Source organism: Squalius cephalus (assembly GCF_949319135.1).
Source record: "Squalius cephalus genome assembly, chromosome: 9".
Classification (NCBI taxonomy): Eukaryota; Metazoa; Chordata; class Actinopteri; order Cypriniformes; family Leuciscidae; genus Squalius; species Squalius cephalus.
Window position 1 is genome coordinate 40,915,998 of NC_137130.1, and position 144,179 is coordinate 41,060,176.

General features: G+C 41.5%; 3 protein-coding genes and 1 long non-coding RNA gene across 6 annotated transcripts; 1 reads left to right on the forward strand and 3 right to left on the reverse strand.

Moving 5' to 3' along the window:
- Positions 1–18,688: 18,688 nt before the first annotated feature.
- Positions 18,689–117,273, forward strand: crfb4 (cytokine receptor family member b4). 3 transcript variants are annotated; one of them, XM_079882221.1, is made up of 8 exons: positions 18,689–18,947; positions 19,671–19,797; positions 22,477–22,643; positions 24,019–24,173; positions 25,263–25,410; positions 26,652–26,806; positions 26,887–27,512; positions 117,261–117,273. In XM_079882221.1, the coding sequence occupies exons 1-7, from the start codon at positions 18,884–18,886 to the stop codon at positions 27,139–27,141; spliced, it is 1,071 nt and encodes a 356-aa protein (XP_079738347.1). In that variant the 5' UTR covers positions 18,689–18,883; the 3' UTR covers positions 27,142–27,512; positions 117,261–117,273. The 3 variants fall into 3 exon arrangements, with proteins under 3 accessions (XP_079738347.1, XP_079738348.1, XP_079738349.1); XM_079882222.1 differs by having other exon boundaries at positions 18,698–18,947; positions 19,680–19,797; XM_079882223.1 differs by having other exon boundaries at positions 18,745–18,947; positions 22,549–22,643.
- On the reverse strand, positions 43,381–44,019 carry LOC307164394 (gamma-crystallin M2-like; the record flags this gene model as incomplete). Its single annotated transcript, XM_079881213.1, has 2 exons — positions 43,810–44,019; positions 43,381–43,653 (listed from the first exon to the last, which is right to left on the reverse strand). Exons 1-2 carry the CDS (start codon positions 44,002–44,004, stop codon positions 43,381–43,383), a joined length of 468 nt encoding a protein of 155 aa, XP_079737339.1. The 5' UTR covers positions 44,005–44,019.
- LOC307165072 lies at positions 46,362–46,832 on the reverse strand. Its single transcript, XR_013822399.1, has 3 exons — positions 46,775–46,832; positions 46,518–46,582; positions 46,362–46,417 (listed from the first exon to the last, which is right to left on the reverse strand). It is a non-coding gene; the product is annotated as an uncharacterized lncRNA (long non-coding RNA).
- Positions 117,274–121,883: 4,610 nt separating the features above from the next.
- Positions 121,884–132,757, reverse strand: LOC307164957 (tripartite motif-containing protein 16-like). Its single transcript, XM_079882193.1, has 6 exons — positions 131,900–132,757; positions 126,202–126,297; positions 125,881–126,114; positions 123,120–123,279; positions 122,941–122,988; positions 121,884–122,701 (listed from the first exon to the last, which is right to left on the reverse strand). Exons 1-6 carry the CDS (start codon positions 132,476–132,478, stop codon positions 122,172–122,174), a joined length of 1,647 nt encoding a protein of 548 aa, XP_079738319.1. The 5' UTR covers positions 132,479–132,757; the 3' UTR covers positions 121,884–122,171.
- Between the last annotated feature and the right edge of the window lie 11,422 nt (positions 132,758–144,179).

Sequence of the window (144,179 nt, forward strand, 5' to 3'; positions counted from 1 at the left end):
GTCAGCGTCCTACCCCCATGCCTTTCTTCCCGGACGTGCATGAGGAGGTCACGCGGTCCTGGAAGGCACCCTTGTCTTCCCGCGATCGCTCGGCGACCTCCTCCGCCTTGCCTCCTCTCGATGGGGCGGCTGCCAACGGGTACACTGGGGTTCCCCAGGTTGAACGCTCTGTTGCGATGCAATTGTGTCCCCAGAGTGCTTCTTCCTGCTGTAGCGTATACGACTCTGGGTAAATGTGAATTAGCTCAAGAATATGGGGAATTTTGGGAATATTAATATTTATGACTCATGGTCATAATTCATAAGTCGCATGTACATTTATTTTATCAATTATCGAGATTACCTTGTTCTGTAACTGGTCTGACCAACATTTAATTCGTCCAGCAAAATAAATGTAAAATCATTACAGTTAAGAAGAGGTATTCACAAACTTCAAGAAGGTTTTATGTTCTGGCCACGGACATCAAACTTTCTGAGTTTATTAATTAAAACTACTCAAGTAGTCTATATATCGAGCTTTGTAGCTTATAGTTGGATCTTTTAAAGTTTCATTGACTTATAAGGTGGATTTTCAAACACAGAGACAGTGAAAAGTATTTATGAATTTTAATAAATGCAAAACTAGAGATTATATGAGCTACGAATATAAACGTACGTAAAAATGCAAACAATAAACAAACAAACATATAACCAAACAATAACATAAGTGATCAGAATGAAACGAAATGAAAGAAAGAAAGAGAAGTAGAGAGAAGGGAAAATTAGTAATTATTACATACAGAAACCTTTGTTCACGAGACCCCTGGAAACCGCTTTTATCAGCTCAATATACTTGCAGAATTCTGTGCTCTTTCTGGTGTTGCTGAGGCAGGAAGCGGGAAGCGGCCAGCGCGGACGGTGTCCTGTTCTGCTGGGTCTTCCAGTGCCGCGAAGTTTAAAAAGGCTCACTGAATGTAATATTACCGAGAAAGTCAGGTGCGTCTCCCGGGACGGGAGAGGTTTCAAATCTTGGTTGCAAAGACGGCAGGCTTTTACATGACGCGGGGTTTGCGTCCCAGAGGCCAAGGCGAGGCCTGTCCAGCTGGAGCAGCGCTGCACGTGGAGAAGGAGGAGGAGGTCAGGGACCGGAGAGAGAAGAGGAGAGAGAAGAGGAGAGATCAGCGGGATCGATGAGAGAAGAGAGGGTCGATGAGAGAAGAGTGGGGGTCTCGTCCTTTTAACAGACATCTGTTTTACGCCCTGTTTGTAACAACAGCCAATCAGATTTTGTTATCTGAAGCAGGAACATTTCCTTGTGTGAAGAGGAAGACGCCTACTTTGACTTTGTCATGTGAGAGGTAGAATTCGTATTTCCTCTTTCAGACAAGATACTACCCGTAAGAATACATTTCATTGTAATCTCATACATATATGTAATTCCGTGAGATCACTACGATTAGAATGATACCAGACATGGTGTACAGAATATGGGAATACAGGTATGCATTTCTAATGCAGGATTCTGAGCATTTTAAGAGTCAATTGATTTCTTAGGATAGAACATAGGAAATCTCAATCTGCCATGGAAATTATACACACATAAAAATACATATCAAAAACATGGTTCTTGGATCGCCTGTGTGGAAGTGTATGGAATGTGGGCTTGCAGGAAAAGGATGAGCTGCAGCTTTGGTGCCATAAAAGTTTATGACCAGGTGGAGGTTGTGTTACAAGACACTATTGAGTGATTTTCTTTCAATGAACCTACCTTCAGAATTAAAGATTTTACTCTTAGCAACCCACATCTCTATTATAAAGCAAAGCTAATCACACACATACATATCGGAAGGTATACACTCAAGAGCCATATTTCTACATGAAATTGTACTCAAAGGAGGTTTTGTGTGTGTGGGGGTGTGTGTGTGTGTGTGTGTGTGTGTGTGTGGGTCATGAGGTTGTAAAGTCACAGGGAGTCCATGCTGAAATGGGGGTTTTAGAGGGGATTGTCCAGAACAGGGTTCCTTTTGTGACTAAAATGTCCCTCTGGGGAACAACAGATTGCAATTTTGACATGTCCAAGCAGACTTAGCGACGCCATGGACAGACCCGTTGTCTGAAAAGACAACGAAGGATGTGTTTGGAGACAAGGATTTACTAATTGGAACAGCATGTGACCGCATGTCAGGCATTGTCGCTACACTGCGGTGACCCTAAGCACCCCTCCAAGGCCTGTAGGTTCTCCTCCACCCTCGTGGTGAAGACCTATAGAGCTGCGGGGCAGGCAGCCTCCTCACTGCATGCCATGGCGACACTCCAGGTCTACCAGGCCCAGATGTTGCGTGACATGCACAAGGGGAGGACTGACCCAGGGCTCTTTGATGAGCTGCGTGCCGCCACCGACCTTGCTCTCCGAGCGATGAAGGTGACCGCACGCTCCCTGGGTCAGGTGATGTCCACCTGTGTGGTCCAGGAGAGACACCTGTGGCTCAACCTGGCTGATATGCGGGAGGCCGAGCGAACCCGTTTCCTCGACACCCCCATATCCCAGGCTGGCCTCTTCGGCGGGGCAGTTGAGGACTTTGCCCAACAGTTCTCAACTGTCCAGAAGCAGACTGAGGCTCTCAAACATGTCCTGCCCTGACGGCCCGCTGCTGCCTCCACCCAGCCGTCGACACAGGTGCCTCTGACTGCTCGACGCCGAGGACGCCCTCCTGCGGTTCCCCCCCCCCTCCTGCACGGCCCCAGCAGCAGCCTCCACCCGGGCCGCGCCGTGGAGGAAGCTGCAGGAAGGCGTCACAGCCCCCTCCAGCCCCGCACCCCGCTAAACGCCAGGCCAAGTGGCGCTCCTGAGACGGGCTGCTCAGAGATGGCGATCAGTTTTGTGTAGGAGACGGTAGCAGGGCCGCTCCTTCCCCTGGTGGAGGGCCGGGGGAGAATCCTTGGTTTTCCCACTCCCGCTGCTCGTCCCACAACGGGCATCACCCTAATTTGGTTAAAGACAGAACTGACATACCCATCTCTGAGCCCACGGAGGTTGTGGACGACAGTGCGCGCCTTTCACGAGCCCCGCCACTCTCGTCCCCCTCTCTCGCCAGTCCCCTGCCAGAGCACGCCCCCGAGGGACGCTGGTCCTCCCCTGGCCTCCTCTGGCAGGACGCGGCTTATGCCATCAGGCTCGGCTACGCGCTCCTCCCCGCTTCGCGGGAATCCGCTTTACGATGGTCGGTGGCAATGCCCCTGTCATGAGAGCGGAGGTCGCCACCCTACTGGCAAAGGGTGCAATCGAGATTGTCCCTCCAGCCGAAATGAAGTCCGGCTTCTACAGCCCCCTACTTCATTGGACCAAAGAAAAGCGGTGGGTTACGACCGATCCTGGACCTGCGCGTCTTGAACCTCTCCCTTCACAGGCTGCCGTTCAAGATGCTCACGGCCAAACGCCTTTTCGAATGCGTGCGGCCGCAGGATTGGTTTGCAGCGATCGACCTGAAGGACACCTACTTCCATGTCTCCATTCTTCCTCGACACAGACCGTTTTTTCGGTTTGCTTTCGAGGGGCAGGCATACCAGTACGCGGTTCTCCCTTTCAGGCTAGCCCTGTCTCCTCGCGTCTTTACAAAGGTCGTCGAGGCAGTCTCGGTTACGTATGTAACCCTCGTTCCCTGAGTAGGGAACGGAGACGTTACGTCTCCCTGCCACTTCCGCTGGAACGCTGGAACGCCGTAGTTCAGTCTCGGCTCCTCAGCGAAGACATATCTGCATGTTGCCAGCGCACTTCCTTATATACCCCCAGGGTGGGGCGGAGTTACGCTATGCAAATTCTGCAGACCCATGGCATTTCTTTGCCATTGGCTCGTTTTATATACTCGAAGATGATAGGCTTTCTAAGCGAAACCCCATTCGTCGTCATCCGACGTAACGTCTCCGTTCCCTACTCAGGGAACGAGGGTTACATACGTAACCGAGACGTTTCTTGCAACTGCAGATACTCAGACATGTAGATTCTAAGTGTACTGAGCCCTGTTTGTATTAATAGCATGCAGCACACTGCTCTACAATGGGATTCTGGAATTTGGCACCCATAGTTAAGTGCATTCAAGCATATACTGTCAACTTTAGAATTATGTTTGGTATGTTTTTTTGTAGGAGCCATATTTCATTTCTGTTTTCAGCCCACATACAACAATATTTTTAATGTTTAGGCACACTCACCACAGCAATTTTTATAGGGACATACTAATTGAACACATGAAATTTGCAAAGACCTGTTTTGGTCACTGGGTCAATGAAACAATATCAAGGACAGTGCTAAAATGTAGATCATTAAAAGAAATATATATATATATTTCTATTTGCATATATATTTGAAATATATATATATATATATTTGCATATATATATATATTTGCATATATATATATATATATATATATATATATATATATATATATATATATATGCAAATGTAATGATTGCGGAACAGCTTGGAAAACAGCTTGGAAAACAGTCTAGTAGGTACTGATTTCAAAACAAAGAGTGTACAAAAGATTATACATTATTGTGCTCAAGTTGGGTGAACAATAACTTGTTGCTTATGTCATTCCTCCATTCGTAGTGAATAGTAGGGATCGAGCTGTCTCTTTTATGTTGCTTATTGCTTATGTCATTCCTCCATTCGTAGTGAATAGTAGGGATCAACCGATATGTTTTTTTTAGTACCGATACCGATACCGATACCGATTTCTTTTCATCAGCCTCAGCCGATGACCGTTACAGGCTGCAGATTTTCTTGGGCCGATATTTGGAGCCGATACTGCTTTTGCTCACTCAATTCACATCATAAAAATGACACAATGATGATAACAAATGTTACAAGTCTCAATTTTAAAAAAGGAACATTTATTGAACTTAAAAAATGAACATTTATTGAACTTAAAAAATGAACATTTATTGAACTTAAAAAAACAATATTTGATAAAAAATATTGACAAATAATAAAAACAAATATTAAACGTCAGGTAGAACAAGTAAAAAAAAAGTTCAGTGCTGAAAATACTGAAAATAAATATTTAAGCATAAATAAAAAATAATAACACTATTGCACACAGTAGCAACAAGCAAACACGCAGCATAATAAAGTGCAAACTGTACTATACTTATTTTAGTGCACTTAATCTCTTGTAGAGCAAATGGCTTTCCTAAGAAGATAAGGAAAATGTAAACGGCAATACTGAACAAAAAACAAAAGAATTGTTCATATTATGCGCATTGCCGCACTTCTTTACCCCACACACCCCTCACTGAAAGTTCTTAATACTCCCAGTTTAGGAGCTGCAGGTTATAATGGAGGAAACAGAGATGCTCTGCATTTTCTCCGTCAGTCTATTCCTCTTTTTCTCATATATCTGGCTGACCTCGCTGAATACCCTCTCACTGGGAACAGAGGAGGGGGGTGGATTGAGAAACTTTCTGGCGAGTGGTGCCAGAAGGTGCAAACGGGATGCATTTTGTTTCCACCATGCAAGTGGTTGGCCTGTCTGTCTGTCGATCAACGGCTCCCGTAGGTATTGATCCAGCTGCTGAGTGAAAAGCTGCTCCTCCTCATCATCAGTCTCCTCAGAGGTTGGTCCGTGTGCCCCCAGAAGGTTGGCATACATCTGTTCAAGCATGTCAGACGGACTAGCATCTTCCTCCTCTTCTTCCTCCACCCTTATCCGTTTTGGATCCAGGCCTTGATCTTCTGAGGAAGCCCTTATCCGTTTCTTAGCCTCAGACAGAGTGGCATGCTCATCCTTTATCCAGTCTTTTGCAGTGCTCAGTGTGCCTGGTGCCAAGGCATGACCCCTGTAACAAAGATCTAGCAGTGTTGCGAGGACCAAGCATTTGGTCTTGTCTGCGTTTTCAAACCTTGCCTTTAAACTGTCCAGTATAGTGTCACGAAGTGTTTTGATGCCCCTTGCTTTTGCACCCTCAACTTCAAGTAGCATTTTTAGGATGGTGATGCTGGGAATTATGCACAATATTGATGAGTCTGATCTGCTCATTTCCAGTGTTACCTGTTCAAGCGGGCTCAGTGTGTCAATCAAATTGCCCACAAGAGTCCACTGATCTGCTGTTAAAATTGATATCTTTCCATGTTCCCCTGCATATACAGTAAGTGCCCGTTTCTGCTCCAGCATGCTCTCCAACATGTGAAGAGTGGAGTTCCAGCGTGGTGGCACCGACTGGATTATTCTGTGCTGGGGGAGGTCAAGTTCTTTTTGAATGTCCCTCAAACGCTGTTTTGCCAGTATCAAATGGTTAAAATGGCTAGCAGAAGACTTTAATTTTGCAACAATGTCCATCACTGCTCGCTGGCTGTTGATCCCGTCATTTACCACCAGCTGAAGTGTGTGAGCACTGCAGCTGAGATTGGGTACTTCGGTGAGCCTCATCCCTTTAATCATATTGGCTCCACTATCGCGAAGCACAAGCATGACTCTCTCTGTGTCGATGTCCCAATGCCTCAGCAGACTGAGGAACACCTCGCTGATATATTCATCTGTGTGAGAGCCATGCATGGCTTTGACATTGAGGACAATTTGCTTCCTTTCCCAGTCACTGTCAATGAAATGACAGGTCAGGCTCATTAGGGATTCTGTGTCACCAGACCAACAATCCGTTGTGAATCCGTTTGAATTAATGATTCAAATTAGTTTTTTATTTATTTATAAATAAATAGACTGAAACATGCTATTACGTGTAGTTGTCTGATATATGTAATCTTGATCTCCATTTTAAACAAAACAAAAACGAAACCAAATAGATTCTCAGTTTATTATGAATTAGGGACTGTTCACATATCGCGTCTAAAAACGTGTGGAAAGCAGGGCCGCGCCACTTTCTCCTTTCTACAAGCGCTTGCGCTCCCGTGGCATCTGTCGTTGCTATGCAACCATGAACTGTTACTGCGCTCTCCATGATGACGAGGAAGTAAGGATTAATTTATTTCTAGCCCTTTACGACTACATATATTTATGGAGATGAGAAATAAAAACCCGCCCTGTCCAGCTATGATCAGCTGTTCGGCCGAGCTTTCGATGTTGTCATGGAAAGGTCAGTTGATTTTTGTCACATGACCTGCGTGTGCTTGCGGCATTCTGAAAAGTTTAGATGTTTTCATCTCACCACGGCAAAGGAGCACCTGGACAAACCGTTTATATACTGTCTATGGGACAAACGAGCGCGGCAGCGCGCTGCATCGCATGCGTGTCGCAACTGCGTCGCTTCTTTTACCTCAGGGAGTTTGACTGTGTTCTGACTGATTTCGACAACCTCACTGAATAAAACTCCCACAAATATCATGGAATTATGTAACAACGTCGGCATTATTTAATCCTATGACCAGTGTTCGTAACAGCTGCCGTATGCATATGGATAGCCTCAAACTTAGCTATTTGCAGCTCCCTAAATACAATGACAAGCACTTTTATAAATTCGGCATTCGCATTTTCCATTTGGACCCACAAACTTGCTTAGCTATAGTTGCACGCACATATAGAGCAACGTGTTTCCACTTTCAAAGTGTATGTCAATATTTCAGCTAAGTCAAACAGTTAAAAGATGCTTTGAAAGTTTAAAACTAACCGCTGTCTTGAAGACGCTTCCAGTTCCAGCACTCTGCTAGTGTGGGAGGGGCAGTGCATGGGCTGCACGTGAACTGCAGCGTCTCCAGCAACACAGAGCTGCCTGCGGACGCCTGTCTGTAAATAATGCCGGGAAAAAAACTATGGGCGAATGCAGCAGCCGCGTATCGGCCGATGCCGATACATGTCAAACCCGCAAATATCGGCCCGATTTATCGGCCGACCGATATATCGGTCGATCACTAGTGAATAGTGCAAACGTTGGTCCCAACCAGGGTTTATTGATTCAGTTGCTAACATGACTTTTAATAGAATGCATGCAACCCGGGTCACCTTAATGTCTGCTTGCATGTGCACAATAATAATATGCCTTTTTTGGTATGAAAGTTGAAGCAGTGGAGGAAATATTGTGTAACCAGCAGGACACATAAGTCCGCTACAGGAAAGGGGGATAGAGAAGTGGACGGGGGCAAGCAAAAAGAAGTGGATCAATATGGACGCAATGTCCTTCTTGCAAAATTCCTTGGCAAGGAGAAGGTAATGTTAGCCTATCCAGAAATGCACCGCAGAAAGATGACGCTTGCAGAGTGCAATGTAGCCTATCATTTCATAACTCAGATAGCCTACTTTCAACAGGTCAGATGGTCATATCCAGGTGGATGATGAGGAAGAGGAGGAGGAGGAGGAGGAGGAGGAGAATGGAATAGGGGAAGATGAGAGAACGCAGACAGAGAAGGAGAGTGACAGTGTAGTAATAGAGACCAAGCAAGGGCAGCACAACTCCTTCAGGTGCCTAACACAAGAAGACGCAGGCAAAGAGTGAGCGAGGTACTGTCAATGGAGAGAAGCAAGGGATGAAAGGAGAGAGAGAGAGCGTCAGGCCTGGCAGGACCTGCAAACTGATGAGGTGTCCACCTTTCTCTCCAGCTTGGCCCTGCATGAGGAGACTCGCCCCAGAGAAACTGTCCTATCTAAAAATCAAAATGCAGGAATTGATTCATGATGGTGCCTTTGGAGGGGTTTATTATCAGCAGTTTTCCCAGGATCCAACTTACCATTCTCTGTGATTTTATGTAGTTTTTGTATGTTACAATGTTTGAATTATCTTTTCACATCCATTTAAGAGCATCAGTTTTAATGTAACTATTATCACTAATGCATTATTCCAGTTTAACTAGGGCTTAAAGGGATGATTCGGAGTAAAATCAATCTAGGGTCCTTTGCACCATGACCTCGAGCCAAACACCCCCCAGAAGCCTTTTTTTCCCTTGGTTGAACATTATTAAAGTTAGAGCTTATTTAGGGATATCAGCCGGATGGCTTAGTGCAGGCGCTAATGAATCCTATGATGTATCTCGTAAATTACCCCACTAATAATGCCCAGAATGGTACCAAACTTCTACAGTAGTACAAATAGGTTCTAAACTCATAAAACGAGGCATTGGAAAGTTTGTAAGTACATCAGGAGTTTATTTAAATAACACTTGCCTGACGGCTAATGCTACCGCTAACCCGGACGTGGAGCATGTAAAAGTCCTGGCAGAAAGCGATCATAAGGATGTAGTGTAATGACGCCCAGTTCCAAGAATCCACTAATATTTTGTTGGTAGTACCAGTTTGCCAGTTGGTAGTACCAATTATTAGTTAATACTAAGTTGTTAACACTTTGGAAAAAAATAATAATTTGTCGTTACACTGTGCAGCATTTACCCAAAGACTATAGATATAGAATGGTACGATGGTACGAGGACCCAGGATTCACACACAGCCACTGTCAGGCCAGACGAGATCACTTACTGGAATCCAACCTGAAGACAACCGTCGCTTCACCAACGAACTAAACTTAAGAGCAAAGAATATATATACAGAATAATGGAAAGTATAGAAAGAAAGAGAAAAGAATGGCAAAATTTACAAACAGTGAGAACCATCAGAGAATCAAATCACCTTAAAAAGGGCCAGAGCACATATAAAAATCGATAAAAACATTGCATTGGTTTTTGGTGCTGAACATGAGTTCTGGATGCGGGTGTATAAGATTCTCAGTGAGTTCATGAGCTGAAGTGTACGTTGGATTCTTCCGGAGATCATGTCGTTTATGGGAAGTTTAAACAAAGTTAACTTGAGAGCAAGTTTGCCAGAAAGTCAGGAAAAAGCTTTGCATAGAGCCTCAGGACAAGTCAGAGTGTTTTTTTGTTCAGTTTGTGGTTCTTTCTCTCACTCTGAAAGTCTAGGACGGCATACCATTCAACTCAAATAAGTTCCATGTCGTTGTTGTTGTTTTTTTCAATTTTCTTATCACTGGTTAAATTAATTTTTGTTTGGCCGGAAATAGTCTAATACCCTAAGTTTTTCACGTATGTAAAATCTCATGTCAGACTTGAAGGAACCCTGATTAGTGGATAACCTAATCAGCCCCTTCAGTAAATCCAATAGGCATCACTAAAAAATATATATAAATGGACTGCATTTGTATAACACTTTCACAGACCTATGGCCACCAAAGCGCTTTACATATAGCCTCACATTCACCCATTCATACACCGACGGCGGTGTCAGCCATGCAAGGCGCCATCCAGCTCGTCGGGAGCAGCTGGGGTTACGTGTCTTGCTCATGGACACCTCGACACTTGGTCGGGTGGAACCGGGGATTGAACCACCAACGGTTTGTAAACAATCTACATGAACCACTGAACCACTGCCGCCCCATATATTCACCCTTATGTTACCATAGACCACACCATTCAATTTATTAAATGCAGTGGCTATTTGCACAAATAGATGCTATTTACACTGTTTAAATAGCAAGAGATTATTTTTACACTATGTAAATAGTAGTTAGATGCTATTTATACTTTTTATCAGTAGCGGGTGGTGCATTTCACACCTAGGCCTTCAGTGGCCTCACACCTGAATTAATCCACCTCTTAATACGCTTTTAATAGTGTAGCGCACAGACCCTTTAAAATTGTTGTGAAATTGCTGTTTTATTTTGCACCGGCAGTTATAGGGTTAATGCGGTGAGTTCGGAAAAGGCCAGTAGAGAAACGAGCGAGTGAGTTAGGCTGGTGCGTTTGTGTAAATTTTTTTTTGCGTTCCATTTAAAAAGTTCAGAAACAGAGCCTCTCTTGTCTGTCGTTCTTCAGCGTTACAATGGTATGAGTGTTTGGAGGAAAAAAAGTTTCAATCATAAATTTACTAGAAAAATTACAAACAAAATCATATTCAGCATGGAAAAAATGGGGACGAAAATAAGCATTATACTCATCAAACCTACTGATTATTTTTACACAAAATCCATCCTAATTTCTTTCCTCAAGAAGACTTCAACTACTCTGTTGTACAGGTTATCTGTGCGTTTTAGTTCCAAAAATGAGTCTTTTCTATCGCGGCTAAAGCTGAAAGTCGAGTCTGTCCCGTCGAATTTCTGGCATAAATTTAAATTCGCTTTAGTGCTGATAGTTTCTACTCGACAGAAGCAGTGGACACATGGTCACCGCAAAACATGATGATGTGTACAGCTGAGCCATGCTCTCTCACACTGATTTTTGAAGGAAATCAATGAGATCAGTGGGACTTTTGACTTCAAAATCAGTCATGGCATACATTACAGTCAGTTCTGCTTTTACCCGGACAGATCGAATAGTGTTGCGTGACTCTGCGTTAAGATGGATAAGGCTGAATAAGGGATTTTTTTCCGGTTGGTTTGAATCTGGGGTCGAGGAGGGAAAGAAACATTAATTTGTGGGTTGAAAAACTATTAAATATACAGGAATATATTTTAGTTTATGCAGTTTTCTACAGATGCGGTTTGTTAGCTCTGACGACCAGTAATAGTACGCGCTCTGACCATCCAATCAAAGGACGTGAAAATGCCGACGTTATTGTATGCCTGATAGATAGCCCCGGTTTAGTCTAATCGAAATCTGATTGGCTGATTAAATCTGACTGATTATCTGATTGGTTAAAGGTGCTCTAAGTAACTTTTTACCCTTAACTGCAGAGTGTTGGAGTCAGTGGAATGGTTATATTACTTATTTCGGGTTGAATGGTGGTGGTTTCGCACCCCCCTGGTGCCCGAGAGCCGTCAGGAAGTATCGCGTGATATCAGGTCTCGCGATGTAACGAATTGCTTGACGGCACTGCACATGTACACAACCCCATTCAAGCACCGGCTAGCTATAAGCAAAGGGCAACGATAGATTAAGTTATGGCTGAGCCTGTAGAAAAAGAAGCAGAAAGCTAGGAAATCTTTGTCGGAGGACCAACGAAAGAGGAAACGGGAGACTGACCGAGCAAGAAGTCAGACTCGAGTAAATATCGGACCGGCTTTTTCAGAATGGGGAGAACTGAGAGAAACAGAAGCCTGCAAAACGGATGCTGACCTGGCTGCTGTTGCAAGTATCTTTGGAATAAACTGTATTTAATATTTAAATTTCAAGTAATTGCGACCTCAGGATGTTTGCTATTGTCTGTAAAGGTTTTTATTATGATCGCTGTCTGTTACGGGCTTACTAGTACGCTAGATACTATAACTTTGATGTTAGCATTGTCATAGCAAACACGTATTCTGTAGTTGTTTGGCCGTTCCTCTGTCGGTTTTATTTGTGTTACTTACACTTATTTTATGTCACTAAGTCAACACGTCTGATAATAGGCAATAAACATGTTGCACATATCATGATCGAGCTAGAAAAAACGTTCTGATGTTTTCTTAGACAAGCAAAGGTAAACTGTCATTCTACCAGATGAACTTATAGACCTTGCTAATATAACTTTAGACAAATATTAGCCTCCGATATATATATATATATTATGCTCATGCCCACTCTCCCAAAAAAAAACAACACAAAAGCAGTAGTTCGCCTCGTTCAAATCGTTCGTTCCCGGTAAAAATACTAGTATGCATGACAACACAATAAAAAAAAAAAATCGCCATCAGTTGGAAAGAAAATATTGCTTTACTTGCCTCGGTAGACATAACTGGTTTTGAAATAGCCGGTTCCTCTGCTCAGCTGGGTTGACAGCTGATCAGCTGGGTTGCTCGTGGCGAGGGGGGGGGAACAACAGTTGGTTTTTACGACAGTGTGTTTGAAAGCATTTACTACCAGACACTAGGGGGAGCTTCGTAGAGAAAAAACACTCAGACTTGCCTGGTGTCCCTTTAAGGCAACAGTTCCATTGCCATTTATTTTAAGCTTCAGGCACCCGCACTATCGATTCTGAAGGCATCAAGGCAGATTTCTTTGACCCTGGCAACACATGATGGCTGAAATATGATTGGATAAAAGCTCTAACATAAACATACACTTACTGGAAGCAGCGCAACCACGAGAAAAGCTATGAAATTAAGAGAACGTACTATTGGGAATAATTTAATACACATTCATGGAAAAAATATATTAAAGTGCAAGTCAGTGATTCTGATAGTGTTTAGTCCAGCAGAGAAGGCCTTGCTGGCCCTGACGGCTCACCACTGCTTTTTATAGTGCTATTTATACCACTATAAATACTGGCAGATACTGTTTGTACCAGTTTTGTTGTACGTTAAAAGGTATGCAATAATAACATAGTGTAAATTATCATATTTAAAAAAAAAATATTAAATGGATGCCACCTTATTGGGACAATAAAGCCCTCCCTACACCTACCCCTAAAGCCTAGTTCACACTACATGATTTTAAGCCCGATTTAAGCCCGATTTGCAAATCGTTGAGCTCGCCGACAGGTCGGGGTGTTATCGCGTGCAAATTGCGGGGGATTAGCGGGCGATGAACGCTCACCAATCTGTTAGTATGAAAGAGCCAACAACGCATCAAAGACGCTCGCAGACGCGTCGCCGAGCCCAGAAAAATATCTAGCATGCTAGATATCCAGAGCTGTCGGCCGACTCAACCTCACTGATGTCATGAGCTACAGCCAATCAGAGCAAGGCATGGGTTGAGGTCACCAGGTAAATACGTGGTTTTCAAAGAAACACAGAAGAAGAAGACAAGTTTACAGAAAGATGAGCAACATGTCGTCAAGAAAGCAATGGACTCAGGATTTGGAGCAAAATTTAATTGAACTGTGGCAGGAGCATGAATGCCTTTATGATGTTGGACATGAGATGTACCACAACCGCTCCGAGAAAGAGAAAAGGTGGACGGAAATTACAAACGCTCTCAAACAGCCAGGTGAGCAAAATGTTATTTTTACATTATCTAAATGTTATAGGTTGAAATGGGTTGAAATGTAAATTAAATCTTTTTACTGTGCTGTTTCGCGTCATTTCCGGTTCGTTTATCACGTGATTTTTCGTGACAAAACGTGGTTTGTAGACAAGATAGAATCGTTGGGTGACAGAGTTGTTGTCAACTCGTGTAGTGCGTTACCTCCTGTTGCGGATCAATCACGTTGTGTCGTGTGGTGTGAACAGCTCAACAACTTGAACACTCCTGATTTCACAGAGAGCAAGTCATGTAGTGTGAACCGCACAGTTCAGCCCGACGTTTTAAAGTCATGTAGTGTGAACTAGGCTTAACCCTCCTTTAGTATTAACCTCTTAAGCCCTAAAGGCATTTTAGTTGTTTTTTTCTGAGTGACATAGAAAAGTAAAGACTCAACTCCAAAACTATAGAAAGAAGATTCAAAAGGTAGATATCGTTTGATAGAAAACTTTTTAGAAAAAACAACAACCCCAGAGAAACAATTACATTTCAGCCAAATTGGGGGCTGCTTTGTCTGGATGAATTTGATCAACAAGTTTAAAATTAGACAATGGAAAATATAGCAAACTTAAGTAATTTGTGGAGTACTACCTGCTGTGCTGGACACCCAACAGAAAGAGTAAATGCAGACACTGGAAGGAATTTATGGTTGAAAATATTGTAAGTCTTAATAATCACTGGAAGTTTTACCCGGAAAGTAAGGTAAACCTGCATATCTTGTCACAAGGGGATCCTAACTTTTAAATCTTAATGATCATTCATAATGTTCAAGTCTTCAGCTCAAAACACAGTTTACAAACACCAGCGAGTGACCTTACATCCAACTTGGATCTGATGTGGATTCCGATCACAAAATGAAGCAAGATTACATTAATTACGTTGTTATGCGTGACGCTTAACCAGGGACGTCGTTAGGCCTATTTTAGGAGGGCTGAAGCTACCCCAAAATGTTCCTAAGCCCCCCTAAATGATAATAAGAACAACAAGATCAACAGTTCGATTTATCAATAACCGTATCCTCTAGGGCTGTGTATTGGCAAGAATCTGGCGATACGATACGTATCACGATACATGGGTCACGATTCAATATATTGCAATATATTTTGATACTGTGCATAAGGCGATATATTGGGATTTTTTTAAAGTAAAATATATTAAAAATATTTTTAAAAAGACATGATGTGCATAAAAGTCAAAGAAGTTTACTTTAGATAAACAATTCAGTACACAGAAAATCAAACTGCCAGTCTGGTATTGTGGTTCACAGGTTCTTAGTGAGCAAATTTTTATATGCTCAAGTAGGCCATAATAAAAGAAAATAGGTACATAGCCCCTGTCACAATACAAAACAACAACGTGAACTGGACGAAAATGAATGAAAGTGGATGAAAGTGAACAAAATGAATGTGTCATATATTGAAATCAAGTTTTATGTGATAAAAGATTTTAAAAGAACTGGACGCGCGAATGAGGCGAACCGCGCCGCGCTAAACGCCTCGTGCCGCAGGACCTCCAGACGCGCGTAAACGCGTCTTTGCATTGACTTAACATTGAAATCACTCGCGCCAGATGCTCTATTCGTGTTTGGTGTGAACGATGCACGCGATTACATTTAGAAATAGACAAGCTTTGTTTCCAAATGCACCAAGCAAAGATATCCTTTCAATTGTATAAACTTTTATAAAACCAGCCAATATAATCACAATAAACACATCCAAAATGAAATATTTAACATATATATATATATATATATATATATATAACAACTGCACAACGTCTAATTTGTAAACAAAATGATTTACGCACTAAATCCAGCATAAACTCCGGCACAATTTGCATGTTTAAACTCTCAAGACAGACGTCACATCCCGAACCTCACAGCAATTGGCTGCCGACTGCGTTTTTCGCTTGATATTTGTATAAAGGAACTGCCCAACTTTTTGACGCTCTCGTTATAGGCGAGCCTGGCGAGGACACTATGGTGCGTCTCAGCATAGCTATCTAGTGGTAGGGATTTAAACAACATAAACGTGAACCACTGTCTTACGGTCTTACCATGAATATTTTTGGACGTAAAAAAAAAAAAAAAAATCGATATTGCGTTTTTGAAAATCGATACAGTATTGCAAAATAAAATATCGCGATACTCAAGTGTATCGATTTTTTTCTTACACCCCTAGTATCCTCATTCATATTTAGACGCAACAAATTATATATCCAGCTACAAAAAATAGCCGAAAAGTCGGAAGTTGGACAGATAGCTGCCAACTCTACGCATTCACCGTGAGACACACGCAATTAACACTTTTCACACGCTCTCACACCACACATCCATTTTCTCACGCACATAAAAATCGCGAAGCAAAGAGGACACGGAGACTGACAGACTAGACAGAGCAGGTTACTTTATGATATAAAAGAATCTCAACTCTCAGATTCTGTCAATTTTATTACGAAATTCAAACAATAAACACCGTTTTGGCGTTTGTAGGCTAAATTTTACGTGACAGATCCCTAGCGCACGTGAACCGATCATCTCTACTAGCTAATAGTAAAAAAAACACGAACACTGTTGAAAGATAAAGTAACGTTAGTAGGCTACAACTTACCGAAATGTATATTACTCATACATAATATCGATCAATCAGTGTTTTTCATCAGCGTGAAGAGGTCAATAACATCTAGCTGGAGAACATGTCACATTTACCTCAGGAAAGCCATACGTTAGCTGGCGAGAAAACAAGAGCTATAGAGAGTATTTTGCTAAATATGTGTTCTATATTTCATATTTATTATATTTTTACTTAAATCATTAAATAAAGTTGTTATTATAATAATAATAAAAAAACGCATTATATTTCATTTGAGTTATTTTTAACCTTAAATAATACTAGCAGCTGATAGGGCTCTCTGTATGTTTACAGCATTAGGTGAGTTGTTTTTTTCTTGAGAAAAATTAATGTCTATATTGAGTACCTATTTATCCAAATGAGTCAATATTAAAAATCAAATCACAATAATTGAATTGAATTGAAATAATAAAAAAGCGTAGCTTACCAGAAATTGTACCATGCACCGTCAAATTTACATATAATTTTACACTAATGCTATACTAAAGCCTGAAATGGGCACTTTTTGTGACAGCAACCCTATCATTTTTGATCAAAGATGTGGCTTAACTTCAGAATTTGAACTAATATTAGTATTCTTATGATTGCTCTGAACATTTCTGACTAAGTTCAACAAACATTAAATTACTTATTCATAAACTTAAAAAAATAATTAATAAAAATGTAGGTGTGACGGGGTTGAGACTAGGGTAACAGGGTTGAAGATGGTAACGGGGTTGAAGAGAAAAATACAGCTAAACAAATACATAGTTGTTTTTTACTCAAACTCACTGTAAGATTTTCTGTAAACGCAAGTTACAAATACCCTGGGGGCTAAGCCCCCCCTGTCTTCCAATCCTAGTGACGTCCCTGGCTTACACCGTATCTAGACCGGATGCAACGCGATGAAAGACAACAGAACCCATTGATTATAATCAGTGATATTGTCTTCTACACTGAAAGTGGTGGGATTGATTCCCAACAGCAAACGGATTCCCTGATCTATTTCTGACGCAGTTCTGACGTAGTCCAAGCTCTTTGCCACGGTCGCGGTTGCGTCCGGTGTAGACACGGTGCCGCATCTAGTGTAGACAATATATTACAGATTATAATCTATGGGTTCTATTGTCTTTTGTCGCACCACTCGCGTCCTGTAGACACGGTGTCATGCTAATCATTTTCACACCAAATATACTTTAAAACAAACACCAGAGACCGCTTCACGTGCTGAGAATGCTAACCTAACAAATACATATAAATCATAAATGTTTAAGCGCCACGCTCGGCCAGAAAACTGCTGCATCTCTGTAATTGGCTAAAATGCTCAGTTCGACTTTTCTGAGAGCCTCTCCTCCCTGTCATCTCTGGTTGACCTCTGACCTACTTTCTGTATGATCTGAATTTCTGCGTTTTAAATTTTAGAATATTGAATTTGATGTTCCGAATTTCTTCTGTAGCCTACTTTTAAAAACTGGATATTTGCAGTCTAAGAATTCGGAACAAATAATCCGCTGTTTGAAAATGTCTGTACATGAAAATACATACAAAAAAAAAAAAAAAATCTGCCATAAAACATTTTAATTATGTTAAATTTTCCATTTTTTAATTCTTGTTAATTCAGAACTATGAAAAATGTTATTCAATTTTGTTAAATTACACTTGCGTTTTTCTCAGCTTTTTGCTCAAAATGTTGCTGTTTTTTGTGAAACTTATCCATATTCAAGTGTAAAAAAAAAAAAAAAAGAATGCATGAAGCTAGAATAAACCAGTTTTTGTTTAAAAGCAGAGGCTTTGTTCTTTCTTTTGATATGTTCAGTTATTCATGAAACAAAATATTCTGGGTGCTATGACATTTTTGAGAATATGATCAAAAATGCTGATGTTGGCTGGCAACTTGCTGGCGGAGAAAGACTATCATTTAATGTTATATAGACCTACTGTATATGAAATTCAAAATAGTATTAATGTAGTACAAAGCCTTGAACAAAATCCAAAATACATTTAATCTCTTTAAAATACTATTAATAAAAGGAGCGTTCAAGAAGAGTGTAACAAACTCAACAATATAACAGCAGTGGAACGAAACAAATATAAAGAAAATTCATAATTTTCAAATACAAAACATACAGCGCATTTACAACACACAGCATTTTTTAATCATTATTACAATTTTTGTAGCAAATAAACTCTTAATCTAGCCTATAAATGACCACACGACGACAGAAATATTAGACGCTGTGGGGTTATCCATAACTCCTCCTCTCACGGGGTTTCTTGTAAACACGGTATAATGCCAGTTTATTAGTACACTACTTTCGCTTTCCTTCTAGACTGAGTGCATTTCCTCACTCTCTCTCACACACACACACACACACACACACACGACACACCGTGCACGCGCTCTCAGAGAGCACTTTATAACAAACTGGACTTTATAAAGGTGAATCTGCTCCGTTGAAGAAGAATGAAGACCGTCTTCTCCTGTCTGTCTGTGGGCTCGTTGTTTTATATCGTCTGCGTCGGCGCAGGTGAGTTTCATTCATGGAGACTTTACACGAATTAAACCTCTGTAATAATATTAACGACGATGATAAAAACTCTACTAGTTCATATCATTGTTTGACACTGCTTCGTTATTGTCAAACGTGGCGTCAAACGGGTTCCGGGAAAAACCTCTGCCAGTAAATGATCGCTGAACTTCCTGATAATGTTAATGGCTGATTCAGACAGCAACATTCACACCAACAGACAATCACACACTTCTCTGGACTGAGTGTTTAAAAACTCTTAACCAGTCATATTTAAACTCATAAATATGAACTCAATTTTGTTTTATAATTAACCTAATTATGTATTCAGGCTTATAAAAACGCACTAGAGTTGCAGTGAAGATCATTGACCAAACATGTTTTTTTTTTGTGTTGTATCACGAGTTGTTGAAAAATACACGTGTCTCCTTACAAAGTAATAACATATACACTTTTTTCTTCTTTTTTCCCCTCCTAGGCACGAAAATGTAATAAAATGTATCATTGTTATTTGTATCCACTTTAGGAAAGATCGATTTGTTTAACATTTATTGGTCACTAGATAATTTCCTTCCATTTGTGTTAGGCTATTTCAGGGTTTTCATGACTTCCATACAGTATGTGAAAAAGAGGAACAAATATGAATATGATGGCAGTGTGTATTTTCCAGTGATGTATTTTAGTAAAGCTTTGTTTTAATGTGTGTATGTCTGTGTGTTTGAGTGTTAACAGAGAGCGTCCCAATCCCTGAGAATGTGACTGTGAAGTCTCTGGACATGGGATTAGTTCTGGAATGGGATCCGCCACAAAACACCACTAATCAACTATTTAACTACACCGCTGAACTGAAGTAAGTTAATTACGATACACTCATTTTACCTTTTACGGTTAAAATAATATGCGTGACATTTTACAAATATAATTAAATGGCTTCATACTATTAGAATATTCCTGGTTAAAAACATCGGTGGGCCTGCTCTTGTCTCTGAAAAAAAAGAGGAAAATCTGTATAATAAAACACAAAGAGCAAACTTGTGTATATTAATGCACTTACAATAGCCGCGTTTCCACTGTCGGGCCAGGGCCGGGCCGTGCTAGTGCGTGCCAGGGCCAGTCGCGTTTCCACTGTCACTTCCGGGGCTGGATCGGGGCTTACTCGAGGCCAACGGCCAGGATTTCTGGCCCGTTGAATACCTTGGGCCAAAGCGGGCCAGCTCGGGCTAGAGGAGTGGTTACCAACAGAGGAGGAGTTTACCAGCGCCGGATGATTCTGTCAGCATTAAAGACTTAAAAATAAAATAATTTAACTCGCGTTCATGTTTGAATGCCTTCTGTTTGTGATGCAAAAGACTATGCGCACTAACCGTTACCATAGTAAACATAGTAAACGCTTGAAGATACGCATATAAAAAAAAAACATAGTGAACGCTTGAAGAAATCAGACCAATCTTAAAGGCTATGACAGTCATGTTTTTATTTTATCTGTCATAGCCCACGTCTCGTCTCTTTAAACCGGACTATCATAAAATAAAGTAACTTTTTTTTCGGGAGCTTCCTCTGTTTCTCTGACTGAAAATATCTGTATGGGAGTCGAGAGAGTGCTAAAGCTCCTCAGGTCGTGGCATAAAGTTGTAGAAATTATCATTTTTTTCTAAATGTGATGTAAATATGATAAAGAAACAGACGCGACTGAAAAAGTAAGTGTGTCCTCTTTCTTTTGTGAAATAGACCTAACGGTAATTTATTTCTGAGTGACTAATGTGCAATTTTGACATAAATTAATTCATTATTATCAATGTATCACTTTTTATTGTAAATCTGTGGTAAAACATCGATGCTTGGGTTTTTAATATTCAAGTAAACAAACAAAAAAAATGCTAGCAAACGGCCGCTTTTATCGTGTTTGTTTTCAACGCTGTTTCCAGTGATTTCTGATTAGTTTTCTGATAAAACTTCCATTTGTTGGTGAAAGGATGGGTTAGTGTGACGTTGTTCCAGAGAGGCGTGTTACGGGCGTGTTTTAGTGAAGCGCTGTGGAGCTTCTGGCCCGACAGTGGAAACGCAGGCCCGGTGCTATTGGCCCGAGGCTATTAGCCCGTTTAAAGCCCTGGCCCGGCCCTGGCCCGACAGTGGAAACGCGGCTAATGATGTACTGGAGGGTTTAGAAGCATTAAGTAACTACATGTACTTACTATAGGGTAGAGGTGGAACGGTACACAGAAGTCACGGTTCGGTTCAGACATCACGGTTCGGTACAATGGAGGGAAAAGCAAAACAAAAATGCAGAAGGCTTGTGCATGCCTCAGGCTGTACCACCAAAGGAAAATAAATGCCTTGTATTTTTTAAATAAGTTTTATTAATAAAATAAAGGCATAGAACCAGTTTATTTGTAGTGCATTAACAACAGTTTTAGATAATTCGTTTATTCATTAAATTAATAAAAAGACAAAAAGACCTTGATATATGCTTGGTAATTGTACCTGAATGAATTTAAAATTAATTTGCTACATTTCAGATTAATATATTTGTTTTCCTTAAAATTTTAATTAACACTAACTTTATTCTCATCTTAATTATAAATAATTTATTTCTGTATAAAATAATACTATCATTAAAAACACATTTGATTTTCTTTTTTAATCAATAATTTAAAAATAAACAGATTAGTGCTCTGTTTTAGGACAAGAAATGAAAACCAATGCAATATGATGAATGTCCAAAAGATGGCACTGACAGATGGCACTTTTAAATGGGGTTGGATAAATATTTTTTGCTTTTAAACTGTGCGTGTGTGTGTGTGTGTGTGTGTGTGTGAGAGAGAGATTTTGGTTGGATGACAGTTGTAGGTTACAGTTTGACTAGAGTTTACAGTTTGACAAAAGCACAATGTTGTATTTTATTGCGAGTGTACACCAATATAAGTAAACACTTTGCAGTTTGAATGATGTCCTGTATGAACAAAATGACGGAGTATGTTTTTATGTTTCCACTGTTCGATCGCGCACATGCACGCACGCACACACACACACGCACACACACACACGCACACGCACACAACATATTCCAGCATTGCAATCTTGACATCACAGCCTGTTCATTATAGCCACGGAGCTTCAGAGCTAAGGCGGACCTACAGATTAGGTGTCCCTAAAGAACCCGCGTATCTAACAGTAGTTCCGCATTACATTAATTAATTTGCACGCGAGTTTTATTTATTTTTATACCGTGTATTCTCCGTGTATATTCATGCACCGAACCGTGACACCCGTACCGTTTCGGTTCAATACGAATACATGTACCGTTCCACCCCTACTATGGGGTTAGGGTACGATTAGGATTTGGTTGAAGGCTATTTGCATGTAATTATGCATAATTTACTGTTATTACTATGGTAAATACATGTAACATATGTAACAAAGACACTGTAAAATAAAGTGTTACCAGTAGAAATCTGCTTTTCTGGGTTGATGAAAGTCTGGTTATGCATTTCTGTAATATTATTGTTTCATTTTCTCCCTGTATGTGTAGAACGTGGAGAGATATTGAGCCAGTATGTGTCCGCAGCTCATCACTAAGCTGTGATTTCACTAATAATTTTAGCACTTTTGGACTTTACAAACTTCGCGTTCGGACAGAACTACATGGAGAGACGTCTGATTGGGTGGAGACTGGAGAGTTTGCAGTGGATAAAATAAGTGAGTCATTTCATTTCTTGTTTTGACTCTGTTGGCAGTAGGCATATTTGTAAGTCATCCCACTGAAGCTTGTCTGGTCCACTCTAGAACACAAGTAGACGTTTCTAGAGGACCTTGAGCTACATTGAACATCAATGACTTCTATCCCTCTAGTGTCACACGTACAGTGCATTCAAAGAAGTATCCAGAAGCCTTCGGTTTTTCACATTTTATTGTTGCAGCCTTATGCCAAAATGGTAAAAAAAAAAAAAAAATTCTCATATCAGTCTAATGACAGAGTCAAAACAAAATTTGCAAAATTTGCGAAGATCGCTAATCCTTACGTCAAAAGAAAATGCCTGCAGAGCTCAGAGACAGGATTGTGTCGACAAAATATTTCTGCTGTATTGAAGGTTCCTGAGAGCACAGTGGCCTTCATAAGTAGAATAAGCTGGGAACGATTCAAACTCTTCCTATCTAGAGAAACTGAGCAATTGTGGGAGAAGGTCTTTGTTAAGGGAAGCGACTAAAAATCTGTTGAGCTCCAGAGATCATGTGTAGAGTTGGGAGAAACTAACTTGCAGAAGGACAAACGTCCCTGCATCACTCCACCGATCTGGGATTTATGCTCACAGACGAGTGGCTTAGGAACGACTCTGTGAATGTCCTCGAGTGGCCAAGCCAGATCCCGGACTTGAACCCAGTCGAACATTTCTGGATAAACCTGAAAACGGATCTCCAACTTCAGTCCCCATCCAACCTGACAGAGCTTGAGAGGATCTGAGGAGAAGAGTGGAAGAAAATCCACAGATATTACAGCATTATACCCAAAAATGAGCCTGTACAAATTAACTACTTTATTAAAAATCATTGGATTACATACAAAAAAAAAACGACAAGATGTTTCGGTGTTCTTCCAAACACCATCCTCAGTTGTAAAAACACAGGAGGTGACTCCCGTTTCTTTTTATGTAGTTCTTTTAATACAGAGTTTGTTTGAATATTTTACTACCTGGATGATTTAGATATGAATTTACTGGAGACTGTTATTGCTACCAGTGGTGCTTTAGCTAAATATTAAGGGTCTGAATACTTGTGTAAATGTGACATTTCACTTTTTCAATGTTGCTGTTTTTTTTTGTTTTGTTTTTTGCTAAATCATCACACATCTGTCATTTGCTTTGTCATTATGGGTTACTGAATGAGGTATGAAAAAAATATATAGCATTTTAGCATAAGACTGCAACAAAAAGCTGACTTTTTCTGAATGCACTGTATATCAAACAGTGCATTAGATTAATAATCATAAAAAATATTTTCTGTCTCACTTTAACTGTTTTATTTAATATATTTAATTGTTATACGTGTATAATAAAGCATTGCCCTGTCTGTGCAGCTGAGATCAGCGCTCCTCATGTCGAACTGAGCAGCAGAAAAGGACAAACCGAAGTTGACATCACTGATCCTCCAATGAGAAGAAGTAACTTGAGGCATGTCTTTACACAGGTTTCATACCTCATCCGTTTTTGGAAAAAAGGAGAGGCTAAAAAGGTAATGAATGCAATGGTTTCTAAAGTTTTTGTGCTGGTCACCCTACATACTGTACAACAGATCAAACTCATTTCTGTGCATGTGAAGGATGCTGTTTTACATGATATTGGGACACAAGTGAAGTACAAATTCAATACCAAATACAGTACCTCCAAATTTGAACACACATTTCCCCCTTCAATAGCAAACTAAAAAGGATAAGATATCTACTCTGAACATACACGCAACATTTTTGTTTTTACCCCCATTTTTCATGAGCTGAACTCAAAGATCTAAGACTTTTTCTATGTACACAAAAGGCCTTTTTCTCTCAAATATTGTTTACAAATCTGTCTAAATCTGTGTTAGTGAGCACTTCTCCTTTGCCGAGGTAATCCATCCACCTCACAGGTGTGGCATATCAAGATGCTGATTAGACAGCACGATTATTGCACAGGTGTGCCTTAGGCTGGCCACAATAAAAGGCCACTCTTCGCAAGTTTTGAGGGAGTGTACAATTGGCATGCTGACTGCAGGAATGTCCACCAGAGCTGTTGCCTGTGAATTGAATGTACATTTCTCTACCATAAGCCGTCTCCAAAGGCCTCACAACCACAGACCACGTGTAACCACACCAGCCCAGCCTGTAACATGATGCACGGCCCCATGTTGCAAGGATCTGTACACAATTCCTGGAAGCTGAAAACATCCCAGTTCTTGCATGGCCAGCATACTCACCGGACATGTCACCCATTGAGCATGTTTGGGATGCTCTGGATCGGTGTATACGACAGCGTGTTATAGGTCCTGCCAATATCCAGCAATACAGTATCCCCCCCCCCCCCCCCCCCCCGCACATTTTAGAGTGGCCTTTTATTGTGGCCAGCCTAAGGCACACCTGTAATCATGCTGTCTAATCAGCATCTTGATATGCCACACCTGTGAGGTGGATGGATTATCTCGACAAAGGAGAAGTGCTCACTAACACAGATTTAGACAGATTTGTGAACAATATTTGAGAGAAATATTTATAATTTTGTTCAGTATATTACAGTTACATAAGTCAGGCCATTTCATGCTCAATGTGTCTTTGTTGTTTATTCTAAACAGGAAGAACTAATAAGAGAGCAGAACAGAGTTATGTTACCAAATGTGGAGCCCTTGGTGAACTACTGCGTTGAAGTGGCAGTTTTGTATTCGTACAATAAAAAAACAAGCCAGTTCAGCAACATGACCTGTCTAACCAACTCACCCAGCAGTAAGCTTTCACCCATATACCTGTTTGTGTTCTTCAGTTGTGCTTTACACATTTACTGATTGTGTTATTGTGATGTTCTCTCAAAGACTACATTTACATGCACCCCCATAATGAGATTTAGGCAATATTGCAAACTTTACCTCATGTTAACACAATACTTAGATCAAATAGACGCAATTAAGATCAGAATCATAGTTACCATAATCATAGTACAATATGTGGCGTTTATGCAAATTTTAATCAATAAACAGGCATGTAAACACTTCAATGGCATCTGTTCCACTCTGATCGAAGTGTGCTTGTGACAAACACAAATGACGTTTTCATGTGCAGATTCATAAACCGCTGTAAAGAAGGCATTGCATTTTGGGGGTGCTGAAGAAACTGAGTTGATGTTGACAAGGTTGCATGACATGAATATAATGTAGTATATTGATGGTCAAAAACGTCGGTGTAAGGGGATTTACAGTCAGACCCAGAACCAGATATGATTAATGAAGACCCAGGGTCAAGAATTTTTTTTGACTGAGATATGGTGCCTTAACCTATAGACTTCAATGACCCCTGTGACCATAGCTGTCAGGGTACCCTTGAAAAACAGATGAATGTGTTGACACATGTTGAAGACATTTCTCAAACTCAAAACATCTTTCCATATTTCATTTCTTGAAGCCGGGCTAAATGAGCAAGCACTGTCACTGCATTCATATCAAATACAGACATAAGAGAATACATGAAAAGAACATTTCAGTAATCACACTGGTAACTTCTACTATAACAAAGTAAAATCTCAAAAGCTTAGAGAAGTCATTCAACTCATGTGATGTTTAGAAGGAAAAGTATTGATTAAAACCTTGATTCATAATCACTCATTAGATATACATTGAAGCAGCAGTTTATTCCAAAACCCACACCCTTCATCAGAATGAAGACATTTAGACGCATAAGCAAAAAAATTAAATACGTCCATATAAATCTGTTTTGCTTTTGCTGTAAGTAGATTAAAACAGTGGCCAGTAACACCAACTGTATGTGAGGGCATCATTTGTGCATGTAAATAATGGTGGTAAAAATAACCATGATTCTTAGCGAATAGTGAAAATTGCGTGTAAACAGGAGTGAAGAGGTTTGCTCCCATCCTGAAAACATCTTACTGTGTTTAACTCACATTAATAATCGCATTATTGGTGCAAACATGGTCAATCTCCACATCCCGTAACATGATTTCTGTTTCTGCTCAGGTGAGGTCGAGCCCTGGTTCATAGCAGTCGTGCTCCTGGTCAGTTTTCTGGTGGTGTTAGTCAGTATTGTCCTGATCTTTCTGGCTATGTGGTACGGTTATAAAGTATGCAGAATGTTTTTCCCTGATCCAAATCTGCCAGAGAACCTCAAACAGGTAATGCACAGGTAAGAAGAGGTAATGGATTGTGAACTGTTTTGTGTTACTGACATTCTCTCTGTCTGTTTTCTCCATAGTTTTTGTCACAACAGTCCCAGCCGCCCATACTTTCAGCCATGCAGGAGAGCACTCAGCTGAAGGAGCACTTTCATGAGCTGAGGATATTTCAGACGGAGCCGGACAGCTCTCAGGACAAACAGCAGATTGAAGGATCCGGGATTCAGACAGAGAAGGATGAGAGTTGTACCGGAGCAGACGTTACACAGAGAAGCGAGGAGAAATCTGAATCGGCCAGCACCACATCAGAAGAGCAGCATTTACTTGCTGCATAGAGACTGTTTTGATACCAAACCATATGTATTTAAAGTCCCCCTGTGGTGTAAATCCAGCTTTTAATGTTGTTTATATGTGTTTGTTGAGTTTTTAATATGCTTTAAGACAAACCATGTGTAAATTCATAAGTCGACACCATTGCTGAGTATTTCCTCCTTAAAACTGCAGTGAACCAAAGACAGTCTCCAAAGACTGAGTGCAAGAAGAGAAAGAGAGAAAGATCTCAAACTGTTGGACGATCACATCACCTGCAATGAGAGAATTAAATAATTACTAATGTGCTAAATTTCGTAATGTGCCAATATTAGAGGACACACAGTGACCTATCGGCTTCTACTCTCTTTATACTATATTTTTTGTAACCAGCTGAGTTAGACTTGTCCTGCAGGACTGTTTCTGCACTGTAGTCTTCATCTTTGTGAGGCACCACTCTGGATCCCTGTGCATGCTTGTGAGGTCATGCTATGCCCCTGACCACTGGACACTTCAAGGGACTTTTCTCCTGTAGTTTCTCCACCATGATAACCAGGCCTACACTCTCTCCTGAAGACGAGCACAGAAAGCTCCCCTACCCTGCCTCGGTCTGAAGTGCCTGACAAGTAGAACAGAAAATGTAAACATACACTGTAAATGGTATAGAAAGGAAGATTTATAGTTTTTTTTAACAAAGGTCATCTCCCTCTCATTGAACTTCATAAATAAAATAAGAAATATATAATAAATAAATATATTTTAAAAACTACATAGAATAACTGTGAATCATTGCTAGCAGAACAATAGAATGTTAAAACGGTTAATTTATTAACATTTACACTACCTGGTTAGATTGGTGTACAGTGTAAAAACCCATACATGCAATGCTACAAAGAGAATATCAAACTCACCCTAGCAGTTTATATATGGTAGCTTGTGTCACTTTTGATTTATGACTCTGTGGTTTATGACCACCAGGTGTTCGTTGTGACCTATTGACCTTCCGTTTCCGGAGTCTTTGTGTTTGTGTGTTTATGACCCCTATCTTTTGTGTGATAAGGAAGTGAATGTTTCTTCAGGATGTCTTTTTATGATTGCTGGTTAGCAACACCAGGTCATTGAATTTATGATCAGAAGAGACGAAGGGTTGGAGGCTTGGTTTTCAGATTGAGCAGCAACGGCCATAATGTCTGTGTGAGAATGAAACGGCACAAATGAGTTTAAAGAAATAAGCATTGCTGATAAATAAAACATAAAATAGTCAATAATAGTTAGCTAATATTATATGAAATGAGATTAATTTTATTAAGCATAAGTATTTTAAAGTTGGCTTTACTCTTTTAATCGTGAGTCGAAGTGTACTTACCATCGATGAAATGAGACTGTCTTTTTTCTCTCTGTCTGGTTAAAGTCCACAGCTCTTTGAATTGTTTAAATAAAACATATAAAATAGTGAATAATAGTTCATATTATATGAAATAAGATTAAAGGGGTGATATAATGCCCTTTTCACAAGATGCGTGTATGTGTAAGTTTTAGCTCAAAATACCCCACAGATATTTTTATATAGCATGTTAAAATTGTCACTTTTTGAGGGTGAGCTAAAACACAGGTTTTGTGTCTGTTCCTTTAAATGCAAATGAGCTGCTGCTCACGGCACAGGGGGCGGAGCTTCAACAGCTCGTGTCCTTTTACCTCACACACACATGCACTGAAAATTTCAAAAACGTTTAGCCTTTTATGTTCAAACCGAAGTCAGAAAGATGGAGATACTCGAGAAGAAGTGACAACATGTAGAAGCAACAGAACATTTCTGAATGGTTAGTTGATGAATTTATGTAGCTTATGTGTAGTTATCTTCTAGTCATTGATTAGCAAATTATGTCGTGATAATCTATAAATCGTGTTCAGGGGGCGGGGTTTATGTAAATTCTAGGGTTGGTGATGTCACTAACCTGGGAGGAATGTCGTGTAGTCCCGACCAGCCGTTTGTTGTAGTCCTTAAAAAGCAATTTCTTTAAAAGCAAATATCTCCCTTTGCTTTGAACTTTGAGCGTTGTAACTTTGCATCCAAAGTAAATCATCAACACTATCATCCCTTACATGTGTTTTTATTTAACTAAATACATCATAATCAGCTAAAACACATGCGCAGGATACTTTACTTCCTGAACAAGTGCGCACCCGAGTCCGAGTTGCTTTCACATTCATGTGCACATTCAGTGCAACCAAACTCAGACCACCTCCTCGCTCCCGGGTCCACATGACAGCGTTCACATTAGCGATTTTTCTTGTGATCCGTGCCGTTCCGAACTTACCGTTCCCTATTTGTTTACGCCAGTAACTGCTAGCTAGGCTAATTCGCAGGCTAAGTGACTGAGGGTGCTTTCACACTGGCAGTTTACTTCGGTAACTAACTAACGTTAGCCTGAACAGAAATCGTGTCAGGTGGAGTGTCAAACAAGTAGCCTACTGTAAGGTTGAGGATGGCCTTATGCAATATTTACACTGCTCTATTCCAGTAGATAAATGTATGTCTTGGCAATGAAATACACTTTATTTTCTTTCAATTAATATAGGCTGTTTATCAGTCAGGTGCCTGTGCACTGTCAGAGTCTTCTGGGTTAAAGTGGAATTACAGGTTGTTGTTGCACTGTCTTCAAGTAGATTTGGAAAAAACTGTGAAAAGACTGACATTAAAGGGATAGTTCACCCAAAAATGAAAATTCTGTCAGTAATTACTCACCCTCATGTTGTTCCAACCCCGTAAGACCTTCGTTCATCTTCGGAACACAAATTAAGATATTTTTGATTAAATCTGAGAGCTGATCACTCCTCCATAGGCTTCTAAGGGACTGAAACTTGCTGGCCCAGAAAATGTATTAAAGACATTGTTAATATAGTCCAAGTGACTCCAGTGGCTCGATCTTAATTTTATAAAGCGACGAGAATACTTTTTGTGCGCAAAAACAAACAAAAATAACGACTTTATTCCACTTTTCATTTCCTTCTCTCTGGGCCTCTGGTCTTTTCACGTAGTGTTTAAGCGTAGCGCTTCTGTGTTGCCACGTCACCACGTAGGCTCACTATTGGCCGACGCTGGTCATGTGTGATACGTGGTGACGTACAACACAGACGCGCTACGCTTAAACACTACGTGAAAAGACCAGAGGCCCAGAGAGAAGGAAATGAAAAGTGGAATAAAGTCGTTATTTTTGTTTGTTTTTGCGCACAAAAAGTATTCTCGTCGCTTTATAAACTTAAGATCGAGCCACTGGAGTCACTTGGACTATATTAACGATGTCTTTAATACATTTTCTGGGCCAGCAAGTTTCAGTCCCTTAGAAGCCTATGGAGGAGTTAGACAACTCTCAGATTTAATCAAAAATATCTTCATTTGTGTTCCGAAGATGAACGAAGGTCTTACGGGGTTGGAACAACATGAGGGTGAGTAATTACTGACAGAATTTTCATTTTTGGGTGAACTATCCCTTTAAGGGTAGCATAAACTTAAAGCAAAATCTAAGAGGGTGCAGCAACTGTTTTTCTGGATGTTGTCTGATTTGACACAGAATGACCCAGCTGCATGTCATTTGGCTCAAATCCTCCCACTCAATGCTACTAGACAGTGATACATTTTGAAAAATAAAACCTGTGTTTTGCTTAAATATCTATTACGAAACACAATTTTGGCTGTTTATAGCATTATCTCTTTTAATGTGATAAAAACACTAAATAATAATTTTGACTATGTATAGGTATGTAATTTACGGTGGTGTGGTGCTGGAAAAAGCTTTAAAGTGGACCTTGAAAGTGCTTGAAAAGTGCTTGAATTTGACCTTGTAAAAGGTGTACAAACCCTGTGTCTGCTGAGTGGCCTTTCTTTTTTAACTTCATCTTGTTCTGACACAACCTGCATCTTATTCTATTTTTCAACATCTTTTTTATGTAACTTTAATTTGACTGTCCTCCTCTTGGTTGTCTTTCCCTCCGTTATTGACAATATTTTATTTCCTAAATGCATGTTTTTATGTTTGATTTTCTCTAAATTTAAAGTTACCAATGCAACTTCCACTTGCATCTTTGGGGTTGTGGAGTTGGGCGCTAATTTAAAAAAAAAAAAGAAGAAGAAAAAAAGATTTGAGCACTAATTTTGAGGATACGCCCAAACGTGGTCCGAGTGTGCACGCCACGCATGTGTTAAACTGATCGGCAGCCTGAATGGATAGGACACTGACACGGTCCTTGAGTCCAGGGATTACAGAACACTTCCGGTTCGTGGTAGGCTACACGCATGCTACCTGCACGCAGGTCTTTGTTGGAGGAAAAAAATAAAAAATAAAAAAAAATAAACAAGAAAACTGGAAAGTTTGTCCGAATAAGAAAAATACTTCCGAGCAGACTATTGATTTAACTTGTTGTTCGTATGCGCCCGGTGCGGTCTGCTTATGTCAAAAGAAAGCGGCAGAGCGCTGAGAAGCGGAGCTAAGAACACAGACTCAATTGCCACAGATATGGAAACCAAAGAACTTACGCATGAACTTAGAAAACTCGCTGATAAAATGGATGAGATGAGCGGCAATATTACAAAGGAGTTGAACAGCAAAGTTGGACGCCTTGAATCCACTATTCAGAAAAGTCAAAGCCAAGTTCTATCTGAACTAGCGAAACAAAGTAAGGAGATACGTGCGCATATGGATCTGGAAATCGGGCGATTGGAGGCGCGGATTGACACTTTAGAAATAAAGATAAACGTGGATACCAAGGCATCTAAGGCACGGTTTGATCCAGACGTGTCGATCGTCATTTTGGGTTTACCAGAAGAAGAAGAAGAGGAGGATATCCAGATGAAGGTGCAGCAGCTCGTCATCAAGGGTCTCGGCAGTGAGGCTGTGCCGATTGCGGTAGAGAGGATGCGGGCCTACGGCAGAGCACCGGGAGTGGTGAAAGCGGAGTTCAGATCTGTTCATGAGAAGGTTGCTATTCTACGGAGAAAGCAGCAACTACGAGAGCAACAGGAGTTCAGCAGAGTGTATATACGCTCGGCGAAGTCTCATACTGAGAGACTGATCGAAACAAACTTTAAGACGCTTCTCAAGGAAATCCCGGGGGAATCAGAGTTCTATGTCGCTGTAAATGGACGATTACGGAGGAAAGAACAGCCGCGAGTAGACAGACATGGGAAACAACGCCACACGGATACCCCGTGAAATGCTGCTCATTCCTCTTCAGATTCTTTAACTCTGGCACATTAACGGTTGGACTGACCTGAACAGAGGTTTGCGATCCACAATTCTAACAGCACTTGCACCTGATTTGATTGCTCTAAATGAAACGCATTTAATGGGAGATTTAGTAATACATTTAGAGGGTTATGTATGGTTTGGGCAGAAAAGGATGACACATATTAAAGCACCAAGAGGCTCGGGTGGAGTAGGCATATTTGTTAAATCATGTCTTTTTAGAGAATATGAAATAGAAATAGTTGACAAAACAGTTGATGGGATTATACGGATCTGTTTTACGCTCAGATATTCAGATTATGGTTTTGCTGTGTACTCATGTTATTTACCCCCCGAGACATCTTTTTGGGGCAGGGATGCATCCACTTTTTTTGCTCATTTATCAAGTCAGATGTATTTATTTTCAAATTTGGATGCAATTTATGTTGTTGGTGACTTCAGTAGTCGAATTGGTGACAAGTTGGACTATGTGAAAGAGGTGGACAATATCCCTATGCGTATTGCAATTGATGACTATGTGAATCGTCATGGCGAGGCGTTTTTGGAATTTCTAGTAGATGCTAAAATGTGTGTTTTAAATGGCCGGGTAAGCCCCCTTAGTGACAACTTTACTTCTATTTCAACCAAAGGGAAGGCGGTTGTAGACTATATAGTTATACCAAGGGTTACTGTCACGCCGGCTGCTGAACCTGGTGAGACGGAGGAGGAGCCGGGTCCGGAATCTCCCCACAGTACCCGGAACCTCCAAGCCTCGCAAATCCCCCCACCAAGCAGGAAATCGGAACACCGCAGGGTGAAGTGGCCTGCCGCAAACAATAAGGAGTGGCTTAAGCTGGACGAGGATGTAGACAAGTGCCTGGAATCCATCTCAAAGGGCAGTGTCGATCAGAAGCTCCAGACCATGTGTACCATCATAATGAACATGGGAGCAGAGCGGTTTGGTGTCGAGGAAAGAAGAGGAGATAGTAATCCAGCGAAGCTCAACCGGCGAGAAGCTAAGATCAGTCAGCTGAGACAGGAACTAAAATCCCTGAGACGTCAGTTCAAGATGGCCAAGGAAGAAGAAAGGACTGCCTTGTCAGAACTCACAAACATCATAAGGAAGAGACTCATCTCACTGAGGAGAGCGGAACGGCACCGAAGGAAGGGCAAGGAAAGGGCTCGGAAACGCAGTGCTTTCATTGGCAATCCCTTCAGCTTTACTAAGAAACTACTGGGCCAGAAGCGAAGTGGCCACCTCGCTTGCCCGGTAGAGGAGATCGACAACTATCTCCACGCCACTTTTAGTGACACCTTGAGGGACCACGACCTCGGACCTTGCAGGGATTTGGTGGCGCCACCTGAACCAGAGACCCAATTCAACAGCGCTGAACCCACGCTGAAAGAGGTGGAAGAAGCCGTTAGAGCGGCAAGATCCAGCTCCGCTCCCGGTCCCAGCGGGGTCCCCTATAAGGTCTACAAGCAGTGCCCGCAGCTCCTCAGACGTCTCTGGAAGATCCTGAAGGTGATCTGGCGGAGAGGGAAAGTCGCTGCGCAATGGAGGTATGCTGAGGGAGTCTGGATACCGAAGGAGGAGGGCTCTTGCAACATTGATCAGTTTCGCATCATCTCGCTGCTCAGTGTTGAAAGCAAAATCTTTTTCAAAATCGTGTCCCAACGTCTGACAGACTTCCTCCTGAAGAACATCTACATTGACACCTCAGTCCAGAAGGGAGGAGTCCCAGGAGTACCTGGATGTCTGGAGCACACAGGGGTGGTGACACAGCTGATCCGGGAGGCTAAGGAGAGCAAAGGAGATCTGGCAACTCTCTGGCTTGACCTGGCCAATGCCTACGGGTCTATTCCACACAAGCTCGTTGAGACCGCACTGGTAAGACACCATGTTCCTGTTAAGATCCGCAACCTCATCATGGACTATTACAACAACTTCTGCGCGCGTGTCTCTTCAGGCCAAGTAACATCCTCCTGGCATCAACTTGAAAAGGGGATAATCACCGGCTGCACAATCTCTGTATCTCTCTTCTCACTGGCCATGAACATGATTGTCAAGTCGGCCGAGGTGGAATGCAGAGGGCCCAAGTCAAGATCTGGGACCCGTCAGCCCCCCATAAGAGCCTTCATGGACGACTTAACAGTGATGACAACATCTGTTCCAGGGTGCAGGTGGCTCCTCCAGGGGCTTGAACGGCTCATCTCCTGGGCAAGGATGAGCTTCAAGCCTGCTAAGTCCAGGTCTCTGGTCCTAAAGAAGGGTAAAGTGTCCGACCGTTTCCGCTTTGCCCTGGGAAAGACCATGATTCCATCGGTGACTGAAAAACCGGTCAAGAGCCTGGGGAAGATCTTTGATAGCTCCCTGAAGGACTCAGCTGCCATAAAACAAACCAAGTGCGACCTGACTACCTGGCTCACAGCGATTGACAGATCTGGCCTCCCCGGAAAATTCAAAGCCTGGATCTACCAGCACGGAGTCTTGCCAAGAATACTCTGGCCCCTGTTAGTCTACGAGGTACCAACATCAACAGTCGAGGATCTAGAGAAGTCTATCAGCCAGTTCCTCAGAAAATGGCTGGGGTTCCCTCGGTCCTTGAGCAGCATTGCCCTGTACGGCCATTCCACCAAGCTGCATCTTCCTTTGAGCGGACTATCAGAGGAGTTCAAAGTCACCCGCTCCAGAGAGGTATTGATGTACAGGGACTCCAGAGACACAAAAGTCGCAGCAGCAGGAATCCTCGTGAAGACCGGGAGGAAGTGGCAGGCGCAAGAAGCCGTCACTAAAGCTGAGGCGCGACTAAGGCATAAAACGCTGGTGGGCTCTGTGACAACGGGACGAGCAGGTCTTGGTTGTTTTCCCAAGCCACGTTACAATCTGGCTCGTGGAAAAGAGAGGCGCAGACTGATTCAGGACGAGATACGAGCAGAGGTGGAGGAAGAACGCTACACCAAAATGGCCGGCATGTCCAAACAAGGAGCGTGGACCAGGTGGGAACATGCAGATCCACGCAGAATAACCTGGGCAGAGCTCTGGAAAGCAGAGCCATTTCGGATCAAGTTTCTTGTCCAATCTGTCTATGACGTCCTCCCAAGCCCAGCTAACCTGCACACCTGGGGCCTGGCAGACACTCCTGAGTGCAAGCTGTGCCAGAAGAGGGGCACATTGGAGCACATTTTGAGCAGCTGCTCAAAAGCACTAGGGGAGGGGCGGTACCGCTGGCGCCACGACCAGGTGCTAAAGGCTTTGGCGGACTCCATCTGCACAGCGATCCAGCTCAGCAAGACCCAGGCAGCCCCCAAACAGACAATCACCTTCATTAGAGCTGGGCAGAAGGAACAACACCACCGGCCTAGCTCTACGGGGGGGCTCCTCTCCACTGCTCGTGATTGGCAGCTTCAAGTCGACCTTGGAAGACAGCTTAAGTTCCCAGGCAACATCACAGCCACTTCTCTCCGCCCAGACATGGTGCTAACATCTGAGTCTACCAAGCAGGTGGTTATCCTGGAACTAACTGTCCCCTGGGAAGACCGTATTGAAGAGGCCAACGAGCGTAAGAGGGCTAAGTACGCAGAGCTCAGCTCGGAGTGCCGGAACAACGGCTGGAAAACTCGCTGCGAGCCAGTCGAGGTCGGGTGCCGAGGCTTCGCTGGCCGCTCACTGTTGCGAACCCTCAAACTCCTTGGAGTAAAAGGACTGCAATTGAAAAAAGCCACCACAAACATCTTAGAGGCCGCAGAGAGGGCTTCTCGGTGGCTGTGGATCCGTAGGGGGGATCCGTGGAGCAACATGCCACTTGGACACAAGCCGGGGACTGATCACCCCCGGCTGGGTCGCCCGGGTGAGGGTGTATGAAGATTAAAGACCCGAAACACCCTATGACCCCGGGTTCTTCACTGATGACGTGTCCAAGTAGCACCAGAAGGTGTATTCAAACTCATACCCTTTGATTGTCTTGAAACCTGTCTTGATTTTAAAGTTATATCTCCATCCCAACTCATCTCAGACTGTCAATGTTACGACTTGATCAGTGACAGGTGTCATGTTCCAGACCATTCATTATTATTACTTGAATTAAGTGTACGGCAACAAACTGGTTTTAACACAGAGAAGATCAATCAGGAGGCTTATAAAAGGTCTACCTGCAAGTTAGGTAGGTATGATCCAAAGCGACCCTCAGAGAAATTAATTAAAGGTATAATGGAACTAGTTGACAAATTGCAAGTAGCACAAAACAAACAAGATGTCAAATAATTGGTATAGTAGGGTATGTAATTTGTTGTATGATGAATTAGGAGGAGTAGAAATAAGATCAAAGTCATCTCACAAAATTCACAGGTTAAATAAACCTTTCTAAAATTTGTGGAAGTTAATGCGTAAAGCAGAGCATATTTATATGAAATGTAAAGGTGGAAAAGAACTAAAACAACAATGCAGAGCTGAATTTAAAAAACAAAATCAGTTTGACAAAAGGTTAAGATATTTTAAAAGACAGTATAATAAGGGTTGTATTTTACAACTAGAGGATATGCATGCTTCCAACCCGCAACGATTTTGGGATCAGATTAGAAAACTCGGGCCCAAAAGATATAATAAAATACCATTTGAAATATATGACAATAAGGGTCAAATAGCCTCAGATGTCTCACAGGTATTGCAGGAATGGGAAAAGTGTTTTTCAGATTTGTTTTTGGGTAACCAAGAAATGGATTGCTTTGATTCAGTTTTTCTAAATGAAATTTGTCTTTTTAATTGCAAGTTAGAAAGAGAAGCATCTCACTCCTCTGATCATGAAAATGTGCTAAACGCAGATATTAATGAGGAGGAGGTGCAAAAAGCTATTGATGCCCTGAAAGTGGGAAAGGCTTCTGGTATTGATATGTTGACAAATGAAATATTGAAATGTCCGTTATTTAAAGATCTCCTTTCTATTTTATTCAAATTTTGTTTTGAAAATGGGCTCATTCCCTCTATGTGGTACAAGTCGATTATTAGTCCAATACCGAAATCTATAAAAAATGATCCTAGAGTACCAGCTAATTACCGGGGAATTATCTTATTGAGTACAACATACAAATTATATACATCTATTCTTAATAACAGGCTCATAGCCTACCTGGAAGAAAATGATCGCTTAGTAGAGGAGCAGAACGGTTTCAGAAAGGCAAGAGCTTGTGTGGATCATGTATTTTCTATCACTACTGTAGTTAGAAATAGATTAATGCAAGACAAACCATCATTTGTTTGTTATATTGATTTTCAAAAAGCTTTTGACTCTGTAAACAGAGATTTATTATTTTATTGTCTTTCGGGAGAAGGGCTAGAGGGAAGGTTTTACTGGGCCTTACAATCATTGTATAAAGACCCTCAAGCTTGTGTTAAAGTCAATGAGTACTATTCAGAGTGGTTCCCTACACCACAAGGGGTTAAACAGGGGGACTGTCTCTCCCCTACCCTGTTTGCCATATTTATTAATAATTTGGCACAGGAAATAAACAAAGATCTCGGATTGGGTATAAATTATGATGGGGATAACACACTAGACATATTACTTTATGCAGATGACATAATCTTGGTGGCGGAAAATGAAGAACATCTTCAGAAGATGTTAAAGTGTGCCGAAAAATGGTGTGGGAAGTGGAGACTTAGAGTTAACCATAGTAAAACACAGATTATGCATTTTAGAAAATCTGGGCATAGAAGAAGCAAGTTTCAGTTTTATTTTTGGGGTCACAAGTTGGATTATGTTGAACATTATAAATATCTGGGCTTTATTTTGGATGAGTATTTGAATTACAAGCATGGTATATGTATATTGGCCGAATCTGCTAGTAGAGCGCTTGGGGGTGTAATAGCAAAAACGAAACAGTTGGGAAACCTGGGATATGCTACCTATTCCAAATTATTCCAGGCCTGTGTTTGCCCTGTCATGGACTATATGGCAGGAATATGGGGCTCAAAAATAAATGTGAGAGGAGAGATGGTACAAAATAGAGCAATACGTTATTTCCTAGGAGTCCACAAATTTACCCCAATCTTAGCAATAACGGGTGACATGGGTTGGGAACCAAGTGAAGTAAGGTGGAAAGGTAGTATGATGGCTTTATGGAATAGATTGGTGAAAATGCCTGAGAACCGAGTTGCTAAGAAAATATTCAACTGGGATGTGTCTGTAAAGGGTGCATGGGCATGTAAAGTACAGGACATATTTACACAAATTGGAGCTCCTGACCTTTTTCAAAATATAAACATAGTACATATACTTGCTGCAAAGGAAGTTTTATTAGATACACATAAAAGTAAATGGTCACAAGATATATTTCTTAAACCAAAATTAAGAACATATGGAATAATAAAGAGTTGTTTTGGAAATGAAAAATATGTATGTGCTCCCCTATCAAAAAAACAGAGATCATTGTGTGCTCAGCTCCGCTCTGGAGTTTTGCCCCTGCACCTGGAAACAGGACGTTACAGGGGAGTGCCAGAGGAAGAAAGAATCTGTGATTACTGTAATATTGATATAGAGAATGAGTTTCATTTTGTGTTTTACTGCCCTTTATACCATGAGATACGGCTGAAGCTGTTTAAAAAGTTTAAAACTACAGATTTGATGTGGTTGAATGATGCGGATAGACTAAAGTGTTTTTTTGATTATAAGGTATTCGCCCTTGCTGATTATCTAGAAAAAGCCTGGGCAAAGAGAACAAAACGTACATTTAGGTGAAACACTAAATGTGTAATTCTTTATTTTATTTTTTCACTTTTATGTACTTCTTTATTTATTTATGCATGTGTTAACCTACTGTGAAGTATGTTACCATCTACAGGAAGTGAATGTTATAATTTGAAATGGTTTGTGGTGTCTTATAATCCCGAAAGGGATGGGTCCTATTTGGACATGACACAATAATAAAATTTATTCATTCATTTATTCATTCATTCATTCCAGGGAATAATTATCGTGTACTTAACTTCCATGGATGATTTGAAGTGATTAAAATGTGTATTTCTGAGCTATTGCTCTTAAGTCAGCAGAGAGGAGGAGGAGGACACACATCGAGGTAATCACCTTAGCAGCGCACTGTTAACATGGACTCTGTGGCTATGCGAAGAGGCAAAAGAAAGATGATTGGTATGTGGAATGACAACCTCAAATGTGTCAATATTGATGTATGCATTATAGGGTCGACCGATTAAGCACTTTTATGGTTGTCGGTATCGGCCATTTTCAAAACCGATTTGCCGATAAAATAATTGAATTTTGAAATGCGCAATCTGGCTCTGATCCAGCCACCTCTGTCAGAGCGCACCGCTCTATGGCCTAGACTTTACCGTATTTCAGTTTTACAGTAACTACATGGTACTGTAATTGTGTAATACAGTGCATTACTGTACAAACGAAGCTAATCAGTACACTACTGTAATTTTTTTTTTTATTTGTTCTAAATATAAATTAGATTTCAGAATTTTGATATATGATTAATTTAATTTTTATCCTACATAAGCGCTACTGACATACAAACCAATTAGACAAAGTTATCACAAAATACCATTTTTTTTATTTAAAACATTTCATATATATCACAAAATAAACAGTCTGCCAATGCTGGAAATGATGTGTGAAATTTTTACACATTAATGGGTGAGTTTAGGGATAACGTTTTTTGTTAAAATCATTAACACAATGAATGAGTTAAAATTAACACAAAGTATGTCAGAAAGGTTAGCACAAAGATGTGTAAACGTGTTAAATTAACACATTATGTGCTGTCCTTCACTGCACACATTTTTAAAAACATACATAAAATCATAAACAAAACATTAGCATTTGACAAAATGAATGTAGAGTCATTGGTTGTTTAGCTTATACAAGTATTATAATGAAATATCAACCATTACGTTCATAAAACTGCAGAATATAAATACATTTATAAGCAGTCAAAAAGGAAATGTCCAACACAGGACAAAACACAGTTCTTTTCACAATACATGACACATAACCCCACCTTCAAAATAATTTCACTTATTTACAAAAATGTGTTGGATTCATGTACACTGGTGGCCAAAAGAAGTATTTAAGTGTCTTAATGTCTTTGAAAGAAGTCTCTTTGATGCTCAAGAAACATTTCTTATTATTATCAATGTCTGACTGTCTACTCCTCCATCTTTTCTACAGCATAGGAGTAAAAATCATCATCAAAATAATCTTTAAAAAGCCAACACAATGTTTTTGTCCACCTTAGCAAATAAATGAACTTCTCCAAAGATTGGTTCCTGTTCAGAACTTGACTGACAACATCAGAATGTTCCCTGGTCTGTGTGCGTGTCCACAAACACAAGTGTACTCAGTCCTTCAGAGGAGAGCCCGGTTCCAACACTATATGAGAGAGAGAGAGAGAGAATATCAAAATGTCAAAATATTTTTAACCTCCTTTTTTACATTTTTATTATTATTTTTACAATAACTTAAGAATATATATTTGTAAACAGCTTTTGTCAATAGCATTCAAACATTTCCGATAGCAGCCATATCACCCTGTAGCCCAAGACTGGTTGCCCACTGAAGCTAAGCAGGGCTGAGCCTGGTTAGTACCTGGATGGGAGAACCAGGCTGCTGCTGGAAGAGGTGTTAGTGAGGCCAGCAGGGGGCGCTCACCCTGTGGTCTGTGTGGGTCCTAATGCCCCAGTGTAGTGACGGGGACACTATACTGCCAAAAGAGCACCGTCCTTCGGATGAGACATTAAACCGAGGTCCTGACTCTCTGTGGTCATTAAAAATCCCAGGATGCCCTTTGAAAAAGAGTAGGGGTGTAACCCTGGCATCCTGGCCAAATTTGCCCCTTGGCCTCTGCCTCCTAATCATCTCCATATACTGATTGGCTTCATCACACTGTCTCCTCTCCACCAGTAAGCTGGTGTGTGGTGGGCGTTCTGGCGCAATATGGCTGCCGTCGCATCATCCAGGTGGATGCTGCACATTGGTGGTGGTTGAGGAGATTCCCCTATCTATGTAAAGCGCTTTGAGGTCTCAGAAAAAGCGCTATATAAATGTAACGAATTATTATTATTATTTCAACTGAACTAAATTAAATTATGCCAGAATACATTTTAATACTAAGTATAATATAAAAACATGTATGTAACTACAGCTGTAATTAATTTATGTAATTAGATCTAATTAACTGTTGACTCTTCCCTTACACCTTAACACACCCTTAAACCCATACCACAAAACCTGTCCCTAACCTTTCATCCCTCCGCAACAGGAGCAAAATTGTTTTGCAATACAACATGAACACAGTAAGTTTTTTTTTTTTTTTTTTATGAAAGTACATAGTACAGTAGTTAAAGATGCTATAATATATAGTGCTGAATCATATTTTAATTGTTGTTTTAGGAAGATACATGGTTGCCATTAACCATGTAAAAGCATACAACTTGGATGCTATATGGTTCCGTGGTGTTATTTTTGTTGTAACAGCCTACACAGTAACACAAGACAGTTTGATTTTCTGGTATAACCCACTGTATGTAACAATAATGAATCAAGTAATGATGATACAGGCTTTTTTAAGTACCCTTCCTCACCCTCTCTTAGCATGAGACACATTTTACTGCTGCTGCCACCTTTCTTGTCAACAGTGTTATGAACGAGCACACTGGCAGTGTAGATATGGCATTATAGACAGTTTCTTTGATTCTAATCATGACCAAAAGATTTGTTTTATCGCTTCCTTTACACACAGCTCACTACGCATGTCCAAGAGAAATAAAAGAGAGAGAGATTCAACAGCACTGATTTGCTCATGATGTTAGTTTATTTCTTTTCACAAACAGATTTGTGAAACAGCTTTGTTTTCACAAACAGATTATATAATATTTGTATCATAAGTTTGGAGTTTATGGTAATATTATGCACAACACTTGCAATAATGAGCATGAATTCAGGCCCTAAAAAGTGTGGTGCCCGATACGATGTCCCTATGCAAAATATTGCAATACTCTCTGTATCAAATTCCCTCTCCCAGCTGCCTAAGCTTTTAGACAAGGCCTAAGTTTCTATTTTTATCATGTGTTTGTTGTTTCATATTCAAAACTCTTGACTAAATGTATTTTCTTTTCTTTTTTTTTTTTTTAATGGGCATGCATTTTGGGATCTTGCTTACACTGTAGATTTTGAACTTAGTTCTTCTCCATCCACAGAAGGGGTCTTGATTTGTGATTAGATTAAAAGGGCAAAACCAACTGCACAGCCAATCTAGAACACTAGGACTGTGGTTCATAACCAATTCCTGATTCTTCCTACCCCATGTTTTCCTCAACAAGCTTGTCCTGTACATCATACATTTGAAAGACGGTTATTGATGATAAAGATAGTCTGTCAATATGTTCTAAAACGTAAGAAGAATATAGTGGCATTAATCCTATATATTTTGATTTGTATTTGCGCAAGACATCTGTTGGACTATGTCCTCAATGTGTGATGTGTTGATGTGTTAATGTGAAAGCTTGAAAGTTTTAGATTCTAAATAACTTAAATCTAGAAAATTGAATGTAGCACGTTCAAACACATATTTCATGAGTAACTGATGACTTTGTTCATTATAAAGAATTCACACAGCGTGAACAAGACAAGATTTAAGAGATTTTAGTCTGTCTGCAAAAATTAGAAGTTCAAAGGCATGTGTAGTCTTTAAACTGGTTGGACCTTACTGTATGCTTCAGCATGCAGAACGAACTTTCATTAAAAAGAGAGAAAGGGTTCACTTTTCTAGTCCCCAGTATGTCTTTAGCAAGGGGCTTTTTTTAAGGGGGCAAGACTTGACAAAATGAAAAATTATTCACTTTTCTCTTAAAGTCCCTGTGAAATCAAAATTGACCCTATTTACTTTGTTAGCGCATATTACTAGTCTTGTGGTGAGCAATTAATCCGTGCTCAATCCGTGAACTGCTCATGTAATAGTGGCATTCATTATTTTCATAACACAATGTTTAGTGTTGTATAGAAATGATTTTATTGAAACATTTGAACACTAGTACCAAGAGTCCATGATACGCCTCATGCTCATGAATCTCATGCCACCCATATTGCTGAAGCTCCTGTACTCTCCAGGCCTGAAGTAGGACATCCTGCCTCTGTAGTGGGGCTGCTCATACATGAGCCAGTGGCCGTCCATCACATGACAGGACTGGCAGTGAGACATGCGGTAACGGTCCATGATGTTGTCACAGTCATCCATCATCTCGTACATCTGACCCATGAAGTTATCCCTCTCGTAGATCCTCATTCTGTAGGAGCCCCTGTGCTGTTGTGGAAGATAAGTCAGTTTCATTTAAGTTTATCAGCCAGAAAGTTCATTTTCTCACAAGATTTTTTTAGTCACAGCCCAAAAAATAAAAACATATATACACACACACACACACACATATATACTGTATATGAGCATTAATTTTGAGCTCACCATGGGGATCATACGGCAGGATCTGATGCAGTTGCTCATTCCAAACATAGACATGTAATCAGCGTACTCGCCCCTTTTAAAGAAATATCCATTTCCCATGTAGTTGGGATGATCATACATCATCCAGCATCCGCTCTCCACTCTGCAAGAGTGACAGCGTTTCAGGTAGGAGGAGAAGTCACCACTGTCGCCCATACAGTCGTAAGAGCGACCCTGGAAGTTCCTGTCCTCAAAAAAGGTGACCTGAAAAATAAAAGTTTTAGTGATTTAAAGTGAAATATACTAAATAAAACGCATAAGAAGTTAAAATATGTGTAAATGGCAGCTGGAACAAGGTTTACCTTCATGGTTGCGATCCTCTGGTCCTCAGTAGTTCCACAAAGGAGAAGCTGAAGCTGATTCTGGTTGTTGACTGACTGCTGTCACCCGTACCTTTATACTAGACCTAGACTAAAGACTACACAGCACCTATTGTTAGCCAATTCCTGACTGTGCAAGTTGGAATAGAGGCCATTCTAGCTAAAGCCTGGTATGCAGATCTTAGTACTTTTAAAGTCTGTTTGGTAACTGGTAACATTTGTACTGGTAACATAATTACAGCCAAACACAACGTATAGCCAAATATAGTGACCTATAGTTTTATAAAATACAATATTTGTAATCAATAAAAAAAATTTTTTTTTAAAATCATTCTTACCTACTGCCATGGTGGGGGAACTTGCCTTTTTTAGTAACATTTCCTTATAGTGTGTATTTATTGTCTTGTTGAATATTATAGACTTTAAACTTTAAATATGATGGCTATTCTTACTTTTTCACTTCCAAAAAGCATACCTTTTACAGTGTTTTACAGTAATAATAAGTTCCCTGGCAAATCCATTATTATTATTTTTACTGTATTTTGAAAAGTCATATACAGTGAGTCTTTCCTACTTTCTGCCTTAAAGATGTTACTGAACAATCCTACCTTAACAACTTTGTCTGCCTATACCATTTCTTTGGCTTTTAGCATTTACTCACTTCTAACGCAAGTCTAAAGAGGATCTGTGTGTTTGTATAATTTTCATTAAATTGTGTATATAAAATTATCCTAAAACTAAAATAAAATGTTGCCGAGTCATTCATATCAGTTACACAAGGTACCCAGACAGAATACACGTTTTTTTTTTTTAAGTACATTCTAAGAAGTTCATTCTTTGTATTAAACTTTGTGTTAAACCTTATTGCCAATGCCAACTAAACATATTTCACATCAATAAGAACACTTAAATTAGCTCTAATATAAATACTAATATACATTTCAGGTAACACTTTATAATAACTGCACACTATCAATCATTAGTTAAGCATTAGTAAACAGTTAATTCATCATTTATAAAGCATTAATAGACATTAATAAGCAGTTTATAAATACGGTTATAAATACTTTATTCTTGATTTATAAGCATATCTATAATGTGTTTAATAATTGTATTTGTATACTTTATTAATGATCAATTTATCATTTCTAAATGAAGTAATTATTTTCAAACCGGTTATTTAGGAGTTGTCAGTGACTCATAAGATCACTTAGAAAGTGTAAGTAAATGATTAATAAAGTATTTAAATGTACATTCATACATCTTATTATTCAGACATATAGTAATAGTTACTTAGTGTGTTAATAAATGCTTTATTAACATGTATTTCTACTGTAATTCAGGGTTAATTCAGGTAGTTATAAAGCATTTAGTAGTGGTCAGTGAACTATTTTTGTGAGCTCATCTAAAGTGAGGACTAGTTATGCCTTGTAAAGCATTTATAAAGGAGATTTAAAGGCTGTTAAATATTTTTATGTTCTGTATCACTGTGTTGTTTGTTTCCTTTTTCTGTTTAGAAGATAAATAAGCCTTTAATTCTCCTTTATAAATGTTTTACAAAGCATAACTAGTCATCACTTTAGATGAGCTTACAAACATAGTTAACTGACCACTACTAAATGCTTTATAACTACCTGCGTTTACTACATTTACTTACACTTTCTAAGTGATCTTATGAATCAATGACAACACCTAAATAACTGGTTTGTAAATAATGCAATACTTCATTTAAAAATGATAAATTGATCATTAATAAATTATGAAAATACAATTGTTAAACACATTATAGATATGCTTATAAATCAAGAATAAAGCATTTATAGCTGTATTTATAAACTGCTTATAAATGTCTATTAATGCTTTATAAAAGATGAATTAACTGTTTACTAATGCTTAACTAATGATTAATAGCGTGCAGTTATTATAAAATGTTACCAAATTTCATTTATGTACTGATTCATTGTATGTATTATGTACTGATTCATTGGCCATTGTGTCAGACTTACAAATCCTAAATTATGTCCAAAAATGCTGAGATCCATAGAAAGAACGACTGAAATCGATGATTTTAGCCCATTTCAGCTTGTCTGCAGTGAAGGGGTCCCTGTTTGAGACAAATACACAGTAAGACACATGCAAGAAATCACTGAGTGATGATCCTTCTCCTTCCTACAGTAGTTAACCCACCTGTGCGCTGATCTTAGGACCTTCCTGTTCAGGTGGGACTGCAAAGGTAGAGAGTCTTCTGCCTAATAAAATATCAAAATAATGCAAAAATATAAACGTAGGTTGTTTAGAATGCTAGATTTGGTACGAATGAATTAGTGAGAGTTTTACTGTAGTGCTTACCTGGATACATTTAATCTGGTGAGACTGAACATAGAAAATGGTCCATCTTCTGATTGGTTCATTTGCTGTTTAATAAATATAAAGTTAGACATGATGCAAAGGACACTTATTTGATATAAAGTTAGCCAATTTTATAGAGATTTTATAAGATATTGTATGCTACCTTGTCTGCACCAGTGGCTCCAAAGCACTTATCACATATTGCTAATCATTTCAGCAAACTTATCTCAAAATATATCACAAATGGCCTAAGTTACCTCTGTAATCTTGCTAGAAGTCACTGGCGCGAATTGGCGCTTTGTTGCAGTTGCCTTTAAACACATACAAAAATGGAAGCAAATATTAAGTTCCATTAAAAAAAAAAAACTATATGTTATAGTTTGCAAACTAATGCTAAAACTAGAAAGGTGGCCAAAGCCAAATAAAACTTAACGTTAGCTAACATACAATGTTATTTTCTCATCAGTAGGCCAACATCTACAACCAAAACAGAATTTCACATTAGATAATTTATTGTTAATGTAAACTAAGCGTAGCTCGTTGGCGTATTTTAACCCGACAATTCAATAATCTAACAAAGTCTGTAAAATGAAACGTTAGCACAGTTTACCGTGGTGAAGTTCGTTACCGCCATGTTGACGAGTAGGCTAACGTTATAACATAGGTTAAACTGGGCACAATCCGGTCAACACACACAGAATGTGTTTTTTACCTTGCTTGCTGATCTCTCTCTCTTTGTGAAGTGAATTCCGTCTCTTCCCCGGGCCGGACACGAACGGCACGGTCCAACAAAAGACAGTCAGACCCCAGTGATATTACACTGGATGCTCCGGCGCGACACGACAAATCCCAGACAGTGTACAGTGATGCGCCGTTATATTTCTGACGCACGGTACTCCGAGTCCAAGCACCCACGCTATTTCTGACAAGGGACAAACAGGTTTGCATTTTGCATTAATGGTCCGGTCGCTTCAATGTGTCCAATATAGACAGCCTCTGGCTATTATAGCGTTGTATACACGCGGTGTAAGGCAAAAATTAGGAAATAAAAAGCACGATGGAATGGTGCCAGCCAGAGAGACTGTTACATCAAATACAGTAGTATACTGCAAATTAAAAAAATACAGTAAGTCTCTGTATGTGGTGTTAGACGTCACAGAAAATTCCCATGATGCAATGGGAATCACAGTTATTTACTGTAAAGAGGAATAGCAGTATAATACTGGGGGATTTAAATTAAATAACCGTAGAAATTACAGAAAAGTCTAACAGTGTAATGCCCACCCATCGCCCATCTGATTTGTTGGGAGTCACGAGTCCAGCCAATCAACGCGGAAGGCTGAAGGCACTGAAAATGTTGCACTCTCACAACGAAAGCACTTGCTAACAGGAGCTGCTTCACTGATCATCACACATCAGTTGTCTGTTGTCTACCAAGGCAGTGGTAGACATTCCTGAAGTTGCATTAAATCACTACACTGAAGTTGCAAAACACCTCAATATAATCTATTTATGATGACAAGCACCCCCGTTCTCAGTTATACTGTGAATTCCCGGTCAATGTCCGCCATTGCAGTCATAGGCTTTAACGGAGCCTCACATCGGTGCTAGTGTAACTAAAACCTATTTTAGCTTCTCACCATTCGGCCAACTTAACGTTATATTGTGAATATATTATCGAGACGAATGAATTCACTCACGTCTGCTGCGGTTTTTGTGTTCACATAGCTTCACAGTCAAAAATTGCACATATTTGGAGAAATTTTGCTTTATTCTCACATGATTACAAAATATTTCGTCATACAGAATACCATTTCTATTCATTTCTCACTGAATTATGCGATCTGAAGAGCTGAAAGAGCGTTTAGCACGAGCTCTGTCTCCCCTATTCCTGATTTGAGTCAGTTATGGACTCCGCGCTCTCTCATTCGATGAATAGCTGTCAATCATCTCACATGGCACGTTTCTGGATGATGCTGTCCTGGACACTTCCTAGTTTTTAACTCCGTGATAAACAGTCAAACAAACGTTTCTACACATCAAAAATAAAGAGAATAAACATACAATTACAATATGGTTTGTGTGTGATTTTCATTTTTTTAGTTAATCCATTGATGTGCATTAGACGATTAATTGAATAGTCACCTCTATTATTTTAGGCTATGTTTTAGTCATCAGAAAATAATTATGAGAGGTTAAGCTATTACACATAGCCTACATTTCTAACATGTAAATTATTGAAGCCAATACTTCCCTTTCCCCAAGCTGTTTAGCTGTAGTACAGTATCCATAAGCTTAATCATGAAACATACAGTGGCCCCACTTTTAACTCTCTCTTTATCTTACCCTCACTGTAGATGGATACACGGAGGAAGACAACATTTAGAAGTGCAGAGTGGGAGTACTGCACTCAACCATCACCAGGGCAGGCAGTGTGCAATACATGTAAAGATGTTGTCAGTATGGGTGGTACAATGGCAAAAAGTGCCAATACTTCAAACCTGTGGTCCCATCTTAGGATTCATCACAATGACTTGTATAAATCTGCTCAAACAAACAAACCTGAATCTGAGCAGGGAGCAACATCCACATGTCAGCCTACAATACATGTTTCAGAAACAAAAAAAAAAACACGATATGCACTAAACAGTGAGAAGTATTACCACACTGAGAAGCTTCCAGAAATCTATGAAAGGGTTGTAAGCAAGATAAAAACCCTAATCCAGCCAGAGAAGGCTGGATTCTCACTCTCCTTTACAATGGATTGCTGGTCAGGATCAACCGACTCAATGATTGAGTTATACGTTATAAGTTATAAATATACGTTGCAGCTGGTGGTGAATGATGGTTTGGCCAGCCAAAGAGCATCCAGAGGGTAGAGCCCTGCACGGGCCAAAAACTCCAGCCCTAACCTGGCCCTGGCCCGTGGCGTTCAAGCCCTACCCGGCCCCAGCCCGACAACGGCTGCAATTTTTCAGCCCGACCCCGACCCGACCCGACCCAACCCGAACATCAATATCACTTTAAGCTCTCTCTGACGCGCGCTCTCTGATGCGCGCTGTCTTTGCTACACGCTGACACAGGCACGTAACACGTAAACTTTTATTATAGGCCTGAAACATCATACCCAATCATTCCCACAAATATTGAACAGACTGTCCATTAGAGAGAAGCATAAGCATGCAGAGAATATAGCGCTACGGGATCCAACCGCAAAAACAAGTAAATAAACAGCCTACCTTTCTTTGCTTTTAAGTAACTGAAGAACAATGTTCAAAACAATGTTCAAAAATGAAGAACTCTTCGCCAATTGGCTAATGTTAAATAATATTAATATAAAAAAAACAAAACTTCTCCCTGATCCTCTGTGTAACGAAGCACCAGACTCAGTAGGATCCATTTGCAGCTTTATTAAGAATAGTCGTACAGGCAGGGTCAACAACAGCAGACAGATCAATGGAGGAAACACAGAGAACATCCGAATAACAGGTAGAGGTCAGGGCAGGCTAAATATTAACACACGAGGGAAATCATTGTTGTGTCCATGAAGATGTGAAAAAATAGACGTAGAAGGTACGTTAAAAAGGTAGACGTTCCTGAAGTTGCATTAAAAACGCCAGTCCTGCTCTTAAAGGGAATGTGAGATGTCGCTCTGATTGGTTTATTTCACGTTACGCCCAAACCACACCTATGGTGGTTGAATGAAGCGACTTCAGACCAACCCATTTTAGATTTGCGTCGGGCGCAAGAGTCATTTATCCCGCCGGTGTAATAGCAACAGCGCCCGAGACCCACCCATAAAGTTACTTGCGTTTCGCGCTTGATACTTGCGTTTCAGATCGTTAAAATAGGGCCCAAGATCTTCAGTTCTCTTCTTGGCCCCCATACTGGTGATCTGTCGGCCAAGGACAGCATTGAAGACGAGTTACATCAGTACCTCAAAGAGCCAGTGACTGACCGGTGAAAGGGGGATCCACTCCAGTGGTGTAGACAGAACGAAGGGCGCTTCAAGATACTTGCCAAAGAAGCAAGAAAATGTCTTTGCTCACCACCCTCATCAGTCTCTAGTGTGTCTTCAGTGAAGCGTCTGCAATTTATGACAAAAGAAGAAGCAAGCTCACTGGAGAGCATGCCGAGCAGCTCTGCTTCTGCACCACAACCTGGTGCCGCTGGACTGGGACTACTAATTGTTACCCATTTTAATTTACCTAGCTATTACATTTATTTTCCATTATTTGTTCATTTGTTGCTTGTTGTTGTTTAAATTTACTTCTTTTAAGTTTTACAAAATGTTTACAGAATGCTGCTGGATGCTCCCTGCACTTTTTATGTTGTTGTTATTATTATTAATATTAATGTTCTTATTATTAACAGTTCTCAGAATTAAAGATATGGTTAAACGAATTTAAAGAGAGACTTTGTCAGAGGCCTTTTTATTCTTAATTTTCACAATAATTTTCATTTTTACACTACACACATATCGGTTCAAAATATCGGTTATCGGTCTACTTGATCTGTAATTATCGGTATCGGTCCTGAAAAACGCATATCGGTCGACCTCTAATGCATTAAGTTGGTTTTGTCGAGGGTGAGGAAATGCTAACAGAATTGCCTTTTTTTGACAAACTACTGCTGCCATAAGTTTCTTACTACAGAATGAAAATAACAAAAACAACAAACAAGTAATAATCAAAACAGAACAACATCAAATAAGACACATGATGTAACTTTACTTGATTTGGGCTTTCCTTTTTAAACTAATTCCACGATTTCTGACAAAATCTCTGATGTTTTGTGCACTGCGCCTTGCCAAAACTGTATTTTCTGCTGTCTTACACTGCTGGCATTCAGTCAGTGTGGCCAGTTTCCCTTTCGTTATATGCGCCTTAAAATGTTTAATTACAACGCTAACTTCCGCATTCGACCAGCACACTTTTTGTCCTCTCCGTGGGTTTTCAATTTCTGCCTCACTCTCATTCTCTGTACAGAATAATTAATACGTTAGTATTAATAGTGTTACAGAACTCAATTTTAACTGGAAATAAACCTGATATCTTAATGACATTTCAAACAACATATTCAAAATATTATTCTAGAGATTAAATATTATCAGCCTGTTAACCCTCTGGGATCTGAGGTGTTTTCTGGCCCTGGAGGTGTTCTGACATGCTCTGACATTTGTGCTTATTTCTGTTACTTGTGACATTTTCATGGCTTAAGTCCGATTACACTGTATTTAGCACAAACTCTGCTACAATAATATATCAGCAGCATGTATGTAAAAGTTTGTAGTTTTGAGATAATGACATTTATGCGTGGTTTGAGAAAATACAAAAAAAAATTGTCACTGAAATAAGGCCATGAAACCCATACTGATTATGTCTTCACAAGACTTTTGAAAATTGTATCACGTAGCCTAGAATAAGAGCCAGTGACTGACCGGTGAAAGGGGGATCCACTCCAGTGGTGTAGACAGAACGAAGGGCGCTTCAAGATACTTGCCAAAGAAGCAAGAAAATGTCTTTGCTCAACACCCTCATCAGTCTCTAGTGTGTCTTCAGTGAAGCGTCTGCAATTTATGACAAAAGAAGAAGCAAGCTCACTGGAGAGCATGCCGAGCAGCTCTGCTTCTGCAATATATAAATCACCCTGACTGCTCATTCAGATAAGACAATATATTGATTTAAAAGTTTTTTTAACTGTTTTTAAGTGATTTGTGTAAGAAAGCTTTATGCGGGAGGCGTAAACACATCATTAATATGTATGGATTTTCACACCCGAGAAAGACAAAGACCCTCCCCTAATGGCCCTATTAGGAGATATCAGGCCCTGTCATTCTGAGCAACCTTGCACAAAGAATAAGGAGATTTAAAAAATAATGGCTTTTTGATTGTTTGGATTTATTTACAACACAACATAATCCAAAGATACACAACAAATGACAAAAAAGCACATTATTGAAAACAATGATCCAAAGACAGAGACCTTTGTGCCATTCCTAAAAACATTGTACATACCTTTCATTTCCAAGGTGTTTGATTTTCACTTTACCATGTTCATGTACAGAGACTCATGTGAATGTTGAAGTTAGCAGGACTCAGTTGCATCTGGGCCCTGTAAAAAAAAAAAAAAAACTGTGAACATACTGATATCAAGAGAAACTATAGGGCTGCACGATTTTGGGAAAAGATTTTAGATTTTTCTGGTTAAAATTTCTTCTTAAAATGTTGTGCCTTGTAGGCATAGGCTATGCGCATTGCTGCATAAAATAATAATAACAATAAATTAAATCTTCTAAAAGATTTCAGTAACAACTACGCTAGAGAAAAACATATTGATTACAATATAAAAACATGAAGCCTATTGTTTGTTGCGTTTTGCTTTTCAAACGCACAGCGCGCTCCAAAATATGAAACATTCAAACGCAGAGCAGAGCGTGCTCCAAAATATGATACATTCAAACGCAGAGCGCGCTCCAAAATATGATACATTCAAATGTACATCGCGCTCCAAAATATGATACATTCAAATGCAGAGCAGAGCGCGCTCCAAAATATTAAACATTCAAACACAGAGCAGAGCGCGCTCCAAAATATGAAACATTCAAACGCAGAGCGCGCTCCAAAATATGATACATTATGGTTACCATATTATACATATCTACGTTTGAGCAGATATCCACAAACACAGTAATGGTTCAACTGCAATGTGAAGTTTATTAAACAATGACATTAACTAATAATTAAGAATTTCTTACCTCTTTCTTGTCTTCAAATTGCGTTCTTCTTCTTCTGAGGTAAATCCAATGTAAGCTCACGGCATGTCTTCCAAACTCGACGAAAAGCAGAGACTTTGGTGAAGTTTCATGCTTTGTTGCGTGTGAGGCGTGGACAATCTGCATGTCAATCTCTTTTGAGCATGTGGGCGTGGTCAAATAAAAAATAATGAGCAAGTGCTTGAGAAACTGGACATCTTGTTGGTTTTATACAAATTACTTAAGCAGAGAATATTTGTTTTCAGTTTGAATCCAATCATTTAAAAGTACACACTTAAATGATTATAAAGATATATGGCTCATAAATGTGTGACAAGTATTTGCTGAGTTTTGTTTCAGTTTATAGACGTGCTCAAGAAAAAAAAGTTCACCGCGACGGAGAGGCAGAAAGCACAGCCTGTTTATTTTCTTTATTTTACAAAAGCACAATGTTTTGATTTGATTGTAAGTGGACACATACAAAAGTAGAAATCTCACAGATTCTTTTTTATATTTCTTTTTTCTGTATGACTATAAATGACAGAGTAATTTAAGTTTATTCTGCTACAATGTGAAGAAAATCCAGCAAAACGCGCGGGCGCGTTTGCCGACCCCAGAGGGTTAAACAGCTGCTTTTTAAAACTTGTGTTCATCTGTCATTTATCAGTTTTTGGCGAACATGAAAATGATCAACTTATTGGTTGATCCCTAATTTCAATAATATTCTGTTAGAAAAGCTGCACTATATGCACAGTATAATTGTATCTATGCATTTTATTTATGCCAATAATCTAATGAAAATTATGGGTTAAAATAATAAACAAACAAACAAACAAACATGTTCATAAACTTGACACATACCAAAATCACTGGAAACATCTGCAGCTCCAGCAGGAGCATCATCCTCAGACTCACTCTCATCAGGATCACTGGCATCAGAATCCATCATACTGATCTCATCTTGAAGAAATAGTGAAATTTAGAACACAAGAAACATCTACATGTTTATGTATTAACGTTGCTCTCTGGAAGTGCTTGTGAATGGGGAACCGCTGTGTGGGAGGCTCAAGCCCCTTTTTGTTTATACTTCCAAGACTTTCGCCGTGAAATGATTAAACTTTTTGACCGGTCTGCCCAGGTAGATGAAGCTGCTTCCCGGCTAGGGCGACTCACACAGAGCGGCCGCTCTGTTACTGACTTTTCCATTCAATTCCAGACCCTATAAATTTATAAATTGCTGCACCTTTATCAGCTCTCACCTCCACTAAGATACTGTTCAGCTGGAATTATCAGGCTCAGAGGTCCTTTGATTAATTAAAGTCACGTTTCATCTCTGCCCCTGTTCTCTCTATTCCAGATCCTGAACGGCAGTTTATTGTTGAGGTGGATGCTTCTGATGTCGGGGTAGGCACGGTTCTGTCTCAGCGGTCCCCTAAGAATGGGAAGTTACACCCTTGTGCCTACTTCTCCCATCGACTGAGCCCAGCAGTGCGTAATTACGACATTGGTAATAGGGAGCTGTTGGCAGTCAGGTTGGCTTTGGAGGAGTGGCGCCACTGGTTGGAGGGGTCGGCACAACCCTTCTTGGTATGGACTGACCATAAGAACCTTGAACATATTCGTTCAGCCAAGAGGTTAAATTCTCGTCAGGCCCGCTGGGCACTCTTTTTTGGCCGGTTTAGCTTCACCCTTTTTTACCGGCCAGGATCCAAAAATGTCAAACCTGATGCTCTCTCTCGGCTGTTCTGGTTCCCCAGGGGTGAGACACTGACAGAGACTATCCTCCCTAAAGGAGTGGAGGTGGGATCCATTTCCTGGGGCATCAAGCAACAAGTGGAGATGGCCGGCCGTCAGTGTGAAGCGGCAAGAGAGTGTCCTGACGGTCTTTTCTTCGTGCCAGTGGAACTGCTGATGTGGTCTCCGACAGGGGACCTCAATTTGTTTCACGGTTTTGGAAGGAGTTCGGCCATCCCCAGACCAACGGACAGTGTGAGCGAGCCAACCAGGATCTCGAAAGAGCCCTCCGCTGCTTGGCCTCCCAGAATCCTAGTTCTTGGTGTCAACAGTTAACATGGGTAGAATATGCCCATAATTCCCTGCCGGTAGCATCTACGGGTTTATCACCATTTCAATGTTCTGTTGGTTATCAACCTCCTCTGTTTCCCTCACAGGAACCCGATGCTGCGGTCCCGTCTGCCTTAGCCTTCGTCCGGCGCTGTCGTCGCACCTGGAGGAAGGCTGAGAAGGTCCTGGCCCAGACCTCTAGACGAACCAAAGCAGCAGCCGATCGCCTTAGGACTCGTTTCCCACGTTATGTTTGTGGTCAGAAGGTATGGTTATATATCAAGGACCTGCCTCTCTGGGTGGCCTCCCGTAAGTTGGCTCCCAGGTTCATTGGTCCATAGTGCATCACTAAGGTCCTGAGTCCAGTGGCGGTTCGTTTCAAGCTACCTCCTACTCTTGGTCGGGTTCACCCTGTTTTTCATGTTTCCAGGGTCAAACCTGTGTTTCACTCTCCCCTTAATCCTGTCGTCTCTACCCCTGCCCCACCTCCCCCTCGTCTAGTGGATGGTTCTCCTCTCTCAGACGCCGTGGCAGGGGTTTCCAGTATCTCGTGGACTGGGAGGGATACGGCCCGGAGGAGAGGATTTGGGTTCCTGCCCGGTACATCCTGGACCGGGTGCTAATCGAGGACTTCCATCGGCGACAAGGTGAACCCCTCCCGGGTCTCCAGGTGGCGTCCCTGGGGGGGGTACTGTCATGTCTCCGGTCTGATCTGTCTTTTTTTTCTTGCGTTGTCTGTGTGATTGTCTCGGAGCACATGGTTTTGTTTTGACAGTTCGCCATTGATTATATTGATTACCTTCCTTGTTCCTTTCCCTATTTATTCTCCTCGTGTCATCTGTCTTGTGCCAGATCGTTGTGTTCGCTTCCCGCTACGCTTCGACCCTGCCAGTTCTTTGTCCTTCAATCGTGTCTTGTTCAGTCCCGTTTTTGAGGCTCCAGTGCCGTTTTAGTTTCCCTGTTTGTTTCATTTTGTGCATCTCTGTCAATCTCCACAGGCCTTCGCACTGCTGACGGCCATGTTTCTTCTCCAGTCATTTGTCCACCTCAGCGTGCGAGTTCTCCGCTGTCCCTCTCCTCTGCCGGGCGCCCTGCTGTTTTCCTGCTGCGTGAGCTTTGCGCTCTGTTTTGCCTTATAAGGAAACGGACTTCCAGCGTCTCTGCTTTAGTTTGCCTTTTGCTGGATTGATCATCTGTTTAGCTTTTGTTTCTCTATCTAAATTTTGCCTGTTATTTTCGTCAATAAACTTTTGTTTGAGCCTACAACTGAATCCCGTCCTGATTCCTGACAGTTTAACCTGTACTCAAAAGTAATTTGTGAAAAATGACAATTAGACTACACCCTACAGTGTACTCAATGGATGCATGGTACATCATATAATTCAGTTTCCTTAAATCTCCCTATGAGTGTAAAAGATCCACTGTACTGCCTACACTAGGATGGACATACCTTCAATCTCAATGTCATCAAGCGATTTGCCTTGAATATTAGGAAGACAGCCCTTTTCCATGGCTAGCAGTAACTTGTATATTTTAGCCAGCCGAGTAGTGGCTTCAGGCAGCCTGTAATAGTCATGATGGACGCTGATATCATGCCCTAAGAAATCTGCGACCTGATCCAATTCATTGTTTTTCAGGTTTAGGATTTGGGAGAGAGTAGCTACATGTTTGCGCAGATGAGTTGATCTTAGAAACTCTGGATTTTGAGCTCCACATTCACTTGCATAGACCCTAAGAGAGTCTGGGCTTTTGTTGTGACTCTGGCAGTTGGGTCTGGCAAACAAGAATTCATTAGTGTCCAGCATTCCACATTCACTTCTCTTGCTGACCAGCAGTGTCAGGGCACCAACCATATCAGGTGAGAGAAGAACCGCAACCTTTCTTCCCCTTTTCCCCCTGATCTCAACTCAACTAAAATGGCTGCAGAGTTTCTGTTCAAACTTGCTCAGACCCATGGCAACATCATCATGGAGAGAAGTGCTATTGTTACCGGTTTCAAATATATAGTAACGGCAGTAACAAAAAGATTCTTTTTTTTTTACAGGGGTTCACTACTTTCACCTCTTGATGTCAGCCTGGAAAACAGAATCAGTTGATTAGTGAGAGAAAGAGCGAACCGCCATCTTCAGATCCAAATCTCAATATCTTTATTTACAATTGTATCAAATCAGGGTATTAAACAGTAACATTCCCTTAATGTAACCATGTTTCAGTTTGTTAATGTCAATTTAAACATGTCAATAAAGTTTTCTTCATATATCAGTGTTTCTCTTTAAAACTCACATTCACAAAATACTGTCTTTGCAAAAATAAATATCACTCTCTTTAAAGTGCAATAATAAATGCAATAATATCACAAGGATAAATCATGCTTGTAGCTATATAGTTATACATATTTATGGTTATTTGTTTTCTATTAAAATTCAGAAATGCATCATCTCACTAATGCAATTATGTGAATTAAACACTCTCTGGCTGTAAATGAATATTTCAATGACTTCAGAGTCACAACATGAATAATACACATAGGGAAAACTGTTCAACTCATTGTTAAACACAGATCAGACAGCTAACTGCTTCTGTAACTTCAGTATTAAATCTCTTTTAAGTTTTAAACAACATATCTCTCTTCTATTAACATTTACAGAATATTTATAACATGTCAGGATACCCAAAAACTCGAAATAAAGCCTTACTAGAGAGTGAGGACACTAATACACCGTCTCCCACATTCAGAGTCTCAATACACTCGCGTGTAACAGCCGCGAGCGCCATTGTTTACACAAGCTTTCTCCCGCGATTATAAACGCGGCTCTCTCACTCGGCTTTACACATCAAACATTCAATAACAAACTCATCACAGTTATAATACATCTCTTACACTTTAGGAGGAAACAGTCCTTATTGTCGTTTTTTTTTTTTACAGAGTACGAACCTGGAAAACAGAATCAGTTGATTAGTGAGAGAAAGAGCGAACCGCCATCTTCAGATCCAAATCTCAATATGAGAGAAAAGGAAGGCGTCTGTCACTTTAGACGGCGCGGTGCAACAATACTCGCACTTTGGTTCCGGTTTCTTTGGTTCCCCCCTAATTCATGTTGTTCAATACAATAAAAGTTGTGATTCTAATGAATGCTTTCAGATATTATAATGACATATATATCATATAAAATATTAATTGTGTTACCACATAAAGGTGTATCACACACTCCCCAACAAATAAAAGTGGCTCCTGACACAAGATATTCTGAACAATTTCACTCTGAACATTCACACATTTTTTTTTTTTTTTTTTAACACAAAATATTTCAAATATTTCAACTCTTAATTAATGTATCCTATCTGTCTAATAAGGTGTGTGCTAGATATCATTGGAGTATAGAAGGTATGTATGTATGTATGTAATTGTCTTTCATGGCTTCTCATCCACAGTGAGCTGGGTACACTACAGGTAGGTACGGATATGGTGGCATGGACAGGGGTTGGAAGTGGTGGAGGTATGGTCTACTGAGACACTGGTAAGTACGCGGTACTTGCTGGATTTCAACTGCGCTCACAGTGGGCTGTGGGTGATAAGCGGGTTGACCCAGGGATGGGTAAGTAAACACACATTTCGGCCGCCTCTCTCTCATAGACTGTCTCAGTGGGACCTGATGTTCAGGTTGTGGTGTGGGGACGTTCTCTTGATGGACAGCATACAGTTCCTCTTGAACAGTTCCGGGTTGCTGTTGCTCCACACCCTGTTCATCCTCACTGGATGTCTCCTGTCCCTCGTCTCTAACACTCTCCCTGTCCTGTTCAGGTTCTGCATAACTCATTTCTCCCAGGTGTGTCTCACTCTGGTCGGATCTGTTTTGGCAGTCAGGATTCACATGCGGCACAGGTAGGTAACTCCCAGCTCTTAGCTTTTCCATCGGCATTCGCAACCAGTAACGAGGCACGCTTTCCTCTTCCTCAGAGTCACTTAATTCTGGGTCCTGTGTCTCGTGTATGGGTTTTGGGATGTCTGAAGCTCTCTTCTTTCGCTTTTGTGACTCAGCTGTGTTGGTCGTCGGGTTCTGAGGTGGCTCTACAGGTAGATCGTTGACTTGCAACAGGAGGTTCCTGTGTAGAGTGCGAACTGGTCGGCCTCCCGCCTCTGGGCTTACTTTGTAGACAGGATTATCTCCAACCTGTTCTCTCACAATGTAGATAATCTGCTCCCAGTACGGTCTAAGCTTTCCAGGCCCCCCTCGTTCACTCAGATTGCGTACCAGGACTCTGTCCCCAGGCTGAAGAACAACACCTCTGCTTCGTTTATCATAGTATGTCTTGCCTTTAGAGCTGGACTTTCGACTGTTTGAGTCTGCTATTCTGTATGCCTCCACCATTTTCCCTGCCCATTTCTCAGCATATCCTTTTGGTCCATTCGTTTCAGCTCCCTCATCTGTTATGAGACCGAAGAGGATGTCCACTGGTAGACGAGGATGTCGGCCATACAGCAAATAGTGTGGGGAGAAACCTGTGGCCTCGTGCCTTGTACAATTGTATGCCTGGAGTACATGGGGTAGGTGGTCTTTCCAATTCTCTTTCTCTTTCTCTCCCAAGGTGCGGAGCATCTGCAACAACGTGCGATTGAACCTTTCTGCAGGATTGCCCTGGGGGTGATACAGAGAAGTTCTTGAGTGGGCGACACCAGCTAAGTGCCTGAGAGTTCTGAAGAGTTCATTCTCAAACTCCCGACCCTGGTCATGGTGTAGTTTGGCCGGGTACCCGAATCTGGGAATGAAATCATTGAAAAGTCTGTCAGCAGCCGTCTTGCCAGCCTTGTTCCTGGTGGGGTAAGCTTGTGCAAATCGGGTAAAGTGATCAACCACAACCAGGATATACTCGTATCCACCTCGGCAGGCTTCCAGGTGAAGGAAATCGATACACACCAACTCAAGGGGCGAATTTGATGTAACACTTCCCATTGGTGCTCTTTCATGTGTGGCTGGCTTCTTCTGCTTAATGCAAGAGCACTTTCTGGTTACATACTCCTCTATATCTCTTTTCATGAAAGGCCAGTAGAACCGCTCCCTCGCTAGGGTCAGAACTTTTTCAACGCCAACACGGCACATGTTGTTATGCAGCTGGGTGAGTACTGTTCGTTTGTAGGTGGCGGGCAGGACCAGTTGTTGTCGACCTGCACTCTTCCTGTAGAGAAGGTCATTCTCTATGTGTAATCTGCTCCACTCTCTTAACAGCCTCCTTGCGTGTGTGTCCATTCTCTCTTTGTCATCCTCTGTTGGTGGTGTGTCGTTTTCCTTCAGCGCCATCACTTTCCCAATAGCGGGGTCTTTTCTTTGTTCCCTCACAAGCTCATCATGACTGACTTCCGGCAGAGTCTCAACTTGAGATTGGCTTTGGGATGTTAGGTTGAGGGCTGCCACCCAGGCCACGTCTCCTTGTTGTGCTCTCCGGCTTCCTTCCCATACAGCACATACCGCCTCCTCCGATATCTCTTCCGAACATCCAGCCATGAAGGTGTCAATGTCCAGTGGGCAACGTGATAAGGTGTCGGCATCGATGTTGGTTTTGCCTGGCCGGTATTTGATATCAAAGTTGAAATCGGCCAGTTGCCCCACCCACCGGTGACCAACTGCGTTCAGTTTGGCAGAACTCAGGATGTATGTGAGGGGATTATTGTCCGTGAAGACGGTGAAATGTGGAGCGTAGAATAAGTAGTCACGGAACTTCTCACATATTGCCCACTTCAATGCGAGAAATTCTAGCTTTCCGCTGTGTAGGTGATAATTTTGTTCCGCTGATGTTAGCGTGCGTGACCCGTACCCAATCACCCTCATCTTCCCATCCTGGTTCTGATAAAGAACTGCACCGAGACCTTTTTGGGAGGCATCTGTGTGGAGTGTAAAGGGGCGGTTGAAATCTGGATACGCCAGCACTGGGGGTTTGGTCAGCCGGTCCACAAGGTGTTCAAGGATCTGTTGGTGTTGCATATTCCACTCTACTGGAGTACGGGAGGACTGCTGATTGCCTTTTGTTTTTCCTCTTGATGGTTTGGTCGGAGGGGTGCTGGGCTTTGACTGGAGCAGGTCATACAGGGGCTTGGCTATACGTGAGAAATCCTGCACGTATGTCCGATAGTAGCTCAGAAATCCAAGCAACTGCCTGACGTCCCCAACTGTCTGTGGAGTCTTGTCTTTCAGGGCCCGCACTGCTTCAAGGTCTTTGGGGTCCATTTTGACTCCTTCCGCTGACACCAGCCGGCCGACATACCGGACCTCCTTGCGGAAGAGCTCGCATTTCTCCGGCTTCAGCTTTACCCCATGTTGTTGCAAGGCTTGGAGGACTCTGCGTAGCACCTCCACATGCTCATCAAATGACCTGGAGAAGCACAACACGTCGTCAAGGTAAGGGATGCAGCATTCATCTCTCAGTGTGTCAAGCATACTTTCCATGCTCCTTTGAAAAGCCGCTGGGGCATTCGATAGCCCAAAGGGTATTCGAACCCACTCATAGAGCCCCCACGGAGTTATGAATGCGGTCAGGTACCTTGATCCTTCAGCAATAAAGCCTTGGTGGTAGGCTTTGCCCTGATCGAGGATCGAAAACCAGGCATATCCCCCCAGGGAGTCGGTGAGGTCCTGAATTCTGGGAAGAGGGTGACGGTCCGGCACGGTTTTGTTGTTGAGGAGACGATAGTCGACACACAGGCGTAAGGACCCATCCTTCTTTCTCACACAGATGACAGGAGCTGAATAAGGTGACTGGGACTTCACGATCCACCCTTTAACCAACAGCTCCTGGATGTACTCCTTCACTTCCCTGTAGAGCGGTTTTGGGATGGATGCATAGGCCCTCTGAACTGGGATGTCATCCTTAGTCCTGATCTCCATCTGTAGGGAGGGGATGCACCCTATGTCGTCACTGTCACGAGCAAATGCTCCACATTCCTCGTAGAGCACTTCCTTGACTGCCTGTTGATGTTCAGGGCTGAGGTGACTGATATCAACAGGAGGAAGCCAGGACTCAGGTGGAGAGGTGCTGGGAGAAACGACAGCCTTGACCTCGACCGATGTCATCTTTCTTGGCGTGGGATCAGCCTGATGTGACTCTGGTGTATCAGCCTCAATGACCTTGATAATGTTTTGGATGGTGCCTAGAGTGGTTCTCCTCGGCAGGGTGATCTCATGCTTTGAGTGATTGGAGATGGGCACCTTAACATAAGGTCGTCGGGTGTTATTAATTTCCAAGAGGCCTTCTCCTACACTCAACTGCTCTAAGATAGCGCTTCCTTCTGTTGGTTCATATAGAACAATGGGGTTCGAGACATCAAAGTTTGGTGGTACTCTACACCATACATGGACTGTTCTGCCAGGGGGAATGATGGAATGGTCTTGGCCCACTCTTATAGTGACTGGATCACAGTATGTTTTAGGAGGCACCTGGATGGAATTTACAAGGGCCTCCACCTGTTCCTCCTCTATTCCGAAGGCACTGCGGAGAAGGCTGACCACTGTTGCAACTGCATCGCCTGAGGACTCTTTCCTTCTGATGATCTCCTGGAGTACATTGGCTCCTAGAAGGGGCTGGGGCAATGGCAGCGGGCTGACCAGGAAAGGGGCCTGTATAGTTATATTTGGGTCTTCATTCCCGGCAAGATTAACAGTGAGCTCAACCCATCCAGTGTAAGGGACAGCATGGCCAGTGACCGCATAGACGCCAAGTTCTTCCTCTAAAAGCTCAGAAAGAGGTCTCAAGATATGAGTAGGAATGTGAGTGTCAGTCCATTGTTGGTCAATTATGCTCACTTGTGAGCCTGAATCAAACAAGACTGTAGCTGGGTACCCGCCAATCAAACATTTCAGCAGACTTTTTTTTTCCAATTAGGGGTGCTTTGCAGGCGATGTTACTCTGGCTGGTCAATACATGTGAATTTTGCTGTTTGTTTTGCTTGCTTGTTAATGTTTGGGACTGAAGCTGCTCACCGGTCTCTGGGCGTCCCTCGACAAAGACCGAGCTCCGTTTCCCTGCACCCTGACTCGTTGAAGGCATCCCACTGCTCTGTGTCCTGCCTCTCCACACACAAAGCAATGGTTACACTCCTGCACATTCTGTTCTGTACATTTCGGACATCGAGATGTTCTTCCTCTCACCTGGACTATAGATTGTCCCAGCTGTGGTTGGAGAGGTCTGTTAGAGGTTGGCTGAGAAGGAGGGTAAGGCAATCGAGTATTTTCTGTCTGCTGCTCCATCAAAGAAGCCACCATGCGTGTCAGGGTCTCTACCTGAGAAGTGAGCTGTTGTATTTTCTGGCGATTTTCATTGTCTGATGGTGTATCTCGTGCCTTGTTGTTGTTGTTAAGGTCTCCCGTCTCAACCTTGGCGCTGTGTGCTTGGGTCACCTTTTGTCGGGTGGGTTGGCCCAGTCGGCGCTGGTGCTCATTCTCATCACTTAGTATTTTCATGACCTGGCGAAGGATTTCCTCGTCCGTGACTTGACTGTTTGAAATTAGAGGTCTTAGTCTCTGTCGGAGGTCAGCGTGTTTTGTCCCAAAGCCCTGGTAGATGGTATGGAGGAACACTTCCTGGATGGTCTTGGGATCATATGAAATGTCTGCACTGGCCTGTCGGGACTGGAAAAGGATTTTCTGCTTGAGCCCAATCATGCGGTAGAGAAACTGCTGTGGTGATTCTTGGTCTGATTGCCTGGCGCACATTAATTCCTGGAACATCTCAGTCGTTGCTTTCTCTCCGAGGTGGGACCTGAGGAAGCCTTTGAGTTCAGATACTGTAATTGAGTCTTTGTTTACAAGCATATCTTTAAAAGCTCCTGGTTTGATGATCCTCAACACCCCTCTCACCACTTCTGCTTCAGCAAAGCCCTCTTTCACTCCCTCGTCGATTTGTTTACTGATGTTATTGTAATTTAAATCAGAGTTCTGATCCCCAACCTGACCACCATGTACTTTAAAGTCTCTGCGCTGCAGGTAGGAAAGGTCTTTCAGTAGTACTGGTCTCTCTGAGTTCATCGATGGTATGTAGTGTAACTCTGATTCACCCTGGTGGAAGTAAGTTGTGGGTGATGTGGTCACTGTACATTCTTGTCGTCTCAGTTTCTCACCCAGCTCTTCATAGACTTTTCTCAGTTCTTCTAATGACTGTGTTGTTGTATTGGTATGAGTGCTAGAGTGAGGTTGTGTTTGCATAGCGGTACTGTTAGGGTGAGAATGAAGTTGTGATGTAGGGTTTGGGACTGTAGTGGATGGACTTTGACTAGGTGTAACGTGTGTGCTACCATCACTCAATGTACCCACTGGAAAATTCACAGGAGCATCAGCATTAATTACTCTACCTATCAAATCATTTAAAACCAACAACTGACCCATACCCTCATCCTCCAATCCTAGCAAGGTATCAGATTGCATGTAAGAGACTACATACTCCATGCAGCTTTCTTCATCATTCGCATTCAACTCTTCTTCATTTTTACTGTTGTTAATTGCAATGTCTTTTGCAACCTGATAGATGTCGTTACTTGAGAGTCTGAATAGTTGTTTCTTGATGGCCCACACTAATTCTTTACGAGCTGACGACATGGTGTATAGTTCTGATGTCCCCTTGTGGTTTGTGAGTTCAGTAAATCAACGATGTAGTGTCTTAATAAGTGGCGTGTGTGTGTGTGTGCGCTCGTGTCGACCTCCAGATCACAAATGAGATCTCTGATGCTGGCGTGCGATGACCACTGGATCAGCGTGTAGCCCTCCGGACAGTAGCGTGCGCTGGCCCCACGGCAAGTAGCGTGCGCTGGCCTCAGGATCAGCAGTGCGGCTCCCAAGCGAGACGGAGATCCCTTCTCTCTTTGACCTCCCTCCTCGGACACCCACGGGTTGGCTCCTGGCCTGCAGCAGCGTCTTGTCACCTTGGTCGCGTGGTTCTTGTATCTCTGGATCTGCTCCCCCAATGGTTGTGATGAGGAGAGATCCCGGACGAGCCCCCACAGTTTGTTACCGGTTTCAAATATATAGTAACGGCAGTAACAAAAAGATTCTTTTTTTTTACAGGGGTTCACTACTTTCACCTCTTGATGTCAGCCTGGAAAACAGAATCAGTTGATTAGTGAGAGAAAGAGCGAACCGCCATCTTCAGATCCAAATCTCAATATCTTTATTTACAATTGTATCAAATCAGGGTATTAAACAGTAACATTCCCTTAATGTAACCATGTTTCAGTTTGTTAATGTCAATTTAAACATGTCAATAAAGTTTTCTTCATATATCAGTGTTTCTCTTTAAAACTCACATTCACAAAATACTGTCTTTGCAAAAATAAATATCACTCTCTTTAAAGTGCAATAATAAATGCAATAATATCACAAGGATAAATCATGCTTGTAGCTATATAGTTATACATATTTATGGTTATTTGTTTTCTATTAAAATTCAGAAATGCATCATCTCACTAATGCAATTATGTGAATTAAACACTCTCTGGCTGTAAATGAATATTTCAATGACTTCAGAGTCACAACATGAATAATACACATAGGGAAAACTGTTCAACTCATTGTTAAACACAGATCAGACAGCTAACTGCTTCTGTAACTTCAGTATTAAATCTCTTTTAAGTTTTAAACAACATATCTCTCTTCTATTAACATTTACAGAATATTTATAACATGTCAGGATACCCAAAAACTCGAAATAAAGCCTTACTAGAGAGTGAGGACACTAATACACCGTCTCCCACATTCAGAGTCTCAATACACTCGCGTTTAACAGCTGCGAGCGCCATTGTTTACACAAGCTTTCTCCCGCGATTATAAACGCGGCTCTCTCACTCGGCTTTACACATCAAACATTCAATAACAAACTCATCACAGTTATAATACATCTCTTACACTTTAGGAGGAAACAGTCCTTATTGTCGTTTTTTTTTTTTTACAGAGTACGAACCTGGAAAACAGAATCAGTTGATTAGTGAGAGAAAGAGCGAACCGCCATCTTCAGATCCAAATCTCAATATGAGAGAAAAGGAAGGCGTCTGTCACTTTAGACGGCGCGGTGCAACAATACTCGCACTTTGGTTCCGGTTTCTTTGGTTCCCCCCTAATTCATATTGTTCAATACAATAAAAGTTGTGATTCTAATGAATGCTTTCAGATATTATAATGACATATATATCATATAAAATATTAATTGTGTTACCACATAAAGGTGTATCACACTATCCCTTTCTTTGAAGCCTTTGAGCGGCATTTTAGAGACTTCTCCTGCACGTCTGCGATTAAAAACAATGATTTTGGCGAGCGTTGCTTTGGCTAGTTCTGCATAGCTTTGAGGTGACCCAGTCTCTTTAAGTTTCTGAAATGCCGTATGTGCAGTCTTCTCAAGGAACTGATGAAGGCACTGTACGTCCTGAGTGAAAGGCAGTGTTGATGGCTTGTTAAATTTCGCCTCATTCAGTGTGACTAAAGCACTGTGCGAGATCATCTCGGACCACTTTGAGGAGTAGAGCTTTTTAAAGGTCTCTGTCGACACGATCAGTTAATTGTCCTCGGACATCAGTGCTCTGCAGTGAATGATTTCACAAATCTTATTCAAAGAATGCCCCAATTTCAGTGCAAGGCTTGGACATTGGTAACAGTGACTCTCGTCGTCATAACCAGACACCCTCTGGACCGCTCCAATGAGTCTGTGAAAATTGGCAGGTTTCACAGCTTCTTCAAGACTGTATATAGAAAACTCTCTACGCAAAGTCAACAACAATCTTCCAATTTCTCTGAGTTTTTGACAAATGTACTCAAATTTGGTAGGGTCATGTCCATGTTTGTTAAAGAAAGACTGTGCTAGCTGAAGAATACTCAGGTCATTTTTGACAACAGCAGAAATGTCATGCTGCTTCATCACACTTAAGAGTTTCCAATCTCCTTGAGATATCTGCGGACTGACTGAAGACTCTGCCATAGTTGTCAGACCCAAAACCCTGGTTCTCCCTTGGTTTTCACTGTCAGACGCTGGTTTTGAGGAACATCATTTCAAATGACGCCATAGATCTTTCCGTACAAACATCCCTTTGCAGTACATACAATGCACAAAATGCTTTGAATCACATTCTTTTTTTGGTGCCTGTTTTATTTTAAGGGCCCCCTCTCCACACTGCAAAATGTCTGTGTTATGCTGATAGTTGCCCTTGTTCCTGAGTTTTTGCAGCATTGCTTTACGTTCAGTGCACAGGGATAAAGAATGACAAAAGCCTGCCCAACTTCAACATCAAACATATGAGTTTTCAAATGGCGTGCTAACTTGGACTTGAGGTTTCCCGCAGATGTAACAATAGTTCTTACTATTTGCTGAACAGGAAATCTTTGCTGATTGCTCACACAGATCTGCTTCAGCCATACTGCTTTCTCTCCCTTCCTCTCTCAACATTGCTGCCCTTTTTCTCAGTACTGTCCTCTCTGTTGTGTGATCGGGGTGATGACATAACATCTGTTGACCTGCGTACCTCTGAACCTTGCTTTCTGGTAAGGTGGCATTCACCAGACCTGTCCGATTCACTGTCTATCTCAACATCAGTCGACTGCTCCTCATGACAAAGCAACCCAGACTCTTCATACACACATGATGCTTCCCTGGGCTTTAAGATTGGTTTCCCTTTGTCCTCAGATAAATTCAGGGGGGTTACATCAGATCTCAGAGGTTCACTAAAATTAGAGGATGCAGCTCCCTGTATATCTGAGAGGAGTTTAGCTTGATCATATCTTGCTGGTCTTGTTGTCAGTTCAACTGAACTGTCTGACTGATTGTCTGACTCAGACTGTGGTATGTATTCCTCATCTGACTGCTCGTCTTCCTCTGAACTTACTTCCTATTGTCAATATATTTATGATTAACCTGTTAAGCCTCACCAGTGCGTCGGCGCACTGAAGCGTTTTTTTTTTTTTATTTAGTTCAAATTTACTATCAGATTTAATGTTATACCTTGACAAACTATACATCATTAAAAAGATATAATACTCAAGTTTCAGTTTTTGACCACTATTGTATTCTGAGAAACTTATAGTGACAGTTATGTCTTAATTTGTGTCAGGAGTTATGAAATGAAAAAATGAGTCGATACCTTTAATATGAATTATGCGCGTCAGCCGCTTTCATTCATAAAAAAAACTCTGTGCTGTCGTCATGACAGCGATTCACAAAACAACGTCCCTCAGGGCTTTTAGCTAAAAAATGTGCAGACTTGGAGAAATATTGATATATTCTCATAGATTCACATCATATTTCTATAGACAGGAATAATATTTATTGAATTTATACCCAAATACGTCGATGTAATCATTATGAGCGCTTCTTACTGAGATGTGCTGTGTTTTCAATTCATACCAATAGCCTGAGGGCGCTATATGCACAGTATTAGTCCATATATGGAACATGAAGAAGAGCCATGATCATGTGACATTCCAGGACGTCACTGATACACACAAAGCTAACACAACAGATATCGCTGTAATATGCAGATACAGACGTTTTGAAGACAATAAACATGATTGCAATGATATTTGACTTGCCTGTGTTCTTCAAGCCATGCCAGGTATTTTCATAATAATAGATTATATTTATAATGTAATGCTAATCGATATAGACTTTATCATCGTGCAGAAAACTATAAATAATATGTTTTCTGTCTGATTTTTTTTTTTATCTGAAGCCAAATTAGATCACAGAAGATTATTTAAAACACTCGACTTGCGTTATAAAAGTACGTTTGGAGCACAAACATGGTTTTAATCTCATAAATGGTTGTGTATTGATGGTGTGCTAAGCTAACATGCTAGCTAGCCCAGGTGCACCTGCCACCTGTTATTCTTTTATGATTTTTTTTCTAAAAAGGAATGCTTAGCAGCTACTGAAATGTTTTAGTGCATTTGATACAGTTTCAAATGTGAAGTGAGAACTTTGATAAAAGAAATTAGGGATTGAAACCCTATGAATAGCCTGTGAATAGCCAGTCGTTAGTAACTATAATGCAGACAAAAGAAATGCATATTTAGAGCCATAACCAGGCTGGAGTGGTGTGAATGTGTGCAGGGGGAGATTGACACTGAATGGGGCTCGTTTGCACCACAAAACAATAGAGACTAAAGACTGAATGGATGCTTAGAAGATGACTAAACATCAGTAGCATTTTTAGAGTCTAATCAAAATAAAGTAATTTGACATGATCTTGAAAAACATATAACTAAATACAGAGTTTTAGACTTATCATTTTCAGATTTTAAATATAACATGGTCACACATGTGGCTTTAGCTGCAGTGCATTTCTAGATTGCTACAGTGCCAACTTCAATTTTATTTTCATGAACATGTTTCATAAAAATAAATTTCTAATAACTTTACAAAACTTTGAAGCTATTTTTAAACAAAAAATTCATTATGACAATAATTAATTCTACATTTACAATAAACTACCAGGTGTCAGCTTTCAAATGAGATCATACTTGTGCTTTTAGTGCTAAGGGTTCATGAACTGTATCTGTTTCAGTTTGGGTATGTCATTTCTGGGGATTTTTCAAAAGTGGGGTTGCAGCTTAACAGGTTAATTTACAGCAATAATAGAAAGTTTTAATTCATAAAACTGAGGAGCAGACATATAGAATCAAACATTCTCTTACCAGTGATGACTGTTTTCCAGTCCATTCATGAAACTTTGAAAAACAGGACTTGTGCCAAAAACTGGAGCACACTATGAGAGAAATCATGTATCAGGACATGTTCAGTTAACATTTGTATTGCATTTAAGGTATAGAATTTCATGTTCAATTACTCTTAGCCGCTTATTCTTATTAATAGTTTTTAGTGGTGTAATAGATCACAAAACTCAAGGTTTGGATCATATACGTTTTTTGGTAACGGATAGGATAATTTTTCAGATCAGCAAAAATAAAATAAAAAATAAAAAGAGGTGTGTGTGCAAATGTAACTTTGCTTTCCATGTATTACTTTAAGCACATTTTAAGTACTTCTTTACCACAACAAAAACTACTAGCCTAACCAATAATCTGATAATCACCTGCAACAGTTATTCAATTTTGATCTTAAATCTTAAATGAATGATACTAAAATGAATTAAGATATGTCATGCTGCAAAATAGACATCATACTAACATTTACATCTCAGTCCAATCCACTTCAGTGCCGCAACAAGTCCCACACATTCAGCACATCTGTCCATGCTTGATATTGCTGAAGTGACCACGTCATGCTTACAGACCTGTGAAGAAAAAAAATTGTGAATGTGAAATCATAGTAGAAAATGGTATGCAGTCAAGCAGCGCAGATTGAAGCTCCACACACCGGCACCATCTTGTTTTCGCGATTTCCCACCTACCTGTACAGATCTGTCCAATCACAGGCCTCCAAAGCATACACTTGTGTAAAACATGCAAATTTTTGATGACGCAGGTGTAATACCAGGAGCTGGCTCCAGGGGCACACTCTCGAAATCAGGGATTCACTGTGTATGGTAGAATTTCAGGGTTTTGTGGTATGTAAGGACATGACGCCAAAATTTGAGAGGGAGCTTCTGGGACTTAGTAAATTACATCTACACTGTCGGATTTATGAGGACATGGCCTCTGTCCTCATAAACCCAAATGTCCCTATAATGCGGTGCGTATTCAGGTCAAAAGTCCTCATAAACCACAAAAACAAAACGCGCACACACGTAATACAACATAGATCAGACAATGAACAAGGCAACACACAGGTCTTAAATACATAGGAAAATAGATCAGGGGAACGAGACACAGCTGACAAGACTAACGAGGAAACAGGTATGACAGATGAACTAATGAAGGTTACCGTGGAAACAAATGAGTGGCAGGAAAACAGACCAAAGGAAGACATGTGACTAATGAAAACAAGACTCAGACAGAAACACAACTGTGACAACAGACCTCTGTAGATGAAAAGGCTAAAGAAACTGGTAAGTTTAAGTCAACTACATTTAACATTTTTTTATCTCAGTATTGCTTTTCATGTGCTTTTATGCTGCTTTGTTCACTTGCTATTTAACTCTATAGATGGAAAGTTATATTTTAAAGTGTGTTAATCTGCATAACCGTATCTAATTATGAGGTCTTCATTTATTATAGAAGCCCCCACTCTGCAAACAGCTCTGCAGGAGGCTAAGCAAACCACTGAAGGCCAAAAGACAGAGATTGCCACCTTAAAATAATGGGTTGATATACTGAAAGAGGAACGAGATTTCCTCCGAGAGACTTAAAGAGGGTAAAACTGATTTGAGGACATTACAGCTTCAAAAATATTGATTGTCATAACAGCATTGTCAAACAATTCCTATTCTCTTTTCACAGCTCTTGCCGTAAGAAGTGACAAGGGGGTAGATGTGGCCAGTAATATCCCACCTATAGAGCAGGCACCTGGAAAGAGGAAACGGGAGTCAGATGTAACCGATTCCTCATCCTCTGATTCCTCAACGGATTCTGAGCCCGATTCTGAGTCCCCAGAGGCCAAGAAAGCCAAGTAGAAGTTAAAAGTTCCAGCCCAAAATGGCCAAGAAAATGGGCAAAAAACTAAGAGCTATGCAGTAAGACGTACTCAAATTGATACAGTGGTCAGTCTCTAATTAGGCAGTGGGTAAAAAATTTATATAAACACTTTTAACACACTTTTCAATCACTATGTTCTCTAGTCGATTCCACAGTACACCATGTGTTGTTATTTTTGACAATTAAAAAACAAATGGCCATAGATCTAGTTCCACTCCCAACTAACTGGTTTGGAATTGTTCCTAATATTGACTAATTCGGCAAATTCTGGAAGTACACCGAATCGCCATTACTGCAGTGGTGATCACTTCCCTGAAAGTAGTTATGTATGATTCCTTTGTACGTGAATTTCACAGCTTTTCAGCCCCATTATTTTTGTGTAAACCAAGTTAGAACAGAGACCTGTCAAAAATGTGTTACAACTGTGATGGTTCTCCCCTATGACTTGCCACCACAGTAATGGCATCGCCCACAAATTGTTTTATTAGCTCCGTTTGTGAACGGAAATGTAATGTTTGCTTATTTTTGTTTGATCATTAAGCAAATGTAAAAACTGTGAACTGTAGTACAGCACTATTACTAGTTAGTTAGTTAGTAGTACTTTATTGTTCAGCCTTAGCTGAAAATTGGTCTTTGGTCTCGCCATATGTAAGGACCACCCATTGGCCCAACGACGGAGTCCAACGGCCTGGGCGAAGGGATAATGCGTTTATGTCTTTTCAGCGCTCCAGTGAAGTTCACTTAATTTATTGGAATTTAGTTTCAATATTACTTTAGCTCTGCGCTTAATCTGACTCCAATTTAAAATGATAATCAAATTTAGATCATTTTTCTGATTAGAAAATAGTCATCAATATTGATTATGAGTTAATTTAGATCTTTGATTATTCTGAGTATCCCATACTTTCAATTATTCATTCATTAAGGGACCCGATGCCGCACAGAGTCACACGCCCCGGGTTTACGTGGATTTCACGGACACAGTCTCGCCAGTCTGATCTTGGTCAGAGGGTGCAGGGTTTGCTAATACCTCTTAAGTCGGTTGCCTACTGCTCACTCATACAAAAAAGTGTAGTTTATTTAGCCACTTCCGTACAACTTGCCAAGTCAGTGATAGACAGAAATCAAAAGGTCTTCAGATGACGTGCCTACTGCTCCGTTCATATGCGCCTTTAGTTTGACCTATCCTGGACACAGAGCTGCGGTAGCACCAGCCTCCTCATAGTCTACTACAATAATGATTTCAGAAAACTTCAGGATAAATCAAGATGTAACATTTATTTGTCAGGTAAAAATGTATCATGCCAATTACACAAGTAAATGATTAAAAGCCAATTCAGAAATAATAAATACATGACATAATTCACTCAAAGATGACTCTAAAAGTAAGCAATGCATTCCTGACAGAGACACACAGTGGTGTGTGAGTGTTTTCCAACGGGAAAACACTGAAACAGCACTGTATGGGGGATGCCTGGTAAAGGGTCCCAAAGACTGCTCTGACACCTAGCCTTAAATACCCAGACCAGAACAAAAGGGTTATACAAATATTGTTTAGAGTTGTTTTGGGTCAATCCATTTACCCCAGGGAGTAATCTTGAAGAGACGTCACTCAGAGAGGAGAACAGGATTCTCCTAAGTTCTCAATCTTTCTCATTAAACCAATGACTGTAATGAAATTAAGATGCAAAGGAAAAACAATAGATTCACAAGATACAACATATGTGATATATAAACATTCTTAATGTACTTTCAGTGACTTGAGGAGGGAGAGGGGGGATTTTTTTTATGGCTTTATTGCAGGGTGAGTTTTGTTTTAGCAGGAAAATCAGTCCTTACAGGGGGCAGGTGGGTGTGGGACGGGGAAAAAAGTCCTGTGCAGACCTTTCACTGTAAACATGGTCTGATGTCAATTTGATAGACATCGCACAACCCTAGTTTATTTGTTAAACTTTTGTGAGCAAACGCAAAAGCATTGAAACTTAATTTCTCCTCCCATCTCATATTTTTCCATCACCATGTCCCTTTAGGGGCTCCATCGAATGCGTTATTCATTATCTGTGCCTTTGCAAATAAAGTATTTAGTTTCGGTCACATTCCTACAGGATACAAACTTATTTTGTGTTTTCAGGAAGCATGGTTCAGCCCAGGACGAAGCCATCGTCCAGCTACTGGATTCCTGGAGGAACGCCTAAGAAATGTCAGAAAGAGATCACGCTGTGAAAACTGCGCAAACCGTGAGGAGGATGATTCTCAAGCCATGAGCAGCATCTTGGATATACCAGGTTTAAATTTGTTATCTTTTACTAAAAACAAGTGTTTATTATTTTGGCAAATGCTCTTAATTTCATTGTTGTTAAAATTATTTTTACTTTAACCAAGTATTTCACCAGACAGGGCAGTGCAAATGGCTCAAAAATAATATGTGGCCAGCTAACAAAGTAGCAGAATACATGAAAGAAACAGCCATCCACAGGGCTCAGTGGATAAGAGCTAATGGGACAAAATCGATTGAGGACATAAATTGTGAATTCCCTCGACTCCTTGATACTACAGGCATGGTAGGTCCAAATCTGTGCTTTTTTTTCCCCTCAGAAAGTCAAAATTCCTTTTGGTTGTCATTAAGCTGGGAGATGGCAAAAAAAAAAAAAAAGAAAAAAAAAAAAAAAGATCATGATACTTTTCCATATTGTTCATAACTATTTATCATGATATATAATTTGATGATGCTGCCAACTTAAAGAGTATCCCAACAATAACTGAAGCCTGGAAAAACCAGAGGGTTTATTAATTCAATTAAACTATAAAAATATAGTTTATAAACAAAAGTAAGATAATGTAAACTTAACTGTGCAAATATGCTTAAACATGCCTTAAAACAATAAAAGTTAGATTGCCTCAAATAGTGTCAGCAAACATCTATGAAATGATCCATAAAAACAATAAAATTTTTAAAAATGTGATTAAATTGGCCTATCATGCATATTAATGAAAATAAACTTTGCATAGACAAAAAATTCACTATACAAACTTAAATGGTTGTAATTCAAGAATGCTTTGGAATATAGACATATGGTTGGTCTTGTTTTTAAGAAGACATTTGCCAGATTATTGTAGAAGTGAATAAATTATGAAAGTGAAACAAAAAAAAAAAAAGTTAGGGACTGTTCATTTTTTATTTAAGGGGCCACCGGAGGAGTTTTGAGATCTGTTGTCAAAAAAGACATGACCCTCCCTTCGCCAGCAATACATTTTTCTATGACCCTCCAAAATGATTGTGAAAAAAGGCATGACCCTCCCCGATAATTTATTGATTAGCCTACTTCTGTACTGGTTTGCGCTTGGCAAAGATGTTCAGATAGCCATTGTTTGTTTGTTTTTAAACCATAAACTCTTGCTTTCTCATCTTACTGTAACGATAGACCAAATATACGATTCGGTTCGTATCACGATTTTTGATTTTAGATTTGAAAAAAATCATGTTTTCGGTGCTGATGCGGTGTGACTCGTTCAACATGTGGGTGGCGCTGCCAACAAAGCATCTAAAAGCTGTCACAAAGAACCGGCAAAAGTAATGATTATTAATATGTCAAATATAGCAAGGAGACATTTTAATTGTTTATTAATAAACAAGTGTTTTCTGTGTCGACTGCAAAGATGAAGTTGACGATGCGTCACGATCTTCTCAGAACGCGCCAGAAAGAAATGCACATTTCATAAGCAGAAAGCAGTCTGTTTTCCTTCGTTTTGAATTGTTCTGCATGTTTAAAAGTAGACATTTCAAGCTTTCTATATATTTCTCAGGTCTGTGAGGCAAGTAGCACAGCCTACCTTACGCTGAGTTTCGGTTCATTTATGAGACAAGAGTCCAGTTCACTCGCCCGCGCCTCCGTGTCATGATTATCTATTTTCTAGGCCTACTTCTTATTTATTAAATCCAGATGAAACATTGATTAAAATTAAGATACAATTAATAAAAAAACGAAATTCACTTTAAAGAAAGGCTTTGTGCTTTCTGTTTGAGGTCTCTGTGAAATTTTTAAAGTCACTTTCAGAGCAGTCATGTCCGTAATGGAGAACTGTCACGTCCGTAACATTGTTTTTGTTTTTGTTTTTTTTTCACATAAATGCGAACACGAAAAATAAAATAAAAATAATATTTTATGTTCTGTGGAGGCCGATATTTATTCATCCGGTGGGTATATATCTTTTGGTTTGCACAGTGTAATTCATAGAATTACTAAAACATATTTTGCCACCTAAAAGTTAAAGATTTTTTGTGTCACGTCACATATTTCCCTCATATTAAATATAAAACGCATGTGTAGACTGATATTTTTCTAATGTCTTGACTCCTTTCAGACGTTTCAAAATATTGGTATTAAATGCATTTTCTGAGAATTTATATTTCAAGTTTTGACTGCAAATGTCACGTCCATAACACTGGAATCGCCCAATTTTAACGAATTTATCCTCAACTAGTTTTTGTGGTGTAGCTAGTTCTACGTATTTTATTATGTTAACTTAAATAATACTAATAGTAATTTAAAGATGTGGTAGCCCTACATCTTACACATAGTGGAAACAAAATAAGAATGGAAACTAATATGGTAGTATCGCGCTACAGCGCACATTCAGTGCAGCTGCAGTTCTGGCGCCTCAGTCCCAATACTGTAAAACTCGACGTACATTCACATCACACATGTTAATGCAGTGGTAGAGTTACACTCACCGGACACTGTGCACTTATTCGCAATCACAAAAGTTCATTATTTGCTCGTGCTTTAAAGCTTTGCCGGGTAAACATTTCTTTGGCATTCTGTTCTGACATGATGCACTTTTTCTAAGCGCGAACTGAAGTGCGCGCGCACTGTCAAACAGCGCCAAACTGGATTTTTGTTGGGTCAGACCCATCTGATATCGAAGGGGGGCTGATAACGCGAGGTCAACATGGAGCTAAATGGAAAAAAATAGCACCAAACAAGCCACTTTGAAATGTTGCTGTTTTCATGAATATAAAAGTTGGGTGACCCTCCCCCTAGACTAAAAAAAGTTGGATGACCCTCCCCTCAACAAAGAATAAAAAGACATGACCCTCCCCTATTTTCCTCCGGTGGCCCCTTCCATAAATACCGAACATTCCCTTATATAAGTTTGAGTTTATGAAAATATAGAATGTAAAAATATAATTATTTATATTTTATATAAAATATATATATTACAAAATATATTTTACTCTAAAACTGCTAGAAAATTAAAGCCAAAAATCTAAACAAGTTGTGTTCCAAATTTTAGGTTGATGTCTCAAAAAATGAGCTTTCAGTAAGATTTTATTTGGGTGCAGTACCAAACTTTTTCACTAGATGGACAGCCAGCTTCCTTACTGACCATATAAGGGCGTCTCCATTTTCATATATGTTTTGAGTGATCTGAACCATGTTTTTCCATAATTTCATACAATTTATGAAGTATACATCCTATTCAGAAATAGTATGGGTGTTTTGGCAGTATTTGATTTGATTTCAACCTCTAATAAACATAAAAAGAGCACATAATGTGCGTTATAGCTCGCTGCAGCTGCGTGCCGCATCACAAATCGAGAATCCATAATATTTTTCTTTATATTCTAAACATTTTCAGACCTTTTTTTCTCATAAAATTTAATTGGTGTTATTTTTTGAACTCTTGGCATGAAAACAAACTGAGGTTTCTACCAATCGTTGGTTAGTTGGGGCACTTAATATTCAGCAATATTATTGATTGACTGCACTGACACTATTGGAAGTGTGGGACACACGTTTAGAAGTAAACTTGAACTGATCTGAACTGGAAGATGGCCAATGTTTTCCAGAGCAGTTTTATAGATTAATTTAACTAATTTCATAATTTATTAACTTTACACAGCTAGTGAACCAAAGTTAATGAATATTGAACTCAGCTGAACTGATACTATTTTCTTTTTAGAGCTGCTTTACAGCAGAATGGACTTATTTGCATCCCTGAATCGTTATTTTACGGTTTTAGCTGCATTGTAAAGCTGCATTGAAAAAAAATTGTATTGTATAAAGCGATATATAAATAAATATCTATTGACTTGATTGGCCCTTTTTGCTTCTGTTTTCCATATTTGAATTGTATATATATGTTTTGTTGAAAGGTTCATTAAGTTAATAGTCACCATTATGCTGATTAGTGTTTCATTATGTTGAACTCTTGACCCTTGACCATTTTCACATGATTTCTTCTGGCTGCCGTAACTGTTTATCAGGCACATTTACTATGGTTAAGAAAATGTTGATGTTGGCTTCTGATAATATGTGTTCTGATTCACTGATCTCATCGAGTGTTTAATCTCTGATTGTAAAGATGTGTTATTAACTTTAAATTATTTCTTACAGAAACCCTGTACATCTTCTTTGTTGCATGCGCAAATTATGATCACTAATACAAAATAAAACATTTTATTCACAAAAATGTCTCTATTTGTGCAAATTGCTGCACATTCGTTGAATTATGAATTTTGCATAAGTTGAAAGCAATTTGTTTGTGAATAGTAATCTAAAACATATCTGCAACATTTATCAAGTTCACGGATAATTGAGCGTGCATTTATTAATCATTACGATACTAAAATCATAAAAAAGTATACTACAAAAAAATCAGATGAGTCCAGAATATGAACGCAATGCGTTTAATTTCACATTAAGCATTTTCCTCCCACAGAAAACCATTATAAGAACGCTAAATGTGGCTTAATGCATATTAGAATGTCCCCTTATTATGTTGAAATAACGATTTATGTCGAAATAACGAGATATTTATATTGAAATAACGAGATATTATTGTCACGATTCCTGTCTTGTGTTCCCATTGTCTTGTGTGGACTTTTGTTATTTCCTGTCCTGTGCCATGTTTTGTAGTCCTTTGCAGTTTTTCTTGTTTATTAGTCTCCCCGGGTGTTTCTGATTAACCACGCCCCCTTGTTATCTTGTTTAGCTTGTTTGCCTGTGTATTTAAACCTCTGTGCCTCAGTTGTTGGTCGGTTGTTGTAGCTGTTTCCATTCTGTCCTGAGTTCCGTGTTCCGTTATTTGCCCTGGATTACCTGTTTACTTTATTAAAGTAGTGCTTGCATGTGGATTCTCTCTCCGATTCATTCCTGCCTCAGCGTAACAATTATGTCGAAATAACGACTTATGTCGAAATAACGACTTATGTCGAAATAACGAAATATTATGTTGAAACAACGAGATATTATGTAGAAATAATGACTTAATTAGAGCCCTGCACGGGCCTCAAATCTAGGCCCTAGCCCGGCCCTGGCCCGAGACGCTCAGGCCCTAGCCTATCCCATGTCCAACAGCTCATCGGAATTCTCAGCCCGGGTCGACTGGAGCCCCTTTTTTTTTTTTTTTTTTTTTCATTACACAGCCTGCCCTATATGTTGCAGCCATTAAAATATGCCAATTTTGTTTTCAATAGCAAAGTAGTTAAGTTTCTTTTCGTTTCTTTATTAAGTTAATTTAGACAAATGTTCGGAGAAATTTTTGTTGAAAGTGTTTTTTTTTAAATGATGACCAAGCAGCCGACAGCGAATTAAACATGTTTGATCAATTTAGCCTCTCAAATCAACACTTTACAGCCTCGTATAAAAGCCATAGATATAAAACACTTCAAGCATATCACACCGACAGTTTAAACGTTTATTATTATCACAACCACAGTAAAACAACATTTTTAAAAAGCTGAGGCAGGCTCTGCTGCTCGCAGTCTCAACAGCGCTCGCAAACGAAATGAGCAATACAATCTAAATAAATAAAATAAATAAAATAAAAAACAAACATGCAGGTTATCTTACCTCAAAAATTAAGCCTTCACTACAGAACATGCCCATTTTTATTTTATTTCTAATAGTTTCCAAAAGTTAGACTAATGAAAATCCAATCAAACGAAAAACAAGACAGCCTCCTAACATGGCTAAGAACAGTCTCTTACAGAACATCGTGGAGAAAAAGCACAGCATCCACAGTGGAAGGTTTTAATCCAGTCCTCCTTTCTTCTATAACTCTTCCAGTAGTGCTGAAGACACGTTCCATACTGCTGCTGGCGGGAACACTAAACACCGAGCGCACCAGTCTAATTGTGTCGCGTGACTCGCACGGCGGGAAACCTTGTGTGCGTGTGCGTGTGCGTGTGCGTGCGCGTGCATGTGCATTGTGCGTGAGCAGACTGTCATGATATGTCAGTCATATGTCAGTGTGATAGATTTTAAAATGTCGTTCTATGTTTGTTTTTCCATCGTCAACATATTTTCTTTTAATTAATGTCTAAAATATAAAAAGGATAAGACTAAAACAGGCCCGAGGCCCGGTCCGCGTGTGAACTATGACGTGAAAATTGGCCCGAAGGCTCGGGCTGAAATGCAGGGCTCTAGACTTAATATCTCGAAATAACGAGACACCTTTGGATTTGTGGACAGCTTCAACCGTTTGCAGCTTGACTGTTGTGAACGGTGTAGATACGTTATCATATGTACATACATCAGGGGATATTCCACTGGGGATAATGAATGTTTGACAGATGTTTGACTGATACGAGGGCTCTGGCGCCATGTTCACCAAGCACAGGAACCAGTGGTATGCCATCTAGGATAGTAACCAGCACTAATCAAGTTTATTTCACATTACATTTATGCTCTATTACCAGGCCTTCATTTATGTCTGGAAATTTTCAGATTTATGCTGGAATTATTGATTGTATATGCTAGTGTTTAAATTAAGCCAGGATTAAACCTTAGTTAAATTTAAGTAGTTTTTATAAACGTGCCTTAGAAAAAAAACATTACTGGTGTGCATCTTCAGACAAAACAACGGCACTGACATATTTTAATATATGCTTTCAGTTAAAACAGCTCAAATATGCATTTTAGACCGTGAAACCGGGGGTAAATGTCCTGAGATCCTGACAGGAATAGGTAGCATTTCTATACTACTTTGTAGTTTAAATCTAGTTTTCCCATAGATTGTAATTGAACAAGTGTAATAACAGTACTGACTTATGGTTATACTATACAGAATTGATGAATGAAATAGCACACGTACATTGTTCTCAAATAAGCCATTGCTAACCTCTGTCTTACATTAGTTCTTCCAGCATCCCTCCACCACGTTAACCCCCTGGGGTCGACAATCGCGCCGGCACGATAGGCTCGCTTTTTTTCTTATCAGTGCAAAAGAGACTCTGTTGACTTTGATCTTGCATACAAGTTTCATACATCAATCGATCCTGTTAAGTGTGTATTATTTTGTGTATACTCACAATAAAAACAAAGTGATGTGCTTTTTGCCAAATAAAGAAAAATAAACATGATGCGAGTTCTGCCTTCAATCTGTCAGTGTAGTCCATTCTGAAACGCGTCCGAAAATGAACCGTAACTCAGCGAATACTCAGGCAAACAGGCATACAGACACACAGGCATGAAGCTTGAATTCTCTTCTTTTAAATGAAGTAATTTATATAAAAAACAAATATTCTCAGTTTATGTAATCTGTATGAAAAGAGAGAGATGTCAGTCGTTCTCATCTCAGCTCATTATGTTTTAATGTGACACATGTGAACATTATCTATGGCCGGTTGTGTTGTTATTCCTTGTGTTTCCACAATGTTGGTAACTTGATGCACCTGATGGTTCTGATGATTTGAGGAATGAGGTTCACCTGTGATGTTTTTGGTTAAAAAAAAACAATCTTTTCGGTGTTTCACAGTACACACTGATGATGGCTTAGGCCGAAACGCGTCTGTGTGGACATGGTTACAATAAATAAATGAAATTATACCTTGAGAGTGCGGTTTTTCATCTTTATTAATGTGACCCCGCCCACGGAGAGCGCGCGCTATTCAAATGCAAATGATCTGAAGCAATCCATGCAAACCTGTGAACGCCCACATCAGCTGGATAACACACACCGCGAGTTCACTTTCAGACTCATGTACTTTACGACGCTGTGAGGAATAATATTATCTTATTTACCTCAGAAGTGCTGGAAGTTTCATTTCGAGGATCAACGGATCCGGCTGAGGAATAGGTCAGTTCTATATTTGCTTTGTTCTAATCGCAAGTGTCTGTACACGCAAAAAGACTGTTTAAATATGAATCGCGTTTCTGTGTGTGAATGAATGAATGCACAGATGTGCGCGGTTGTGTAGCTACTACAGCTGGCACAAATACTGTTTCAAAATGAATCGCGTTTCTGTGTGTGAATGAACAGCTTTTACCTAACTCTATTGCTATACTGAGATGAGTAAAAATCGACTAGAAAAATCGGATATATTATAAAGGGTTTACTGTAAAATACTGCCACATCAAATAAGCGTATAATGTTGACAATTTCTGCTCATATGTTAAATATACCTGGGTATATACCCTATACTATGTAGCGACAATGACTTTGTTATGGGGATTTATTAGCTCAAATGAAGGGTAATATTTATAAGATATGAATATGTATATGCCGCATACACAAATTAAATTATCCCAAATAGGGAATAGGTCAAACCTCACCTTATATTAATAATTAACACGATTACTCGTAGTAACTATTAATATAGGTAGGTAGAATTATAATTTTAATTAGGGGAAATTAGGTAGAAGTTAGTGTTCATTTATCATGCAAACTATCCGTCCGGCAGACAGTATGTACAATTTCTGAACAGAAACCTATCGGTCTGTAACACCGACAAATAACCTTCCTGTGGCCACAAGGAACGATATTTTCATGTTTTAGACAATTTAGATATTTTAATAGTAAAATCAAAGTAGAGCTGTAGTTGATCACACTTTCAGGGACTTCAGTAATGGAACAAAGAGACAGATTCACTTCAAAAGATTATGGAATTTAATAAAACAAGCTAAAGATTACATGTACTATTTCAAACACGCAGGAGTAAATATGCATAGCAAAACAAACAAAAGCATAAAAACGATCGTAATAAGAAATAAAAGGAGAGTTTGAGAGAGAGATAGAGAGAGAGAGAAAGTGAGAGATATAGAGAGTAAGAGTATTTAAATGAGAGAGAGAGGGAGCGCGTGTGTGGGTGTGTGTGTGTGTGTGTGTGTGTGTGTGTGTGTGTGGGTGAGAGAGTATGTGTGTGTGTAAAGGGTCGTATGCAGAAAATAGAATTAGAGACAAAGGATCAAGTAGACATTTCAAACAGTTTCTTCACAAAGAGAGACCCCAAAGGCTTTAGTAATTTCTAGACAAACTTAACACAGCAGTTCTCTACGGATTGCAAATTTAAAGTTGTACTTTACTTTATGTTGGAGATATAGCCCTCTTTGTGCGTCTGTGTGGAAGGATGCTAGAAGCCACGTGGTCGAAGAGTCTTCAAAGCGGAGTTGAGGTGACAGTAACTCGGCTGCAGAGCGTGTGCAAACTTAGCTAAAAGATGATTTAGTCTTAACCCCCTGAGGTCGACGGTATCGCCGGCGATACCAGCTCGCTTTTTTTTTATCAGTGTAAAAGAAACTCATAAATACTCTGTTGACTTTGATTTTCCATAGGAGTTTCATACATCAATCGATTCTGTTAAATGTGTATTATTTTTGTGTATACTCACAATAAAAACAAAGTGTTGTGCTTTTTGCCAAATAAAGAAAAATAAACACGAAGCGAGTTCTGCCTTCTCTCTGCCAGTAAAGTCCATTCTGAAACGCGTCCGAAAATGAACTGTAGCTCAGCGAATACTCAAGGCAAGGCAAGGCAAGTTTATTTATATAGCACATTTCATACACAATGGCAATTCAAAGTGCTTTACATAGAAGAAATTAAAATAATAAAAAGAGTTAAGAATAATTAAAACAGTTTAGAAAAATAAAATAAAACACAGTACAAACAGTCGGACGAACATTGGCACAGTGCTCATTCAGTAAATGCACAGTTAAACAGATGTGTTTTGAGTCTGGATTTGAATGTGACTACTGTAGGAGCACGTCTGATCTCCTCTGGAAGCTGGTTCCAGCTGCGGCTGGCATAATAGCTAAAAGCAGACTCGCCATGCTTAGAGTGAACCCTTGGTATTTCTAGCTGATATGATCCTAGTGATCTGAGTGATCTGTTGGGTTTATATTCAGTAAGCATATCTGCAATGTATTGAGGTCCTAGGCCATTGAATGATTTATATACCAGTAATAATACTTTAAAATCAATCCTAAATTTAACTGGGAGCCAGTGTAAAGACCTGAGGACTGGTGTGATGTGTTCATATTTTCTGGTTCTGCTCAGAATCCTGGCGGCAGCGTTCTGTATGAGCTGCAACTGTCTTATGGTCTTTTTGGGAAGGCCAGTGAGGAGTCCATTACAATAATCCACCCTGCTGGTGATGAAAGCATGCACAAGTTTCTCTAAGTCTTGACTGGAAACAAAGCATCTAATTCTTGCAATATTTTTCAGATGATAGTATGCTGATTTAGTTATTGCTTTGACATGACTACTGAAACTAAGGTCTGACTCTAGGGACACACCGAGATTCCTGACTTGATTTTTAGTTGTTTGACCCCTAGAGTGAAGGTATGCGTTCACCTTGAGAACTTCATCTTTGTTTCCAAACGCAATGACTTCAGTTTTGTCTTTGTTTAACTGAAGAAAGTTTTGACACATCCAACTGTTGACTTCATCGATGCACTGGCACAGGGAGTCAATGGGGCTGTAATCGTTTGGCGATAGGGCTAAGTAGAGCTGTGTGTCGTCTGCATAGCTGTGGTAAGCAATTTGGTTCTTTCTCATTATTTAGCTCATTGGGAGCATATACAGGTTGAACAGGAGTGGTGCAAGAATTGAGCCTTGAGGTACTCCGCGTGTCATGGATGTCCACTCAGACTTATGGTCACCTATACTCACATAATAACACTCATAATACTCAGTCAAACAGACATACAGACACACAGGCATGAAGCTTGAATTCTCTTCTTTTAAATGAAGTAATTTATATAAAAAACAAATATTCTCATCTTGTGAAATCTGTATTAAAAGAGAGCGATTCCAGTCGACCTAATTACAGCTTATTCAGATGTAATGTGACTCCGCCCACGGAGAGCGTGCGCTATTCAAACGCAAATGGCTGAGGCAATCCACGCAATCCTGTGATTGCGACCCCATCAGCTCGAGAAAACACACAAGTTTATTCAGATCATTACTTGTTTACACCTGTGAGGAATAATAATAATGGAAAATGTCCCTCAGAAGTGCGGGTATATCGAGGAGCGAGCTGAGGAATACTAGTAAGTTTTTTTCCTTCTCGAATTTCTTCACGTGGGTTTCTGTTTATGAATGAATGAATGGCAGAGATGCGCGCTGTTTACCACAGCTGGCAAAGACAGTTTAAATTTAAATCGTGTGTGTGAATGAATGATGATGTTTTAGTAAACTGTATTGCTATACTGAGATGAGTAAAAATCGACTGAAATATGTTGAAATAAAATGTAGGCTATTTGTATAAGCAACGTATTAAACTGCAAATTAACAATATGCCCTAATATTTCATGAAAACAACGTTACAGTCAGGCGAAATATGAAAGTTTATAAAGTTTAAGAAATATACAGTTTTTACTGTAGAATATACTGCCTCGTCAAATAAGCTTTTGTTTAGCAATTTCTATATATAAAATACTATTTTTGTCAAAAATCAAGTCATCAACTAAGATGTTAGCTGTTCCAATGTTGGCTATATTCAAACTAATGAATACATAGATAAAATGTAGGCCTATAATCATTTTTTTTACAAAGAAAGAGTACACTTGAAATATTGTTGAAATTGTAATTATTGTTGTAATTGTAACCTTTTTAATAAAATAGCAAAACATATTTACAAGATAGATGTAAGCAAATTCTTAAATGGTCAATATAAGTCTTCTTCTAAATATATCTTTTGTCCTTGCATTGTGGCTCAGTCAGTTTCACACCTGAATGCATGGCTAATTATGCAGAGTGGGTGGGACATTGTATTCTCAGGTGTAAACCACTCCTCGTTCACGCCCCCCTCGCATATTGGCTTTCCAAGCAAAACCTGTTTTACATCAATTTAAATCAATGTATGGTTTTATGTGAACGATAAAGCAAGACTATTTTCACATAATTTTGAAGAAAAAACTATAGGCAACGACATCCATTAGTCAAAAGTCTTATTGCCACATATTTAGTATGTGTTTTGTGGCCTTATTTCAAAAACTTTAATTTTTAGTTTTTTCGATAACCACGCATAAACATTATTCTCTCAAAAATGAAAACATGTACATACATGTGGCTCACATATTATTGTAGTCCTGTTTGTGCTATATAGAGTGAATTTACACCTTTGCCATTAATATGTTTATAAGCAACTGAAAAAAGCACAAATGTCAGAGCATGTCAGAACACCCCCAGGGCCCAGAAAACCGCTCAGACTCCAGAGGGTTAAGTTGGTTTCGTTGGTATTTAAGGAAAATATCAAACTGAGGTAGATTATCAAGAAAAGAAAGTCTTAGAATAAAAACGAAATTAGAAAGAAAACGAAGATCGTAGTGAAGAAGATGGATCTCTCTCCCTGGCGTAGAACGGCAAGGAAGAGAAAGATGGCGCCGTGTTTTGAAGGAGCTAAACCCACGCCTCCTCGCGCGCATGACCCAATCATTTGGGAGGACGTGTTGCGGCCACCTCCTTTCGTTTTGCAAAGTACACACCCCTTCAGACTGTGTACTGAAGAAATAAACTCGTTCATAAACATTTATAAACTGGTATTAATGAAAGAATGCATAATTTTATACTCTGAGTTAAAAATTCAACAACGTTGTTTTTTTCTGAACACGACGATACCACGGATCGTCAGTCTGGCAGTTAATAACGTCTCGGTTACGTATGGTAACCCTCGTTTCCTGAGTCCAGGGAACGGAGACGCCTCTTCGGGGGAGTTCCCCTGACGAATTGGGATCACGCTAGGGAGACCAATTGCCTTCGAGTGAATTAAAACGAGCCAATGACCATTGGCATGCAAGATTTGCATTCCGCAGCCCGCCTACCAGTGCGGGTATAAAGGCGGAAGCAAGCGCATACACAAACGCTTTTCGCTGAAGAGCCGAACGGTGTCCAGTCCTCCGCGAAGGTACAGCAGCATGGCGACGGGACGAGGCGTCTCCGTTCCCTGGACTCAGGGAACGAGGGTTACCATACGTAACCGAGACGTTCCCTTTCGTCAGCAGGGAACTCTGACGCCTCGTCGGGGGAGTTCCCCTGACGAATTGGGATCCCTACCAAAACGCCATGGTGCTGGCCCCTTCCAGCGCCCAGCTAAGCTATAGCCCTGCAGCAGTTTCCAGAAATTTTGCGGGAGCTAGCTAGGGAATCACACTGCTGTTCCGCAAGACCCAATCAGTGGATATTGGATAACACTGGGAAAGCGTGCCTGACCCCAAGGAAATAATAGGGGGGGGGGGACGCTGCGGAAGCTGAGGCAGCCTAGAGGAAGGCCCTCGAATACACACATGTACTAACCACGTAGGGTAGTGAAACATATGGCAGTCCATGAAGGTAGTCCCAGTCCGGAGGAGTGAGGAGCGTACTCAACAGGAATGACAGAATGAGTCTGTCAAGGGGAAGACACGGCTGAACTGCACGTGGCAATCACGGGTCGCCGCAGGGACCACTGGAAAAAGCACCCAGTCTACTAGCAACTCCTTACTGAAGGTAGCAGACCTGGTGCCGGGCGGTCCGCAACGCCTGGCACCGAAGGGGGTGATGGAGGAACTCACGAGGTTAGCCGTTTGTTGGGTAACCAACGGAGCAAGAAGACGCACGTATCCGTTCATGGAATGGCGTCGCAAGCCGACACACCTATTCCCTCTAATTACTGGCCGTAGCAAGTACTCGGGAGGAAAAAGGGTCCACACGTAGGCTATAAAACCTAGCGAACGTGTTTGGTGTCGCCCAGCCTGCAGCTCTAAAAATGTCTGTTAGCGAGGCGCCTTATGCCAGAGCCCAGGAAGCGGCAACACTCCTAGTGGAGTGAGCCCGCAACCTGGGTGGGCAGGGCTCACCCTGGCACTCATAAGCCCTGGTGATAGCATCCACTAGCCAGTGAGCTAACCTCTGCTTGGAGACAGCCTTCCCCTTCTGCTGGCCTCCGTAACAAACAAAGAGCTGATCTGAGGTCCTGAAGCTTTGCGTTCTGTCTATATAAACCCGGAGGGCCCGGACGGGACAGAGAAAAGCTAGGGCTGGGTCTGCCTCCTCCTGGGGCAGCGCTTGCAGGTTCACTACCTGGTCCGCGAAGGGAGTGGTAGGAACCTTGGGCACATATCCGAGCCGGGGTCTCAATATAACATGAGAAAGGCCAGGCCCGAACTCTAGGCACGATTCGTCGACCGAAATGCCTGCAGATCCCCCACCCTCTTGAAGGAAGCCAATGCTAACAGGAGCGCTGTCTTAATGGACAGGATATTAAGCTCGACTGTCAGCAAAGGCTCAAAAGGAGGACTTTGAAGCGCTCTAAGCACTAAAGTTAAGTCCCAAGAGGGTACAGGGTGCAAATCGTGAGGTGGATTTAACCTCCTAGCACCCATGAGGAATCTGATGACCAGGTCGTGCTTCCCCACGGACTTACCGTCAACTACATCGTGATGTGCGGATATTGCAGCAACATACACTTTGAGAGTGGAGGGAGACAGCCTTCGCTCCAACCCCTCTTGTAGGAAGGAGAGCACGACTCTGACCGGGCAAGTTCGTGGGTTCTCCCCATGGGAAGAACACCAGCCGACGAACAGGTTCCACTTCAGAGCATAGAGGCGCCTCGTAGAGGGGGCTCTAGCTGAAGAGATGGTATCTACCACTGACTGTGGCAGGCCATCTAGAACCTCCGGGTCCCGTCCAGGGACCAGACATGGAGTTTCCAAAGGTCTGGACGCGGGTGCACTAGGGTGCCCCTTCTCTGAGAAAGTAGGTCCCTCCTCAGAGGAATCGGCCAAGGAGGGGCTGTCGCGAGGAGCATGAGTTCTGGGAACCAAGTCCGGGTTGGCCAATACGGGGCCACCAAAAGGACCTGCTCCTCGTCCTCCCTGACCTTGCACAGAGTCTGTGCAAGAAGGCTCACTGGGGGAAACGCATATTTGCGTAGGTCCCGGGGCCAGCTGTGTGCCAGGGCATCCGTGCCGAGAGTTCCCTCGGTCAGGGAGTAATACCACTGGCAATGGGTCGTGTCCGGAGAGGCAAACAGGTCTACCTGTGCGGCTCCGAAGATTCGCCAAATCAGCTGGACCACCTGGGGATGGAGTCGCCATTCTCCCGGAAGGGGGGACCGACGTGAAAGCTCGTCGGCCACACGATTGAGCTCCCCGGAGACATGAACGGCACGAAGCGACCTCAGATGCTTCTGACTCCACAGGAGGAGGTGGGAGGCGAGTCGCGACATACGACGGGAGCGTAGACCACCTTGTCTGTTGATGTACGCAATGGTCGCAGTGCTGTCCGTACGGACCAGTACATGTTTGTGTCTGAGAAACCCCTTGAGGCGACACAAAGCTAGACGTACTGCTTGCAACTCTAGGCAGTTGAAGTGCCAATGCAGCTGGGGCCCCGTCCACAGACCCGAGACTGCATGCCCTTTGTACGTGGCCCCCCAGCCCTTGGCAGAAGCATCTGTGAAACCACAGCATGCCTGGAAACCTGGACTAGGGGCACTCCGGCCCGTAGAAACCCAGGATCCGACCAAGGGGTGAAGGTTTGGTGACAGTGCGGGGTGACTTTGACCCGGAACTTGCCGCTCTGCCACGTCCACCTCGGGACTCGATCGCGAAGCCAGTACGCGTTCCTCCGTGAGGCGCGCAGTCTGGGCGACCGAGTCCAGTACCATACCGAGACAAGAGAACCTCTGCACGGGGCAGAGTTTGCTCTTGTCCCAGTTGACCTGAAGTCCCAACTGACTGAGGTGCCGGAGCACCATGTCCCTGTGATCGCACAACACATCTCGCGAGTGTGCCAGAATGAGCCAGTCGTCGAGATAGTTGAGAATGCGAACGCCTTGTTCTCTCATGGGAACAATGGCCGCCTCCGCGACTTTCGTGAAGACACAGGGCGACAGGGCCAGCCCGAAGGTTAGGACCTTGTACTGATATGCTCGACCCTCGAAAGCAAACCGAAGAAATGGTCTGTGTCGGGGAAGAATCGAGACATGAAAGTACGCATCCTTCAGGTCGATCGCTGCAAACCAATCCCGGGGATGGATGCATTCGAAAATGCGTTTCTGCGTGAGCATCTTGAACGGGAGCTTGTGCAGGGCCCGATTCAATACTCGCAGATCCAGGATTGGCCGTAACCCACCGCCTTTGTTGGGTACAATGAAGTAAGGGCTGTAGAACCCTGACCTCATATCGGCTGGAGGGGCCGGCTCGATCGCGTCCTTCTCCAGCAGGGCGTCGATCTCTTTCCGCAAGACAGGAGCATCCACCGGACGCACACGGGTGAAGTGGATGCCCCTGAACTTGGGAGGCCGGCGTGCAAACTGAATTGCATAGCCGAGCCGGATGGTGCGGATGAACCAGCGCGACGGCCTCAGGAGCCCAAACCAGGCTCCGAGAAACCGCCGCAACGAGCCCACCCGCACCACCGGCGTACCCCTCGGAGGGGCAGCGAGGTGGAAGGCAGGGACACGGCTCCGGTGGCATTGTAGCGGCCGAGAGCGGGGTCAGGGTGTGTACTTGGACAACACCTACCTGCTTCCACCGGGGGACAGACGGCAGAGAAGACCCGAGAGTGTTCTGCTGCGGGCTGTCGCCTGGCGAGGGAAGGGGAGGAGACGAGGAGCGAGTCCCAAGGGCGGCTGCTGGTCTCCATGCCTTCCCGCCCAGCGGCAGACAGGAGTGACGTGACCGAGGTGGCGCCACTGCTATCTGAGAGCTGGGAAGAGGGGACTGAGAGTGGCGAGACCCGAGGGTGGCGCACACTGACGTCCCACTCTCGAGCGGGAGAGACTGCATGTTCGGCAGTCTCAACCGTGAATGACCCAGAGGAGGAAGAAACTGCTCTTTTAACCTGTTAAGCTGCAACCCCACTTTTGAAAAATCCCCAGAAATGGCATACCCAAACTGAAACAGATACAGTTCATGAACCCTTTGTACTAAAAGCACAAGTATGATCTCATTTGAAAGCTGACACCTGGCAGTTTATTTTAAATGTAGAATTAATTATTGTCATAATGACAAAAATTGTTATAAATAGCTTCAAAATTTTGTAAAGTTATTAGAAATTAATTTTTATGAAACATCCTCATGAAAATAAAATTGAAGTTGGCACTGTAGCAATCTAGAAATGCACTACAGCTAAAGCCACATGTCTAAACATTTTATGTTTAAAATCTGAAGATAATAAGTCCAAAACTCTGTATTTAGTTAAATGTTTTTCAAGACCATGTCAATGACTTTATTTTGATTTGACGCTAAAATGCTTCTGATGTTTATTGTTATCTTCTAACCATCTATCCAGTATATTGTCTCTATTGTTTTGTGGTGCAAACGATCCCCATTCAGTCTCAGTCTCCCCCTGCACACATTCACACCTCTCCAGCCTGGTTATGGCTCTAAATATGCATTTCTTTTGTCTGCATTATAGCTACTAACGACTGGCTATTCACAGGCTATTCATAGGGTTTCAGTCCCTAATTTCTTTTCTCAAAGTTCACTTCACCTTTAAAACTGTATCAAATGCATTTCTTGAATAAGGAAACATTTCAGAAAGCATTCAAAAAGTCATAAAAGTATAACTTTTAGGTTGCAGGTGCACCTAGGGCTAGCTAGCATGTTAGCTTAGCACACCATCAATACACGACAATTTATGAGATTAAAACCATGTTTGTGCTTCAAACTTACTTTATAACACTTTATAAGTGTTTTAAATAATCTTCTGTGATCTAATTTGGCTTCAGATAAAAAATCTGACAGAAAATATACTATTGTATGGTATTCTGCACAATGACAGTCTATATAGATTAGCATTACATTATAAATATAATCTTTTATTATGGAAATACCTGGCATGGCTTGAAAAACACAGGTAACTCAAATATCATTGCAATCATGTTTATTGTCTTCAAAAAGTCTGTATCTGCATGTAACAGCGCGATATCTGTAGCTTTGTGTGTATCAGTGACGTCCTGGAATGTCACATGATCATGGCTCTTCTTCATGTTCCATATATGGACTATTATTGTGCATAATAGCGCCCTCAGGCTATTGGTATGAATTGAAAACACAGTATCAGAGATTCTAAGCATTTATAATGATTACATTGACGCATTTGGGTATAAATTCAATAAATATTATTCCTGTCTATAGAAATCTGATGTAAATCTATGAGAATCTATCAATATTTCTCCAAATCTGCACATTTTTGAGCTAAAGCCCTGAGGGACGTTGTTTTGTGTATCGCTGTCATGACGACAGCACGGGAGTTTTTTATGAATGAAAGCGGCTGACGCGCATAATTCATATTAAAGGTATCGACTCATTTTTTCATTTCATAACTCCTGACACAAATTAAGAAATAACTGTCGCTATAAGTTTCTCAGAATACAATAGTGGTCAAATACTGAAACTTGAGTCTTATATCTTTTTAATGATGTATAGTTTGTCAAGGTATAACATTAAATCTGATAGTAACTTTGAACTATATATAAAAAAAACCGCTTCAGTGCGCCCGCGCACTGGCAACGGTTAACAGGTTAATGAGGTTTTGGGTACCACCGACCGGCTGGTCGGCGGCGGAACATAAACAAGAAAATTCAACAAAGGATTCTCCACCCGGCCCTCCTCCGGGGGAAGGAGTGGTGATGACACACACTCCTGAAGAGCAGACGTCACATACTCTGGGTCGCTCCTCTCAGGGTCGTTTCCCTTCCTTTTGCTGGGGGGAAACGAACTCCGAGTGGGCTGGTTTTAAGGCGCTTCTGGACCACCAGTGTGGACATTGTCTGACCGAAGGCCAGCGCTGTGACTAATCACGGTCAGTCATAAAGCGCAGCTCTACTCCGAGTCAGAACTACCCACGTGCACTGAATGTGCAGGGGTAGTGAGAGAGGAAAAACTTCTGCAGATTTAAGCATGTTTGGCTTGCCATATTGGCACCAAAATGCTTCCATACTGCCAAAATTTTTCACACCCATCAAGGCACTTTAGAACAGCCCAGGAAAGTGTGGCTGTCAAGTCTGAATCTTCAGCATGAGAACACACCATTATAGTAGGAACTCAGCATCATTTTCAGAGTATAACAGCCCTCTCTCTGATGTAGCGATCGACATCTGCCCTCCCCTGGGGCCCCGAATGAAATGCTTGGTCCCTCATGAGAAAGACCAGAATCCCATCCGAAAGCCTCAACGGCACACGGCACGCTGAGCGGCTCAAGCCTTTACGAGAAAGGGGAGACGAACAACGTGCCGACGTGGTCATGCACTCATGAGAGAACATGAACCACCCACGAACGCAGTCTCAACACACTGATTAGGCATGTGAAACAGTGATCGTGGCCGTCAACCAGGCATGCAAGACAGTGAACGTGGCCATCGTCTCGATGACACACGGCACGCTGGCGCTCAAGCCTTCAGGCAAGGCGAACAACGCGCCGACGTGGTCATGCTCTCATAAGAAAGCATAAACCACCCACGAACACAGTCTCAGCATGTTTGCGATGCGCTAGAGGAGTGGGAAGCTCGTGAGGGTCTTTCACCTGGCGAGACGTTCCGCACTGTAACCCCCAGATCACCAATGCTATTAGCCAAAGTAGTCCTCTTTTTTTGAAAAGGAACTAGATGGGGAATAAGCAAAGGGACTCAACCTCGTAGAGGTACACGAGTCTCGATCGCGCATCTAGAGCGCCGAATGACGCGCGCTGGGTTGCCGTGACAACCCGCGCTGTCAGCCAGCGCTCGACGGCACACGGCACGCTGAGCGGCTCGAGCCTTTTTAAAAAAAGGGGAGACGAACAACGTGCCGACGTGGTCATGCACTCCTGAGAGAACATGAACCACCCACGAAGGTAGTCTCACACACTGATTAGGCATGTGAAACAACGAACGTGGCCGTCAAATGAGGACAGGAAACAATCACATCCAGAAACACACGAGTGAAACATCATCCTGAAAAGGACGCGATCTTCACTCGTGTTGCTCTTTCAGGAAGAAATTACTCTCTTTATTGTGCTGAAGCACACAGGGACCCAACGCGGCGACACAGCGGGGAAACTGCAAGCCCGCTGTGCGCACTCAACCGTTTACCAGCTGTAAAAACAGCTTTTGAATTAACAGCGTGTAGATGCAGCCGGCAGACAGGAAATCGCGCGGTCGCTGAAACGCCGTCTCACCAACACATAGAGATCCCTTCCCGAAACAGCAGACTCGTAGAGCGTAATATAAATACAATCTTAAAGCTCATTCACTCAGAGAGGACACAATCGGTCGGCTCCGAAGCTAAAAGCGTTTGTGTATGCGCTTGCTTCCGCCTTTATACCCGCACTGGTAGGCGGGCCGCGGAATGCAAATCTTGCATGCCAATGTTCATTGGCTCGTTTTAATTCACTCGAAGGCAATTGGTCTCCCTAGTGTGATCCCAATTCGTCAGGGGAACTCCCCCGACGAGGCGTCGGAGTTCCCTGCTGATGAAAGGGAACACAGAGTTACATGATTCTTCATAATAATAAGCATTTCACTTTTTTATTATACCATAAAACTTAGTTATAGCGGTCTTCCGTATAAGGACCATGAAATACAACATTTCAAAATATATTGGCAAGGGTAATTTTTGATCACACATGGTCATGGATAATATCGAGTGTCTCGGTGTATGTGTGTGCGGAGTCATTCGCAGTTCATTCAAAGTTCGAACCACGTGGTGAACTTTTGTCCTCCCCCCCTCAGGGGAGTTTGTATGTATGTGCGTATCTTCTTGAATTGATGACATTAACACCAGGGTACATGGTCGAACATCTGTTAACAATGTTGTCTTGTTTTGAGGCGTCGAGCGATAGGGGAAATGTCAGCGGGGTCTCCGCCAGAGTGGCGTCTTGCTGGTCATGTGTCTTAGTATAGTGTTAAAACAGGATGCTTCTTTGTTTACCCAGGGAGAACCGATCTGTGTTCTCTGATCAGAAATCAATGATTTACACAAATGGGGTGGGGGTAGACGCCATTTGCTCTGAATGGCGCAGTCCAAGAGAATAGAGGGTGTTTGTGAATGAGGATTCCAGTAATTGAATCAAGTCCCAGAGACAAAAAGGGGTTTGATCAAGGGAAGGATTTAAGTAATTTAATGCATGCAGACCTGATCATCTGCTTTGCGTTACAACTATGTTTTGTCAAAAATAAAGTCATCAACTAAGATGTTATTATGGTGTTTGTTCCAATGTAGGCTATATTCAAACTAATGAATCCTTAACTTTGAAATACTTATGATAAAATGTATACTTTAGTTTTTACAAAGAAAGATTACACTGGAAATATTGTTACAATTTTAATTGTTGTTGTAATTGTATAACCTTTTTAATAAAATAGCAAAAAATATATATAAGAATAGATGTAAACACAATCTTAAAATGTCAATATAAGCCTTCTCTTTAAATAATTTTTATTGTGTTTTATTAGTGACACATTTGGGTAGAGAAAATATTCCAAATTTGAAAATACAGTATGAGAATTAACTGCACAATTACTAGAAATGTTTACCTTGGATATTATACAATTTGCAAGCACAATTTGTGGGGAAAAAACAACAACTGTGTTTCCAACTGTGAACCAATTATATATATTATATATATATATAGTGGGGGAAATAAGTATTGAACACGTCACCATTTTTCTCAGTAAATATATTTCCAAAGGTGCTATTGACATGACATTTTCACCAGATGTTGATAACAACCCAAGGAATCAGTACATACAAAGAAACCAAAACAAATAGGCTCAGAAATGAAGTTATGTGTAATAATGTGAAATGACACAGGGAAAAAGTATTGAACACATGAAGAAAGGGAGGTGCAAAAAGGCATGGAAAGCCAAGACAACAGCTTAAAACTATTAGTAATTAAAAAGCAATCCAGCCCCCTGTCCGTGCAAATTAATAACAGCTGGTTCAGTCCCAACGGATGGCCTACAAAAACGTCTCATTGCCAAGGTGTCACACAAGACACATCTCATGATGGGTAAAAGCAAAGAGCTGTCTCAAGACCTTTGCAACCTAATTGTTCCAACACATAATGATGGCATTGGTTATAGGCGCCATTCTAAGCTTCTGAATGGTCCAGTGAGCACTTTTGGGGCCATAATACGGAAGTGGAAAGACAATCATTTCACCATAAATTTGCTTCGACCAGGTGCTCCTCGCAAGATTTCTGACAGAGGAGTGAAAAGAATAATCAGAAGAGTTGTCCAAGAGCCAATACCAAGGTGTATGGCGTTTTTAGGGTAATGTGCAGTGCCGTTTCTCCTCCAAACATGGTGTGTATTATGGCATCCAAACAATTCAATTTTGCTCTCATGTGACCACACTAAATTCTCCCAGTATTTCCCTGGCTTTTCCAAATGTTGTGCAGCAAACTTTAAACGAGCTTCAACATGCTTTTTTTCTTCAGTAATGGAGGTTTGCGTGGTGAGCGTGCATACAGGCCATGGAGGTGGAGTGCATTACCACCAGCTCTCTCTCTATATGTTTAAATGACTGAAATTACCCTGTGATCAAACCCCCTCTGGTCTGAGACCTAATCAAATCACTGGCATCCTAATCCACAAACACCTCTATTGTCTCAAGATTCTTCCTTGCAGGACGCGCAGACCCAACGGCGCCGACAAATGGTGTAAATCAGTGACTGCCTATCTGAAAACCAAGATCTCTTACTGCTGAATCAACAAGAACCTCAGGTTTATGGCTCGGCGAACATCCGCTGACCAATAAGAGCAATCTCGAGAGAACCCCCCAGGGATTCTCTCGGACATTGATTTACATTTAGACACTAATCTAACACGTCAGAAAACAACCAGACTCTGTTCAACCAGATGCGCTAGCTGATAATCTCATCAAAACCAGTAAAGCGCACACACATAGCCTCTCAACCCGCGCTCGAGGACAAAAGTTCAACGCGCCAGGCATGAACTCTCGAACTGTGTCAGCACACACACACACACACACAGAAAACACACGCAGATCCTACCACGTGTGAATCAAAATCATCTTGTGAAATGTTTAAAATATATTTTCGTGATGTATGCATGATCCCTTGTCCTAAATATTATGCCTATATAGCTTTATTGATTTGTAATCCATTTGATGTGATTATAATCGCGAAAAATCATGTATCTGTGTGTAACTAGGTCATAGAATTGCCATTCATGGTATCGTCTTGCTCCGTAAATCCCAACGGTGTCGAATCTTTAACACAGAATATCAGAGGATGCATTCTCTTATTAATACCAGTGTTATTAATGTTAGGAACGAATTTATCTTTTCGATACTTAGTCGGAAGGGGCGTATCGACCCTCGAAACGTCAGGAGGTGGACCCGACCCGCCGTTAAGGACCATTGGCTCACATACGTGAGAGGGCGTGAGTTGGGCCCCTTTAAAATATCATGCTTTCCTCCTCTCAAACGCAGTCTGCCAGAGAGAGAAAGAAGACCACGCCTCCTTCCTTCAAGGAAACCTTCGCTCGCTTTTATTTTCATTTTCTTCCAAGTTTTATTTTCTTAAAACTACTTTACTTCAGTTGATAGTCTTCTTCAACCAACAAACGAAACCAACTTAAAAGCTAAGATCATCTTGCTAAGTTTTCGCTCGCTTCAAGTCGCCATAGCAACCAGACGCTGTAGCAACCCGCTCCGGTGACCACGTGATCCAGGCGCTTTGTCTACACCGACTCGACGCACACACACAAAAAGGCCGAGCTTCAAACAGAGTAACGTAGACCTTAAATTTGCAATCTGAAGTGCTGTTTAAAGTGTCTAAAATTACTGTGCCTATTGGGGTTTTGTTGTGAATGACTGAACTGTTTCTACCTATCTCTAAATTCTTTCACTCACACTTACACACTCTTTTACACACACACCTACACATACACACACACATGCACACACACATACCCACGTGTTCCTAGACAGAAACACACGACCACGTGCTGCTATAGGTGTGCTCCTACACACACACACATAGATATTATATAGAGACTAGATGCCCTATTGGCCGCTGGGCACTGAGAAATGCGGCCGCCATCTTAAACCGGTCGTACTCCTGGTTTCGTTGCGTGGCAGCAGTTAAGATGCTAGAGCACTGTGGAGCATTTTCCAGTTCTAAATCGGCGGACCATCGCAAATAGGGCCCGGGGGATTACTTTTAACATTACCGTTCTATTGGTTGTATTTTGTGAATAGACTATTACCAGATAATTGAGAGGAGCAAGGATCTTTGATATTAATGTACTGAAATCGTAGCCAGCTAACGTTAGCTAGGCTTTGTTTACTGCACCTGCCGGTGTTCTCCCGACATGGAGAGGTGTGGAAAAAAGTAATAATTACAAGAGTTTCTCGGTTATTTTAGTCCCGTCCATCTCAGTAATCATGACGGACAATGTCAGTAAAGATTACGGCGACTTTTACCTTCTGTAAAAAGGTCCGGGAAAATTACCTCAGGTAACTTTTATATTAATAGACCCTCTGTAAATCAAGTAATTTTGTGTTTAAAAGTAGTTTCCTGTGGTTGAAAATACATTCAGTTGCGTTCTAGACACTATGAGAAGTCTCCCCCAAATTTTCTCTCCCTCCCTCAACTCAAGTGTTTTTCCACACACCATTCAGATCAAAAAGTTCGAAAGCACTTGTTAGAGGCACGAAACATACTTTTAGCGTTAGGTAAGTTTACCAACACAATCCAATCTGAAGTTAATTCATACATAGTTCGACCGGACATAACTGCTAATATTGTTATGTCCGGTCGAACAATGTATGAATTCACTTTAGATTTCATATATATATATATATATATATATATATATATATATATATATGAAATCTAAAGTATATATATCTGTATATAGAATCTGAAGTATATATATATATATATATATATATATATATATATATATATATATATATATACTTCAGATTTTGATATAAATAGATAAAAATAGGTTATTTGTGTTTGCGCACGTGATATCAGGAAGCAATGTAATACACACGTTTCTTCAACTTATTAAAATATCTTACTTTACTGCAACTATCTGTTTCTGCTTCTTTGTCATATTTATAGTGTGTGATTTATAAAATACCTTATATCCTACATCACATATTTTGATTTTGGACATCTGGTCACTTAATCTCTTATATCAGAATATGATATTACTGTCAAGCCTACTATTAATATTAAAATACGCCGAACTATGTGTCCTATATCATAGCTACATGAATGACCTTTGCAGCAAAAAAATCCGTGTGAAAATCAGTTAGGTATTCAGTGAGGTATGATTAATTAAATGCGCTGACAGCTCATTGCACCTGCTATACAGATTACACTGAGTGGAGCGGGTGACCGGTCTAAGATGGCGGCCCCACGGCTCGTCAGCGCCAATAGGCAGTAGCGGTCGATAGGGCGTCTATCTATATGATGTCTATGCACACACACACACACCTCTCCTTACCACGCTATCATTGTACACACACACAAAGCCATTCTTAAAATTCCCTCTTATTCTCTCTTTCTCATCTCTCTCTCTCTCTTATATTCTCCCTTTTTCTTCCTCTGCGTTAACCTTTGCTTCTTAAGTTTATTTTGTTGTATTCCTTATTGCGATCGTATATTGTTTTTGTTTATGCATATTTACTCCTGTGTGATTTAAGATAGTATCTGTAACCGTTAGCTCGTTTAAATAAACTTTGTTAAATCATTTAAATTGAGTTTGCCTGTTGTGTTTCAATTCTGAGTCCCTGAGTAGTGCAGATCTTTACCTCTTAAGCTCTACGGTCGATTTTACTATTGAAAGAAATCTCAAATTGTCTAAAACACGAAGATAATTATTTTCTTTGTGGCCACAGGAAAGTGTTATCTATCGGTGTTAAAGACGCTAGATTTCTGTTCAGAAATTGTACATTCTGTGTGCTGGACGTACAGTTTGTACAATAAATGAACATTCTTCAACTTCTACCTAAAAATTCCCCCTAATTGAACATAGTCTACCCGCCTATATCAATGAGTACTACAAGTAATTGTGTAATCACTGATATAAGCCGAGGTTTTTGACCTACTTCCTATTTGGGAATCATTTAATTCACGTAAGCAACATATGCATATTCACATTAACGCTAATTTGAGCTAATTAATTCCCTAACATAAGTCATTGTTGTTACACAATTTAATTCACAATTGAATTCATATCTTGCTACTCAGTCAGAATCTCATTAACCTGGATGAGTCTCTGGATGAGTCACAATAATCATATGGCTATGTGATATTTTAGGCCTATTGGCAGACATCCATTTAAAATGTAGGCAATGGCATATAAAGAACCTTTTTTCCATATCCACTTAAGTTTCTCAGCCTTCACTCTAGTAACATTTGTGTGGTCCAGGTAGCTTTGCATAAAAAAATGGTTATCATTCGCAAGGCTACTTTTACTTGAGTAAAGAAGTTAAATCAGTACTTCTACTTTTACCAGAGTATTTTTAACACAAGTATCTGTACTTCTACTTGAGTACGGGAAGTGAGTACTTTTGCCATCTCTGTTATATTCATGTACATTTCTGTCTACAATATATTCATTGCACACTATAATCTTTGCACTTAAACCCGGATGATATGACTCGTTTAACATGATTAACCCAGTTATTTTTTAATTATTAAGCATTGTTTAATTTGTACCATATTTACTCGTAGCCTATTAAGGTTTTATGTGTTGCATAGACCAGCCTTGCGGTTCTCAAAGTCGGTTCCACAAACTAATTGGCTATATATCATAAAATTGTGCTGAATCATTGAAAAAGTGCATATTTATATATGGGGACCATATTTATATATGGCTGCTGCTGGGGCTGTGCAGGAGGGGCAGGAGCCACGGGAGGACGCCCTCGGTGGCGAGCAGACTGAGGAACCTGTGCCGATGGCTGGGTGGAGGCAGCAGCGGGCTGTGGGGGCAGGATGTGCTTTATCGCCTCAGTCTGCTTCTGAGCGGATGAGAACTGTTGGACGAAGTCCTCAACCGCACCGCCGAAGAGGCCGGCCTGGGATATGGGGGTGTCGAGGAATCGGGTTCGCTCGGCTTCCCACATTTCTGCCAGGTTCAGCCAGAGGTGTCGCTCCTGGACCACATTAGTGGCCATCACCTGACCTAGGGAGCGTGCAGTCACTTTTTTGTCGCCCGGAGAGCGAGGTCAGTGGCGGCACGCAGCTCATCGAAGAGCCCTGGGTCAGTCCTACCCTTGTGCATGTCCCTGAGCATCTGGTCCTGGTAGACCTGCAGAGTGGCCATGGCATGCAGTGAGGCGGCTGCCTGTCCTGCGGCTCTGTAGGACTTCGTCACGGAGTTAAGCATGCAAAATCCGCAGACCCAGACATTTCCATTGCCATTGGCTCGTTTTCTAAATCTCGAAGGTGATAGGCTTTCTATGCAAAACCCCCATTTCGTCGTCTCTGACGTAACTCGTAGTGACCACGAAAGGGAACTCATACTTCCACTGGCCATTAAAATGTGTGAAATTATGCACGGCATAGAGGCAGCAAGTAAACTGATGTACTCGTTACATCATAAGAAGAATGGCGTCTACGCTAATGTTAGTCTCTCTGTTTATCCCAAAGTTTATCGTAGTCGGGCCGTATCCAGATCAGATGGAGGACCTGCACCTAGAAACGACCACAATGCATCCCTGAAGTGTCAGAAGAGGTTGTGTCATCTAGACTCTCCCCTGAGAAGGCCATCGGCACTGATCCTCAACAAACTCGTCTCCATACCGGCGTGATGACTCCGATCTTCAACCAGACGGAACTGGATAATATTCAGATTGTTCCAATCCAGTCTGACATCTGATCTATAATGCTGCCTGCATCATAACCATACACTGTTCATTCATTGGTCGGAGGAGAACTGAGCGACTGAGCCTGGTTTCTCCCAAAGTTTTTTTCTCCATTCTGCCACTGATGGAGTTTTGGTTCCTGCCACTGTCGCCCTTTTCCACCTTTGTTGCCATTGGCTTTTGGCTTGCTTAGTTGGGGACATTAAATTTAACATTTAATTTAATATTCAACAATAATATTGATCTGCCTGCATTGACAGTATTATACAAGAACTGAACTGAGCTGGACGATGACATTACTTTTTTCCAGAGCGGCTATAAATGAACTAAATTATAATTATAATAAACTTCCTGTTGATCTGCGCATGCGTCGCGTCTGAGCGCGTTGTTTGTGTGTGGAGCTCCATTGATTTGATTTATAATCCAAGATTTTTCTCTTTAAACTCACTTACAACGAACATTTTCTACTTTTCCTCATTGAGAAGCACTGCTGCTCAAACCTCATAGTTACAACGCGGACTGTTGAGCAGACGCGTCTCAAGCCAATTTGTGATCCAACACCGGTTTTCACCTGTGGGTCACGGCTGAGCGCGTCTTCTTTACACTCACTTACAAACGAACATTTTCTCGCCTATCGTGCATCTACATTACACCCGTACCACTAAAAAGACGGATTATATCCAAGACTTCAGTCATAAATTAGTATTAACCCTCTGGGGTCTGAGCTGTTTTCTGGGCCCTGGAGGTGTTCTGACATAGTCTGACATTTGTGCTTATTTCTGTTACTTGTGACATTTTCATGGCTAAAGTCTGATTACACTGTATTCAGCACAAACTCTGCTACAATAATATATCAGCAGCAAGTATATAAAAGTTTGTAGTTTTGAGATAATAACATTTATGCGTGGTTTGTGAAAAAACAAAAAATAATTGTCACTGAAATAAGCTCATGAAACCCCTACTGATTATTTCTTCATAAGACTTTTGAAAATTGTATGACGTAGCCTAGAATATTTGCTTCAAAACTATGTGAAAATCACCCTGACTGCTCATTCAGAGAAGACAATATATTGATTTAAAAATTTTACGACGTGTTTTGTGTGAAAAAGCCTTATGCGGGAGCTCATTAATATGTAAGCTTTTCTCACCTGAGAAAGACAAAGAACCTCCCCTAACGGCCCTATTAGGAGCTATCAGGCCCTATCATTCTGAGCAACCTTGCACAAAGAATGAGGAGATTTAAAAAAGAATGGCTTTTTGATTGTTTTTAATTTATTTACAACACAACATAATCCAAAGATACACAAATGACAAAAAAAAAAACACATTATTTAACACACTGAACTAAAGACAGAGACTTGAACTGTCACACACCTTTGTGCCATTCCTGAAACATAGTACATACCTTTCATTTCCATGGTGTTTGATTTTTCACTTTAGCATGTTCATGTATGGAGACTTATGTGAATGTTGAAGTCAGCAGGACTTATCAGTGGCATCCTGTTCCTCTAAAAACAACAACAACAAAACAGCTGTGAACATGCTGATATCAAGAGAAACTATGCTGCACAATTTGGGGAATACATTTTAGATTTTTCAGGTTAAAATAGCTTTTTAAAATGTACAGAATCATCATAGCTGTCCATCGTTTCCGATGATGACGCTTGCTTCGGGGTTAGGGAGGGGATCAACAACATTGCCGTTGGTGCCACTTCTCGTGGGCGTTGAGGCCGATCCTTGAGCCGCACACTCGTCCGCAGGTGGAGCAGGGGAAACCAAAGGACAGAGGAGCCCCAGCTGCCCTCTGGTGTCTTTGTCTGCGTCTCTCGGCTCTCCGCTGTTGGTCTTTGTTGTGGATTTGTGAAACTACTCGGGCACAGGTAGCCTGCCAGGCTGATCTGTCCTGTGCCAGAGCTTCAAGCTGCATGGGGTTGATGTTGGAATGCTTTAAAAGTCCCTTGGTGTAGTCCTTATAGCGCTTCTTTTGTCCACCAGCTACTCGTTTGGCGCCTTGTAGTTGGCCATAGAGGACTTGGCGAGGCAAGCGGTGGTCCGGCATACGGATGGTATGCCCTATCCATCGTAGGTGTTTCTTAGCCACAGCGGCTTCCATGCAGATAGAATTGGTACTCTGTAGGATTTCCGCATGTTGGACTCGGTCCATCCAGGAGAGGCCGAGGATCTTCTGGAGGCAGCGGATGTGGAAGGATTGCAAGAGTGGGATGTGTCGGCTGTATGGAGTCCATGTTTCCGCCCCATAAAGCAGGGTGGAGACACACACAGCATTATAAACAGCAACCTTGGTGCTGACCCTCAGATTTCGGTTTTCAAAAACCCTACTACAAAGGCGACCGAATGATGAAGAGGCTTTTTTGATACGGGTGTGTATTTCCATATCAAGGGAGCAGCAAGAGGACAGAGTTGAACCAAGGTAGGTGAACTGATCTACATTTTTAAGTGGAATGCCGTTTATATGGAAGCTGGGGGGTGAAGAGGTTTGAGAGAAGATTTGGGAAATAACTTCAGTTTTTTTAATGTTAACCTGAAGACCAAAGGATTGGTAGAGACTGGTTATTGTGTTGAGGGCATGCTGCATGGATTCAGGACTATGTGCTAGAATCGTGCAGTCATCAGCATATTGTAGTTCAGCTATGCAGCAGGATTTGGTCTTTGTGTAGGCCTGCAACCTCTGGATGTTAAAGAGGCTTCCATCAAGGCGGTATTCAAGAAGAACACCATCCTTGTGTCCTAAAGCACAATGAAAAAGGTGAGTGACGGCAGAGAGAAGGAGGTTGAAAAGGACTGGAGCCAAGACACAGCCCTGCTTCACCCCAACATTTACATTAAAGAACTCTGACTGAAGTTCTCCTGTGGTGACTCTGGCTTGCATCCCATTGTGCAGCTGCTGTAGAATGGTGAGGAACTTGGGTGGTACCCCAAGTTTGGAAAGTTGTTTCCAGAGCATCTCACGGTTGATAGTGTCAAATGCATTACTGAGGTCAATGAAGGCTATGTGGAGGTCTGTGCGCTGCTCTCTGCTTTTTTCTAGCAACTGCCTTAAGACAAAAATCATGTCAGTGGTGGATATAGTCTTCCGGAAGCCACATTGCGTTTCCGGAAGTGCAGCTTCTGAGATGTACTTAACTAGCCTATTGAGCATGATTTTTGCCAGAACTTTCCCTGCGATGGAGAGGAGGGAGATTCCACGGCTGTTGCCGCACACGGCTCTGTCCCCTTTTTGTTTATAGATGACCACAATATCGGCATCCTTCCAGTCTTGTGGGAGGGTCTCACATTCCCAGATGTGACAGATGAGGAGGTGCAGGCGGCGTGTAAGGAGGTACCCTCCATGTTTGAAGACCTCTGCCGGAATGCCATCAGGTCCAGCACTTTTATTGTTTTTAAGACTCGCAATGGCTTGGCGTGTCTCCAGGAACTGAGGGGGATTGTTGAGGTGTGTGACTAGTGATAAGTCGGGGATGTTATCCAGGATAGAAATGTCAACAGGGTTATTGAGGTTGAGGAGAGTCTCAAAATGGTTTGCCCAGCGGGTAAGGATCTCATGGCGGTCCTTGAGGAGAGTCGAGCCATCAGCTGAACGAACTGGAGCAATCGCTCTCTTCCTGGGGCCGTAGAGAGTTTTGATGGCATCATAGAAGCCCTGCGAGTTGTTGCAGTCTGCCATGCGCTGTATCTCTTCTGCCTTCTTCACCCACCAAGTGTCCTCCATGATCCGGAGGCAAGGTTATAATCGTTAACGAAAACTAACGAAAAAACGAAAACTAGGTGGGAAAAAATATTGTCGTTAACTGAAATAAAAATAAAAACGAGGCATTACAAAAAAAACGATAACTAACTAAAACTGTAATGTGTGTTTGGCAAAACTAACTAAAATAAAATAAAATTATAGAGTAAATGTCCTTAGTTTTCGTCTTTGTCAAGGTATTTCATTTTTTAACGCTTTTTAAAACACGCAGCGTATTCGTTCAGCTGCATTTCCTTTCCCTGCTCTCCCTCCGTCTCTGTCACTCATGCGTCTCTCACATGTGCGCGCGCACACATTCACACACACACACACACACACACACATACACAGCCCCTCCCCTCCGTGCACACCGCGTCTCCATGAGAACGAGTGTTCGTTCGACGTTGAAAGCAAGTTCGCTAAAGGTTAGTATCTCTATCTCGTGAACACCTTACAATCACACATTAAAAAGTATTTTGGTATCAAAATATTTTAAATTCTGAATATAATTTTGTCAGTGTGTTAATGTCGACCCGAGAAGCGATTGCGTTTTTTTTAGAAAGTTAACTGGTCGCAAGTTTAAGGTAAAATGCACTTTTTGGTTGTGGTTGTCGATGTCAAAACACTATATAAGCTTTGATTCAAATATTAAATAATATTATATAATTTTTTTACTTTTACACTTAATATTTGCTGCTTCAATCCAGATGAGTAGGCTATTGACTGTAGGGAAAGTGGGGTGAGTTGTGCCAGTTTTTACTCAAAGTGACTTAAAGTGAGGCCATGGCAGTAATTCCTTCAACTTAACGATGTACATATATTTCAGGATGTGGTGCATCCCTGAGAACAATAACTTTGGATCTGAAATAAATTGTTTCAGAAATATAGCTTTTGGGGAAAAAATGGTCTCATGGCACAACTTGCCCCTGGTGCGGGGGAAGTTGTGCCTTTAGGGGAATACATTGGGGTAAATTGTGCCAGTGATTTCTGAAGTAAAACAGAACATTTTAATGTTATGAACTGTAATGCTATATGAAAGCAAGACAAATTCAATACAAAATTACTCATTTAAGGTTTATTTAGATATTGTCACCCTGGAATACCATAGCATGCGTTTTTCCTACTATGGTCAATTGCATAGGGATTTTGTATTGAACATAACTCTGGATCACAGTGTCATAGAGACAAGGGGGCGGGCTCATTTTACTCAGACGACCAATCAGTCTCTCAGGATCATTGTGAAGCTATCAAGCTACGCCCTAGCAACCATTTAGAGCACCATAGCAACACAATATATGATATTTGTGACTCATTTCAGGCAAAAAGGCTTTGCCAATAGATGCCTGTTGACATAGCGCTGTCTGTCAATTATGTAACATATAAGAATAAAGTGACTAGGCTAATTTCTAAACTTACTATTGTGACATAGGCCACTTAAAAACTGAATAAAACTTCTCTTTAATAATATAGTGCAAACTCAAAACTGAAATCAGTGTTAGCTAAATTAAACAAATAGCAGGCAGGCCTAAGTCAAACAATGATGAGGCATGCCCATCTCCTCACTTCTCAAGATTATCCCCTGTGAGTATGTAGGTCTAGGTGGTCTGGATCTGGCACAACTTAACCCAGGCCCTTTGGCACAAATCACCCCAGACCCACAAGTTTGAAAAACTAGCATGATCCAGCAGTTAAGAGCTAACATCATGCTAACTGTATAGACTCATTGTGTAGCCTACTAAAGCACTAAAACATGTGTGAAATGTTTTCAAACTTGTCTATAATTGTTCAGACACTACAATCAAAAAACCTTAATCATAGAAATTTTACTTTGAAAGGGAAAAATCAGTTTTTTTGCACTAAAATGTGCTTAACTCTCATGCCACGTGTCTCTCTTCTTTGGAGGATGAGTAAAAGTGATTGCTTTTCAAAATTATATGGTCACATGACCAATTTCTTCTATGGTTTTCCAGAAACAAGGGGTGGAACTACTCCCCCCCCCCCTGGCACAAATCACCCCACTCTCCCCATTGGGTAAATTTAGTATAGGGTGTGAAAATTGTACAGCTGTGGTATTTGTATAGGGTGTGAATTCTGTATAGAAGATGTGTAGATTTTTGGTACAGCGTGTGGATTTTGTAAGAGGTAAAGGAATTTCAATGGGGTATGAATTTTTTTCTAAAATTGTATTATGTTTTTATTATTACACAATACTTTTTCTGACTTTTTTGAATCTTGCCCCTGACAAATAACCCAAATTACAAAAAAAAGACTGAAACTAACACTAAAACTAATAAAAACTAAACTAAAACTAAGCATTTTCAAAAAATAAAAACTAAACTAAACTAGCAAACCCACTTTAAAAACTAATTAAAACTAAACTGAATTTGAAAACAAAAAGTCAAAACGAAATAGAAATAAAAACTAATGAAAAATGCAAAACTATAATAACCCTGTCCGGAGGGCACGCTGGGTTGCAGATCTCGCTGCATTAAAGGTGGCTTTCAAGGTAGGAGATCCAGGGCAGGACAGGAGAGCTTTATGGGCATCATGTTTTATTTTGAGGAGTGTCTGTATCTCAGCCGAATTGCTGTCAAACCAGTCCTGGTGATGTTTCCTCGACTGGCCCAATGCCTCTGAAGCTGCACTGTGGATGGCTTGGCGCAGCGTTGGCCAATCGGCTGATTCCTCCGGGATCTTTTTGAGGTTATCAGCGAGGAGCTGTCGAAGGAGGTCTCGTGAGGTGGGGCTACTGAGTGCTGAGCAGTTGATTTTTTGTTTTGGAGCTGTCCTCTGACCACGGGGGCTAATACTCATGAGGAGTTTGGATCTGACCATGCGGTGGTCAGTCCAACACTCTGCTCCGCGCATGACTCGAGTGGAGAGGACATCTTTCCGGTCATTTTGACGGACTATTACGTAGTCGAGGAGGTGCCAATGTTTTGAGCGTGGGTGCTGCCAGGTGGTTTTGAATCTGTTCTTCATCTGAAATATGGTGTTGGTGATGACCAGTTGGTGTTCTGCACAGAGAGAAAGGAGCCGGAGGGCGTTGTCGTTCATCTTCCCAACTCCGTGCCGGCCAATTACCTTATCCCATACCAGGTGCTCTATGCCCACTCTGGCATTAAAATCTCCCATGAGGATGAGTTTGTCTGTGGCTGGTGTTTTTCTTATGGCAGAGTCGAGGGCAAGGTAAAAGTCCTCTTTGATGTTAGACTCGGCAGCAAGCGTTGGTGCATAGGCACTAATGAGGGTGGCAAAGCATCCTTTTGCAAGGGGGATGCGCCAGGTCATCAGCCTCTCATTGATGCCGACAGGGGATTCAGGGATAAGCTGCAGCAGTTTGGACTTCACTGCAAAACCAACTCCATGGGTCCGGCGAGTGCCTTCGGGGACCCCTTTCCAGAAGAAAGTGTACCCTGCACCAACCTCCGTCAGGGAGTCCTCTCCATGAAGTCTGGTCTCACTGAGGGCTGCAACGTCGATGTTGTACCTTGCTAGCTCTAAGGCCACAAGTGCTGTTCTACGATGAGGCTTGTCAGGTGTCTCAGCCAGGTCCAACAAGGTGCGGACATTCCATGAAGCAATACTCAGGTGTCTATTTCTTTCTTTCGTTTTTCGACCGCATGGTGGGATGCTCCGACGGTTGCGGTATACCGCCCGGAGTGTATGTACAGAATACACACACACACACACACACACACACATATATATATATATATTAGCCTACTTTTACCATGCTGTGTTTTATTATAGAATATAAAAACATCCTCGTGTCGAACATGTATACAAGCACTGAAAGGTTGCCTACCAGTTCACATTTCATGTTTCTGTCTATATATAGGCCTACATGTAGGCTACATATATGACATTAGGCTTAGTTCATGCTTTTACTCCAAACTAATTTCATAACATACATTTTAATCTGGCACGACCAGTTTAACATGTCTTACCTTAAAAATCGTCTCATCTTCAAATCGCGTTCTTCTGAGGTAAATCCGAGGTAAATTCAAGGTAAACAGCACAGCACAGCACAGCTTACATTCGTCCAAACTCGATGAAAGCAGAGAAGAGTAAGTTACGAAGTCTCTGCTTCTTTGTTTTGAGGTGATGAGGGCGTTTACAGGTCTGCGTTTCTCCGCATGGATCATTTGCATGTCAATCGCTCGTGCGCGCGTGGGTGTGGTCACATTATAGTTAATTAGGACGCGTTTGAGAAACTGTACATGCCGCTGCTTTCGTATGGATTACTTAAAAATATAATATTTGTTTTTTATATAATTTACATACTTTAAAAATAGAGATTCCAAGCGTTGTATAGACATGCGTTTTAAGTCTGTGTGACAAACATTCGCTGAGTAACAGGTCATTTTCTGTCGCGTTTCAGAAGGAGTTTCACATTGAGAGAGACGGCAGAACGCGCATCATGTTTATTTTCTTTGTTTTACGGAAAACACAACATTTTGTTATTATTATGAGTGTACACAAATAAAAGAAGACATTTAACAGCTTTGAATGATGTACAACACAAGTATGTAAAATCAAAATCAACAGAGTATTTTGCACTGATAAAAAAAAAAACGAGCAGATCACGCCGGCGTGATTGCCGACCTCAGGGGGTTAATATTGATAGCATCCCTGGTAGCATCGTTGGTAACTTACTGTCCATCTGTTAAAATGGCGAATATATCAGATGTATGTTGTCTACCTTTTGGTGCAGGTGAGGACACATTCGAGCTGCACGCGGTGCAGTCTGAGCTGGAACCTGTAGAGAAGCAGATCCGCGACCTTTTAGAGAAACAAGCCGAGCTGAGAGACCGGCGTTTAGCTCTTGAAGCAGCACGCGCTGATGCGTCGATGAGAGACCGGCGTTTAGCTCTTGAAACATCACGCGCCGATGCACACAAATCAGTGACTAACATTAGTAATCCGCTGACCCCGACCTCGTCTACTCCGTGCGTTTCTCAGCATTGGTCCCGAGCGCCCAGGTCACGATCAGCCATGGTTTCATTCACTCCGGCTCCGACACGCCACCACGAAGCCTGGGTGGTTCCTCAGCGGAAGACGCGGGCCAGGACCAGAGCAAGAATCTCTCCGCCCCTCCCGGTTTTCGAGATCTCCACCCAGAACCGCTTCTCCCCTCTTAGCGAAACGGAACACAATGCTGTGATCATTGGCGATTCCATCGTCCGGCACGTCCACGCTACGTTAGGTAAAAGTAAGGTGCGCAGTCACTGCTTTCCTGGTGCTCGTGTTTTCGATATCGCTGCGCGGGTACCCAAGATCTTGAACGGTGACGAGCGTGTCGGAGCCGTCGTGTTGCACGCGGGAGTAAACGATATCAGGCTGTGGCAGACGGAGGTTCTGAAGAAAGACTTCAGGAGCCTGATCGAGACGGTACGCAGCACATCGCCTAAAACAACGATCATTGTGTCTGGACCGCTTCCCACGTACCGACAAGGGCATGAAAAGTTCAGTAGATTATTCGCGCTAAATGAATGGTTAATGTCATGGTGCAATGAGCAGAAACAGCTCTTTGTAAATAATTGGAATCTGTTTTGGGAACGTCCTAGGCTCTTCCGCGCTGATGGCTTACACCCAAGCAGAATCGGAGCAGATCTTCTGTCTGATAACATCTCCAAGATGTTAAATACCATTTTATTTGACTAGTAACCAAAAGTCCAAATTACAGTCTCTGCTGCACCAACTTAATTGATATAAATACTAGTGTACAACATTGCATAGAAACTGTGTCTATTCCTTCGTTTAGTGACATCAAATAATAAATCTACTGCAGGATCTAGGAAAAATTGAATTGTTATTAAAACAGAAAATCTCGCTATTAGTGAACAAAAACAATTTCTAAAGCTAGGTCTTCTAAACGTTAGATCACTCACACCTAAGGCAGTTATTGTAAATGAAATAGTCACAGATAATAGCATTGATGTACTTTGCCTTACTGAAACCTGGCTTAAACCAAATTATTATTTCGGTCTTAATGAGTCTACTCCATCAGGATACTGTTATAAGCATGAGCCCCGTCTGATTGGTAGTGGCGGCGGTGTTGCAACAATCTATAGAGATATTCTTAATGTTACCCAGAAAACAGGTGACAAGTTTAATTCGTTTGAAGTACTTGTACTAAATGTTACGCTCTCAGATGTAAGAAAAAAATCCCTATTATCTCTAGCTTTGGCTACAGTATATAGACCGCCAGGGCATTACGCTGATTTCCTAAAAGAGTTTGCAGACTTTCTCTCAGATCTATTGCTCAACGTCGATAAAGCATTAATTGTTGGAGATTTTAACATACACGTAGATAATTCAAATGATGCATTAGGGGCTGCGTTTACAGATTTATTAAACTCCTTTGGGGTCAAGCAAAACGTCACTGGTCCCACTCATCGTCTTAATCATACACTCGATTTAATTATATCATATGGAACCGATCCAACCGATATAGATATCATTCCACAAAGTGATGATGTCACTGATCATTACATGGTAACTTGCATATTACGTACTGCTGTAATATGTCATGCTGCGCCGCGTTATCGACCAGGCAGAACAATCCTTCCATCCACCATAGATAATTTCTCAAATTGCTTATCTGATCTGTCTCAGCTGCTGCCTGAACCCAAACAAATAGATGAACTAGAGAAACTAACTAGCACTATGAGCACCATTCTCTCCAGAACATTGGATATTGTTGCACCCATTAAATTAAAAAAGGTCAGAGAGAAAATTAAAGCACCATGGTACAACAATACTACGCATGTTCTAAAGAGAGAAACCCATAAATTAGAGTGTAAATGGAAACAAACTAATTTAGAGGTCTTTAGAACCGCGTGGAAAGACAGTATGTCACGTTATAAAAAGGCCCTAAAAGCGGCCAGGGCTGAGCACCTCCGCAAACTAATAGAAAACAACCAAAACAATCCAAGGTTTTTATTTAACACAGTGGCTAGACTAAAAAATAAACAAATGTCACCTGAACAAAATATCCCATTACAGTTTAGTAGTAATGATTTCATGAACTTCTTCACTGAGAAAATAGAAAGCATCAGAACCACAATTGTAAACGTTCAATCTTCAATCGTGCCTTATAATTCAGCCTCAATTATCACCCCGCAAGAACAATTACAGTGCTTTACAACTATAGAACAAAAAGAGTTAAATAAACTTATCACTTCATCTAAAACAACAACATGTTTATTAGATCCTATACCAACTAAACTACTGAAAGAAGTGTTACCTATAGTGGAAGAGCCTCTCCTCAATATTATTAACTCATCTCTATCTTTAGGTCATGTTCCAAGAACATTTAAATTGGCAGTTATAAAACCACTCATTAAGAAACCACAATTAGATCATAATAACCTAGCAAATTTTAGACGAATTTTTCAAATCTTCCATTTATGTCTAAAATATTAGAAAAAGTTGTGTCCGCTCAACTGGGCTCTTTCTTGCAAGAAAATGACATCTATAAAAAGTTTCAGTCTGGATTCAGGCCGCACCATAGCACTGAAACTGCGCTCGTTAAAATCACAAATGATTTACTTTTAGCTTCTGACCAAGGCTGTATCTCTACTAGTTTTACTTGATCTTAGTGCTGCGTTCGATACTTTAGATCACACAATACTCTTAGATCGACTACAAAATTATACTGGTGTTCAAGGACAAGCATTAAGCTGGTTCAGATCATACTTATCTGACCGCTACCATTTTGTCTATTTAAATGGAGAAAAATCGATCATAACTTCAGTAAACTATGGAGTGCCGCAGGGATCTGTGTTAGGCCCTCTATTATTCTCAATATTTATGATGCCACTTGGAAATATTATAAGGAAACATGGAATTAGTTTCCATTGTTATGCTGATGACACTCAAATATATATTTCATCACGGCCGGATGAAAACGCTAAATTATCCAAATTGACAGAGTGTGTTAAAGATATAAAAGATTGGATGACGCGTAATTTTCTTTTATTAAATCCAGACAAGACAGAGGTACTACTTATCGGTTAAAAAAAAACGCCCCACAAAACCTCTCACAATACAATTTTAACATAGTAGGATGTCCTGTTACTTTATCCTCTACACAACCTTGTGTATTTGTCACAGGCCGGGGCGGCCTTCCCTCCCCTTCTGAGCGTACCACCTCGAGGAGTTACCCAGAGACACAGACAGACCGGACAAGATAATCAGTATCAAAAACTGTATTTTATTGAATTAAAATGGCTAAATCCTAAACTAAAATCACAGGCTGATCCGCCTCTCCTTCTTCGTCAGGCTGCGTGGGAAGTTCGCACAGCGACTCCTCTTCGGCCGGAGGTAAGTGTTGAGACAGGCACTGGTAGAAAATTGACAACAAGGGAGGGGGTTACTCTTCTCACAGGACAGCATCAAGTATTTGAGTGTCACCTCTTTTTGGGACGGGGGGAGGATAGGGCAGGGGATCATCCGACGCAATGCATTAGTCAGTCGTAGATGGCAAACGGGAAGCTCTCTCGCTCTCTCCACGGGACACACCAGCCAGCTGGGGGTCTCCCTCCTTCCACAAGCCGGCGGCAGTTGAAATACAGCGACGGACAGTGACTTCCCCACAGAACAGTGATGGCAGCATTCAATGGCGAAGGGCAGTTTCTCTATGTTCACAGAACAACAGTGGTGAGTACAGGATTCAACAGTCAAACACTGAGTCTTCTTACCACAGGGCGGCAATGGCAGAATGCAGCGGCGGATATCAGGATCTCTTTCTCTGTTCATAGAACAACAATAGTGCGTACAGAATCCAACAGTTACACTGAGTCTTCTTACCACAGGGCGGCAATGGCAGAATGCAGCGGCGGATATCAGGATCTCTTTCTCTGTTCATAGAACAACAATAGTGCGTACAGAATCCAACAGTTACACTGAGTCTTCTTACCACAGGGCGGCAATGGCAGAATGCAGCGATCCTCTTCGGTGTGGACAGTTCAATAAACAGATAATGCTTCCTCTTCAGGTCACGGATTCAACAGCAATGCATGAATATTCAACAAATCCTCTTCAAATCAGACAGGATGGGGCTGCATTCCTGTACAGCATGCGCTAAACACACAGCAGTTAGTAAATTTCAATTTGACCTTCGAGACCCACGAGTATGCCAACTGGGGAACGAGCAGACATAAAATTACAGTTTCCACGCCAGTGCACAATTCAGTCACCTCAAATGATCACACGTGTTCACTTCAGATTAAGCACTGCAACTCACATCAACTCACAGTGAATAAGGTCTCCTCTCGTGGTCCCAGCCGACTCTCTCCGCTCAACTGTCAAAACTGTACATCCAGGGCTGTGTAGGTAGTTGGCTATGGACACACAATTGACATTAAAAGGCTTCAAACCAGATCTCACTGAACGCCGGGGCGGCTTCACCGAGCTATGGCAGATAGCGGGCACTACAGGCATTAACTTCCTAATAGGACCGGCAGATAACACTCATCTGTTCGATGAGATAACACAGTTCAACCACACCGCTGATCTCCAGCTCTTTCTTCTTTACATGCAGTCTTTCCCGTCCTGTACGATCTGCCCTCTCGTCTTATCATACCTCAGTTTTAATCAAGTCCGCTTTGCTTGTCTGCACCTCTCCTCTTCAAACTGCCGCTTCTCTCTTCTCAAGCCGCCATGCACACTGGACACCAGACCGCCGCACAACAGAGCATCTTTTCATAATGCCACTCTCCTCCGCTTCGGCCAAAGCCGAGCTCGCCAGCTGCCCGCTGCCTCCGTACTGCCCTTCCGCTTTCCCGCACTGCTCGGAACGCTGCACGCCGAACGTTGAAATAGCCACTTCATAATTCACTGCAGCTGTCGCTCATCAACACGGGCAGCCATGACAGGCCACCGGAACCGGCCTGGTGTCCCGCCGGAACTGTCTCCCCACGAGAACTCGTTCAGTTAATTATGGTTCCTAGTTGTCACTCCGTGACATATTCGTTTACAATACCAGTTAAAATGTTAAAGTAGTGCTAGTCATTTGTCCTGCATTAGTTATTGATTAGTTTTGCATGAATGAATTCAGTAGTTCTCTGGGAAGCATTAAAAAACAGTAGTTATTGATTAGTTAATAGTGAACTAAGACTTTCATCTGTGTGCTATTACTTCCGTAAGGGTTAATGGCCGACGAGGTGTCCATTGTCAGGTATTAATGGACGATGGCGAGGCGTGAACCGTCCGACGCGCAGCCGAATGGACTCCGCCGAAGTCCAATAATACCTGACAATGGACACCTCGAAGGGCTTTAACCCGCTTATACCATGGTCACTTGCCAAATAACACATTTTTAAAACATTAGTTTATATTTTAATTAGTTTTACAATCGAAATCTAAAGTTTTTACAAACAATAACTTGGTTTCCCTGGTTATGCCTGACAGTTTATTTACTAGGTGTCCTCTATCACTTTTTAATGGACACCCTGCAGCCAATGAGAATCGAGTATTCACCCAGACCATGGTATAATAATTCGTTAATCAGATTTTCTTTTTAGTTAATAGTAGTTATCTTACGAGAGTACTCTCGTGTTGCGTAAGTTTAGCTTACGCTACGGGAAAACTCCTTTTCTCGAGAATACTGAAGCAAAAAATGATCCTTAATTTTTAGAATGTAAATCACATTTGTTGCAGCAGGCAGACATAGGCGAGACAGCTCGCGCACCTATTGGCTGCTCTGCGGCAACTGCTGCAACCTATCAGTGCGTCTTGGCATGACTCCAGCGCCAATGGGGAGCCTTCCTGCGCTGTCGTCATGGCCCGCCAAAAGGGGTGTGGCTTCAGCCTATAAAAACCCCTCGCCCAGGTTGCACAAGTGATATCAGTCGCTGGATCTACGACAGAGAAGCAACGCCGTTGAACAGCATCTCAGCGGGACGAGCTCGAGTCAAGGACCCGGCTGTATATTCGCCGCCTTCACTCGCCATACCTGCTGCGCTATCCGGCACTCATATCCTTTCACTGCTCCGTGTGTGTTCGCCGCTGCGACACACACGTTCTCTCACTAAAACAGCAAAGGCATTTTTCAATGCCCATCTTGCCCTGCGGCTCGTGCCGAGCCGTTCTCAGCGACGGGGACCGCCATGAGTTGTGCGCTTCCTGCCTGGGAAAAGAAAATGCGGTATCAACGCTTCCTGCTGGGCCGCGCTGTAAAAAGCGCCGCTCACAAAGGCCACCAGAAGTCTCTGTGAAAGAGCACTCGTCGGCGGTGTCCCCGCGAGCCTCTTTCTCTGATTCCCCCGTCTCATTCCTGCGGCTAACGCTGTCTGACATGTCTGAGTCTGACCGCGCCACCTTCCTGGACGCCCCTGTTTCACCAGCTGGTCTCTTCGGTCCCTCGGTGAAGGGCTTCGTGGAGCGATACACAGAGGTGCAGAAAACGTCTCAGGCTATGAGACACTTTTTGCCGCGGCGTTCCAGTTCCGCAGCGGGTCGCGCTAAAAAGCAGCCTCCCGCTCGGAAAACAGCACCCCCACCGCTTCCTCCGCCCGCTTCACAACATCGCCAGGCTCGGGATGCACGTCAGCGCTCTACCAGCCGCCGCAGACCGCCTCCCGCCCGGGGACCTAGGCTAAAGCTCGCGCCGAGCTTTGAGCCTCCCAAGTCTTCCTAGCCCCCCTAGGAAGGCGCCGATGGTTAAGTCCCGCCGCGGCCGGACCGCCATCGAAATCACAAACACCGTTTTCACGGCGACCCACATACATCTCAAAAAGAGCATTATGTCTGGTCATTTTCCGGCTCTGGCTGAAGGTGTTTTAAATGTAGGACAGGTGCCAACTGCCCAGTGCCCACCCCTGCACAAAAACACTACCCTCTCTGTGTGTCACACTCATCCAGGGTCGAAAACATAAAGCTGGCTCAGGCCGCTTGACCGCTAAGTGTAGGAAAAGTCCCCACTTCCCAGTGTTCACCCCTACACACAAGCACTACCCATGCAGTGTCTCACACCACCACAGGGTCTATATCAGTCAAACCGGCTCATGGCGTTCATATTTTAAGTGTAGGAAATGTGCCCGCTGTACAGCGCCCACCCCTGCCTGTGAATATGACTGTATCTGCGCTACGCACACACATAACGCCTCAGCGTATGAACCCAGCTCGCGCTGGCAGTGTCTTGAGTGCAGATCATGTGTCTGGCTCTCAGCGCACACACTTTGTGGAAAGCTCGCCGCGCCGCGAGCCCACAGAGCTGTGCCTGTAATAAAGCATCTCCCCGTTTATATAGCCGGGGTGCCAGCTACAAAACCACTGCACGAAGTGCCGTCTGCCCCATTCGAAATCAGCATGATGAACGAAGTAGTTCATCATGGCCGGGTCTCCGGGTCCCCGTATCTGAGCGACCGGAGCCCAGATTTCATTCTACCCCTGACCATTCACACGAAAGCATGGGAAAGGATCCCAGGGGCTTCAAAATGGGTGCTAAAGACAGTGAAACAGGGCTACTCACTACAATTCGCTCGCAGACCACCGCACTTCACAGCCCGGGTCGAAACTTCAGTGAATCAGGAAGTAGCACACCTACTTCGCACCGAAATAGCGAATTTGCTGAGAAAAGGGGCGGTGGAAACCGTCCCCTTGGCAGAGAGCGAGTCAGGGTTTTACAGCCGCTACTTCTTAGTACCAAAGAAGGATGGCGGGCTCCGCCCTATACTAGATCTCAGACGCTTGAACAAAGTTCGTTCAAAAAGGTGACAACCAGACAAATCCTCGCTCGAATTCGACCGGGGGACTGGTTTATATTAGTGGATCTGAAAGACGCCTATTTTCAGATCCAAATAGCAGCCGTGTCACAGGCCATTCTTGAGATTCGCATTCGAAGTCCAGGCTTATCAGTACACCGTCCTTCCCTTCGGCCTGTCTTTAGCACCTCGTACATTTACGAAATGCATGAACACAGCGCTCGTGCCCCTCAGACGAAGGGGCGTGAGAGTCCTGAACTATCTGGACGACTGGCTAATTACAGCACAGTCAAAAAAGGAACTGGTGCTACACAAAGCATTACTGCTGACCCATCTCGAACAGTTGGGTCTCAGAACCAACTGTGCCAAAAGTATTCTATCCCCCAGCCAGGAAATATTTTTTCTGGGGATAGAGTTGGATTCCAGCTCTATGGTGGCGCGCCTGACGCGAGAACGCGTGGCAGCGATCCAGCGCCTAGCGGCAACATTCACTGTAGGGAAATATCTCCCCCTCAGAGTGTTTCAGAGGATGATGGGTCTCATGGCCTCAGCCTCGTCGGTGTTGCAGCTGGGTCTGCTGCACATGCGCCCTTTTCAGCTGTGGCTGAGATGGCGGGTGCCAGCGCGAGCGTGGACATCAGGTCTGCTTCATCTCATGGTGAATCAGATCTGCGTAGCAGCTCTGAAACCGTGGATGAGACCTGGCTGGTACCACGAATCAAAGTAGTCTCGACAGATGCTTCCAACATGGGTTGGGGCGCCCTATACGAAGGGAGACCTTCAATGGGCCTGTAGTCAGATACGGAGAAGCATCTACACATAAACTGTCTAGAGATGAAAGCGGTCGAAAACGCCCTTCAGTTCTTCCTCCCCACATTGAGGAACCACCACGTTCTAATCAGAACGGACAACATGTCGGTGGTGTCCTACATAAATCGCCAGGGCGGCCTCAGGTCCCAGAGCCTTCTTGCAATAGCAAGACGCCTCCTCATATGGGACCAGCACAATCTGCACTCGCTGAGAGCGGCGCATGTGCCTGGCGTCCTGAACGTGGGCCCAGATATGCTATCCAGGGCAAATCTCTCCCCAGGGGAGTGGTCCCTGCACCCCCTGATGGTGCAAAACATCTGGGACATTTTCGGCAGAGCAGAGGTAGACCTGTTCGCGTCGCAAACTGGTGCTCTGCTCATGACTTAAACCCGCTAGATGGTGAGGTAACGGTGGTACTTTCTTTCTTACAAGAGCTGTTGGACAGCGGGAGAACCCCATCCATGCTCAAAGTGTACGTGGCGGCCATAGCAGCATTTACGAAACCTGTAAATTGCCAGTCACTGGGAAAGAACAACCTCATAATCCGTTTTCTCAGGGGTGCTAGGAGGCTGAATCCTCCTCGGCCACCCTCGGTTCCAGTTTGGGACCTTTCTACGGTCCTAGAGGCCATGAAAGGTGGACCATTCGAACCATCACACACGGTGGAGCTAAAGTACCTGTCATTCAAAACCGCTTTTCTGCTGGCACTAGCCTCAGTAAAACCGGTGGGCGACCTGCACGCGCTCTCGGTGAGCGCTACGTGCCTGGAATTTGGGCCTAATGACTCTAAGGTCATCCTCAAACCAAGGCATGGTTACGTCCCAAAAGTGCTTGCGACTCCTTTTAGAGCGCAAGTTATTTCCCTTTCGGCCCTCCCTGCGTCTGACAGTGAGGCTGGGGTTAACTTCCTCTGCCCAGTAAGGGCTTTAAGGATTTATGTGGAGCGCTCTGCTGCCTTTAGGCAAACTGAGCAGCTTTTCGTTTCGTTCGGTGGCCGCGTCAAAGGGCTAGCCATCTCGAAACAGACCCTGTCCAGATGGATAGTGGACGCTATTGCGTCAGCTTATGCGTCCAAGGGCCTGGATTGCCCCTTGGGGGTTAGGGCACACTCGACTAGAGGTATGGCCTCGTCGTGGGCATGGACAAGTGGGGTCTCACTCCATGACATTTGTATGGCAGCAGGCTTGGCTTTTATATGGCTTACCTTTATATCACAAGGTTTTATATGATGGGTCTCATGGCCTCAGCCATGATAAAAAGCCTCAGATAGTTAAAAAGTACAGTAATCTGATAATTTATGCTAAAACATGATAAAATATGCTTACAAGGTTGAGAATAGGGCACACAAGATTAAATGGATGCCTAAATATAATAGGAAAACACCAGACTGGACTATGTATACATTGTGGAGAAGTGGAAAATGTAAAACATACTCTTGACATGTAGAAAGTACTCTGAAAAAAGAAAAGAACTAGAGAGGGCAACGAAGAATGAATTGACTTTAAAAAAAACTATTGAGTTTGTATGGCACACAATCTATAGTTAAGGAAGTTATGATCTTTCTGAAAGAAACTCAGCTTGTATTTTTTTTTTCATCGTGCAAATGTGCTTCTTCTGTTTCAGTCTTTGCTTAAATGTCCTTCCACTAAGTATCCAAAGCTAAATCCATTGTTTCTTAGAAAGTCTAATTTGTCTTTATATGTCTTATCACCAAACTGATAACATCGCTCCAAGGTTTGGCCTTTCTCACAGAACGCACAAGGTTAAGTGAAAGCACTGGTAACTGGTGCTCTGTTGTTCTTCATCATTGTCAAGTCTTTTTGAGTTTCACCAGCCTGTTTGACATCAGTTGCAAAACTGCTATTTCTTTTTCCTTCTCTTTTCAGCTTGGTTCCTTGAAGACTTGTTGGTGTGTTTTTCAGCCTCTGCCAAAACATCCAAATCTCCAAAAGTGGGTTTGATATTACCTTTGCTTGGCGATAGACAAACTCCACCGACTGAATGAACTTGGCTCTTCTTCTGTTGTGCTCCTCACACTCGTAAGCATGAGCTCTCCATCTTTCACACAACTTGTAGAGCAGCTTTGAGATAATAATCCTCTTGTTGGTAGGATTTTCCAGCTCTGTAACCGACCACTTTTCCAACCATATTCAATGTCCTCCATTACGTTGCGCCAAGTGACCAGGAACAATGAAAATGCACTTCAAGATTTTCCATCCTCTAGGATATATTATGATAAACGGTCAAAAGCTTTGTGTTCTCCCTCTATGCGTCTGCACTTATTACATGTGTGTCAAACTTTTTTACATGCGCTACAAAATAGACGTCACTGAACATGCTCAAAATATAAATCAAAGAAATATATTCAACAGTCAATGAATAATTAACAATAATAATTATTATACCAAATTTATGTAATAGAAATATGAAAATATACATTTTGATTATTGAAATATGGCTCTTACATCAACTATATTTAAATGCACACAACTAAGAACAGTGTGAAAAAAGTTTTATATCTATCTGAATTTATAGACAAAACAAGTTATATGTGACTTTTTGGAGGGCTTTTATTTTGGAATCAGACAGTCTTGACATTGTGTGAGTGATTTCTACTATCATTGTACTTTCATTCTGAAGTTAAATTGATGTTTGGAAACAGGGAGTTTCCTTTTATATAACTTTTCTTGAATGAGCAAAACGGCAAAGAAATAGACATTCTCTCATATGTACATATGCGCATATACATCCACATACATATTTACACAAGGCAAACATAAGAGATAATGAGACAAAACAATATTGTTATTGAGTTTAGCGGGGAATATTATATCAGCTTCAAGATCACCTTTTACTCAACCATAATCTGAACATGTTATTAATGTAATAAAGAGAAAGTAAGAGACTTGATTTATCATGCAGCTCAAAGCATTATGGGTAGAATTTCTCTACAATCTATTCTGATTCATCAACACAGTTTCACTGATGATCCACTATAAACACCAAACCCAGGATAGAGCGGTTGAGTGAATGTGGTCTGGACTGTGTGGATGAGGCTCATCGTGTCAGACACGCTGTAGAAGGACAGAGTTCCTGCACTGTGATCCACACACACTCCTATTCTACGGCTGATGGGCTTTACAGGGAGTTTAGTCTCTATGTTATTGTGTCTGAATGAGTAACTGGAGGAAGAGCAGAACAATCTCCAGGACTGATCATTACATCCAAACACGCACTCTTTACCCCGTCCCTTCCTGCTGATGCTCTTATATGACACTGATATACACACACGTTCTCCACTCCACTCAATCTCCCAGTAACAGCGTCCACACACACTCTCTCTACACAACACCTGACGATAAAATCCATCAAATCTGTCTGGATGATCAGGATACGACTGAAACTCTAGTAGTGAAGTGCCAGTAATCAATCTGTTCCTCTCAGACAGACGGATGTATTTATTCAATGTATTCAGATCCAGATTGAGCTGATGGGAATCTGATGGAGATAAAACACATCAGAATCAGGAATTATGAATCTGTCTGATCTTTTAATGTATCTGAACTCTTCATGTTCAATATATCATCAGTGTCTCAGTGCAGTTTACCAGATATCCTGAGCAAATCATCATTTACATGATCAACTCTAAAACTCTTCTGTCATGTTTTCTTTCACTTCTCCAGGAAGAACATGAACACACTCAGTGAGTTTTTCTGCTTGTTTTCTCAGTGACTTACATTGTAGGAAGTCCTTCCTGGTCCTGGGAACAATGTTGGAGAAAGTGCCTGTGGAAATCAACAGACATGAAGAGTGTGATTATCATGTCAAGAGAAAATGATCCCTGCATAATATGATCTTCTACATGATCTGAGATGATGGAGGATCATTTCTGAGAGCAGAATCTCCAGGACTTTACCTCTGTCAGAGATCTTCTTCAGCTCCTCTTTGCAGAAATCCTCCAGTTTGTCTCTCAGCTGACGGACAGATTCTCTCACGCCATCAAAAGAGGAGAGAGAACTGAAGGGATTGTCATTTACGTCTGTAGATTCAGGAGGAGCTGAGAGAGACTGGAAACTCTAGAGAAAACAGAAATCAAAGCTCATCACCTCCACACTTCATCAATAACCTGCTCTACTGTCAGATTTGTGCAGCTCTTGTTGATCTTTAGTAACTCTCCTCAATCCAGCACTTTCACAGCATCAGCTTCATTCTTCTCATATTCATTATGTGACATTAGAGACACAAGTTCTAGCGTTTGCCATTTACACTATATGTGAACTTCCTAGGAAATCAATTTAAGCTCAATATTAGCTTGAGAAATACATGATTTTATTAGAAATGCTTTGATCATAAATATGGCTGCCATAAATATGGCAATATGGCAGCCATATTGCGCCAGAACGCCCACCACACACCAGCATACTGGTGGAGAGGAGACAGTGATGAAGCCAATCAGTATACGGGGATGATTAGGAGGCCATGATGGACAGAGGGCAAGGGGCAATTTTGGCCTGGATGCCGGGGTTACACCCCTACTCTTTTTCGAAGGACATCCTGGGATTTTTAATGACCACAGAGAGTCAGGACCTCGGTTTAACGTCTCATCTGAAGGACATATCATTATCCTGATCAAATGCATCAATCTCCATCTTTGCTGTATTGGATTGTGTAAACACGGGATAAGTATTACCTGGTGACCTCTAGTAATTTGTAATAATTGCGGAGGTTGTCTGTGATCTTAATCCCGTGCGAATTGGCCATGTCTGTAATTTGTAAACTAAAAATTCCCCCGCAAATGACCTACCATATATCGCCGAACACTGAGGTCCTGTGATAATATTAGTCCTGTGCGAATCGGCATCTCTGTGATTTGGCGGGGTCGTTTATATTTTTTAGGGTTAAATTTAAGGTTTTTGTTTCCTGTGCGCTTTTTTATCCATCTTTCACGAAGAATGGAGGCTGCGTTGGAGTGTTTTGATAGTATTTTGGGTGCTGGGTCATATCGCTATACACCATGATATGATATAACTATACAATTTACAGAAAGAGAAAGCTGAAAACAATCAGAAGAACAAAACAAAAATAATGATTAGATGGAGAGGGATGACATGTATAGCAGCATGTGGTAAGGAACATTCTTCTGTTTATGATCATACAGCTAGACCTATAATAACAATACATTTCCAAGCAATAGCCTATTGACATCACATCCGGGAGATAAGTCAGTAATTTCGAGTAAAATCACAGGCTTCGTTTATCCCGTGCGAATGCGCCACACGAAATTCAGGTGTGGGTGGGTAATTTCTAAATCACACGAGGTCCCCAGATAATACTAATCCAGTGCGGATAGGGCTTTTGCTGTATTATATTGTGTAAATTGGACTCTAAACAAGTTTAATACACTGGGAATGTCATTAAAACCTTTGTTTTATTCACAGAATTAAAGGGCAAAGTTTGCTAAATTCATATTTGTGTGATGAAAAGGCATAAATATGTCATTTTTTCCCGTTAATTTTAATTTCTATGAAATGTGAAGTACTATATAATTTAATATATGCATGGATTTGGGGTCATTTAACTTTTAATAAAGCACTTTAAGTTTTAATTGAAAAAATAATAGGCTACTGTTGCATTTTTGAAAGTGAAGAAACAATACAGTTGTATTATTAAAGGAAATAATATAACATTTCTCATTTTATTCTATTCGTTGTCCATTTATTTTTCGTGTGTCTAGAGATTGGCATTATTTAAAAGCACACTGAATTAATGTTGACATGGAGTGAATACAGAGCGAGGTTTTTTATCAGTGATCGGGCAGCGAGTGATGAGGAGAGAGAAATGATCAACTAGAAATCTCTATAGAAAATAAACTGAACAATCAATTTACTATAAATGAGTTTAGATTTGGATACTGTAAACTGGAACCTGTGAAACTTTCATTGCTAACAAACTACGCTGAACCACTGAACGCTAATGTTGTTCCTACAACCAATATGAGAGCAGAAAAAAATAATGAATGTACATCAATGAAACAACTTATTTATATAATTTATGAAAAAGTATCAGTACTTAAATATTTAAGTTTTGAGAGTGTAAGTTTTGGGAAGGGGCAAAATGTTCAGAAACGGCCCTGGTCTCATTGTAGACTTGAGTAGATTCGCTCAGGAAAAGCAATTCAAAATCTACGAGCAGATTTAACATTATTTATAACTTTTGAGCAGTTAATGACACTGAAATCCACAAGGACTCTTAGGACACGATCCCAAGGTCAGGTTTTGTGTGGTTTCAGTATGTTGAAGCATTGCTAATATACAGACTTCATGTTTAGGGTCTTCATGGTCAAATTCATCAACATGTTAAAGGCAAACAATTATGAAAATACTGTCAATTCTGTCAAGTTTGAAGATCATCTGATTCAACTTTGATGAACATTACTCAAATTGCTACCATGAAGTTCACTGATTTCACCATTCTATAAGAAATCAGAAGGAAAAATGAGGTAAAAAAGTTGAACTGTGAGTGAAGATGATCAGATGAGAGTCTGACTGATGATTATATAATAACCGAACACACAGATCAACACTTCAGTCAGCGGCTCATTCTGCTCTCATGAAATGTTTCTCTGAGAGTCTCTTGCTCAAGTCCACTATGATCCTGTTCTTCTGGATCTCTGTTACCTGCAGGAAATGTATGTGATCCTGTGTGTGTGAAAGCTGCTCCAGCTCAGCGTCTCTCCTCCTCAGATCATTGATCTCCTGCTCCAGTCGCTCCAGTCGTTCTTCAGCTCGACTCACTGCAGTCTTTTCCTGATCTCTGATCCGCTGTGTCGCCTCAGAGCGGCTTCTCTCAATGGAGCGGATGAGCTCAGTGAAGATCCTCTCACTGTCCTCCACTGCTGTGTGTGCAGAGCGCTGTTAGGACACACATCACAATCACACAGTGAGCTTCAGTGAGTCCTGACTGAGACTTCTCAAACTTCTCTTCTTCTCCAGACTCACCTTATGAGACTCTACAGCCTCTCTCAGCTGCTGAAGATCTTTCTCTCTCTGCTGGATCCTCTGCTGGAACGACCTCTGCGTCTCCTTCAGCTGCTTCTGCAGCACAAACCAATAACACAGATGGCACTTTATACTGTCACTGTATCATCATGTGAAGAGCTGAATCCAGTAACAGTAGAATTAATAACCAATGGCTGGAGGTTCAAACTCCTGAAGGGATGATTGATCAGTTTTACCACCATTGTACATGAATTTACATGAGGCATAAGTATCATATAAGTGAAACTGACTCAGATGTAAAGATTCACAATGACAGTGTTTCTGCTGAATAACAGACCAGCGGCTCTATATAGTTCAAATGGACTGAATCAGATTTACTGAACAGAAACTCTTTTCGTCTGTCGCTGCATTTAACTTGAAGCGTTACCCATTGAACTTGCGTTATTCTTGACAGAGATATATTTTGTCAAACAATGGGTGAATATTTTCCATTATTTTATGTTGCTTTATTAAAGGGGTCATGAACTGCATTGTTTTATCATTTTATAATGTTTCCTGGGGTGTGCACTTATAATGTTAGTATGATTTTGACATCAAAAATGGTCATAATTTAGAAATAAAAGGCATTTTTGCTACCCTGATTTTAGCTTCAGCGTAAGTCACTGATAAACTCTGTTTGATTGACAGTTCCAGCGATTATATAATTATTCACAGTTTAAATAACAGAATATTTTCATCCTACTAAGAGAAAGAGAAGAGCCTTTTTAAACTTGGCAGTCATTCACAACCACCATCATTGTAAACTGCATAAACAGAGACTTTTGCTTATATTGCTGCTTTTAATTTCTGGAAATGTCCACCCAAATCCAGGCCCAGAGCGAAATATGTCATATGGCACCCCTGAAAGCTTTAAATGCAGAAAGGGCCTGGGATTTTGTCATTTGAATGTTCGTAGTCTGGTTGGCAAAATAGATATGGTTCGTATCTGGGCACTTTTGACCAATGCCGATGTTTTTGTTTTAAGTGAAACTTGGCTCAACAAATCTATTTCTGATAAGGATGTTACTGTAGGTGGGTACAACTTATTCAGAACAGACCGACCTAAAAAGGGTGGAGGTGTTGCAATATATGTAAAAAAAGTCATTTCTTGTGAATGTAATTGTCTCAAAATCAATAAGCAAACAATTTGAATTGTTGGCCCTTGACTTAGAAATTTCTAAGAGTCTTCACATTACAGTGGTTGGTTGTTATAGACCCCCTTCAGCTGATAGTAGCACTCTTTCCTCTTTGAGGGAGTTTTTAACAAGTCTAAATTATAATGAAATTGTCTTATTAGGAGATCTAAATTGGAACTGGCTTTTGCCAATGTCTGATCATTTTAAATCATTTTGTGATTCTTATAATCTCTTTCAGATCGTGAATAGCCCAACCAGACGAAACCTAAAACATCCAGAAAAATCATCACTAATTGATATTTTTCTTACAAATGCCCCTCACAAATACTCCTGTGCCTCTGTTTTTGCAAATGATATAAGTGATCATTGTCTTATAGCATCTGTAAGGAACACAAAAATTCCTAAAACAAGGCCGCGCATAATCTTTAAGAGGGCAATGAAGCAGTTCTCAGTGCAGGGCTTTTTACATGATCTGTATGATTTTGATTGGGGAAGAATTAGCCTTATTGATGATGTTGAAAATGCTTGGACATTTTTTTATGATGGTTTCACAGGCCTGGTGAATAAGCATGCCCCACTCAAAAGACAGAGGGCCCTATCTTGCACCCAGCGCAATTGACTTTGTACACCGACGCATGTATCATTCCTATTTTGCACCCGCGCAAAGCGCGTTTTTTCCTCCACAGAAGCACGTCGCTAAACTAGGGAATGAACTTGCGCTCCCTGGGCGGTTCAGCGCAAAAAAGGAGGCGTGTTCCAGCGCAAACGTTCCTTCATGCTATTTTGCAGGTTTAGAAAACAGTTGCGCCACTAACCAGGAAAAAATGGTTTAAAGTCAGTGGCGCGTTGCGCATGTTATTCATATGCTATTTTAAGGGCGCATGCTTGGCCATAATCAATGTAGCGTGTGCACAAAGCGCATACACTTTGATTCTCTCATCTACACAGAAGCAGCAGTTTTCATTTTTGCAAATCATACATTATTACGATAGATAGATAGATAGATAGATAGATAGATAATTTATTATAAAAGCATACATCTAGCTTACACATTTACCCAAATTATCATACGCCTTTTTAACCGAAGTTAATTTGGGTGGGTTTCTCCATCCCCAACGTCCCTGACGAGAGCGTTGCTCTCTTCGGCTGTGAACCGCTCCTCGCGTGCGTCTGGCAAACCCGCCGTTATAATAGGAATCCGCTTTAGAACAAGCGCGCCTGCTTTTAAAGGGAATGTGAGATGACGCTCTGATTGGTTTATTTCACGTTACGCCCAAACCACACCTATGAATAATGAAGCTCTTCAGACCAACCCATTTTAGATTTGCGCCTGGCGCAAGAGTCGTTTATCCCGCCGGGAAAATAGCAACAGCGCCAAGACCCGCCCACAAAGTTACTTGCGCTTTGCGCGTTGACACTTGCGTTTCAGATCGTTAAAATAGGGCCCATAGAGTGAAAGGGCGAAATAATGTTTGGTTTAGTAATGAATTGTCTGACCTTCTTCTAGAGCGGAATCGAGCCTGGGCTCAAGCCAGAAAGTGAAAGCTCGAGTCTGACTGGTTGAAATTTAGACGTTTACGTAATTTATGTACTGTAAAAATTCGTAATGCCAAATCCGCTTATTTCCTTTCTGAAACTTCGAAAAACTTAAATAACCCTCTTAAGTTCTAGAAAACAATCAAATTATTAACGGAAGCAAAAACAGATACAGAAGTACCATCTTGTATTGTTGTTGATGACAAAAAACGAAATTTTGAATAGTTTTAATAATCATTTCATTGCTGCTAGTTCCCTTTATGAAACATTACATAATCCAATTTCCAGTTCTTCCACTGCATGTCCTGTTGATCAGTTACTGTCAGCTCAACCATTTCATTTTAAGACAGTAAATGTACCAGAAGTAAGGAAGGCCTTGAAGGATCTAGATAAAAAAAAATCATCAGGTCCAGACAAATTGGAACCATATTTTCTAAAAATAGCTGCAGATTTGATAGCAAATCCAGTTACATATTTAATTAATTAGATAGTCTTTCAATTGCCTGCTGATAAGTGATTCCATTAATTTGGCCAATACTGACAATTTAGAAATAGGCCTATAGTTATTTATATTTGCAGGATCACCACCTTTGTGAAGGGGGAGAACATTAGCCACAAATCAAGTACCAGCCATCTGGAAATCTGCTAAAGAAAGGTTAATAACAATATTCTGAATGAATTTCAATCTGGTTTTAGGAAACAACATAGTACAATAACAGCTGTTTCAAAAGTTGTCAATGACCTGGTTAAAATCGTGGACAATAAACAGCACTGTGCAGCACTGTTTATTGATTTGTCAAAAGCTTTTGATACAGTGGATCATAAAATACTCCTTCAAAGACTTATCTCTATTGGACTTTCAGAACAAGCAGTGGGATGGTTCAACAGTTATCTATTAGGGAGAACACAATGTGTGCAAGTAGATGGCCTCACTTCTGCCTCCCTGAATATTTCAAAAGGGGTGCCTCAAGGCTCAATCCTTGGGCCTCTTCTTTTTATTATCTATACAAACAACCTCTGCAATAATATAGATAATACAGACTATCATTACTATGCTGATGATACTGTTCTCTATTGTTCTGGGTCCACATTAGATCAAGCCATCACAAATTTACAATCTGCTTTTAACATCTTGCAACATAATCTGGCTACTTTAAAATTGGTTTTAAACTCTAAAAAAACTAAAGTCATGACTTTCACTCGGGGAAAATCAACTAAAAATAATGTCCCAACCATTTGTACACTTTCTGGTACAGAAATTGAAGAAGTGTTACATTACAAGTACTTGGGCATTACCATTGATCCGTCACTGTCTTTTACATTGCATGTCCAAGATTTGGTTAAAAAACTGAAGTTGAAGTTAGGTTTTTTCTTTAGAATCAAGTCTTGTTTATCTTTTGAAGCAAAAAAAACAACAACTCGTAAATGCAACATTCTTGTCTGTCTTGGACTATGGTGATATTTTATATATGCATTCAACCTCCCAGTTTCTTCATGCTTTGGACACAGTGTTTCATGGAGCCTTAAGATTCATCACAAACTTAAAATCTCTCACTCATCACTGTTTGCTGTATTCTCGGGTCGAGTGGTTCTCCCTTTCCGTTCAGCGTTGGATGCACTGGCATCTTTTTATTTATAAAGCAGTATTAGGACTTCTTCCTCCTTATCTGAACACTTACATCCTCCCGAGGTCAGCAGGGACATATCACCTGCGTTCACAGGATCTGTTCTTATTGACAGTCCCTAAAGCCCGCACTGACTTTGGCAAAAAGGCTTTTCATTTTGCTGCACCATCTGCATGGAATCAGCTTCAAAATGAACTTCAGTTGAAGGAGTTGGTCTCACTTTATTCTTTTAAAGGCTTTTTAAAGGACCTTGCAGAAAGGCAGTCTGTCTGTCACTGTTTTTAAATTGATTTAGGACTCAGGTTTTTTATGATGATATTGTTGTTAGAATATGATGAGTGAAAGTGTGTCTATGTATTTACCTGTAAGTGTGTCTATGTCTATTTGAAACTGCGCTGCTGCCACTTGCCAGGACACTCTTGTAAAAGAGATTTTTAATCTCAAGGAGTTTTTTATCCTGGTTAAATAAAGGTTTGAATGAATGAATGAATGAAAGAAACTATGTGAAGTTGATCATTTAGTCACTGGTTTGATTGACTGACACATAGACAAAGAACATCTGACTGTACATGAATCATTACACCAGAAATCACTGGTCACAGTTCAGGCATTAGAATTAACAGTTACTCAAATGTTGTGGCATTACTATCGAGTCCATATCTTAGAAGTCTGTTTGCAAAGCCTGTGCCGAAATTGCAAATCATTTACTAAAGAATCCACAGTGAAATGAAAGCTTTAGCGTAAATAAATAATGCTCAACTGAGACATTCACATTAATAACCACATTCCTATCATTACGATCCTTTAGAAGATAATGTTGTTTTTAGTCGAGTGATCCTGCATCTTCTCTCCTCGTGATCTGATCTCTCTAACACGCCAGTGGACGGGGCCAACGTTACGATGATGAAGTAGGCGTTGTCTACTACTACTTGTCTTCTACAGAGGTGTCTTTAGTTGCACTATTACCTCATAAAGAGGCACATTCCACAACCAGTTGTTCGCTGGGATTGATTACAATAAAAACTGTTTTTAGACTAACAAGGAAGTTTTCAGTTCTGAAACGTACAGGACATTCTTATAGTATAATGACGTCTTATGTGTCAAAAGCTCAAGGAAAATTTGATTTCTCAGTTCATGACCCCTTTAAAGCCTGTTTTACAAAAGTTTGTGTTGGTCAATGTTTACAGTGTATTTTCACCATTCTGTTAAGTTAAATGTGAAGCACAAATACGCTCAGCAGTGAAAGTCCACTTACAGCTTCTGTTCACTTCTGTGACGTCTGCAGTGTGAATGATGTTTCCTGATCATATGGTGGCAATATAAATAGTGTCAACATTATTTCATCAGTGTGTAGTTTCATACCTGTTTCTCTGTCCTCTGTGCTGCAGCTGATACAGTGTTGTGGTTTTTATGTTCGTCCATCGTACATAGCACACATATAAACTTCTGGTCAGTGCGACAGAAAACCTCAAGGAGTTTATCATGTGTTTGGCAGATCATCTCCTGCAGTCCTCCAGTGGCATCAGTCACTTTATGTGGTTTACGGGAGAAATATTCCTCATGACGGTCAAAATGAGTTTGACAGTAAGACTCCAGACACAGCAGACAGGACTTGACGGCTTTGTGTTTTCTTCCAGTACAGACGTCACACTGCACATCTCCAGCTCCAGCGTAACAGTCAGCAGGAAGTTTAGTCTTCTTCAGTTTCTCCACCAGTTCAGCCAGCATGGTGTTTTTAGCTAAAGCAGGTCTTGGCCTGAAGGTCTGTCTGCACTGAGGGCAGCTGTAGACTCTCATCGGATCCTCCTGATCCCAGCAGCCTGTAATACAGATCTTACAGTAACTGTGTCCACAGGAAGTGGTCACTGGATCCTTCAGGAGATCCAGACACACTGGACACAGGAACTCATTCTGATCCACTGAAATTCTGGCTTCTGCCATTTTACTGCATGAGACACACAAACACACAACAGCTCAACTTCAGTTTCTCCTTCCCTGAACTCATGTGATTCCTGGTTCTGTGTTTCAGTGACGTGTGCAAAACAGGTTTATCAGCAAGTCTGTAAAGCAGATTCCTCATTCCTGGTCCTGGACAGCCTTATTCCTGAAGAGTTCAGTTTCACCCATACTCCCACACACCTGGATGTTATTTTAAATGCAAAAAACCTTTCTTAGTTGATTCAGGTTTGTTCAGTAACAGCTGAAATGAAACCCTGTTGTGTCTCTCCAGGAAGAGAAAGAGGAACCCTGCTGTGAAGTCACAGATCATAAAACGTCCACTAGATGTCAGTCTCAGACAGTCACTCAAAACACTCAAAAAGTTACTGAGAATCAGGAAGACTGCATCCTAATGACTACACTTGTACAGCGTTAAAAGTGTGTCCAGTTCCAGAGGTGAAAAGTGAGTAATTATAAATACTTCCGTACACTACTATTACACTAGTACATTTTCCATTTTTTTCTACTTTCTTGAGTATAATTAAATTAAATGGTGATACTTTTACTTTTACTTGAGTTGCATAAAAATAAAGTATTCAACTTCGCTACATTTATATTTCACCAATAGTACAGACGGAGCAACAGGGCGAGCTGGAGCTTTTTAAACTACTGGGGTGAAGCATAGATATCCATATAAGGCTAGATGTCTTACGGCGGAGTCTCGAATGGCATCACCGGCGGCCATCTTGTCACAGGCAGGCTTTCTGGCGGGCTCTGTGGTACCTGATGTAAGGTGAGTGATTAGCACGAACACAAATACTCTTATCTCGCTGAAATCTTGACGGATTTACAAATGGTTTGGTTTCTTACAAACGTTATTAACGTGGCTATAATTCCGAATGCTTGAACATTATTACATAATTATTCATATGTATGCAGTGTCATAACTACATCTCTGATGTTTATAACAAACCAAACCGTTTGAAAATCGGTAGAAAATTGAGCAAGTTATGGTTATTTAAAAAGTACATGCAGCATTAAAACACAATGTTACGAGTGAGCGAGCTGCCTGTGGCAAGATGGCCGCCACGTGCGGACGTCGACCTCCATTGGCCAGCAGCACGCACGAGACATCTAGTCTTTATTATATGATATCAATGGGGTGAAGCCCTGCACTTGAGCTTCAGCCAATAACAGACAGGTCTGAAGCGCTTCAGCCAATAACTGACAGGTCTAAAATGCTTCAGCCAATCGAAAATCGAAACCAATCGAAACTTCCAGTTCAGCTGGGGGGCGGGGCGTTCAAACCACACTTTGACGTTCAATCACTGGCACTTCCTTTTTCGAATCAGTATCGCTAATGTTACAATATTTTAGTGAATGTAAGTGAGCTATGTTGATATTGTAATGAAGCTTCAGGAGAGTGAGGATCCATTTGCAGTTTTATTATAATCTTGGTCGTACAATCAGGGTCAATCACCAGCAAACACAACAGTAGAGATAAGGCAACTCGTAATCCAGAAACAGGCATAAGGTCAGGGCAGGCAGCAAACTTACATAAATCAGTCCAGTATAGAATATAGTCCAGGGCAGGCAGCAAATAATCAAGATTTGAATAGACAGTCCAAAAGTAATCCACAGGAAGACAAAACACGGGAAGAAACGCTCAGAGTTGATCACCAGGGTAAATACAAAACTTCGCAATGAGGCAGAGTCTGAGAGCACCTTAAATAGTCCACTGATGAAGATCAGGTGCAAGGTAATCAGTGCCAGGTATGTGGGAAATGTAGTTCAAATGGTTTAATATTCAGGAGAGGGTTCCCTCTGGTGGTGAGCAGGAGGAACCGCGGAAGTCTCATTTGTGACAGAGCCCCCCCCCCTGCGAGCGGCTCCTGACGCGAAGAGGCGAACGACGCCGGGGTCTTCCTCGAGGTCGAGGGGCCGGTTTTTCCGGGTGCATCCTATGGAACTCAGTCACGAGTGTGGGGTCGATTATGTCCTCTGTATTAACCCAGGATCGCTCGTCCGGTCCGTACCCCTCCCAATCCACCAGATATTGGAGGACCCTGCCCCGGTGTCTGGAATCGAGTAGATCTCGAACCTGATATGCCTCCTCGCCGTCCACCAAGATGGGTGAGGGGCCCTGGTCACTGGTCTGCTCCTCCTCCTCCGCTCTCGGACCACCAGCGGGTTTGAGAAGTGAAACATGAAAAGTGGGAGAGATACGATAATTAGAGTTTCTTGCAAGGAAGTCTGAGACGTAGGTCTCGAGTGGATAGCCAGACCCATTGACCTGGAGTATATTCGGGATTGGGGCGGCGGTGACGATTGGCCTGCAACTTCTGTCTCCTGACAGCATGTAGCAAGTGGGTGTGAGCCTGATTCCAGATGTCTTCGCTTCTCTGGAGCCAGTCGTTGACAGAGGGTACCTCGGTAGGTTCCCCTGACCATGGAAATAGGGGAGGTTGGAAGCCCATTACACATTGGAATGGAGTTAGTCTGGTGGAGGGCTTCTGGAGTGAGTTCTGTGCATACTCAGCCCACATGAGGAATCGACTCCAGTCTGCTTGGTTCTGATGACAATAGGATCTGAGGAACCGGGTGATCTCCTGATTGAGACGTTCTGTTTGACCATTCGATTGTGGGTGATATCCTGAAGTGAGGCTAACGTTGATGTTGAGTTGTTGGAAGAATGCTGACCATACTCTGGATGTGAATTGGGGCCCTCGGTCCGACACAATGTCCTCAGGAAGACCATAGAAGCAAAACACAAAGTTGCACATGAGTTCAGCAGTCTCAAATGCTGTAGGCAGCTTGGGAAGTGGAATTAAACGGCAGGCCTTGGAGAAGCGATCTATGACAGTGAGTATTGTGGTATTCCCATTGGACTTGGGGAGATCGGTAATAAAGTCTATGGCAAGATGGGACCATGGTCGGTGGGGAACTGGCAATGGTTGCAGTAGACCAGATGGTAACTGTCTGAGATGTTTGCTTGTGTTACAGGTGATGCATTCGTTAATGAATTTTATTGTGTCTGCCCGCAAGGTTGGCCACCAAAAGCTGTTCTGAAGCAGGTTAACAGTGGCAGCAATTCCAGGGTGACCGGAGCTGAGTAAGGAGTGAACTTGCTGTAGTACTTTCTGACAGAGATCCTGAGGTACAAAAGTTTTGTCAGGGGGGCGTTCGGGAGGAGGGGTCTTTTGTGAATTGGCTTGAGTGAGCTCTGTCATGATGTCCCACTGAATTGGGGCCACGATTAATGACTCTGGAAGAAGGGTTTCCTTGGATTTAATGGGAGTTAAACAGTCGTGTTGGCGTGATAAGGCGTCTGCTTTGGTGTTCTTTGAACCGGGACGATAGGTAACGGTGAAGTCAAATCGTGTAAAGAAGAGAGCCCACCTCGCTTGTCTGGGATTCAGTCTTTTGGCAGATCGTAAGTATTCCAAATTCTTGTGGTCAGTTAGAATCACAAACGGATGTTTAGACCCCTCCAGCCAATGACGCCACTCCTCCATAGCTGCTTTCATGGCCAACAATTCCCGGTTTCCGACGTCATAGTTCTGTTCGGCTGGGTTAAGTTTGCGGGAATAATAGGCGCAAGGATAGAGCTTGGATGGGGATCCGTGCCGTTGTGAGAGGATGGCTCCAATGCCCGTATTTGAAGCGTCCACCTCAACTATAAACGGGAGTTCTGGATCAGGGTGATGGAGGATGGGGGCAGATGTGAAACGTGACTTGAGTTCTGCAAAAGCCTCCTGTGCTGTAGTTGACCAGGTGAGGTGTGATGAATTTCTCTTAGTCATAGAGGTTAAGGGAGAGGCTACCGAGCTGAAATTTCTGATGAAGCGTCGGTAGAAATTAGCAAATCCCAAAAAGCGTTGTAATTCCTTTAGGGTTACTGGTAGTGGTCAGTCTAGAACGGCTTTGACCTTCTTCTCGTCCATGGCGACTCCCTCCTGACTGATGATGTAGCCCAAAAATGACGTGGTAGTCTGGTGAAATTCGCACTTCTCTGCTTTGGCGTATAACTGGTGATCAATGAGTCGTTGTAATACTGTTCTTACGTGTTGCACGTGTTCCTCATAGGTGTTGGAGTAGATAAGAATGTCATCGATGTAAACAATAACCCAACGATCAAGCATGTCCCGAAATACGTCATTGATGAACGATTGAAATACGGAAGGACTGTTGGACAGCCCGAAAGGCATAACCAAATATTCATAGTGCCCAGTGCTGGTAGAAAAAGCCGTCTTCCATTCATCACCATCCCGGATGCGAATGAGATTGTAGGCGCTGCGGAGGTCTAGTTTGGAAAAATACTTGGCATTGCGGAGTTGTTCTAGGGCAGCTGGTACCAGAGGTAAGGGGTATCGAAACTTGATTGTGATGTCGTTGAGACCCCGGTAGTCGATACAAGGGCGTAGACCACCGTCTTTCTTTTTAACAAAGAAGAAGCCAGAGGCTGCAGGTGACGTAGATGCTCTGATGAACCCCTTCGACAGTTCCTCCTCGATGTAGTTCTTCATGGTTTCTGATTCGGGTTGTGATAAGGGAAAAATTCTACCCTTAGGTGGTGTTGTCCCTGGTAATAGTTCGATGGAACAGTCGCTTGAGCGGTGAGGAGGAAGTTCCATAGCCTTGGTCTTGCTAAAAGCCTCGATGAGGTCAGAATATTCAATGGGAAGAGTGGGGAAAATAACAGGTTCGTCCTTTAGCGTAACGGTCTGAATGGAGAGTGAAGGGTTGCCAGTTAAACAGTTGGAGTGACATGACGGGTCCCATTTGATGATCCGACCTTCCTTCCATGAAATGAGGGGATTATGTTGACGTAGCCAGGGGAATCCAAGAATAACCGGGTTATGAGGTGATGTGATGATGTAGAAACGAATTATCTCAGTGTGAAGGGTCCCGGTCTGTAGTTGAAGGTCCACGGTGGTGTGCAGAACCCTTCCATCACCGAGAGGCCGTCCATCTAGCGCTTCCACTGCCAATTGAGAGTTGCAAGAGATTAGTGGGAGTTGTTGTTGTTGAGCAAACTCATGAGACATAAAGTTTCCGGCTGCTCCTGAGTCTAATAGAGCTGATGTGGATATATGATTGTCTTCTAGAGATAATACTATAGGTACTTTGATACAAGAACTGGAGTGATGTGCTTGAACACAAGGACTCACCGAAGAGGAGTTACGAAGAGGTGGTCTTGTGGGACAGAAAGCCCTCAGGTGGCCCGGTTGACCGCAATAGAGGCAGAGATGTTGACGTATGCGGCGTTCTCTTTCTTCCGGAGTCAGATGAGTATATCTGAGCTGCATGGGTTCAGTTTGAGAAAGAGTGACTGGATATTGTGTGCTGGTTGGTACCGTTCTGAGTGGACGACGTGAACGAATCAGATTGTCAATCTGAATGGTTAGCTCGATGAATTGATTCAGTGATCTCCCTTCATCTCGGCAGGCCAGTTCGGATTGCAACTCCAAGCTGAGTCCCTTGCGAAAGAGCAGTTTAAGCGTGCTCTCCACCCACTCGGTTTGTGCTGCTAGAGTACGAAATGTCAAAGCATATTCTGCTGCGGTACTCCTGCCCTGGCTCAACGCGAGTAGTTGATCATCAGCTCTCATACCTCCCTCTGGGTGTTCAAATATTTCCCGGAATCGTTGAAGAAAGATGCCAAACGATGGAAAAGCAGTGCCATCTGCTCTCCAAACCGCCGTCACCCACTCTAACGCCTTGCCAGTGAGGAGTGAGCATACCAAGGAAATCTTGCTGGCATCGGTGTTATACATAGCTTGTTGTTGATCAAAATCCCTTACATTTAGTTGGGTTACCATCAAACTTATCAGGAAGAGCCAGACGTGGGTTAACTGTGAATGAAGGTGGTGGAGAAGCGTCCACACTCACGTTCGGTTGAGAAGGGGCTGGGTTTGTAAGTGACATTTGCAAACTCTGTAGCGTCCTGACGAGCTCCTCCGTTACTGTAGTTAAATGGGTTAGCTGATGTTGATGAATGGCGAGTTGGTTAGCTTGAGTGGAAATCTCCGTGGACATTTGAACCAGAGCTGCTGGATTGTGTGTTGGCGAAGTTTTCTGTAATGAAGCTTCAGGAGAGTGAGGATCCATTTGCAGTTTTATTATAATCTTGGTCGTACAATCAGGGTCAATCACCAGCAAACACAACAGTAGAGATAAGGCAACTCGTAATCCAGAAACAGGCATAAGGTCAGGGCAGGCAGCAAACTTACATAAATCAGTCCAGTATAGAATATAGTCCAGGGCAGGCAGCAAAGAATCAAGATTTGAATAGACAGTCCAAAAGTAATCCACAGGAAGACAAAACACGGGAAGAAACGCTCAGAGTTGATCACCAGGGTAAATACAAAACTTCGCAATGAGGCAGAGTCTGAGAGCACCTTAAATAGTCCACTGATGAAGATCAGGTGCAAGGTAATCAGTGCCAGGTATGTGGGAAATGTAGTTCAAATGGTTTAATATTCAGGAGAGGGTTCCCTCTGGTGGTGAGCAGGAGGAACCGCGGAAGTCTCATTTGTGACAGATATTATGAGAAACAGCGCTGACGTGTAAACCAGGATCGTGCCATGAATGAACTAGTTATAGGCTTTAAGTCCACAGATCAGCAACATTCACCATGGATTTACTGTAGTAACACTCACTGTAACCATGGAAGTTTGGCAGGAATAGTCAAATGCTTTCAAGTACGTCACACATCTTTTTCCAGCACTTCAAAACTCAAATATTATCATATTTAAATGTTATTTTTAATGTGATGACCAAAACATTATTTGTTCATCCTTCAAATATTACCCCCATTTATAAAACTAAAAGTTTCAAGATGTAGGAAAACTCACACTTATTTTAAATATATCTATTAATACATATATATTTTTTATATATATTTTTTTTAATTCATGGAAATTTCTCTGCCATTTCTTTCTTTTTGCTATATCGAAAACGTACTTTTGAACTTATGAAACGAACGTGAATTTTGTGAACCGTTACACCCCTTATATATGTATACTATGCATAAGAATACAATTACCCTGCCTCATTGTTTGACGTATTTAGCTAATATATTATGTATAATGGTTTATTATTTTGTTTATTTCCTGGAAAAGCTGTATATGGATAATTATGGAACTGTTACATATGTATTGTTTTGATAATAAAATAATTTAAAGGGCACCTATTATGCAAAATTCACTTTTACATGGTGTTTGAACATAAATGTGTGTTGGCAGTGTGTGTACACAACCTATAATGATAAAAATCCACCCAGTGCTTTTTTTTTAATCCCCATAAATCATAAGCAGTGTCTCAGATCGAGCTGTTCTCAGATTCGGGGCAATGTGACGTCACTTTGCACAGGCCCCACCCACGACTGTTGATTGACACTGCAGTTTGAGCATAGACCCGCCCTGAGTGAGCTGGACACACTCCACCAGTGTTTTGACGCTTGAGCAGCTGTAGACAAGAATGTCTCCTAAGCGATTGAGGTGTGTTGTTGTCGGATGTAAGAATGAACATAGCAGTCTTCATTTACTCCCGTTGTTACTCAAGGATGGATCTGTACTGTTTGTGATCAAGCTTACACTCTCCGGAGCAACAGGCCTAACGTGACTGACCACTGCAGAAATGAAAGTGAGAGCGCGCACTTTATGACAGCTCATCGAGTCATTTTACGGATATAAGGTTTACCAGTTTATTAAGCACCCACTGAAAAGGTGTGTTTATATTTGTTTACTGTTAGTTGTAACGAGTGTTTTGTGTACTTCGCTGTGTATGTTGTTGATAATGAAAGGGAGAGAGAGAGAGAGTTTATGGATAAGACTTTAATGCTCACTTCTTTTACTGTGTTTATTCAGCTCTTACTGTGATTCTCTGGAGTAAAACTAACGCTCATCTTTTGTGTGATGTACAATAAACTTAATTGAACTTGTCCGTATATTTTGGTCATCATTCGGACGGGGTTTGCTACAGCAGGCTTGTATTAATAGTGGATAAAAGCAGATGACAAATAAGTTATAACCATAATTAAGCTAAACTATACCTGTTCTATGTCCATACAGCATATATTCTCTGGCTCTGTGGGCATTATTGTCCGACTCCGAGTCGAAATGAACACCGCAACTGAGAGTTTCTGCTCTGATATTATCAGATGAGGTTGTCCTGGCTCTGAGCGCGAGCTCGTGAGGCTCCACCCCCTGGGCCGGCAGCAGCAGTTCATTTGCATTTAAAGGGATACACACTAAAACATGTTTTTCTGAGCCCCCAAAAAATGACAATCTAAACATGCTGTAAAAAATTATCTGTTGGGTATTTTGAGCTAAAACTTCACATACATACTCTGGGGACATCAGAGACTTATTTTACATCTTGTGATAAGAGTCATAATAGGTGCCCTTTAACATAGTACTGAGTGTTAGGCTGGAGAGCATTACAGAGTAAAGTGTGTGTGCAGAAGCGGCTGTACAGAGTTGAATTCAAGGTGAAAGAGATAAGGATGAGACCACTTTGTTGTATTAACATATTTGATTAAGAATATGTTTTATTAAGAAAATAAAGTTTTATCAATATTATTAATATTTTATTAAGAATATGTGGTAACGCTTTAGGTAATTACCTTTCTGTAATTATAACGTACATATAAAGTACGTAAGTGTAGGTATGAGGGAACAATATGTAAAGTTTGGGGAATAAAGGGGTAACAACCAGGAAAATTAACAAATTATTTATACTGATAGTATTTTAGAACTAAGGGGAACTTATTCTTCTATTATGATATAACAATCTTACATTTGGGAGCAATTTAGCGAGAACATACACTGTGTTTGTCGTGCAGTGTACAGGGAGGAACGCTGGGGGGTTCTCCGATCGAGAACGGAAGTGAAGAGTAGACAAGATCGAGTTCGCTGCTCCTGTCTCCTGTTATCTAGATACAGAGGCCACTTGATGTGAACAGATGTAATCACGCCGTGTCCTGATTGGCTGATGATCCGATGTTAATTGGTGATCGCATGTTAATGCCAAGTGTAAACGCAGCTTATTTTCTTCTATGCTGCTGCTCTGACAGCTGTTGATTGCATTTTGTAGAAGCCCATTTGCTGGTTATCAACTAGTGCTCCATCAGTTGCTCCTGCAGGAAGAAGCCCAGTAATAAAAACAGCCAAAGAAGCACAGCAAGCAGAAACTTGGAGATTTCTCTCCTCAAATGGACTCCTTCTCTTCTGCTCCGCCAACCTCTATTTCAAGCTCTTCGCAAAAGAGGTTATCCCAGACAAAAATCTATAAAGATCACAACCAAAACAACACAAACACAAGGCCTAAACCACCCAGAGACAACCAAGCTCTGTTACCAGCAATCTACACATATTTTTTCACCACTACCAAATTTACTATAAATAAAATAAAATTACCAAACAATACTGGCACCCATCCAACGTTGCTGTGTTCAAAGGAAACATAAACCTTCGGGATGTACTGGTTCACAGCCGACTATTGAAATATCAAGTGGAAGAAAAACCTCAGAGGCTTCTAAGAACAATTAAACCCTGGAGACACCCAGGAGTGGTCACTTTACAAAATATCCCGCTGAATATAAAAAACTGCATATATGCCATTACATGTACCCTATGCAAAAAACATTACATTGGACAAACCCAAAATACCATTAAAAAACAAGACTTCACCACCGTAGATAAAACGTCAGAACCTAGAGAGATAAAAACAAGGGGACTATACTGATAAACCACTTTCGCAGACATGATCTACATAAGGGAATAGATCACAGCCCCAACTGGACAACCAATGAAAAAACTTTAGAAGGAACATTGGTGGATCCAAAAACTCAACACAAGATTCCCCAGCGGCTTAAATGAAAGAGAAGAAATACAAAGTGTATTTACATGTAGTTCTGTCTATTAACTCTATCTAGCCTAGTCTATTTGTATTCAGTAGGATATGGATGGGTGCCAGTATTGTTTAGTAATTTTCTTTTATTTTCCTTGTAAATTTGGTAGTGGTGGAGGAATATGTGAAGATGGCTGGTGACAGAGTTTGTTTGTCTCCGGGTGGATTAGGCCTTGGGTTTGTGTTGTTACAGATCTGTCTTAATTTTTGTCTGGGATAACCTCTTTCGAAGAGCTTGAAATAGATTTTGGTGGGCCGATTGAAAGTCCAATTCCTGGTAGCAAATTCTGGAAAATCTAATAAATTTTACAATACTTCTGAAGGTATGTGGGTGGAAACTCTCTTTGGTGTTGGAGGGCATGGGTGTCTGTTTCTTTAAAGAAGAGTTTAAAGTCCAAGCGGTGGGTGGTAGAGAAATCCTTTCCTTTGTACACCGTGGTCTAGGAAGTCTATTGTTTGTTGGTTTGATTTTTATGGAGTGGTGGTTTTAGGATGAGTTTAGGATGCATATGAAGTCCTAAAAGTCCTTTACAATTCCCCATATGTCATCTAAGAATCTAAAGTAGTTGAGAGGGGTTTTAGAGCATTTATGGAAGATGATAGCCTCCCATTGGGCCATATATATCTTTGCGTATGATGGGGCAAATTTCTTTCCCATTGCTGTTCCTTTAATTTGTAGGAAATACTTCCTCTTAAATTCAAAGTCATTTTTGGTGAGGCTCAATTACAAGAGTTGTAGTGTCGATTTGTGGGGTCGTGTCGTATCTGGATATCTGGAAACTGGCTTGAACTGACCGTAGGCCCAGGTCTGTCTCGATATTAGTGTACAGTCTGTCAACACCTAGTGTAAAAAGAAAAGCCCCTGGCGGTATTGTCAGGTTTAATGTCTTTTAAATGAAGTTGTGCATATCTTTTAGGTAGCTAGGATGTCTGGTAGAAAGGGGGTTTAGCTGGAAGTCTAGAAATTCTGCTACCCTATAACTTTCACTTGCACAGTCACAAATTATGGGACGTCCTGGTTGTGAAAGGGGGGGGGGGGGGGGGGTGTAAATGAGAGACCCTTGTCTAGGAGTTTGATTTGTATCAGTGTTAGTTTTTTGAAAGGTGTTGGTTTGAAATTTCGGATGGTTTTGGGGAATTAAATGGTTGGGAGACCTTGAGTATTTTTTAGTTCTGTATGGGAAGCGTATTTCTGGGTGGAGGTGCCTTCCTTTTTGTGTTGATTTGTTGTTGGGTGGATGATGGTTTCTCCCATTCCTGTTCTGTTTTTGATTTATGATTATCGTGTATTCAGCTAAATTCAGGCTATTTCAGTTAGGTACGTGGTCTTTGGAGTTGTTGTTTTATGTTAGTAACCTGTAGATTTCGGGTAGGCATGAATTTTATTTATTTACTTATGTCCAAGGCTTATTTTGCACTATTGGAGTTTTTATTTTATATATACGGGTTTGTTGCTGTTGGGTTTATCCTGGGTAGGTTTAGTGGTTAGGTAAATTTATTTTATCCTAAAATGCTTCTTGTTGGTCCTGATTTTAACCCGATAAAGTTTTGTTGTTGTACAGATGTACTGGAAAATTAAGGAATTCGAGGATTCTCAAGATTAGCCAGTCCTATTTTAAAATCCCGAAAGATCTCTGTTTGAATAAATGTGTGTCCTGTCTTAAACTCACACTTTTAAATCTGTCTAGGTTTGGTTCTTTTCACCGTCCCACCTCTCTTACCTTACATTTAGCTTTTTACTTCTGGCGACTGCATTTAGGCTTCTAAATTCAGAAAAGTTGTGTTCATG

Coding starts and splice junctions, on each gene's coding strand:
- crfb4 (XM_079882221.1), top strand. CDS start 18,884: ATGAAGACCGTCTTCTCCTGTCTGTCTGTGGGCTCGTTGTTTTATATC. Junction 22,644..24,018: donor GTTTGCAGTGGATAAAATAA/GTGAGTCATTTC, acceptor CTGTCTGTGCAG/CTGAGATCAGCGCTCCTCAT. Junction 26,807..26,886: donor TGCCAGAGAACCTCAAACAG/GTAATGCACAGG, acceptor TTTTCTCCATAG/TTTTTGTCACAACAGTCCCA.
- LOC307164957 (XM_079882193.1), bottom strand. CDS start 132,478: ATGGCAGAAGCCAGAATTTCAGTGGATCAGAATGAGTTCCTGTGTCCA. Junction 126,115..126,201: donor AGGCTGTAGAGTCTCATAAG/GTGAGTCTGGAG, acceptor GTGTCCTAACAG/CGCTCTGCACACACAGCAGT. Junction 122,702..122,940: donor CAGGAAGGACTTCCTACAAT/GTAAGTCACTGA, acceptor TATCTCCATCAG/ATTCCCATCAGCTCAATCTG.